A 144,179-nucleotide genomic window follows, 5' to 3' on the forward strand; every position below is an offset into this window, starting at 1 on the left:
CAGACTGTGCCCCAGAGGACATGGGCGAGGAAGGGGGGGGGGGGTGCTGGGACAGGGGTGCAAGGAGAGGCGACCCCGACCAGGAAGGGCCTGGGACAGCCTGGGCCCTGGAGACCAGGAAGCAGAGGGCCTGTCAGCAAGGAGTGGTTGGATCGGGGTTCTGCTCTGTGAGGCGCAAGCTCTGCCCACAGGACAGGGGGCTGAGGACACTGGCTCTGCCCAGGGAGGCCGGGCTGGGTGCAGAGCCGGCAGGCGGGTGAGCGTGTCAACCACTTGGTGGGTTACACATGACGCACAGGCCACCGATGCAGATCCAGTCCCCCAGGAACAGCGGCCCGCATGCACCACGAATCCCCCTCTGAAACAATGGGGTGCGGAGAGGGGAGCGCTAAGGGCGCCAGTCCCTGCCCGGCTCTGTGAGGGAAGGGTGCTGGGCACCCTGGGGCATGGGCGGGATTTCAGGGCTGCAGTGACCTCTGCACCCTGTGACTCAAACCACACAGTAAGGACATCCTGTGAAGACTGAGTATCAGTGCCTACTTCACACACGTGCAAACAGAGGCACAAAGTACTTGGGCTTCTCACTCTCCCCCAGAATCTTCTGGAAGCAGAGATGCACAGAGCCTGCAGCCAGCTCATTCCCCTCCTTCATCTCCAGACAGATCACCACACACAGGTCACCACGCTGCTGCAATGCCCTCTGACCCAGGGGATAAGTTTGGGAGAGCTGATGGTTTTACATTTGTTTTTGGGGGACTGGCTGTAGGAATCAGCCATGAGCTGTGGTTAGCTTATTTGAGGCTCCTACCTAGGCCCCGAGTTCCTATTTTATTTGCATTATGTGCTGTTAGCTGTTAGTCTTTCTTCAGTCTTAGCAGCTTACAGGCTAGTTGTACCTGCCCTCACCCCCTCAGGAGCCCCCTGCACGGTGGCCCCAGCACCCGCCTCGGTTGGGTGGCCCATGGTCCAGGCTGTGGCTGCCAGGCCGGCAGCCAGTCATGGGTCATGGGCAATACTTGGGGAGAGCACACTGAGTGCGGGAGGCTAAAGCCAACAGTAATTAGCATACTATGCAAAAAGACCCATTGGAAGGCCAATGGACTTTGATACTCAGCAGGGCTGAATATTGCCCTGCTGTGGGCTCAATGGCTGAAGGCAATTCCCTAACCTGATAACCCTTTTACTGTTTACCAAACTTTACCTTTGATATGCCTGTATGCATTCCTAAAGGGCAAATGTGTATTTAAGTGAATAAAAGCTGACAGGTCCAGGGTTTCAGCGAGCTTCTGCACCAGAGGGAAGTTTCCACCTGGCCCCCATGTCTTCTGAATTCAGATTTCTTGTCTAGTGTTTTCATTTGTGTGCGGCCCCTTCTTCAGATCCTGAACCCTAGCCGTAAATGGATGTGGCACCGAGCACCCAGGACACCCGGCAAATACCTATGTGCAGACCACAGCGTGTCAGACACCGGAACAGCCTCCCTTCACTTGGCACCCGGCTCTGAGCACAGCACCAGCAATGAGAGTGGAACAGCAGGGAAGGCTAACCTCTGCGAGGGTGGGAGACCCCTTCAGACTCACTGTCCTCAGCACCGTGGTGCTGTCCGATGAGAGTGGGGAGGGGAGGTGCAGAGTGGGGGGTAGTTGATGCCAGATGAGGGGGGGTGCTGCCAGTCCTGGCCCAGCCCCCTCAGCGTGCCCACAGGTAACAGAAGCTGTGGTATTACTAGGGCAGAATAGAACCAACTACAACCTTTTGGGGTATGACTCCAACACAACCTTGGGAAAAAACATTTAATGCAAATATTTAGCCATTGGAACATACAGATAAATAAATAAGCTCAGAATCACTGAGAAAAAAATCAAATAAGTATAATTGCCCATTTCTTTTCAATCCCAGGTATTTTCAAAATACTGAAAATAAAATGTACAAATTAACTGGTAAGCAAAGAGGAAACAGAACATTCGACATAAAACAGCCTGAAATAAAAATAAAACCGACAAGGACAAACCCTAATTATTTTATTTCTGTGTGTATCAAGACTACAAATAGCATTTAACACTTAATTTATTATTCCAATTAAGAAATTACACGTTTTGATAATGGTCATTGTTTTAAAAGTGTCATTCAGTCCTGCACGTGAAAGGATATTGCTAACCGGGTCAGCTCAGAGGGACAGCCCGGAGCCCAGGGCGGTGCCCCGCGGAGAGGAGCCCGGAGCCCGAGTCCAGGCCGGCCATCAGCGAGGAGGCCCTGCTCTCACAGCCGCTGCGCCAGGACGCTCGTTCAGCCACCGCGGGGTCCTGATAAAGTGCCGATTGCGCGGGAACCGCCCACACTCCTCCCCTCGCGCGCATGTGGGAGCTGTCCCGCCTTCCAAGCAGCACCGTTGAGGAAGTGGAGGGTGCAGAGCGTGGCGGGTTACCCCAACATCCAGGGCGACGCCAGCTGGCCCGGGACGAGGCATTTGGTTCAAGTGACTGGATCGAGCTCAGTGTCTGCTCCCACGTCGTCACTTACTGTAGGTCACAGACCCTTCTCCCGAAAACTCTCCAGACAGAGTGGAGACACATGGGAAAGAATGGAGTGCCCTCCCCGCACCCCACAGCAACAGCCAGGCCACCGTGATGAGGTCGATGGTGCGCCCTAAGCAGGCACGCTTGTCCCTGTGGGAGCAATGGCTTAGAAAGCACAGGACCACAGACCACGTATCCCTTCTCCAAGCCTCGCCCTCGGGGAAAAGGCAGCAGGAAAAATGCCTTGAGTTTGAACAATCAGGCTTGTAAACAGCTCAGCCCACAAGAAGCAGTGCCCCTGAGTCAGCACCCAACCCACAGAGTCAGTGTGAACAGCAGCAGCGCCTGGAGCCTGCCCAGGGCACCTCAGCCCAGGGGCGCCCAGTCCAGAAGCCTCGCCCAGGGGCACATCAGCAACGCCAAAGCTGTATCTTTGGTTAATTTCACTGAATTGCCACTAGTCTTAAAACTGTGTTCTTGGCAAAATTACTGAATGAGCCACATGGCACCTAACATGTTATTTTAAATGTAAGTTACTTGAAAAGCAATGCCCTTCTGAGTGACAGTGACTGAAATCATGTAAAAAACGAAGGGGCAGGAGAGCAGTGGGAGCCCAGCCTGAGTGTCCTCGTGGGCCTGGGAGGAGCTACTTACGAGGAGGCCGCGCAGCTTCTCCGCAGAGGTCGCCGCCCGCCCGGGAGCTCAGCTCAGCTCGAAGCCCGCGGCGCACTCTATGGCGTAGAGCAGCTTGCTGCGCAGCAGCGCCTCGTCCTGGAACTCGGGCAGCTTCAGCAGGTTCATGCAGGTGCTGGCCGTGGGCAGCCGCTCCAGGTCGGAGCCGCCGTTGTGAATGCAGAAGGCGGGGTACAGCTCCTGAAAGACGCCAGCCAGCATGGCCTTCAACCAATTTTAAAATGCCGAACATGACAGAGCTTACCGCAGGGACGTTACCTGCATCCACACACACCCACCCAGACAGATGACGACGCCCACTGACCAGCATGGCGAGACCAGAGAGCACACTGGGAGCCAGGCCCCACTCTGACAGGGACACCGGGGTGAGGCCCCGCCACGGCCTGAGCAGGACAAGCCCGGCTGACATTGCACGTCAGCCATGCTGCCCCGCGTGTGCGTGAACTCAGCACACGTTCTATGACGGGCAGGACATGGCAAGAGCACAGCCCACGAACATGCTTCTGACCTCGGACCTCTGTGCGTTCACCACAGTTACATTAAGCTCCATTTAAACAACACAAGTGGCATGTGAAATGGGCTAAAAAGTGTCTTTTTTTTCTAATTATAGTTTGTACACAACTTTAAATGTCTCTCACACAGGTCAGCACAGGCGCTGAGAGAGAAGCAGAAAGCCTAGCACCGCACCACCCTCCCCGAGCTTCCGAGTGCACCCGCTTCAGGCCATGCTCTCAAGTGCCCCAAGGGAAACCAGGGATCTGCTGAGAAAGGACTGTGCAGGCAGGCAGTGAGCGCTGGGTAAACACATGGTCATGTGACTGGGTGAAGGCAAGCGTGAATTTATTTTGCAGCTAAATGCCACGTCTCAGCGTTTCTTTCCTAATGCTAATCGAATTTCCTACTTGGAGTCTTAAAAGTAGGAAAAATGAAGTTCTGCTCTGAAACTGGAGTCAAGGGCAGCACCTCACGCATAATTAAGCAGTGCCTCGGATTGGCATTAACTCAGAGTGAGGAGAGCTTCCATTGATTATGTGGCCTGATAGCAACGTAACAATTTTCTATTAGCACTTTAATGATTTCTTGTCCGCAATAATCACAGTCATTGAACATATTAAACTTTAATTAGCTTTAGCTGATGTTTCTGCTCTCCCATAACCTGGCACTAGGGTCTCAGGGCGTAAACTGTGCGTCTGCGTCCTCCTACCAGGGTCTCGCTGCAGGCAGCCCTCCTCCCTCCTCCGATTCAGCCTGCCTGCCCGGGAAAGAATAGGAATTAACAGGAAGGTGATTTTCCCAATGTGAAGTCTAACTTACGACAGCTGCAAAGACCTTTAAAAACTCTTAAATTCCTTGTAAGTGGCTTCTGGTACTTCTCACAATAAAAAATTTATTTTGAAGATTTTTAAAAAAAACAAAAACAAAAAAAACCCTCTTAAATTCCACATGTAATATATTTTAGTTCATTGAAAAGACCTAGAATAGGAAGCCTATCTCAGGGCTTCCCAAACAGCATTTTTCAGAATACAATGCACTCAATTATGGCTGCACTGGGATCAGCAGGGACAGGCTGGGAAGGTCCCCATGGATGGACTCAGAGGCCGCAACCCCCGGCACCGGTTCTCCGGAGCAGCACCTGCCCTCCAGCTTATTGCCAACACCGTCGGCTTCGACAGACCAGGCGCTGGCAGAAATCTCTGGGCCTGAATTTTGCTTAATTTTCATATTTGTAGGTTAGGTGTTGTTTTGAAATCAGAAGATACTGGAAGCCTGGTCTGTCATAATAAACTTTCCTGGGAGGAACCAAGATGGCAGCACAGGTAAACACCTGTACTTGCTGCCTCCCACAACCACAGCAAAACTACAACTAAAACACATAACAACTCTCATTCAGAACCACGGGAAAGCTGGCCGAGGGGAAGTACTGTGACCAGAGAGGTAAAGAAGAAAGCGCACTGAGACTGCGAGGAGGTGCGGAGGCGCGGAGCGGGCTGGCACCCGGGTGCGCCGCCTTTTTAATTGGGAGGGAGATACAAGTTCCGGCTTGCTCTGAGCTCCAGTGCCGGGCGAGACTCTGGGGGACCCAGACACATATGGGGAGAAACGGGACTGTCTGGCATTGGGGCAGGAATGCGGGCAGCTTTCTTTCAGATGGAGGTGCTGGCAACAGTCATGGTTCCTGCGCTGGGACCTCCCCCCGGTGCAGGGCTGACTGGCAGCCACTGCTGTTTGCTCCACCCTGGAGATTCCCTGAGACCCCGCCCCACCCAATTTACAACCCCACCCAAGCTTTTGCATATGAATGGCCTGTCCTTTCTCAGCCTAAAACCTGTCAAACAAGCTGGAGCGGGGTCAGGGAGCCCCAAAGCTATCAAAAGAAGGCCAAGGCCTCACCAGCAGCAACCTGCCTTGCTTCACAGCTGGGCCTCGTCTGGGCACTTCCAAACCCCATACAAAGAGGAAGAATCTGCAGATCTCTCTGTAGCTCCTGCTGGGTGGCCTCAGGCAGTGGCTGACTTTGCGCCTCCTTAGAGATCCAAGAGCCAGTGTACCCAGTGGTCACTGTGAGACCACACCAGATTACAACTCTTCACATCCATAAGCGACACACTCAAGGGGCAGACTCAGTGAGGACCAAAGCCCCACTGAAGCAAGTCCTGCCCCATAGGGGTGTCTCCTGCACAGCAGTTCTTCCATTGTAGACACAACTGGTCCCCACAGCCAATTGGCCTGGAGGTCAATTCCTCACAGTGACACCAACAGCAATCAAGGCTCAACTACAAGACTGTGCACACAGCCCACAAAGGGGTGCACCAAGAGTGTCCACCTCGGGTAATTGGGGAGGCTGAGCCACTGGGCCCTATAGGACACCTACCACACAAGGCCACTCTATCAGCTACCCAATATATAGAAACACTGGGAAGCAGCCAAAATGCGGAGACCAAGAAACATGTCACAAATGAAAGAAATGGATGAAAGCAAAATAACTAGATATAGAGTTCAAAACCACAGTTATAAGGTTACTCAAGAATCTTCTAGAAACTTCCAAGGAACTTAATGAGACCTTCAAGGATCTTAGTGAGAATGCCAAAAAAATGGAAAAGGGCCAGTCAGAAATTAAGCATACACTGACTGAAATAATGAATAATATACAGAGATTCAATAGTAGACTAGAGGATCCCAGGAATCAAGTCAAATATTTGAAATACAAGGAAGCAAAAAAACACCCAACCGGAAGAGCAAAATGAAAAAAGATTCCAAAAATATGAAGATAGTGTAAGGAGCCTCGGGGACAACTTCAAGAGTACCAACATCAAATTATAGGGGTGCCAGAAGAAGAGAGAGAGCAAGATATTAAAAACCTATTTGAAGAAATAATGACAGAAAACTTCCCCTACCTGGTGAAAGAAACACACTTACAAGTCTAGGAAGTGCAGAGAACCCAAACAAGAGGAATCCAAAGAAGCCCACACCAAGACACATCATAATTAAATTACCAAGGGCAAAAGACAAAGAGAGAGTATTAAAAGGAGCAAGAGAAAAGCAGTTACCTACAAGGGAATACCCATATGACTGTCTACTGATTTCTCAACAAAAACTTTGCAGGCCAGAAGGGAGTGGCAAGAAATATTCAAAGTAATGAGTAGCAAGAACCTACAACCAAGATTACTCTACCCAGCAAAGCTATCATTTAGAATTGAAGGTCAGATAGAGCTTCACTGATAAGAAAAAGCTAGAGTTCATCACCACCAAACCAGTATTATATGAAATGCTGAAGGGTATTCTTTAAGAAGAGGAAGAAGAAAAAGGTAAAGATAAAAAATTATGAACAACAAAGTGACAACAAATACATTTCTATCAACAAGTGAATCTAAAAATCAAATGAATAAAAAATCTGATGAGCAGAATACATTGGTGAATGTAATAGAATCAGGGGCATGGAAATGGAGCACACTGACAATTCTTGGGTGAAGAGGGTGTGGGGGGGTGTGGGAAGAGATTGGACAAAGATCATATATGCATGTATGCAGTACCTATAGACATGGACAGTGGGGTGGCAAGGGCCTGGGGTGGGGTGGGAACCGGGTGAAGGGGAGCTATCGGGGAAAAAAAGAGGAATATCTGTAATAATCTGAACAATAAAGATTAAAAAACAAAAATCAAAAATCTTTACTGAAATAATTACCGGATGGCAGTCCGGCCGTGTGGCTCAGTGGTTGAGCATCAACCTATGATTCCCAGTCAGGGCACATGCCTGGGTTGTGGGGGCTCAGTCCCCAGTGAGGTGAGTGCAGGAGGCAGCCCATCAATGATTCTCTCTCATCACTGATGTGTCTGTCTGTCTGTCTCTCCCTCTCTGAAATCAACAAAAGTATTTTTAGAAACATCACCCATGGCACGGAACCCTCCGTGCATAAGAATGTAATGGTTGCCACTGTCTGTCACTGGGTGATAGAGGTTCTGCTGAAGCCCTTCCCGCAGCCCCTTTGTCTGCACTTGCACGTTTCACTCGGTCTGCCCTGCGCTCCAGGTCCCCACACAGCATCACCTCCAGACCCCGCCCCTCCCCAGCGCCCAAGGCACTAGACCCGTCAGTAAGGGGGACCGTGTTCCTGGCCGGGGTGTGGCCTGCACAGCAGTTCCTGAGGCCTGTTCTCCGAACAGACAAAATCTTCTGTGGACGTCACCGTGGTGACCCGCACGTGTCTGTCCTGTGGCTGAATGTGAACCTGTTTCTGGGTCGTGTGTCTCGTGCTGCGTGCCTCCCCTCCCTACCCCCTCGCAGAGTCTGACTCCTCACCAGCCCTCAGGCGGCTGAGGCCGTGGCAGGAGCACAGGTGCGGGCCGCCCCGCCCCCTCTTCCTCTGGTAATTCAGCTGTGGTTATGGAAAGGGCTTGTGTTTTAGGGAATCAGCAGGAAAGACACTTCCTCAACTTACCCTCAGACAGTTCAGGACAGAAACATACAGAGATGCTAGAACAAGGGTGGCAAACGTAACAACTGGTAACTGTGGTTACGGTGTCCTCTGCCCAATTCTTACAAATACTCTATAGATGTGAAGTAAGGCCAGGTAACAAAATAGGCCACAATGGGCACCTGGGAGCAATGTGCTTCTGCTCGCACACCTCTCCCCAGACGCAGCCTCCACTTTCACCCTGCCTCCCTCAGCTGGGCTGCAAATAGCCCAGGACACACGACAGACCTGGAGGCAGTAGCGGTGACAGCCAGTGCAGTGGACGAGGTGTGCCCGCAGGCTCACAGCCACTGTGTTCACCGGACCACCAGCAGGCACCGTGGGGCACAGTGGACGCATCAGGAGACAGAGGCCCAGTGGACAGTGCTCCCGACGCAGCACAAGGCCACGCACCTGGTGCCACCTATCACTGCACATCAGTGCCACTTCCCCGGACTCCAAGTGCCCTGCCACCAGAGCCCCACATGGTATCCCACTGCCTTTCTCAGTTACAAGGGGTTTTAAAGCAAATGCACAAAGCAGTACCTTAAACCCCAAAAGAGGGGGCCGGGAGCAGCTGGTGACGAACTTGAGCAGTTTGCGCTTCTCCTCGTCTGTGAAGCCCTCCACGACGCGCCAGAAGGCTCGGATCACAGGGTGGTCGGCAGAATAGCCTCCTAACAAAGTGACACGTGGTATGAAAAAGCAGCGGTGCACAGTGGGGTCCCCAGGGCCCCACCACAGGGCGCTACAACGTCACCACGTGGTGGTGGCAGCTCCTGGCAGACGGCCCTCTACCAGCACCTCTTAGGCCGGCCCCAGGTGAAGGCAAGTTCAGAGGAACAGAGCCTCCGGAGGGACCCGTGTCACAGGACGACTGCCGGGGTCTGAGCTCCAGGAGCTTCGCTAGGAGAGCCCTTAGAGCGCAGAGGGGCGGCCCTGAGCGACAGGAGCTGCAGGAAGGGCGCCCACCGCAGGGCAGGCCTGGCTTTTCTGTGACAGGGAGAGCTGCTCGCCTGCATGACCTCAGTGTCCACTCGCTTTATCACCTGTCCCGACTGAGGCACAGGCGTGGCTGACAATTAGACCACTATTCTAAAGTGTACCATCTGCTACTTACAGCTTTTAATCTGCTTAAGTGCCTCCTAAAACTGAAATAATGGCCTTATATTGTTCCCTCATTGTTAATATACTACAGAAATAACATCAATAAAATATCTTAAGTGCATTAATTGGCACCAACATGAATAGGATGCTATTTTAACCCTATTCACGGGCACAACTGCCATCGGCGAAGGTGTGAGCTGGGGAGACTCTTCCTGGCTGGCCTGGCTTCTCTAGGGACTCATGATCCGAGTGGGGACAACGTGCCCTCAGATTATTTCCTTCACACACACAGGAGAGTTCAAGTTCAGAGCAGTGGGAATTCATTACAGAGGGGAGACACATGCACACATTTACATGTACATGAATAGACACACGTGTATCTATATAAATAAATGATTTTAGCAAATTTATAGATTTTGCAGCCACCACCACAGCCCAGTTTTAGGACATTTCCAGGAACCCCACACGTGCCCTCAGGGTTACTTCACACGGAATTCCTCCCGCAAGAGGAGAACCTTCCACATGGTCCACTCCCAAAACCCTTTCGAGTTACCCTGGAGGAGGCCGAACGGCATTCAACAGAAGAGCGGCGGCGAGGCTGGTTTCGCTTTTTAAAAACTGCAGTAACATAAAACTCACCGCTGAAGCCCTCCTACGTGTACAGGTCAGTGGCGCTCACACGGCCGCTGCTGATGCCAGCCAACACTGCCCGCCCCTGGCCCCTCCCGCCCACTCCCAGGGTCTCAGAATGTGCCGGTCCCAGGCACTCTGTCGTTTGGTGCATGTGGCTTATTTCACGTGGCATACTGTTTCCAAAGGTCGTCCTGTTTGAACTTCATTTCCTTTTAAGACAGCGCTCTCCCACTGTGTGCACAGACCTTTGCCTATTGTGAACAGTGCAGGTTTGAACCTTCCAGAGCACGCACCTGTCCGGGTTCCTGCGCCTGACCGCCCGGGGAGCACGCTAGGAGTGGGGTGTGGGCTCACACAGCAGTTCTGTGTCTAGATTCCGGGAACCACTGAACCACCAGCACAGTGGCCATTTCCTGCACGGGTATATTTAGAACGCTCTCTCGCAGTCTTGCCTGCCTTTCCACTTCTGAGAGGCAGCTTTTGAAACACAAAGGCATTCATTTTGAGAAACTCCAATTCCCATCAGCATTTTTCTGGACTGCGCTTTGGTGCACATCTCTGCCTAATCCAAGTCAGGAGATATTCTAAGGTATGCTAGAGGCTTCCCTGTAGGTCAGCAATCCGGTTGTGTCGTTTCTGCATATGGTGAGGAAAGAGCTACATTCACACTTTTCTATGTGGATATTTTCCCTGCATCATTTTTATTTTTTATTTTTTTTAAAAGATATATTTTACTGATATTTTACAGAGAGGAAGGGAGAGGGATAGAGAGTTAGAAACAACAACGAGAGAAAAACATTGATCAGCTGCCTCCTGCACACCTCCTACTGGAGATGTGCCCGAAACCAAGGTACATGCCCTTGACCGGAATCGAACCCGGGACCCTTCAGTCCGCAGGCCAACGCTCTATCCACTGAGCCAAACCGGTTAGGGCTTCCCTGCATCATTAAACAGGCAAAAATCAAATGAGCATAACAGGAAGACACGCTCTGAGCTCCATGATGGCCCCGCGTCAGCGCCGCTATGGGGGCTCTGAACAGAGTCTAGGCTTCAACTCTGCCAGACACAACTGTTTAGGCTGCTTCAGGCCCTTTACATTTCCACATACAATAGATGAGCTGCTGAGATCTGATAGGGGTCGCATTGAATTTGTAATTAATTTGCAAGAATTGCATCTCGACAACACTGAGTCTTCCAATCCCTGAGAACGGGCTGTGCCCCGTTTTTTAAGTCTCCTGTAAACCACGCATAAGTCTGCATTTACTTTGCTAGCTTGTATTTTATTCTGTTTTGATGCTCCTTTGAATACACTGTTTTATAATCCCATTCAACTGTCTATCGGAACAGAATTGCGTCCTGCACGTGGAGCTGTGCTGCACCTGCTGGCCTTGCTCTCCAGCTCCCACGGCCTGCCCCTGGCCGCTGTCCTCGCAAAGGCTCACTCCTTTCACTTTCCTTTTCCCAGCTGGGCGCTTCTCTCCCCCCGCTCCCTGCCCACCGAGGCCACTCACTGCACTAGCTGGAACCCCCACAATGTGGGGTAAAATAACAAAAGCAAGTATCTTTGCTCGGGGAAGCATTCGACTCCACCGCGCTGCCGCAGGATGGCAGTGGTGAATGCTTCCCAATGTCCTGTATCAGGTTTAGGAAGATCCTTCTAGTCCTCGTTTCCTGAGAATTTTTTTCCTGGGAGGAGAGGCTAAGATGCTCAAAAGCTGCAATTACTTTTTTCTTTGCATCCATTGCGATGATGATATGGGTTTTGTCCTTTGTATTACCAATACATCAACACATTTTCAGATGCTAAATTAACCTGATATCCATGGGATAAATACTCCTTGATTTAATCATTTTTATGTGCTGCTGGATTCAGTTTGCTAATATTTTGAGGATTTTTACATCTATGTTCATGAGGGACATTAATCTATAATTTCCTTTTTTTAAAAAAAGTTTTTATTTATTAACTTGATAGGGGTGATGTTGGTCACATGAACATATAGGTTTCAGGTGTGGGTTCCTATATTACAAGATCTGTGTATTTTCTCTGCCTTTGATATCACACTAATAGTGATCTTTGTGGAGAAAAAATCCTCCTCACTCCACCATACATCTCAGGACCACACAGGATATGCTTCTATGGCTTAAATATTATTCTTTTTTTTTTAAAAAGTTTTTATTTATTTCAGAGAGAGGAAGGGAGAGGGAGAGATAGAAACATCAATGATGAGAGAGAATCATTGATCGACTGCCTCCTACATGCCCCCTACTGGGGACTGAGTCCACAACCCAGGCATGTGCCCTGACTGGGAATCGAACCATGACCTCCTGGTTCCTGGGTCAACACTCAACCACTGAGCCACACCAACTCAGTTGGTTGAAGCATCGTGCCGATGCACCACGGTGGCCAGTTCAAGCCCCGGTCAGGGCACACACAAGAAACAAACAGTGAATACATAAACAAGTGGAAGAACAAATCCATGTCTCTCTTTTTCTCTAAAGTCAAGCAATCAACACAAGTAAATAATAAAACAGAAAAAAGCACAATGAAGAAAAACCACCCGTAATTTCATTACTTATAAATGACCACTACTATTTTATAAAACTGAAATGGATTAAAAGTTTCCTTGGTTTTAAAAAGTAAATTATGCACAGTGTATAATCAGAGAATAGAGAAAGGGAAACAAAATTTTAAAGCAGCAAAAATGACATAATCTCAGGACCACTTACTATATTACTTTTATCTTATTCAACTTTAATAAGTTGAATATAAGTGGTATTATGACATGTATTTTCTGATATATGAAATACTTCAAGTGTTCATGCACACGATAAAGGCAGTCCCAGTGGCTCACAACTGAAATCATTAAAAAAAAATTTTTTTTATTGATTTCAGAGAGGGAGGGAGAGATAGAAACATCTAAAGAGAGACGCATTGACTGGTTGCCTCCAGCATGCACCTCTATAATGGCTGGGGAACCTGAAACCGAGGTAAATACCCTTGACAGGGAATCGAACTCATGACCCTGTGGTCCTTGGGCTGATGCTCTAACCACTGAGTGAAAACTGGCCAGGTCCACGAGGTTAAATTTTTGTTGTTATTGTTAATCTTCACCCAAGGATATTTTTTCCATTGATTTTTTAGAGAGTGGAAGTGAAAGGAAGAGACACACTGAGAGAAAAACACTGATGTGAGAGAGACACATCGACTGGTTGTCTCCGTCACTGCCTCCTTCACTCCCTCCAACTGCGGACGGGGATTGAGTCTGCAACCGAGGTAGGTGGCCTTGACTGGAATGGAACCGCAACCCTTCAGTATGTGAGCCAAACCGGCTAGGACCATGGAGTTAATTAAAAAAAAAACACAAACAAACAAAAAAAAGAAAGAAAGAAAGAAGTTTTTATTGATTTCGGAGAGAGGAAGGGAGAGGGAAAGAGAAACAGAAACACCAGAGAGAGAAACATCAATTGGTTGCCTCCTGCGCTCCTTACTGGAGATGGAGCTTGCCCCCCGGGCATGTGACCCAACCAGGTATCAAACTGGAGAGCTCTTGGTGCATGGGATGCTGCTCAGCCGAGCCACACTGGCTGGACATCACAAGGTTAATTTTTTAAAAATTTACAAATGCCCAAAGGCCACCAGCTCCCACTCTGAACAACCTCCTTATGGTTTTAGTTTGATGACTAAGGTTGTTGAGCATCTTTCAATGTGCTTATTGGCCATCTGTGTATCTTCTTTTTGGTTTTTCATTTTCATGAAAAGCAGAAACATTTAAGTTTAATTTAATAAAAAAAAATAAATTCCAACAAAGCCCAATTTTTAGTTTTTCTTTTCTTGCTGGTGGGTTTTGGGCTAGCACTGCTCTTAAAAGGAAAAGACTAGAAGCACCCAATGCCCGTGAGTAGAAACTTAAGAAGAAGGTTCTGAGGAGGAAAGCCCCACACAATGCAGAACGGTGCGTAAGGATGAGGGAAATGGAATGGAATTTGCATGTAAACACATAAAGGTACCAAGAAGACTCATGACTCATGGTGGGAGGGGAACGGGAAGACAGGTCAAGAACAGGACTGTTGCTGTGGGCCCCACTATACACTCTGGGTTTTAACCCACATTGTTAAAAATGTGTTAGCTACAAAAAAGTGTACACTGACAACCACTGTGGGAACACGGTCGTCGGGGACATCTCCAGGAATAAACAGCGGGTGGCAGTAACGTACCTGAGTAGTTGGTAAAGGACTTCAGGTCCTCCAGACTTATGGGAACTTGTGCACCAGAAATCAGTACCTGAAACAAAAATGTAACTCATAAACCTGGAGGAAAGCCGTGTTACACCAGGCCCAGTGCCCAGGTGCCTGCGGGCACAGACCTGAATCTCCTGCTGGTCGAACATACGCAGCCACTCCAAGTTGACCACGTTGGCCAGGCCCTGCCGGAAGGCCAGGCAGTGCTGGCGGATCTGCCTGTTCAGCCTGTAGTCGGCCACCAGGTGGATGTATGCGATCCGGTTCGCGCTGGTGACAGGGATATCCTTTCCGCCACATTTCAGTTCTACTACCTGTGAACATTAAAACCAGGGGTCAAAATTCACACCCAGAGCCAGAGAGAACGGTCTCTGGAAATGGGCTGGTGCTGCCGGTAAGTGGGTCTCAGCAGCAGGCATGCACCTGGCACCCCGCCCCCTCCACGTGACTGTGGGCCCAGGCTCTGCGTCTCAGCCCGGCATCAAGGTTACTGACCACCCTGCTGTCTCCACAGCACCGAGGACTGAGGCCACAGCTACCACGGCCTGTTCATTTAGACATGAGAAGTCACACAGGGCCAGGACACGAACCACATGGCCCAGAGAAGCCAGGGACTCATTTTGGGGAACCAGCTTCAGGAACTATGGCCACAATGAAGCGATGACTTGCACTGGCACCAGGGCGGCACCCGCTTCTCCATCTTTCCCAGGTTCCTCTTGCTGCCGCTGAACTGGGACGGAGAGGGGAACGTCTCTCTCTGTGTCTGTGAGCAGAACCAGGGAGAGCCACTTCCTGTCGCTGCACAAGCACACTCGCAGGCCTGCAGCCCTGTGCTCGGTCAGGAGGCACCGTGACAAGTGCTGAGCCGTGGAGCGCCGGTCCTGGCTCTGGCTCCTCACCCCAATATGTGGCTACACACGGCATCCCCCCAGCTTCTTGTCATTAATAAATGGTGACACTGCTTTGCCTATCTTGGACTTGTGATTACATAAGCTCATATAAAGGTGATTGACAACTATAAACACCTAAACCTAATTTCCAAGCATGTATGTGTGTGTGTGTGTGTGTGTGTGTGTGTGTGTGTGTATATATATATATATATATATATATATATATATATATATATTCTTTTATTGATTTCAGAGAGGAAGGGAGAGAGAGAAACATCAGTGATGAGAGAGAATCACTGATTGGCTGCTTTCTCCATGCCTCCCACTGGGAATCCAGACCGGGCATGTGCCCTGACCGGGAATCAAAACATGACCTCCTGGTTCATAGGTCGATGCTCCACCACTGAGCCACGCTGGCCAGGCTCCAAGCATGCACTTTTAAACTCCTTGCTCACTACCACTTAAACAAAAGGAACACACTCTTGGTGCAGTTGAATGCTGCAGCCTATGCCAAGGATGGAGAGTGCAGTAAATCCACGCTCAATGCGCAGTCACCGGAGTGACACCACCGAGCAGGCTTCCGCACCACAGAGATGTGAGCCTGGAGGTGGGAAAACCATTCACCAGCGCTGTCTTGGTAGCCATTCTCCTGCGAGGAACAAACACCACCTTCCCAGTCCCCACAGAAAGGCTGCTCTCAAGTCTGCTGGAAGGCTTCCCTTACCTAAGTCCCGAATCTCGTGGCTACATCAGATTCCAAGCCTTAGCTCTCACTGTGCTCCTGGCTAAGCCCCGAGCCGCTCCCAGGGGCTGCCCCGCCCTGACAGCCACCTGTGCCAGCTGCCCCTGCTCTCCTTCAGTCTAGGAAGCCCACCCTCCCCCAAGTGGATTAAGGTGACAACTGCTGGGGCCCTGGTGACTGGGAAGACAAAGGGCCCCTAAAGACCCGCCCTCCCCACCCCATCAACCGGCACTGAAGTTCCTCAGAACTTTCATGTGGTCACACTACGTCATGTAACTCAGGCTACACAACTCAGAGGTTTAACGTCGTCACACTTGTCCCAGGATGTCTGTGTGTGGGGCATGTCGCCTGAATGTGCGGCCAGCCCAGCTCCACAGACACGTTTCCCAGGGGCTCAGAGGCTGGGCTCTCCCCATCCTCGGCTCAGCCACCTCCCTCCGCAACGCCCCCCCCCCGCCCGCCCCCCCAGCAGCTCCGCCCCTTGAGCTGGAGGACGGCCTCTGACTGGCCCAAGGTCACTGCCACCAAGGTCTCCTGACTTAAGTCCATGTTTTTCTACACAACATGGGCCCCTCGTAAAGCCTGAGCACTGCCTCAGGGAGGTGTGTGTAAGTGAAAGTCTGAACGGCCAAGGAGGGAAACAAATGTGAGTGCAGACCCACCGCCTTTAAGTCAGGACAGCCCACAGCAGAGCCTGCCGCGGCTCCGGGCTCTCCCCCAGGCAGGGCTTTACCAGTGACTTCCTTAAACTTCCCAGTTAGACGCGTCAGTGTCATTATTCGTATGCACTATCATCTATAATCTTACTCGGGGAATTTCCATGAGTAACTGGAACATCTTACTGCCACCCGTGGCTGTGAACACACCCAGCGCTCCTGGCGCTTTAATGGAATGCCCCCCCCCCCCCCCCCCCATTTCAGAGGAAGGAGCTGCTCCCATTAGCAGGCCTCCCACTGCCCTAAGGCTTTGGTGCCCTGTTGAGTCACCCCCAGGGGGAGCAGTAGCCCTGTGTCCAAATGTCCTTAGGACTTGACAAATCTCACCTTTAAAACACACCTGGATGCTGCATTGTTGGGAATTCAGCTCTATGGCATGGAAGAAAATGAAACAAAAGCAACAAAGTTGCAACCAAATAAAAACCGGTCTGTCTTCATCCTTCCTTTATCTTACAGTGTTGGGGTCTGCTCCTCAAACTGCCTCGAGATGACCGCGTGGCGGGAAGGGGAGGCCGTGGCAGCACTGTTTCTCTTATTCCTACTTGGGTTAACCCATACCCACTTCTGCAATACTAGTAGGCTAAGAGACAGACTGAACACTCAGGGACCACAAAGATGATCGTTTAAACCGCCCCAGAAAGCTCAGACACTGGGATGTGGAAACCTCCACGTGCCTTTTAGTTCAATGTGGAAGGCATCACTCTGGCGTGCACAAATCCGAGTAAGGTTCTGCTGAGGGAGGAAGCCAGTTCAAAGACAGGAGTCGCTCATTTCTGAGGGAGCGCGAGGCTCCACCCCTCAGCATGGCTGTCATTTGAGAGAGAAGAAAACAAGGTGCTGACCAGGATGTGGCTAGCACAGGGCCCTTGCGCACTGCCACCTGCCCAACGTTCCCAATCTAGGCGGCTAGCCAGGACCTGCAAGCATTTACGCAGCCATGTTCCTGGTGGTGCATCCCTGACTCCTAGATAACTGATGCCCATCGGCAGCTGAGTCAACCTGGCACAGGCAGGCACGGAGGACCGCTCAGCCTCAGTGGAATACATTCTGGTACCTCTTGCTTCATGGCAAACCTAGAGGACATTGTGCTCAGTGAGAACCTGTCACAAAAGGACAAATGTTGTGATTCCAGCTGGACGAGGGGCTCCAAGAGTCGGGTTCAGAGACAGGCAGTGGGTGGCAGGACCAGGGACTGTGCAGTTAGTTCCACAGTCCTGCCTGCCCACCCCTCTGACACTTCGTTCAAGACCCTGACCTACAGAACGTGACGTAAGTCACAGGCCTCTGATTTCGGGAACCATGGGACCCAGAGGACAGCCAGGCTGCTTCCAGATCCCGCCCTGACCTCGCCGGAGCTGTGTCCCCTGTGCTCACTGCCTTGCCAGGTCTGAAATGCATCTGGGGCTGCATGCTTGTTTGTTGTTGTTAACCCTCACCTGGGAGGGAGGAGGGGTGGAGAGAGAGAGGGAGAGAGACTGATTTAAGTGAGAGAGAAAGACACGTTGGTTGATTGCCTCTCAGGCTCTGACTGGGGCCAGGGATCGAAACTGCAACTGCGGTGCATGCCTTCGACTGGGAATCGAACCCGTGACCCTTCAGTTTGCAGGCCACACTGGCCTTTCTGAGTCTCATGCAGGCCCAGGCACGCCGCAGCAGCTGTGGAAGGGACACTGGCTTTCTGAGCCCAAGGCCTTCAATGCTTCTCCATGAACCACAGGCTAAAGCCCAGACGTCTTGGCACCCACCTACCCACCTGCTACACACCCTCTAGGTCTGCTCACCCACCCGGACGCCTCACGCGAGTGTGCTCCCGTCCTCTGCGGGAGCTCACCTGAACTCTGTCTTGCCCCAGACACCTGCCCTTGGCGCCGGCGCTCCCACAGGTCCACCTCCTGCAGCACAGTGGCTGGCACAGAGCGCCGTGCATGTCCGGCGAGTGAATGAGGACATGAAGCCGAGGCCCAGTGCATGTAGGTAACAGGATATGAAGAGAACGGAAATGGCATGACCCAAACGTGTGCGGCGTGTCCAGCACAGTGTGACGCGTGTGCCTCGTCCGGGAGCGGGGCTGAAGGAGAACCTGTGCGGGTCATGCCTTTGCAACTCTGAGTCCACCCAACACCTAACCTATTTACTACGCAGCTGCTTTAACACTGGCCAAGCCGATGACCTCTGAAGCCTGGATCGGAGGCCAAGTCACAACAAAGATTCAGAGGAAAACATTGCAAGACAACCATCTTTTTGTTGTTAAAACACAATGGCTAGATTCAGAAGACTATGGGTTGACATAAGAAGAGTCAAATACCTCTTCCCTGGAGACACATTTGTCTGAACACCAAACGAAAGTTAGAGAAGCCCAGAGGTGACCTGAAATCTAACAGAAGGAGGTTCAGTAACACGTGACCTGGACAGTCCTCCGGCCACGGGACCTGCCTGCGTGTGAACCCTGGGCACGCCGGCGTGTGCCCCAGCAGCGCAGAAGCCTCGGCCCAGCCCGCCCGCACCTGGGCCTCCCCGAGGTCGTTGTTCACCACGGTGAAGTTCAGCCCCAGCTCCTCCACGTCGCCCCCGTAGCTCTTGAGGAACAGCAGGTTCCGGTAAACCTCTGGGTCCAGGGAGGCCAGGTGGTGGATGTCCACGTCGGCGCTGGTGCCCAGCAGCTTGGACAGGAAGAAGCCCGCGAAGGGCAGCTCCACCAGCATGTTTTCGTAGAGAGCCTGCAACGGGACAAGGGCCAGCGGTCAGCCTCACGGTTCTTTCACGCGCCCTAAACACAAACACCACGTCCAAACTGCTATGCGACAGGCTCCTAGGGCGCGCTACTTGGCGAGCGGTTAATGTCCAGGGGCCAGGCTAGTCTATGCATGCAATGCTTGCATTCAGTACATGAAAAACTCTAGAACAGACTATCGAAGAATTTAGGGCTGAAATCATAGAATGTTAATACCAATGGGGAGTTTTACATTTTTAATCCTCACCCAAGGATATGTTCATTGATTTTAGAAAGAGAGGAAGGGAGAGAGAAACATCAATCTGTTGCCTCCTGTACGTGCCATGACGGGATGGAACCTGAAACCTAGGTATGTGTCCTGACAAGATGGAACCTGCAGTGTTTTCGTGTACGGGACAATGCTCCCACCGAGCCACCCATGGGGCACCAGTCGGGATTTTAAGGGCCAAACCTGCCCTGGCTGGTGTGGCTCAGTTGGTTGGGTAGCATCCCTGCCCCAAAGGGTCGTAGGGGTGTGTGCAGCAGGCAGCCCATTGGTGCTTTGCTCTCACATCATGTTCCTCTCTCGCTAAAAAGAAAGAAAAGAAGAGCCGAACCCTCCTGCCGCCAGAGGCTGGCGAGCGTTTTCCGGAAAGGGCTCTGCAGGTGTATTGGTCTCCTAAGCCTGCCGTAACAAAGCACCACAAACAACAGAAGCGGCCTGTCCACCCTTCTGGAGGCCAGAAGCCCAAAGCCAAGGGTCTCAGGGCCACGCGGGGCCCTGAAGGCTCAGGGGAAGGACCACTCCTGCCTCTTCCAGCTTCTGGGGTTGCTGGTGTCCTCAGTGAAGCCTGGCTAGTAGCTGTACCCCTCCATCCCCGCCTCTCCCCAGGGCTGTCTTCCCTGCGTGTCTGCCGTGTTTGAAACTCCCCTCCTCTTATAAAGACGCCAGGCCCCTCATCTGAGCTTGACTACACAGTGAGGTCACGTTCACAGGTACAGGGTGTTAGGGCTTGAGCTTATCTTTCGGGGGGGGGGGGGAGGGTACAATTCAACCGTCTCGGCCCCCCACCCCCGAGCCTTTGGAGCACAGTGTGAGGACAAGTGAGGGCACCTGGGCACCAAAGTTCATGTAACTTCCAATTGAAGAAATACTCTTCTTCTTTAGATGTGTTTTCAACCACCGAATGGAAAAGCATTCTCAGCACACTGGACATAGGAGCAGGGGCAGGCTGAGAGCACAGGCTGGCCTTGCCCGCCCCGTCTCAGCTGAAGGAGCCCTAGGACCCGGGAACTGCCCAGATAGTATGAGTCAGTAGGTGGCAAAACTGGTACCAAAACTCACCTCTCCTGATGCCAGGCCTATGGGGTTTCACTCTTAACCCTACCAGACGGCTGTACCGATTTTTCGGTAATTTCCACACAAAGGTGGAATATTGGCGCTAGATGAAAGGTAGGCCTATTTTCTACAATGTCTCCAAGTTCCACCTTATTCTAACCACTTGTTTGCATGTAACTAACATTTTTCTATATCATGTTGGTTTTTCCTCTTTAATGCTCAGGAGCCCAGGTACAGGGGACAGTTAGGTTCAGGGCCTCAGGTCTGGTAGGATGAAGTTACTGTCTACCTTTATGTCTAAGGATTGCAAGGCGAAATTATTTTTGCATCTATTTATAGTCAAGTATATTACATATGGTAAAAAAGTACAACTGACAGCAGCTGTGTAACGACCCCTCCGATGGAGACACAGAACACCCCCCGCCTCCCACACACCCGGCAGCACCCCAGGCCCGGCCCAGCCTGTGCAGCCACAGGCGAGTTCTGCCGGCTGCGGGGCTTCATCAGTGGGACTGCCCAGCGCTCGTTCTTCGGTGTCTCCTCAGGCGCAGTCCTCACCTGCCCGGGCCTGCGGCTGCTCTGCGGCGGCTGGGTGAGCAAAGCTCTGTGAGCAGCCATGCGCCCGAGAGCCTCTGCTCTCACTCACGCCTCATTAGTCCGCACCTAAGAGAAGGTCTGTGGACGGGGAAGCACTAGGTCACGAGGCTATTTTGGAAAATGCAAGGAGTTTGTCCCCACGACGGCAACGGGGGAAGGTTGCACCTGGTCCCTCCTCCCAGTGGCCAGCAGTGCTCGCGGGCTTTCGCCTGGCCTGGCGGCGCGGTGGGTCTCACCGTGGCGTGGTTTGAGTCTCCCTGACGGCCTGCGGTTCTGGGTGACATGGCATGTGGTCCTCTAGCACAGCAGGTGGGAAGGAGAGTCTGCGCAGCGCTAGGTCCCCTGAGGCCCATGGCAGCAGAGTTCGAGGAACCAGCCACATCACAATTTCCAGACCATTCCGATTATTTCCCTCGGACAGAGGACTGCCTGGGGAGCCACAACACATCTCTCTTGTCAAAAATGTGCTAACGGAACAGCTTCTCCTCCCGAGTGCCAGCGGGTGCCAGGCTGCCACCCGCCGACCGCAGGCTCCCAGGGTTCCTCCACGATCCTCGAACCCTCCACCCGCCAGCTGAGAGGAGGTGCAGGGGTCCTACCTCACCTGGTCAGCGGGGCTCTGCACTCAGATGATCATGAACTCTGTCTGGGGGCAGCTGTGACCCTTGCCTGAGACGGAGTGACACCAGGACAGACAGAGGGGGTGAGGGGTGCCCGAGCCCTGCCTTAGAAAGGATGGTGTGAGGGCTGCTGAGTGGGGTTGTGGCGAACTTGCAGACTCCTTCCCACCTTTTGTGCTAGATGTACGCACACGTCAGGCCGCTGCTTTAAGATCGATGCTACTGCACTGCACACAGCATCCAACATTAAAATCAGCACTTGCCCTGAGGTAACCCTTCGCCATGAAAACATGACTAATTCAGAAGTCACTCTTCCTTCCACACACACGAAATGAAACACGAGCTCAGCGAGTCAGACGTGTGTGAACTCACTAACGCGGCTGCAGCTCGCCTCCTGCAACCCCCAGCAAAGAGGGATGGCTCAGCCGACACAGCATCCATCTGCGTCCGAGTGAGCCGTGTCCTCAGCCAGCTCCCACACAGGCACAGTAGGCAGCTGTTTCACAGTGGATAGTTACCCACTTCCCCCGACCCTGGAGCTGCTCACATGCACCGGGACCTGCCTGTCCGCCTCCCCACTAGCAGAACCGTGGGACCCTGCACTGGCGGGTGAATGACACCGCTTCTGGTTCCAGACAGGCTGTGGCCAAGGAACTCCGACGCACCTGTCAACTCCGGACTCCACACGGTCCCCTCAGCTGAGACCTCAGGGAAATGCCAGTCCCGGCTTGTATTTCTGACTAAGGATGGCCCAAGTACTTTTGAAAAGATGGCAGAAAGGGATTTCTTCGTGGAGACTGTGACAGCATGGCCACCGAGCCTGCAGAGTGGCCCAGTCTGCTCAGGCGCGTGGCTCAGACAAATCAGCAGCACTCCCAGGCCCTACACTCCAGGTCACGGCTGCAGAGCCACGGAGCCCACTCTGCAGGGACGAGCTTGTCCCCGGGCTGAGGAAAGCCTCATCTGTTCCAGGGACTGGAAGTAGCTGCAGGTGTAAATCACCAGATGGTCAATACATAAGGTCATTGTTTGCCATTTCTGCATTAGTAACAATAAGCCAGTGAAATTCATTAAACACATTCGAGCTACCTGAATTTTAAACAGAATCCCACTGTGACTCATAAAATGTAAATGCGTAGGTATAATTTTTTACAGAAGGCAGCTTTAAACCTTCAGAGCATTTAATATACAAGCACTAATAAATGATAGTACTAAAAACTATGATTGCATCAGCTAAATGGATTATAAATTAAATTTCCATAATGTATGCAACCAATACAAATGTAAGCATAAATCAAGGTATTTTCTAAACACAGGTTAATTATACAACTTCAAAAACTGTCTATTTTTTATGCAAAGAATCCACTTAGCATTTTTCATCTTGGCCTTCATGGCAGCCAGCTGACCACGCTGGCTCCCGCGGCCATCAATAACCACCTGCCACGGGAAGTAGCGGTAGGTATATGGAAAAAGCCTGGAACGGATTTTTCAACTGTCTGTCTTTTATGAGTGTTTATAGCTAGAAATTGTGCCAAAATGATCTGAAATAAAAAGGATTAATTATCATAGAAGCCTTTTAATATAAGTGAGTGCAGTCGAGTACAATTAATGCAAACTGTGGCACCATCAGGAGAGCAGATGCGAACTTCACCATGGGCGTTTCTGTTTGCTGCCAAACGACGCCGGTAATTTACTACATTAAGAATCAATAAAAAAATAATGCTTTTCAAATGCATCTTTATCAATCTTCAGGTGGTTCTAAAGTGAACATTTATAACTTAATCTAAAAACTATATCAGAGATGTCTTTTTTAAAGGCCCCCTAATTGAGCAAGAAGAAAACTGTATTTCAGACCATGCAGCCCTTGGAATGTGAAAGATAAAGAATGTAAAGTAGGGAGGCGTGCGGGCAGTGTGCTCGCTAGAGCGCCCAACTGGACCGCAGCTCCTGGAGGCAGCAGCTCGCCCACTCGAAGGACGAGCCCGCGGACAGCACCTGGCGCCCATCCATTTAACAAGCACTGACTAAGGCCAACTGGGGGACCACCTCACACCCTGGAATGCTGCATCCATGGATTTGTTTGCAGAAGAACATTAATTCTCTTTGGGGACCTTTCAGGTTATGAAAACGACCTGTCTGGATTCACTGCAAATCTGTGGCCTCCAAAATCCAGCTCCAGAGACACGCCCAGGGTTCACCCTTGACCCCCGTCCGCACAGCCCGCATTATGGTACTCCGTGTAAAGACCTGTATGATGGCAGCGCTGTTTCCACGGTCCCCGTGTGCAAGCACCCAGGACCACAAGGGGCCCGGGCCATGCCCTCCGCCCTCCCCGCCCTGACAAACCAGGCCTCGGCACACTCGGGCACTCCAGTGTTTCTTTAAACATAGACAGAGTTTCTACTGGTGTGATGGCAGGGTCCAGGGTCCTGGTGTTTACTTGAGGGACAGGCACCACCGGAGGCCCTGAGGCACCCAGGAAGCTGGCGCTGCCTCCCAGGAGGCTTCCTCCTCCCGAGAGGCAACAAGCGCTCTCCTCTGCGACCAGGAGCACGAGTGGGTGGAGGGGCTGCATGGCAGCTGGGAGGCTCCAGAATGAGGGCTGTCCCTGGTTCACTGCAACTGACAATCCACACCTTTGGTCTGACAGCGCTGTTTCTAAAAACAGCTCTTTCACTTCAGAAATCTCTGCGGAATGCTGATGGGAGAAGGCAGTTCAATTGTCAGGGCCCATTTTCCTGGTGGGATGTCCAGAGCTCAACACACAGGATGGAAACACTGTCCACCAGCCAGAGCTGCCCCTCACAGAGGACAACCTGGCCTCCTGCTCCACCCACCTACCCACCAAATCTTCCTATAGGGTTAGCCAGTGCGGCGTGTCCACACGCAAGGACTGTGGGGATTTTAGAACAGCTGGTAAGTCCCTGCTCTGGAAGGTGCGAGAGTATAAACTCACGAGGTCCAGTTATGTACCCCACAGCCAAGAACTACTTAAATAATTAAAAAGGAACACTTTTCAGGCCTGGCTGGTGTGGCTCAGTTGGTTGGATCATCATCTTGTGCACTGAAGGGTTGTGGGTTCAATTCCTGGTGAGGGCACATACAAGAGTGAACTGATTAATGTTTCACGCTCTCAAATCGATTAAAAAAAAACCCAAATCAAAACATATCTTCAGGTGAGGATTATAAAAAAAAAAATTTTTTTTTAAGAAAACTATGCCCTTGAATAACAAGAAAAATAACCTCCTGATCTGATTGCTTGTTTTTAATGGAAAAGGACATAAATCGTTATTATTAGGATGCTATAAACACAGGCACAATTCTCAGAAGGTGTAAGGCTCAAATAAAGTAGTCATCCTATATAATAAAAGCCTAATATACTAAGTGTCCAGTCGCCCGTTTAACCAATCAAAGCATAATATGCTAATGATATGCTAAGACAGCCCAACCACTCGCTATGATGTGCACTGACCACCAGGGGGCAGACACTTTAACTGGTAGGTTAGCTTGCTGCTGGGGTCCTGCCGATCAGGACTGAGCCAGACAGGCTAGACATGCCCTGGAAGCTCTCCCGTGGCCCCTCCCTGGCTGGCCAACCTCCTGCGTCTCTCCCCAGCCCCTATCGTGCACCGGTGGGGTCCCTCGGCCTGGCCTGTGCCCTCTCACAATCCAGAACCCCTCAGGGGATTTCGGAGAGCCGGTTTCAGCCCAATCCTGCAGGCCAGGCCGAGGGACACCACTGGTGCATGAATCTGTACACCGGGCCTCTAGTTTGTAAGTATTGATCTTTGATTTTTCTGCTTCCAAAAAAAGTTGAAGGTCAATAAGAACAAGCTGCTAAGGGTTCACCCACAGCCAGAGGCACAGCGTGGGCATGCTTGTGAGGTCTGCGACAGCTAAGTGACATCTTAACACTGGTGAAAAGGCTTGTGCTAAGCACAGAGTCATCAGCTATTTGCTGGGTGTCACGTTTAAAAACCCGGAGGGAAAAGATACGTTGACTTTAGAGATCCCAGCACTGAGTCTGGTGACAATCAGGTGAAGTGGCTCAACTTCGCTGACCTGTCATGAGTCTGAGAGTCAGAACGGAATGAGAGAGAAGCTTTGCCACTTGAGGACCAAGGCACTTAAATTACTAACACGCACCTCCATCCACAGCTCTAAAGCCTCAGCGAATTCAGTGAGCTTTTATAAAAGGACACTAGTGATACTGAAGAATACATCTTCCCAACCCTCAAAACTCTCAGGATAAACTGCTCACTACTCTGTATGAAACATAAGGGCACACCGGTTCTAACACACAAAATCATAAACTACACTGACGGTTCACAACCTGCTAATTCGAAACCTGAAATATATAACCAAGATTTTATCAAAAAAATATGATTTATAGGCATGCTGATCCAATTAAATCAATATTCTAAAGCAAGGAATAAAGAGAGCCATTTTCAAGTAGAATTCAAATATGATAAAAGATTTCCTTCAATAAATATTCTGAACTTAATTGGCTTAAATGGACCTAGGTGCTTCTGTCTGTAAAAAAAAGTTTGTGATGACATTACCACATCCTTGAGCTGTTTATTTATCCCCTGCCAGGGCTGATTTACGGGCGATGAATGCAGGCCCGACGCGCACCAGGCCCAGGAATCATCTGCTAATGGAACTCCTAATTGAGGAGTGACCGCGCCATGAGGCAACTCTTCCCGCGCAGGACTGCTCCTGAGGACCTCGCTGCACTCCATCACAGCAAACAATCACTAACATATGCATTAGGGAAATTTAAATACATTATGACCCAATAAATACCATAATCCATCAGTACACAATTTCTCCTCTTAGAGATTTAGAGTTCAGGCATACCACTATGAGTGCCGGCCATTCACTCACTCGGGCGGACAGTCTGACACGTGGGGACACGTCTACCCATTTGTGATCAGATGATCATCAGAGACGGGTTAGAAGCCAGCACTCCGAGGAGTACCCATGCAGAAAATTATGTCAGTCTCAAACATGTGGGACCACAAGTGAACCATCCTCCTCAAAGGACTACAGTTTAGTTACTGGTTTTGTCTACATATCATTATTTTAAATAGCTTCACTGAGATAGAATTTACATAAACTTCATTGTTGGAAGCAAGGCTGAGGCCCCAAATTCTCCTGCCTGGAACCTGGTGTAAAGGGAGAAGTGAGAAGCACCCACCGTCCCCCGAGTCCAAGGCCCCCCGAGATGCCGCCTTCAGCACCACTGCAGCCTGAGCCACCAGCAGTCACCAGTGGGCGTCACTCCGCACCACGGCACAGAACGAGCAGCCACTTGAGGCTACAGTGAGCAGGGCCATCTAGCTATCTTGTCTCTATAGTAATCAAGATGGGAGAGCAGACACATTCAGGAAGGAAGGTACTACATCGCTTCCATCAGATTGAATTCAGGAAGTACGATGACCTACCTGCTGCCTCTCAACTGCAGCGTGAGAACCACCGCATTGGGGAGTGTTTCCGGGGATTCTAGCAGAGTCAGAGCTCCCTTACTTAAATGGATTTTATTACTATTAACTTAGCAGGTTCTGGGGCTTGCCTTAACAGAAAGAACTATGGCGCATGAAATTGCAGAGGTTCTCACGCAGTGAGTTAATGAAGCATGCGTCCTCGGGGCAGATGAGGCAAGTGTGAGGGACTGGCAGGGAGCAACGATCTGCTAGGCACAGACCCCACAACCAGCACACGGCTCCAGGCATGAGAGAAAGGGACCTGCTGGGAATTCATGCTGAATAGTCCAATGCTGGGCCCACGTCCGAAGTTTGCCATGGAAACCTAAAGTGGTAGGAGGTGAGCCCGGAGGAAGACGCGTGGCAGGTCCAGGTCAGGCTGGAGTCCATCACAGCGTCGAAGAACAATAAACCCCAGCAAAGCAGCAACGTGTGGAATCTGAGTGGGTGCACAGGACCTGGGCCCATGACGATGCATCTCACAGACACACGCATCAAGGGGCAGTGCTCGTCCCCAGGATGTGCTGGTTCCCCCGCTCCCCTCTGCTTTGGGAGGCTGGGCTTCAGGACCACCTGCCATTGACAATCTGCACCCAGCACACTCCCACAGAGCAAGGATGGCAGAGAACTCTAAGCAATGTTGTAAGCATTTACAAATTTTTGATACAATAGCCTAAGCCCGTGGTCGGCAAACTGCGGCTCGCGAGCCACATGCGGCTCTTTGGCCCCTTGAGTGTGGCTCTTCCTACCCTAATTAAGTTAATAACAATGTACCTGCCTTATGTTTAAAAAATGTGGCTCTCAAAAGAAATTTCAGTCGTTGTGCTGTTGATATTTGCCTCTGTTCACTAATGAGTTTGCCAACCACTGGCCTAAGCAATGAAAGAACTAAAACCCTAACCATCTACAGGAGAAAGGCAGAGCTATGTGAAAAGTATACTCTATAGGGACGTATACTCTATAGGGACGTATACTCTATAGGCACGTATACTCTATAGGCACGTATACTCTATAGGGACGTATACTCTACAGGGACGTATACTCTATAGGAATGTATAATCTATAGGAATGTATAATCTATAGGAATGTATAATCTATAGGAATATAATATTTTTAATGAATAGCATAAAATACCCCCCCCCCCCCCAACTAATTCCATTTACTTTTTCTTTTTTGGTTCATTCTTACCCGAGGATATTTTTCCATTGATTTTTAGGGAGAGTGGAAGAGAAAGGGGAAGACTGAAACACATTGATTGGCTGCCTCCTGCATGAGCCCCTTGGGTAAGGTATGTGCCCTTGGCCAGAATCGAACCCAGGACCCTTTGGTCCTCAGGCCAATGCTCTAGCCACTAAGCCAAACCAGCCAGGGCAGAGCACACATTTTTACTTTTCATGAATTCTATATTTTTTGATGTTGTTGCCTGTGATTTTGGTGTCTTATCTAAGAAACCATTGCCTAATCCAGTGATGGCGAACCTATGACACGTTATCAGAGGTGACAGGCGAACTCATTTTTTTGGTTGATTTTTCTTCGTTAAATGGTATTTAAATATATAAAATCAGTATCAAAAATATAAATCTTTGTTTTGCTATGGTTGCAAATATCAAAAAATTTCTATATGTGACACGGCAACAGAGTTGTTAGGGTTTTTCAAAATGCTGACATGCCGAGCTCAAAAGGTTCGCCATCACTGGCCTAATCCAAGGCCACGAATTTTGCACCCGTGGGAAAAAACCCTCCCCTGTATGATGAACTCATTCTCCACGAGGGGCCAGGGCAGGCTTCGCAGTAAATGGTGCTGGGATGAGGGGGACCCATGCAGGAGGAACCTCCCACCATCCTGGGACTTGCTCTTTCTAGAGGTGCTCTCTGCTTCCCTTCACAGCACGCCTTCTCCCAGGGACCCCTCGGGCCTGACACTTGCCACTCTAACCCTAACCCTCCAGGCCTCTTCCTCCACCCTGGGTGCTGCAGTGATAGAAACTCCCCCAAGGACAACCCCACAAACCCACCGCTGGGTAAGTGAGGCTGCCTGACAGGGAGCCTGGCAATGAAAGGGGTGAAGTAGTAACACCTTACAACTCGGAGGGTCCTTGGAGCAGGCGTGCTGAACAAGCCAGCCACGAGGCCACAGCTGCCTGACACGGTTTATGTGAACTGTGCAGAGTGGGTGCTTCACGCGGACAGAAGGCAGGTGAGCACTGGTCAGGGCTCGGGGAGTCAGGGGATCCGGGCGGTGAAAGTGTTCCGGGGTGCATGTGGCTATCTGTGAATGTACTGAAACCACCTGGACCAGGTGAGCTGCATGGTGTGTGAACCATGTCTCAATAAAGCTGTTGTAGCCCTCACTCGCCTGCACTACAACACCGCCGCAATCCAGGCCACCACCGGGTGGGACCAAAAATCCAATCCCTCTGCTCCCCTCGGGACCAGTCTTCTGAAAACGTAGAAAGTCCATTATCTCAGCCATGACCCATGGGATGACGACCTTACTGCCCACCGTGGAACACAGGGCCCTAGCAGCACACATGAGGCGCTGCTGAACTCTGCCGGGGGGGGGGGGGGGGGGGGGGGGGGGTGTGGAAGCGGGCGGGCGGAAGCAGCCTCAGATCATTTGTTGATCAGGCCTGGCTGCACTTTAGTAAAACACTTTTATAAAAAAACAGGTGGGTGGATTTGGCCAGCGGCTAATAGTTGCTACCCTCCATTCCCGAGTGTCTGTCACCTTTGGTCACACCTTGACTTGCAGAATCCATACTGATTACAATCCTTGTTACAATCTAGCCGTCTCTCAAAAGGTGTGGACAATAAATACACTGAAACTTCTTTTCTCAAACACCTCCCAAACAGTTCACGCCTCAACCTGACAACCCTTCCATGCTGATCCCTGTGTGATCAGTCACGCGTCTCTCAGGTGACAAACCAAGGAGAGAATGTGCGAATATGAGTCAGTTTACCACTGTTAACATTTCAGGATGTGCTGTGATTATTTTTGTGTGTTTGTGCTTATAATTACTGTGAAATTTTTATTTTTTACTGTACATTTCCTTTCCTTTTTGTTAGATTTTCATTTACATTTCATGTCCTTTTTTTTTGGATCTTCACCTGAGGATATTTTTCCATTGATTTTTAGAGAGAGTAGAAGAGAGTGGGAAAGAGAGAAATATCGATGTGAGAGAAGCACATTGATTGGTTGCCTCCTGCACAAGCCCCAACCAGGGCCTGGGCTGGGGTGGAGCTAGCAACTGAGATACATGCCCTTGACCGGAATCAAACTCAGGACCCTTAGTCCACAAGCCAACACTCTCTCCACTGAGCCAAATGGGTAGGGCCCTTTTTGTTTTTAAAGTTTTTATTTATAGATTAAACAATACAATAGACATATAAGAAAGGTTAAAACAGGAAATCATTTGGGGGTCTGGAACAGATGAATTCAATTTACATGATTTCTAATGGGAAAAAATGAATTAAATATCCCCATTCCACTATTCTGTAAATATATATTTATTTTTAAATTGATTTCAAAGAGAAAGGGAGAGGGAGAGAGGGAAACATCAATGATGAGAATCCTTGATCGGCTGCCTCTTGCACGCCCCCTACTGGGGATTGAGCCCGCAACCCGGGCATGTGCCCTTGACCAGATAAAATCTGGGAACCTTCAGTCCACAGGCCAACGCTCTATCCACTAAGCCAAACCAGCTAGGGCTTAATCCACTATTTTCAACAGGGGAAATAGCCTGGCCGGTGTGGTTAAGTGGTTAGCATTGACCTGTAAACCAGAAGGTCATGATTTGACCCAGCCAGAGCACATGCCCAGGTTGCAGGCTCCATCCCTATTTGGGGGCATGCAGGCGGCTGCCAATCAATGATTCTCTCTCATCACTGATGTTTCTCTCTTTCCTCTCTGAGATCAATAACAATATATTTAAACTAGAGGCCCCTCGACCTAGCCTGCAGGATCAGGCCAAAACCAGCTCTCTGACATCCCCCAAAGGGTCCTGGATTGCGAGAGGGCGCAGGCCAGGCTAATGGACCCCACCGGTGCACGATCGGGCCAGGAGAGACGCGGGAGGTTGGCCAGCCAGGGAGAGACCATGGAAGGGCACCAGGACGTGTCTGGCCTGTCTGGCTCAGTCCCGATCGGACGGACCCCAGCAACAAGCTAACCTATCGGTTGGAGCACCTGCCCCCTGGTGGTCAGTGCATGTCATAGCAAGCAGTTGAGCGGCCTTAGCATATCACGCGCTGATTGGTTGAACGGCTGACCAGTCAACCGGGCACAGCATATTAGGCTTTTGTTATAAAGGATAGGGGAAATAAAAATATATTCCCAGACCATCCAAAAACCCTAACGAATTTCCCCACAACACCCTGAAAAATGTGTTTTACTTAGCTATAAAACACAGCAAGGATTCTTGGGTAGCAGAGAAGCTGAGCTTTATTGATAACAGTCTCATGGGTGGATGTGCTGTGTGTACGGAGCAATGCTACTGTGGAGCCTATACAGAGGTTACTCCTTCCTCTACGCGGCAGGAAGCCTCCCCAGTGAACACAAAGGAGGCAGACGTCTCCAAACTGGAGCTCACGTGCTAACCTGGCCCTGGGAAACTCAAACTGGTACCTGCTGGTGCGCTCTCCTTGCCCAGGGCTTGCTCCTACAGTCACTAGAACTGCTAAGATTGGTATTCTTCCTGACTGGCTTCTGTTGGGGCCTACTTGACACTTGTCTTAGTCTCCTTAGTGCAGTGCAAGACGGGCTGATGAGTGGCTCTGCGGCCCAGGGTTGCAGACTGCGGGCTGTGTTCGGATGCCCCCTGCTACTGCTGGGCTGCCTTGGAAGACAGCCACTCACCTGACAGAATGGAGCCACCTGCACCTGTGGAATGGCATGCCCGGCCTCTGGGAAAACAGGACATCTGCAGGGTGGGTGCATTCCTTTTCCTCGGGGGAACCTCTGGGTCTGCAGGACCTGTGGTGGCCGTATCTCCCCCGTTAGGGTTGTGGGTCTCTTCCCCTTGCTATTACTCTGTGCTTGTAGCCAATACTGCATCCGGAGCTTGAATGCACTGTACTAATGCTCTAACCACCCAGGTCTGCTACTGGAAAACTGGCGCGTAGACTGTGAGGTGGAATGGGTGATAGCGGGGTGAAGTGTAGGGTCAAGCGAGGATATGGCCCAATTCTCCTCCCTCCTAGTCAGTGGAATGGTGTCCGTCTGGCCAGCGGTCACAGGAGCAGAGCAGTTTAGACCTGAGTGTTTCCCACATCTTTGACGACTAACAAGCCTCACCAGACTCTCTGTTTGGTCTTGGTCTGCACACAGGCCTCCCTAGCACGGCTCCCTCCCTCTCCCCTCTGCTAGATAAGCCCTTAGCCCACCCTGGCCAAGTGCGCAAATCCCCCCTCCATCAGCCGCCATTGGGGACCCCATTGTGTCAGTAATAAAGGCTATGACTCTTCCCTGTGGTCCCCGGAAGAACAGTGTGGCTTCCCTGGGTTGGAGCTCCTACAGGACAACATCATGCCAGGATTAGCAATTACCAACATTGAATTTAGTTAAAGTGCACAAAGCAAACAAAATAACCTTGCATGTTTCTCATTACTAAAATGTCAGTAATCAATGAGAAAGAAAAGAAAAACCCCGCCCAGCCAGTGTGACTGAGTGGTTGAGCGTCAACCTATGAACCAGGAGGTCACAGTTCGATTCCCAGGCAGGGCACATGCCTGGGTTGTGGGCTTGATGCCCAGGGAGGGGCATGCAGGAGGCAGCTGATCAGTAATTCTCTCTCATCACTGATGTTTCTATCTCTCTCTCCCTCTCTGAAATCAGTAAAAAAGTTAAAAAAAAAAAAAAAAGAGAGAGAGAAAGAAAAAACAACAACAAACTGCTTTTCCTGGCATGGACTTGACCTGGGGGAGGCAGTGAGACACCTGATGGAAATGACTTCCCTCCTCCTGCTTCCCACATGGCACACCCACAGGCTGCACTGTGGTCCGAGTGACTGACCCCCAAGTTCATACACTGAATCCTAACCCCCAGGTGATGGTCTTAGGAGGTGAGGCCTTTGGAGGTGATGAGGTCATGAAAGTGGAGCCTAGGAACAGGGTCAGCGCCCTCATGAAAGAGGCCCTCCCCCCACCGCATGCGCACACGAGAGGGTAATGGTTATGAACCAGGAAGTGGGCCCCCACCAGACGACACCATGTGGCACCCTCGTCCAGGCTTTCAGCCTCTGGAACTGCGAGAAGTGAATTTTGGTTGTTTCTAAGCCAGCCAGCCTGCAGCATTTCAATCCAGCAGCCTGGACCGGCCCACAGAGGTCAGTGAGGAGGAGGCCAGCATTGGGAAAGACCCCGACTTGTTCTGACTTTAATGGGAGGGAGTTTCCGCTGGGCTATGTAACCCTTTCCTTCCTGTTACAATCCAGCTGCCTTTTAGGATGGTCGGCAGGTGTAGCCCTGGGGCTCCTCAGGGGCCAGTGTTCATAGAGCTGCATACAGCACATGCAGCACGAACCACACACTGTGAAATTATTAGAACCTGACAAGGATCATGTTCACACTATTATCAACCAGACCCCAGGAGAAGATGCCATGTGCGGCACACACCACTGCGGGTCTTCTACAAACACAATCATATGGTATCCTTCCCATGTTTTCGGCACCATCCCAATAATTCCCCTTAAGTAACTACTGTGCATGTCAAGTATAAAGATGAGCTCTAGTTATTAGTGGAAAGTGCTCTTCAGGGGTCATCAAAATCACGTAAGAATCCTGAATGAAGGTCTCCACAGAAACCATCGGCCACCATGCAGACACAGAGAATGTCACCCTCCTGGTCAGAGACCGTCCCCACGAGCGCGTTACCTTTCCAAGCATTCTGCCCAGGAAGTAGTAATGTCTGGCGAAGGAGTCCCCCACGAGCATTTGCGCGGCAGGGTTGGGGTACAGGAGGCCCTCGTTCGTCGTCTTGAAGAAGCCCTGGTTAGGGTTGAAGCCCGACTTCAGCAGCTCGTTCAGGAACTCCCTGAAGATGCCGCCACCGTCGATACCGGCTTCGTCCAGGCCGTGTGCATTGAGCAGGTGGACGCGGATGCGCTTCTTCAGGTCGGGCTCTGGGGGGTGGGAGCAGCAAGAACAGTAAAGACACTTTAATGCAGGTTCTACACACAGGGTCCCCAGAGCCCTCAACGAAGGGGGAAGTCCCTCTGCATCCACAGCAGAGCGAGGTCTGTGGTGGGGAGATGAGGAAGTCATCAGCTTATTCCCAGGAGCAATGCAAACAAAGATGCTCAGAGAGGAGGGAGTTGGAATTAGGGCATGAGGGTAACACTGGAACAGAGATTACCACCAAGAAGGTAAAAAGGTAAGTGAATAAAGATACCTGTGAAATGAACGACCCTGTGACTGAGGCCAGTGCCACAGGAGGGCAGAACACCAGAATCTACACCACCACTGAAAACTGATGCTTGGCTGAAAAGGAGGACTTTTTTGGGATAGAATGAGAGGAATCCCCACACAGGTCTCCTAAGGACAGCACCACCTGGGGAGGACTAACACGTCCTGACAGGCCTCCATGAGCACAGCAGGCTTCCATCCAGTGCCAGATCCCGGTACCCACCACAAGCCCTTCCCGCTTCCCTCCTGTGTTCTCCAGGTGCTGTGCAGGAGGAAGGGCAACACATGAACGAGAGCCTCCAACCCCATGATACACAGGTGTTGGTACTTCTGAAGTCCAAGAACCTGGTGTGAATGTTCCATAGTGTTTTGAACATAACTTCCAGTGTGGCCTACAGTCTGGGCCCTCACACATAGCAGTTCCCACTGTCTCACCGAACGGTCACCTAACCCACCAGCAGGGACCACAGCTGCACCAGGTAAGCCCGACGAGCTCTTCCTTAAAGCCCACACGCTACTGGGGAAGGCAAACCCAAACCACCCTCCTTGAGGCCCACATTGAACGCCCACCCTGAGCTAGATCCGTCCCTTCAGCTCCTCTAACCACCTTCTGGGGTCAGACCCCTATTCTGCGGTGAGACCACCACAGGCCAGCGGTCCGCCTGTCGACACCGAGTGAGCACACGGGCCGCGCTGCACCTTGGAGCTGCGCCTGCTCCCTGCAAGCAGAGGCTCTTCTCTACTCAAACACAGTCTTTCACTTTTAAAATTTCACTCCACTTACACAAATAGTTATTTGTTTCTAGTATTTTGATTGATATTACAAAATATGTCCAATCTCAAGTTCTAGTGAAATGCCGAAAGCACCCAAGCAGACAACCACGGCTGCCGCACAAAGCTGCAGCTGGCCTTCTCACCTTACACATCCTCATAACGCCCAGGCCAAGGGTGGCCAGCCCGGCCAGTGTGCTCAGTGGCTGAGCGTCAACCAATGTTCCAGGAGGTCAGAGTTCGATTCCCAGTCAGGGCATGTGCCAGGGTTGCAGGCTCGATCCCCAGGAGGGGGCGTGCAGGAGGCAGCAGATCAGTGATTCAGTGATGTTTCTCTCTCTCTCTCTCTCTCTCCCCCTACCTCCTTCCCTCCCTCTCCCTTCCTCTCTGAAATCAATACAAATAGATTTAAAAAACAAAAATATACTTTAAACAGGGATGAACTATTGCATCCTTTACCTGGGTATTATGAGGATGTGTCATAGATAATATTTCTCAAGATCATTATCATTGTCAGCAGTTAGCAGATTTTTTGTAAAAATTGTAAGCATAAAAATTTTGTAGGTGGGAAATGTTCAACCACTGTCCACCTTACGCCGCGGGACTAAGATTCACGCTACAAGACGCTGTTCTAAGGAGGTTGCTGTCTCTGAGACGCAGCACCATCCACACACGTTGCCCTCACAGGCTGAGCTGTCTGCAGCTCCCGTCAGCCACCCCTGTAAACAGCAAGACCACAGCCCAGCATGTGCTCAGAAGGCAGCGTCTTCTAGGGGCCGTGCCACTACGTGTTCCTAAGGACAGATTTAGAATATCTACGCACACAGGAAGGCTTTAGTGAGGAAAGCCTCAGTGCGCGGTTACTTTGATTTTAGCTTAGTGTCCTTTCTTCTTCAGGAAAACAATGTAATAAATCCTGCCCAGTAAAGAACTAACACTGGAAAGCAGGGGTGAGCGAGGCTCTTGGGAGAAGACACGGCACAGGTCAGCCTGCCCCAGCCACCGTCACCATGACAATGAGGACGTCAGGAGCCACTGCGTTGCCATCCCGACCCTCCGAACAGTCCCCACACTCTCCCATGGGCAAGGCCCAGCCCACACCGTCACCGTGGGAAGTGCTGCGATGAGGTCCCCTGCCAAGGCCTGTGTCACTATTTGCTCAGCGCCCAACTGCGGAGGGAAGCCACTCCACTTCTCTGAGCTCCACCCGGCCAACCTGCAGGTGACGGGGGCTGGTACCCACACTGCAGAGAACTGTCCTGAGATGGAATGAGATAACCGCTATCCATAAAGGATGGATCTACTTTAATAACTAGATGATATATGAGGTAATCATATTAACTGATTATATGTAAATGATCAGTCAACAGAGCACTTCAAACTGATTCACTAAGTGAATTAAACATTCTAAGATAATGTTTAATTTTACTAATTTGCCTAGTAAAATACTAAATAATTTTAACACATGGTTTAAAATTTTGTACTAATAAGAATTAGAGAACATCTGTAAAGATTTAAAGCATTATAATGCATATTACACGTATTATGAGAAGATTTTTCCCAATCCATTAAACTGAATGCAATTATCAGCTTGCACTTATGAGGTGGAGTATCATCAACTCTGAATAATTTCTAAGTTTAAGGACACAGTAGGCAATTGGGGTTTGCTATAATTGGGCAATATTAATGTCTTAAAAAAATCACCTACATGAAGTAGTTTTAAAGCCAAACTCACAGTAAGCACACACACTGACTTGGGGTGAAGCGCTCACACGGGCTGCACCTGCAGAAAGCCCAAGCCTACCATGTGCAGGCGTGGTGGCCTGGCTGTCCGAGCCTTGCTGTACCCTCCCCTGTAGACCTGTCTCCTGTCCCTGAGTCCTAGGTCAAGTCCCGCCTCTTCATAAAGCTCGCCACCATCCTCCACACTCAGCTCTGCCCTGAACTCTAGGACAACATAGCTGACTCATCATTTCCTGTATCTTCTCCCCAGGCTCAATCACAAATCCAACCACATCCACCGCCACCAGCTGTGCACTGAACCAAGGGTTCCCCCCCCAGAACTCTACGGCTTCGACTGCGAATACAATGCGACAACCACAACGGACTCATGACAGCCTGTGGGTCCCAAAGGAGGAAGAACTTTCCCCCGCAAAGTATGTGAGACAAGGAGTCAGAATACCTGAACCCCCTCATTCATACCTAACACAGAACATAAGAGCCCAGGCAAGAGTGACCCATCTCAGCCCATGGCGTCCGGCCCGAGGTCTGCGGCGCAGACCGAATGAGAAGGGAACGACACCCAGTGCCCCTGCACGCAGCGCCTGGGCCAGAGCTCGTGGCCTGCGATGTGACCCTCCTCACTGTTCCCACAGGACAACCCCAGCTAACTCTTTACGGAAAAGCAAAAACAAAAAACAAGCAAACAGAAAACCACCCAAATGAGAGGTTTTGCTTTCCTGGCAGAGAATTAAATTGCTCCTCTTAAGAAAAGGTGCTGTCATTTCCCACCGGACCTGTGACCGGGTCCTACCAGTGTTCCTTTTCAATCTCCCGCATTGATTTAACACAATATCATGGACTCCACATTCTGAAGCTAAAATGATTCATATATAAATTAATATCAAAAGTTTTAACACTGGGTGTCAATCACTAAACCAAGACAAAATGTGTCACTGACCTCTACATGCTGCCCAAATCATTGGTGCATGTAACTCTCTTATCTCTTAGTACTGCCCTCAAAGCACACTGCTTTTTTAGAAGTCTGGATTGCAACGGCTTTTATTCTAGTGCATTTAATTGGGCTGACAATTGATAGCATTTACATAAACAGGTAATTGTATACAAAATACTGCCCATCCCACTGGGGGGAGCGGGGGTCAACTCAATATCTGAAAGGCTTGTGTGGCAATCATTATTTGTCAATCCTAGCAATCTTTTTTTTTTTTTTTAAATATATTTTATTGATTTTTTACAGAGAGGAAGGGAGAGAGATAGAGAGTTAGAAACATCGATGAGAGAGAAACATCGATCAGCTGCCTCCTGCACATCTCCTACTGGGGATATGCCCGCAACCCAGGTACATGCCCTTGACCGGAATCGAACCTGGGACCTTTCAGTCCGCAGGCCGACGCTCTATCCACTGAGCCAAACCGGTTTCGGCAAGCAATCTTATTTGATGATATGCACCTCCCAAATTTGAACCCCTACATTTCAGTTTTATTTTTTTTTTTTTTTTTTTTTTTTTTAAATATATTTTATTGATTTTTTACAGAGAGGAAGGGAGAGAGATAGAGAGTCAGAAACATCGATGAGAGAGAAACATCTATCAGCTGCCTCCTGCACATCTCCCACTGGGGATGTGCCCGCAACCCAGGTACATGCCCTTGACCGGAATCGAACCTGGGACCCTTCAGTCCGCAGGCCGACGCTCCATCCACTGAGCCAAACCGGTTTCGGCTACATTTCAGTTTTAAAAAGTCATTGCAGGACAAGGTGATGGACACTCGTTTTTAAATGTTTATCTTTTTCTAAAATGATCTCCCGGCCCCCCTGCCACATGCATACATGACACAAAGAGAAGCATACATACCATTTTCTGGGGAAAGTTTGTCATAAGCATCCTCATAAATATAATTCCTTCTTATTGTGACATTAATTCCATCCAGAAATGGGCCATCTCCTTGAACTTCTTGCTTGTCTGCATAAATCAACCTTTGAAATATCTAACACACAGGGAAAATTATAAGGTTATTTGACAAACAGAATTTTTGTTATAAACATAAGCAAACAAAAGAAAACTGCTAAATAAATCTTAACTTTTGTATTCCCATAAATCTAAAACCAATTCTAAAGTATCAAATATTGATTTTATGCCTTATCTACAAATGGTAATATTTATTCATGTGTAACATTGCTCCTTTACCCCATTTTACAACAAATTTTAAAAATCCAACCCTATAGTATATATTCAGTATTTTCTTTTGTAAACCCTTCATAAACATCCAGGTGGTGGAGGAAAGAAGGAAGACCAGCTCCGTACAGCTGTATATGAACATTAGTAAGAGCTCCATAATGATAAAATGTAAGCAGTTCTTTAGGCAAAGCTCCAGCAGAGGGAGCTCAGGAGCCATGCATGAGCGGCAGGCGTGCATGTCTCCAGGAAGCAGCACTAGCTACAGAAGGAGCACATTCTGTTCACCTCAGAGAACCGCCAGCAAAGCCTCCAAAAGCAGGTCAGTGTGAACAAGTTCTGTGCATTAGCCAACAGTCACCAGATATAAAGTGCACATCTCTATAACACCATGTGCAGAGGTGTAGCTTTAAAAAAAAATGGTGTTTTAAAAAATAATGCAACATTTACTAGACAAAGAATACTGTACGGCTCCCTTTATTAAGAAACTAGAGGTCTGGTGCACAGATTCGTGCCCTGGTGGGGTCCCTCAGCCTGGCCTGCGGGGATCAGGCCAAAACTGGCTCTCCAGCATCCCCCGCGGGGTCCAGATTGCGAGAGGGCAGTTCTCTGGTGATGCACCCTGAAATCGGGCTCCCTCCTCTCTGGTTCCGGGCCCGTCACCCGAGAACCGCAGCTGCCAAGTCACCCCAGCTTGGCAGCCCCTGCGCTGAGCATCTGCCCCCTGGTGGTCATTGTGTATCATAGCTACTGGTCAGACGGTTGGACGGTCGCTTAGGCTTTCATATATATAGATGATAGCCTAACAGGCTTTTTAAGTAGTTACAACTAAAGAAAAAATATTTCAAGTTTGTACGGACACATCTGGTTGGATTACACATTTATAAATCGCTGTTAACTATTACAATCTGATGCAAAAAATATAAATTGTACTATTAGGTAGGCACTAGGCCACTTCAGAGACTCTTTCATTTGTGTTCCTTTTTCACACTAAAATGATATGAAATACTGCACACCCTCTCTGGAGAAAGTCAGCCTACCTTTACCCGCTCTTCAAATGGAACCACGAAGGGCAGTTCCGTCAGGATGGCGAGCTGTCTTTCCTCAGATACAGACAGTGGAGGTGACTCCAAACCCACTGCAACACAGTGCAAACCTGTGTTAGGTACACATACCCTCCTGTCCAGGCCCCCAAGGATACGCACTGTATGGTTCAACTTACAGACATTCCAGAAAGGACAGAGCTATGGGACTACCAGGAACTCGAGGCTGCTGGGGGAGAGGGGCTGGGACTGGGCTACGAAGGAGCTCGAGGTGGTGTGTGGTACATGATTAACAAAAATCACAGAACAGGACATGGAAAAGATGAGTTCCATGGTCTGTGAATAACTCCCCTTGGCCCGAGGTTAGAGAGCGCTCACCATCCAGGGTGGACTGCAGGGGGCCGATCCTCCCCATCCGCCGGAACCTCCACACGTGTCTGGCAGCTGGCACGTACAGCTGGGTGACCTAGGGGATCAGCAACCCTGCTTAGTGCTGCACCCCCCCCCCCCACCTGTCCCAGGTGAGCTGGTGGCCATTTTATGTTTACTGGAGTAGGCTAGGTCCCTCTCTGACCTCATGTCCTTTTCAGACGACCTGCTCATGCCCTCACACACTTACTGTGTGACTGTTTTTTGTTTTGTTTTTTATGTGCCTCAGGCATGAAACAGCTCTGGCCACCGACACAGGCATCAAGCTAGGATGAACTAAGGACTGTACATCTGCTTTGCCCCTGACTGATATAAGAGCAACACCACCAATCAGGTGTCTCCTTGCCCATTGCCAGGGGGTGTGACTGTTTTCTCTAACACATCCCAGGGACATCTCTGCTGATATATAACACCGTGACACACTCAGCATCATCCATACGACTGCTCCTCCCTCCCTCCCCCTTTCCCTCCCACTGTCTCTAAAAATCAATGAGAAAGATATCCTCTGGTGAGGATTAGCAATAACAAAAACAATGGGGTCAGTCCTTCGCATTTACCAAAGTGGCCGGTGCAGCTCTTTTTCTCTTTAGGCTCAGGAGCTCGCAGGCTAAGCACATCTGTTATCTGGCCCCTGGCCCACTGCACCTGTTCTGAGTGATGTGTGCTATCCCCCCCCCCCCCCCCCCACCCCGAGGGAGATCCTCAGCTGCCCCTGGCTCTCCCACACTACCTTCTGCACTGCTCGATCCTCCAGCGACAAAGCACCATCTTGTCCGGGGCTTCCCAGACCTAGGACTGACCCCCGGGCTGACAACTTTCTTTTTAGGGGGAGATGCTGTTCAGAGGCCCCACCCTGGGCCCTGGCCGTGCTCACTAGCACAGGACCTGTCATGGTTTCAACCTGGCCAGTGGACAGAGCCAGAAGCCACGTGGTTAACTTAATTAAGTGGGGACAGAGTAATGCTTGTGAAACTGTTCCAAAAAGCCATTTTCTTTAGCGTTTCAGTAGTGCCCCTTGTATCTCCTGTATCCTCCATCCCCAAGATTCTGAAATGAACCTAGTCATGCCTTTTTCTGACAAAAATGACATCTCATGTCCTTTATTAATGTTACTTAATTTTTTAAACTATAGTATTGAATCTACTTTAGCTCTAAATGTCACTAATATTCAAATTTGTCTGTTCCTTTATGAAACCAAGGACAAGCTCCATTTCCTCTAAGTCTTAAATCTATACCGATGACACCAGTAAAAGCAAAATCTTCTTCCACCCCAACAGAGAATCATCAGGGTTCAATACAATTTGTGCTTAAGAGAGCAAATTAAAATGAATAAAATCAGAATGCATATTTTAGTCAATGAAAATGCTCTGTATTCCATCAATGACCTAAGAGTTACAATGAAAACATTCACGGTTACTATTCAGTTACCTATATAATAAATTAAATGGTTATAAAGGACAAATGCTGAAAGGCCGCCAGTAACACCTTATCTGCTCGGATGTCTTCCTGCTCTGACAGCCAGTGGTTTGGGGGACAGAAGTTTCTCCTCGTGTCTCTGGACTTCAACATCTTCACCAGATTGGTGATGACCTGCAGAGGAAGAGAGGAGCACGTCACACAAGCCCGGCACGGCCACCAATCAGAAGTCAAAGGACTCCAAGAGCATGTGGCTTGGCGATCATGACCTGGCCGAGGCCACCGGATCAGGTCACAGGAAGGTCTCATTTCTTGACCACAAGAGTGAGCTTTAGGTACAAAGCAGCCCGTTATCTGCCAACAGAGAGAGAGAAAAGCTAACATGGGCATGCGCAAATGCTGATTTTAAAGAACGAGGGAGGCAGTAGGAAAGTTTTTCTCTGTCTCAGCCTCTGGAGTTAGGTCTCCTTCCCACAGCAGCTCCACACGTCTTAGGTCTTTCTTTTTAAAAAATACTTTAAAATTTTTATTTATCTTTTTGTTAATCCTCACTCAAGGTTATTTTTCCATTGATTTTTAGAGAGAGTGGAAGGGAAGCAGAGACAGAGAGACACTGTTATGAGAGAGACATCAATGGGTTGCCTCCCCCCTGTACCCCTACCAGTGCTGGGGATTTAGCCTGCAACCGAGGGACGTGCCCTTGCCCAGAATCAAACCCAGGACCCTTCAGTCCGAGGACTGGCACTCAATCCACTGAGCCAAACTGGCCAGGGCAAGTGGTCTAACTTTCTTCACAAAGCTTCTTCCCCGACTGCCCCGCCCAGCCACGCCCTCCCTCACCGCAGTGTCGTCCTGTAGTGCTGGGTCCGCGGTGCACTAGCTTCCTACGAACACAGCCCAACCAGCTACTGGAAACCTCTATGACTGACTTGGGATCAATAATAAATTGTAAGTTTTATAACATATAACTAATAAGATCTAATGCCACTGTCTATTTAAAAGACCTGAAGTTCTATATTAAGTAAAAATGTATTTTGTGATAAACAAAGATAAAGCAGCATAAAATTGTAAATCCAAATTTCTAAACTTTTACCCCCAAGATTTGATCACACAACTATTCTGTAGTTAAAGTTAAGACTATAATGGTGTTTTCTGAAAAAGTGAGCCTGCCTTTTAAGTAAAAGGTAATTTGCATAAGGAATTAGGATAAAATATAATTTGGATAGAAATGATAAATTAGGATAATGTGATAAGTTTCCAAATACATCCACCAGACAAGCAAGATCGAATCATCTCAATAGCTAAGAGATGTCCCTTTAACACCCACTCGTCAGCATCGGGAGCACAGACACTTCTTTCATGACGCCATCCCAGAAGCTCTGTGCCATGAAAGTGCTGAGACGGGGTCTGTGGTTGGGACACCTGGATGACATGCCCACAGACAGAGAAGAAGCCATCCCTGACCATTTGGCCATGCAGACCCACAGCACCAGTAAAAGCCTCTCAGGAACTAGAGCACAGCGTAACCCACTGAGCTGTGACACCTGGTGGCGTTTGAAAGCCTCCCTTAATACCCTGGTGACCATCTTTCTGAACCAGCAGAAATGAGCCGCCAGATTCCTTCACTTTGGCCGGCTGTGCTGGGGATGCTCAGGGAGTAGGTCACACAGAGCAGGTTTGGGGACCACTGCCTTCGCGGGTGGCTCAGAAGATGAAGACACCCTAGATTTGGGTTCCACCTGGTTAACTGCTGGACAGAACGAAATATGGTCGTTGCCCACGCACCTAATTCGTGGAAACTCTGCTCTGCTCCCTTGATCTGGGGCCCAGATCAGGCCACAGGGAGCCATGCGCTCCTGCGATGCAGGCAAACACAGGCTTCCTGGATGAAGCACAGTGTCTTACCTCCCCAATTTCACAGCCAATTACATTGGTACATTATAAATTCAAATTTAACAGATGTTGTGCTGAAATTTAGCCGTAATATGCCACAACTATTAGCATCTTAAAGACATGCTTTCTGAAAAACATTTCGGTGCATTTACTCCATTATTCCTTCTGGCATCCACGTATCATCCCTGGAGTCTTGGCACCCTCATGAATTTATCGTCCCCACTGTACAGCAGAGGAAGCAGCACCACTGGGGATAGGGCCGTGCTCACAGGCACACCGGGGCAGCGCCAGGCCTCCTAACTCCAGGAAACAGTGTCCCCCACCACCTCCTGGCATTCGTCTCCACCAAAACCATGTTTACGAGAACATTTATTGTATATAGGTCACTAATATCATTAAACTACCTGTGGGCAATTAATGTCATGCTTTACATTCTTCCTTTACATTATTGTGAAATTAAGCATCACAAAGTTTCAATTTAGGGTATTTATTTTTTTTCATGTTTCACACTGTAAATGTGAAAAAAGAACTAATCAAATATTACTTAAATATCCTAGATTATTTGTCCTCTTTCCAAAAAAAAAAAAGGAAGCAGAGGGAATAAGAAAGAAGATACAAAAGCGATTTAGGCCCTAACCAGTTAGGCTCAGTGGATAGAGGGTCAGCCTGCGCACTGAAAGGTCCCAGGTTCGATTCCGGTCAAGGGCATGTACCTTGGTTGCGGGCACATCCCCAGTAGGAGGTGTGCAGGAGGCAGCTGATTGATGTTTCTCTCTCATCGATGTTTCTAACTCTCTATTCCTCTCCCTTCCTCTCTGTGAAAAAAAATCAATAAAATATATATATTTTTTAAAAGTGATTTAGCCTAAGAGTGTATATCAAGGACGGGATGCCAAGACGGAAGTCACTGTGGAAAAGCATCTCCACAAGTGGAAGGTGACAGGGAGCCTGATGTGAGGAGGACCCTGCGCGGCCTGAGGGAGGCACCGCACGCCTAGTGAGTCTGAATTTCTGACAGGCACCAATTACGTTTTTAGTATAAGTATGTCCCAAATATTGCTTTATTCAAAGTAGAAGACTGCCTAAAATATTACACAGGACATGTCTATATTTAAAAGCGCATTTGTTATCTGAAGTCAAATTTAACTAGGTGAAACATATCTGTGTACTAAGTCTGGCAGTACTAGCTCTGGACCACCCAGTCCAAAATACTTTTGCAGAAATGTCGAAGCTCTTATCTTAAATGCAACAGGGAACACTAACTTCTTCGTTAAAACTATGTTTCGTCTAAGTTTCACAAAAAAATACAAATTTTAAGAAACCATGAAAGTTAACACGTTAAGCGCCCAGCCTGTTTTGTCTTCCGGACGGTGACCGACAGGGCGCTTATTAACTGGGTCCTTTTTATGATGTCAAAACACCTCTATGCACATTCCTTTTCTCTGCATTCATTTTCACTATCACAAATATTTGATACTAAAAAAGCAAATTTATGGAGGTAACCATGAAAAATTACATAAATTGATTAAAGATGGTGAAAGGTAAGAAAAGCTGGAGTAACAATTTTAAACTGAATCAGAGTTCTCTGTAAGTAAAATCAAAACAACTTAGGCAAATCTTACAAAAAATTCAATACAAAGTAAAGGATACAGCACATAACTTGCAGGGACTTAGGTGTGGCAAATATGTAACATGGTAAAATATGTCAAGTAGGAAATTTGTAAGAAGTTGATTTCATAGCGAAGAACACCTAAAAATGAAACATAAGAACCACCAGAAAAGCCCTGCTGGGCGAACAGGACTGTGGAGACCAAACGCCGGGTCTTCTTGGAGTCAACTGAGCTGCAGGAAAGACCTGCGTTGCCCCCACCTGTGAGCTCCAGGCACCGTTTCCGGGCTCTGTCCTATCTCACTGGGATTAGCTGGATGCCTGTCTTGTTCACTGTATAAAGAATGACACTGAAGGTCAGGGACTCAGTCTGGCCTTAGTTACGACCCCAGCACGGGCGCAGTCACCGTTCCTGAGTTATTTGGACTGTGACAGTCAAGACACCCTCACCTGTAGTCATAGAGCATCTGACGTGGACTCCTGCTGCCAGAGGCTCCCAGAGCTTGTCCAGCCCTCGGTCACCACTTGCTAAAATGAGTGTTTTTATAAAGACAACAGTGTTCCCAGCATATTCCCATTCTCCTTCCTAGTAAAAAACAAAGCAAATAGTCTCTTAAAAGACAGGAGGATGGCCGAAACCGGTTTGGCTCAGTGGATAGAGCGTCGGCCTGCGGACTGAAAGGTCCCAGGTTCGATTCCGGTCAAGGGCATGTACATGGGTTGCGGGCACATCCCCAGTGGGGGATGTGCAGGAGGCAGCTGATCGATGTTTCTCTCTCATCGATGTTTCTAACTCTCTATCTCTCTCCCTTCCTCTCTGTAAAAAATCAATAAAATATATTTAAAAAAAAAAAAAAAAAAAGACAGGAGGATGTGGCATAGCTCCACCAGGACACAGGCCACTGCTCTGCGCCCCTCGGTTAACATACAGCTGCCGGTTGTGTTAGGGTCACAGCTAGGGTCTGTCTGCTGTTATTTGGACTTAACTTTTAAAAGTCTTTTTGAAATGGAAAAACACAAGTCAACACCAGGACAGTGAAAATCCCTCGTACTGTGCCCTCTCTGTCCAGCCAGGTGTGGCAGGCAGGGCACGAGTCCCTCCTGCCCCCTCACTTCTCCTCCTGTGGGGGAGCTACCCACGTGCATGTCGTCTGAGAGTGCACATGGGCTAAAGCAATCAGAGCTATCGATGACATGCCAGGAGGGGTTTATGAATTTGATAAATGCATAAACTGTTTTAGCAGTGTCAACGCAGGCCTTAGAGATTGACCCCAGTTCCCACAGTGATGAAGAAAGATGACTCTCTCCACTTAAAGCACTATTCTGTGACCAGCCAACAGCCGCTCCAGAAGTCAGCGCCAGAGGCCCGCGTGGGCCTGAAAAGGAGAACAGCTGGCGGTCAAGGGAGTCAGGTCTCATCACTGCAATTCTGTCCATTAACGAAAGGCAATGCTGTTGCCTTCTTGGTTGATTCTACCTTGAATTCTTCAACTCCAATGTGGCGCTGCAATATATAACAAATGCCAACCATTTATTCTGGTTCTCCCCACCCACTACCTGTGCGACCAACTGTAACACGGAAAAACTGCGTTATCTTCCTTAGAGTCAACACATTAAGTCCTTTAACCCTTTTCGGTCCAACGTCGAGGCTGACTCGACAGACCAGGTGCTAGGAGCAGGTCCAACGTCGAGGCTGAGGTCGACACCGCAAACCGGATCAACATTCAATCCCGTCAATTAATTTGGACCAGACTGTTTTAATTCCAAAAATAAAATTGGACCGCAAAGGGTTAATACTCAAAAAGCTCTCAGAATACTGTCCAGAACACAGTGTCCACTGAGGGGGATTCTTGTTATTTCACCTTATGGAGCATCTTTTCTATCTTAACACCATGGGAACATCCTGAAGGTAAAGAAAACCTAATAGCCCAATTAATATTTGACAAAGGAGGCAAGAGCACACAATGGAGTCAAGACAGTCTCTTCAATAACTGGTGTTGGGAAAATTGGACAGATACATGCAAAAAGATGAAACTAGACTACCCACTCACACCATACACAAAAAGAAACTCAAAATAGATAAAAGACTTAAACGTAGGACGGGAAACCATAAAAATACTAGAGGAATCCACAGGCAGCGAAATCGCAAACTATGCCAAAGGAATTTCTTCTCTGATAATGCTCCTAGGGCAATGGAAACGAAAGAGAAAATAAACAAATGGGACTACATCAAAATAAAAAGCTTTTGCACAGCAAAGGGAACCATCAACAAAACAACAAGAAGACCCACTACATGGGAGAACATATTTGCCAATGATACCACCGATAAGGGTTTAATTTCCAACATTTACAGGGATCTCATGAAACTAACAATAGGAAGATAAACAATCCAATAAAAAAATGGGCAACGGACTTAGATAGACACTTTTCAAAAGAGTACATATAGAAGGCCGAAAGACATATAAAACATGCTCAAAGTCACTAATTATACGAGAGATGCAAATCAAAATGACAATGCGGTATCATCTCACACCTGTCAGAATGGCTATCATCAACAAATCAACAAATGACAAGTGCTGGAGAAGATGCGGAGAAAAGGGAACACTCATGCACTGCTGGTGAGAATGCAGACTGGTGCAGCCACTGTGGAAGACAGTATGGTGTTTCCTCAAAAAACTAAAAATGGAACTCCCATTTGACCCAGTGATCCCACTTCTAGGAATATATCCGAAGAAACCAGAAACACCAATCAGAAAGGATATATGCACCCCTATGTTCATAGCAGCACAATTCACCATAGCTAAGATTTGGAAACAGCCTAAGTGCCCATCAGCAGATGAGTGGATTAGAAAACTGTGGTACGTCTACACAATGGAATACTATGCTGTGGTAAAAAGAAGGAACTCTTGCCTTTTGCAACAGCATGGATGGAACTGGAGAGCATTATGCTAAGTGAAATAAGCCAGTCAGAGAAAGATAAATACCTCATGATCTCACTCATTTGTGGAATACAGAGAACTGCATAGACTGATGAACAGGGACAGATTCAAAGACAGAGAAACAGCGATCAGACTATCAATCCTGAGGGAAAGTAGGGGAGGGAGGGGGTAAGGGGAAGAGATCAACCAAAGGACTTGTATGCAGGCATATAAGCCAAACCAATGGACATGGACAACAGGGGGATGAGAGCATGAGTGGCAGGGGGTGGGGGGGGGAGGATGGGGGTTAATGGGGGGGATGAGGACACATTTGTAATAACTTAACTTATAAAGAATTAAAAAAAAAAAAAAAAGAAGAAAACCTAATAGCAGCTGAACCCTTTCTACTCAAGGACTATACCTTGATTTTATTTTTAGGCCTTGGCTCAATTAACATTTTCCCCCCAAAGAACAGAAATCATGTTAAAAAAAAACTGCAAACTATTCTGTTCTAAACTCAGAAGGTCTTTGTAACAACTCAATTTCAAACCTAAAATAATCCTTTACCCAAAATAGTGAACTTTCACCCTAGTTTTCAAAAAACCTCAATCTATAATAAAGTGGTAATAAGTAATTTTGAGGCATAAAAAAATTCACTATGAAATTTCCATTTAATGCTTAAACAAAATAAGTAGGGCTAAGGGGAAAATACACAGTATTATTAAAGTCAGCGATTCCTAGGTTCAAAAGATAAGCCTGTCATATGAAAATTATTGAATTCTCAATAGGTGCTATAAAATAATGAGATTATCTGATACTGTACACAATACCTTATATCTACAAAATGGAAAGCTTTATTAACAGAGATTCCAGAGCTTAATTAAATACTTAAAGGAAAACACATATGCTACCTACCATAATACTCATATCCAGGAAATGTTTACATAAGAATTATGGGTTTTAAACAGGTACATGGCTTATTTTTAACTTAGAAAAGTTGTAAAATTGTCAATCTTCAAGAAAGGATATATTAAGGGCTCAACAGGTGACCTTCAAAGTTTATTTGGGAATATAGAAATAGGTAATAAAATAAATTATGCAAACATTTATTACATCCATCTGCACAAATTATAAATTCAATGATGCATTAGGACTGTATTCAGTACAATCAAAACATTATCAGTTACTCTCTCTGATACTAATGCCCATGCTCATAAGTGAAATGTGTTGTAAAATCAGGCCCAGTAGGCTGGATAGAGACTGTCATGCACTCGTAGGATGAATAAGCAGTCCTTAATTAGCCCATCAGGTTAAGTGCAAGCATTAATGGGCCTTTCCTAAAGTCTAGCTTGACATCTTTCTCCAAACATGGCCAAGAAGAAAATTCCATTAGCAATATTAATACAAGCTTAGTTGATCATTTTCATTCAATTAACTTCTTTCAATTAAATAGATAGCTTGACAAAAGCAGTGATAAAAGACCTAAAGGGACAGCTGATGACTCGAATTGAGCATTAGTGCGCGAGAGGTCGCCAGTATTAAACGGACTGTAAATCTAGCATTCAATTTGGAAAATGCATTTCTTCTGCTCTCACTCCTTTAATGAGCAATTTTAGCTGACTAGATGTGTTTGCTGCAGAAATTTCATGGGAAGTCAAGCACCCTTTTGCTTTTCTTTTTTTCTACCCCAATAGTTACAGTCTCTCTCAGTGGTGGCAGTTTCCTGCCAACATTCCAGCCAGGGAATCTCCTAACTGCTCTTTCTGCGTGGTTAAAGACGGAGATGGTTTAAAATAATTTTATTTATTTATTTATTTTTTAAAATATATTTTATTGATTTTTTACAGAGAGAAAGGGAGAGATAGAGAGTTAGAAACATAAATGAGAGAGAAACATCGATCAGCTGCCTCCTGCACATCTCCTACTGTGGATGTGCCCGCAACCCAGGTACATGCCCTTGACCAGAATCGAACCTGGGACCTTTCAGTCCGCAATCCGATGCTCTATCCACTGAGCCAAACTGGTTTCGGCCTTTATATTCAACTTCCATTAAATTGACGACCTTGCCCTACCTGGTTTGACTCGGTGGATAGAGCGCCGGCCTGCGGACTAAAAGGTCCCGGGTTAGATTCCGGTCAAGGGCATGTACCTTGGTTGCGAGCACAGCCCCAGTGGGGGGCGTGCAGGAGGCAGCTGATCGATGTTTCTCTCTCATCGATGTTTCTAACTCTCTCTCTCCCTTCCTCTCTGTAAAAAATCAATAAAATATATTAAAAAAAATAAATTGACGACCTTATTCCACTAATGTTATTTCTTAAAAGATTAAGAAAATAAAAATCTGTAAGAGATCTTTTAGTGAAAAATAAACATGAAAACATTACAAATTTTATTTTTATTTTACCTTGTCATCAAAAGTACTTAGTGCAATTTTTAACAGATGCATTTAACAATGTAAAAACGAGGTTTTAAAGAAGGCAAATGTCAAGGGCCGGGGGTAGAAAAGGGCAGAAAGAGTCAAATATACGGTGATGGAAGATGATTTGACTTTGGGTGGTGAGCACACAATGCAATATGCTGATCATGTATTACAGAAATGTACACTTGAGCCCTGGCTGGTGCTCTCAGTGGTTAGTGTCGGCCCGTGCAGTGAAGGGTTGAGGGTTCAATTCCTAGTCAAAGGCACATACCTGGGTTGCAGGTTCAATCCCTGGCCCCAGTCAGGACACATGCCAAAGCAACCAATCAATGTGTCTCTCTCACATCAATATTTCTCTCTCCCTCTCTTCTTGTGCTAAAAGGCAATGGAGGAGTGACATCAGAGGAATGGCGCTGTGACAGCACACCTTGTCCTTTCCCCTTGAAATTTCATCAGCTTAACCAACTATAATTCAACAGAGAAATCCCTGCTCAACACAGATGCACACCTGAGACCCACGCACTGAAACATCTAAAGGTGGGCAACCAGGAATAAATGGGGAGATGAGAAGGGAGGAAACGCAGATGGCCTGCAGACGTAGCCCTGCAACCAGGAGCTCGAAGCTTGGCCGGAAAAGAGGAGAAAGCCTGTGGCAGCAGGCACTTCCTTTGGCCAGGAGAAACAGAGAGCTGCAGGAAGCAGGAGGAGGTGGGGGTGGGGGGTGGGGGGTGGTGTGTGCGTAGCTCCACAGGGCAAAGCGGGGAGGGAGCAAACAGTATCTGAGTCAGCAGAAGTCTGACAGAGCAGGGGGTTCTGCTGTGCAGTTCTCCACTGTCAGGCTGGCAGTGGTGTTTCAGACAAAGAAATGGAACCACAGAGCCCTGCCGCCACTTGGACTCCCAAAACTTGCCTCCTGTTGCCCTTGGAGTCGGGTCCAGGAGCATATTATTTGTAAACCAAGATCTGTTGCAGTAGAACCACTATTTTCCTTTGGGACTGATCCCTAGGAGGTGTGCTTGAGGCAGTACCCCATGGAGATCAGGGGTCACCATTATGGTGAGGGCAAAACAAATGCTATCCCCAAGCAGTGTTGGCTATGCTCTCTTAAGGAAGCTGTGGAAGTCAAGAATGGGAGATCACAGAGGTAAAAAAATCTTGCAATTCACCATCTACTGGAACATAGCAGAAAGACCCTATTCAGAGAAAGCTGCTATATAGAAGGCCATTAATATAGACAGGTATTCATGCCTAGGGAAAGGAGAACAGCAAATACCATGAATAACCACAGTAATGAGGATGAGCAGAAAGAAAATGAAAAATCCCCAGAAAGCAAGCTGGAACACATGGAAATATGTGATATAAATGACAGATTTCAAGATCGCAGTTCTGAAAATCCTCAACAACACGAGAAAATACAGACAAGCAATTCAGCACACTCAGAAAACAAATCAATGAACAAAACAGGTACTTTATGAAAGAGATTGAAACTTTAAAAAAGAACCAATCAGAAATCCTGGAAATGAAGCACGCAATTAAGATTAATAGTGAACTACTGGACATAGAAAACAGAGCCAACCAGACGGAGGAAAGAATTAGTGATACTGAAGATAGGGATCAAGAAATGACGCAGAGGGAAAAAGAGAGAGACCTAAGCATAAAGAAAAATGAAAGAGCGCTACAAGAACTATTTGACTCCATCAGAAAAAGTAGTATTAGAATTATAGGCATTGCAGAGGAGGAGAGGGAGTAGGCAATGGAGAGTCTACTCAAATAGCAGATGAGAACTCCCCAAACCTATTGGAAGAACTAGGTCCTCAAATCCAAGAAGCAAACAGAAAACATAGTTACCTCAATCCAAAGAGGACCTCTCCAAGGCACTTGGTATTAAAACTGTCAAAAATTAATGACAAAGAAAAAATTCTCAGAGCAGTCAGGAAAAGAAGGGAGTGATCTACAAAGGAAAACCCATCAGAATTTCATCCTTCTCAGCAGAAACTCTACAAGCCAGAAGAGAGTGGAACCAAATATTCAAACGTCTGAAAGACAGAGATTACCAGTCATGAATAATATATACAGTAAATTTACCCTTTAAATATGGAGGAGAAATAAAGATGTTCCCAAATATACAGAAGCTGAGAAGTTTATTACCAGAAAACTTCCATTTCAGGAAATACTCAAGGGAGTTATTTTACCTGAAACAGAGAATATAAGGTCACAACACTATGAGTAAGATCACCAAAAAACTTACAGCATAAACAGGGATTATTTGTGACAACAAAAACATAAAAAGGGGGGGTAAAAGTCTGAACTGGCAAAGGAGAATGAAGATCAGATGCACTCAAAAGAAAAACAACTATGGTACGTATGCAACTTTATTTTTTATAAACCTAATGATAACCACACACAAAAATCCCCAAATCAGGACATAAAGCTTTAAAAAAAAGAGGAAAAAAGTATGAAATGCCACCAAACAAAAACAACAGACAGAAACACAAAGGAAAAGAACCAATGGAGGCACAGAGCTAGCCTCAAACATCAATTACCCTATATGTAAGTGGTCTGAATTCACCAATTAAGAGGCACAGAGGGAGTGCACTTCTCTTTTCCATCAAAGACTGAAGACTGAGCTAAAACACCGAAGATGTCTCACTGGAGCAGAGCAGACTGGCACAGATTGGAGAGCAAAGCACAGCGATGCAGACCAGTGCAGAGCAAAGCAGACATTGAGGCGCAGAGCTGTCTACTGGGGAAGGGTCTGGCTCAGGGCTGCCAGACATAATCAATCCCAGTATCTTTCTAAATCTCTCTCTTCTCTTGGCTTCTATGCCTACTATCCCCCAAACCACACTCCATATTTTTCTTCTTACCTCCCTGGCAGCTCACACTCAGTCTCCTGTGAAAGGCTGCCTCCTCTTCGCCACACCCCACTGATAAATGTTGTCACGTCCTTGGCCTCCATCCCAGACTCTACGTTTTTGTCATCTACATCCTCCCCCAAAGGGAAGTCATCCCTTCCCATGGCTTTAAACATCACAACATGCGCAGGACTCCTAAATTCCTATCTCCAGCCCAGACCTCAACCTTCACCCCTGGACTTCCAGACACAGCCATCCAACGGTAACCAGGCTTTTCCAAGTGGGTGCATCATAGACATCTCAAGTTGGACACATACAAAAGAAGACCTTTTGTCCTTCCACACCAAATGTGTTCCCTCCTGTCTCCTCATCAGTATATGCTACCACTATACCCCCAGTTGCTCAAGACCCAAACCTAGGGGTTATCTTAGATTCCCCCCTTTCTAGCTCCTCTCTACTTCAAGCCTCTCAGCAAGTCTTCTTGGCCTTTTCGTCTCAGTAGACTCTGTATCTGTCCACTTATCACCCCTTCACTGCACCACCCTAGTCATTCTCTTTTCTTCTTCAGACTATGGGAAGAGCCTCCTAATTGGCATCTCTATTTCTAGACTTGCTGCCCCTCTCCCCTCACCTTTTCTTTGAGAACTCTTTTAGGGCCATAAATAGAGTATTCACTTCTCTGCTTAGAACCAATACTGGCAAAAAAAGAGGCACCGAGCAGCAGAGTAGATAAAAAAAACATAACCCAACCATATGCTGCCTACAAGAAACACATCTAAGCTGCTAAGAAAAAGGTATTTGCAAAGTAAAAGGGTGGAAAATGATTCTCCAAGCAAATAACATCCACAGAAAAGCACATGTAGCCACACTTGTATCTGACAAAATGGATTTCAAGATAACAAAGATAAGAGACAAAGATGGAACTTTATAACGATAAAGGGAACACTGCATCAAGAAAACATAACACTTCTTAATATATATGCAGCCAACCAGGGAGCACCAACGTATATAAAACAACTACTCACAAAGCTAAAGGGAGAAACAGATCAAAACACAATCATAGTTGGAGACCTTAATACTCCATTGGCAGCACTAGACAGATCAACCAAACAGAAAGTCAATAAAGAAATATCGGCCTTAAATGAAACACTAGACCAAATGAACATAATTGTCATTTACAGAACCTTTCATTCCAGAACATCAAATTATATATCCTTCACCAGTGCACATGGAACATTCTTAAGGATAGACCATATGTTGGGTCACAAAACTAGCATCAACAAATTCAGGAAGGTTGAAATGATGCCATGCATATTCTCTGACCACAATGCCTTAAAACTAGGAATCAACTGCCAAAAGGAAGTAAAGAAACCCACACATACGCGGAGATTAACAACATACTACTAAGAATGACTGGGTTAAAGAATAAATAAAAGATGAGATCAAAAGATATATAAGTGAGAATGACAATATGACATATCAGAGCTTCTGGGATGCAGTGAAAGAAGTAATAAGAGGGTCATTACAGGCCTATGTCAAGAAACAAGAGAAATCCCAAGTAAATAACCTAACATCACATCTTAAAGAACTAGAAAAAGGAGAATAAAAGCAACCCAAAGTCAGCAGGAGAAAGGAAATAATAAAAATTAGAGCAGAACTGAATGAAACAGAGGACAAAAAGACTTTACAAAAAATTTAATAAAACAGCCCTAACTGGTTTGGCTCAGTGGATAGAACCATCTACTGGCAAAAAAAAAAAAAAAAAAAAAAAAGAGGCAAGAGGCAGGCGATCAATGATTCTCTCATCATGGATGTTTTTTCTATCTCTCTCTCCCTCTCCCTCTCTGAAATCAATAAAAATATATTTTAAATAAAAGAACCCCCACCAGAAACCTATGTTCATGTTGACCAATGTCAACCCAATAAATTTAATAAAAAGTAAATAGATAAATTAAAAAAAAAATCAATGGAAAAAATATCTTCAAGTGAGGATGAAAAAAAACCAAACAAGCAATAAGAAATGTACACTTGAGCCCTAACCGGTTTGGCTCAGCGGACAGAGCGTCGGCCTGCGGACTCAAGGGTCCCAGGTTCGATTCCGGTCAAGGGCATATACCTTGGTTGCGGACGCATCCCCAGTGGGGAGTGTGCAGGAGGCAGCTGATGGATGTTTCTCTCTCATCGATCGATATTTCTAACTCTCTATCCCTTTCCCTTCCTCTCTGTAAAAAATCAATAAAATATATTTTTTAAAAAAAGAAATGTACACTTGAAACCTATATAATCTTATTAACCAATGTCACCCCAACAAATTAAATTTTAAAAAAAAAGAGAGACCTAACCGGTTTTGCATGTCGGCCTACAGACTGAAGAGTTGTGGGTTCAATTCCAGTCAAGAGCACGTACTCAGCTGCAGGCGCGATCTCTGGCCGGGGTCGAGATGTGTGCGGGAGGCAACCAATCAATGTGTCTCTCTCATATCAGCGTTTCTCTCTCTGTCCCTCCCTTTTCCTTCCACTCTCTTTAAAAATCAATGGAAAAAATATCCTTGGGTGAGGATTAGCAAAAAAAAAAAAATTAAATAAATAAAAAAATAAGTAAAAAAAAAGAATATACAACATGTAAAATAGCAAAACAACAACCCCCCCAAAAAAACCAACAACAACAAAAGGCAAACAAAATGACTTAATTTAAAGTTTGGTACTGCGAATCCCGCCTACTGACGCGGGAAGGAGAGCGCCCCTGTGTTGCATCTGACCTTGAACAGCTGGATCCACCGCTTCTGCTCCATCTGGATGCACTGCTGCATCTCGGCACTCGTGGTCACCCCGATGCTCTGAAACGCGGTGACGTACTCCTCCCGGACCTCGGGCTTGGTCTCCGGGTAAGCTAGCTTGATGATCCCGAGGCAGGCATCGCGGAGGCAGCGGGACAGCACCACCAGCTCTTCCAGAGTGAAAGGCATCAGGGATGATTGTCTCTGACCTGCGGCTGGAAAACAAGCCAACTCCCATCACAATTTTAGGAAAGTTCTCATACATGGACAGACTTAGAAGAATGAAGGCTTCCCTGTCCTCCATGGGCTTGGAGAGGTGAGGCCAAGGGGCCAGCAACAATTGGATTCTTCAGGTCTCACCTTCTATGGGGTCCCCGAAGAATTCATTATCATGTATGGAGATCAGAGAGTGACTAAACAAGGAGCTGAACAGGTAGAAGAGCGGGATGATGCGGCTGGAATCTTCAAAGGACATGGGAGAGCCCCTTGATATCACCTGAAGCAGTGGCACCATCGACCTGAGTGGGGAGGAGAGAAGACACGACACCAGACGAACACAATCAGGGAACTTCACATTCATGGGAGCAACGAATCTACCTCAAGGAAAGGTGAAGTCCTTCTAACAATGTAGGCTAATAAACAACAGACTAAAACCCAGGAACCAACCAGCCACTCAACTGCAGGAAGAAAGTCTGCCCTTCTCAGCCCTGGGCCCGGTTTCTATTGTCCAAGTTCATCACTTAGCTCTGTTACTGCTTCTGCTTTTACGAGCAGTCACTGACCACACAGAGCAGTCTAAGGTGAGGGTGTCCTGAGAGAGGTTTGGAGTCTCCTCACCTGTCAAGGGCTGTAATGCATTACACATACTTCACCCCCTCCAATCTGTTCCCTTTCTCTCATGGTTGAATGAGGTCCCATGGTCCCCTACAGCAGGTCCGATCAATCCTGAGCAATCGATGCTGTGGGCACCATGAGTATCTATTTCCACAAAGCCACACGAGGAGAGATGTGGCCCACTCTGTACAGACGACTTGGACACATGGCTCCTCTCACTCAAGGCTGACTGTCCCTGACACGAAGGCACTAAAACAGGACCCTCCTTTCTCTGCAAACCACATTGAAAAGCTCGAGGTCAGGATCCTCAACCCGAGACGCCTAGCCCATCTAATACATCACACCTAACCACACTGCCAATGAAGGCACACTCAAATGCTGGACACTCCACCCTCACCCCCCAAACATTCCTTCTTTCAACTTCTTACCCTCACCTCCAAAGAAGCCAAACAACACAAGAAAATAAAACAAAAAGAAACACTCTTCTTTACAGTCTGGCCCTATACCTGGGCCTTCCTCTCATTCTTGTGGGCTGGCTCCCAGCTGGGCCCTGGACGAGGCTGTATCTCCAGGGCATGAGCCTCACGAGCAGGTGCATCCTGAGTTCTGTCCCCAGTAAACTGAGTCACACATGCCACCTTTCTGCATGACAGTGTGGAGGGACCAACTTAGATCTCTGACAGAGGGGGCGGGACGTTCCTTATGGGAATAGCCTAAGACAGTTTGCATGAACATTTATTTCTCTACCTGTTACTCATTCAGTTTCAATATGTAAAGATTCTTGCCTTCAAGTGACATAATGATTCAGATAAGAAAAATTAAATTATTTCAACATAAAGTTTTAAAAACCAACTTCTACAATATTTGATATCTTTTAATATTTGTAATGGTACTAAATTTTCTTCAGCTCGGCCAGTGTGGCTCATTGGTTAAGCATTGAATTATGAACCAGGGGGTCACAGTTCAATTCCCGGTCAGGGCACATATCCGGGGTCACGTGCTCAATCCCTAGTGAGGGGCGGCAGGAGGCAGCCAATCAACGATTCTCTCTCATCATTGACGTTTCTATCTCCCTTTCCCTTCCTCTCTGAAATCAATAAAAATGTTCAAAAAATTTGCTTCAAATCTGTATTTTCAATCTCAAAAGCACAGGCAAGTCATATGGAACAAAGAAATGTCAAGTCTCTGTTTTCCAAAAATGACTAAGAGTTTTAAGAGAAATTTACCCTCAGATAAAGCCATACTCCTAATAATACAGATGAACTGCTGTAAAATTGGCACTGGTTACTTCTTTTTATGAAATTGAGAGCATTTAGAAGTTATCTTCTAATATGAAATAAGCTAGATATAAGCAGTACTTAAAATACTATACAGTATTTTTTTATTATTTGCTACTTCCTTAAGCTCAATTTCTAAATCTGTGGGATACATACCCTGTGATCATCTGCGTTGTCATTGAGGATATGAGAACCCAAAGGTGCCTCAGAAACCTGGCATTAAAGGCTAAGCTGTAGAGAAGCCTAAAAAGGAATGGGGGAAATAAGAGTCAGTAAATACTTGCTCAATATGTTTCTTCCAAAAAGCAGCGAGCTGAGGAAACGGTACAATTTGGAATCTGTCTGTATTAACCCCTCAAATGCATGCACCCCACGCCAGGCTGCAGGGACCCTGCCCACTGCCCCTGAGCGAAAACCCCAAGCTGCCAGAGACCCCACCATAAGACAGCTGAGTTTGCTCCCTCTGAGGAGATGTTGCAGGATGTGAATACACTAGAATAGTATGCATTATACTAGAGGCCCGGTGCATGAATTCATGCATGGGTGGGGTTCCTCGGCCTGGCCAGCAATTGGGGTGATTGAGGGCATCTCACCCCGTCCTGATCAGCTGGCCAGGGGGAGGGACCATGGGAGGTTGGCTGTGGGAGTGCACTGACCACCAGGGGGTAGCTCCTGCGTTGAGCGTCTGCCCCCTGGTGGTCAGTGTGTGTCATAGCAACCAGTCGACCGGTCATTAATGGTTGCTTAGGCCTTTATATATTCACTAGAGGCCCGGTGCACAGAATTTGTGCATGGGGGACAGGAAGGAAAGTGTCCCTCAACCCGGCCTGCACCCTCTCCAATCCAGAATCCCTCGGGGGAATGTCCGACTGCCGGTTTAGGCCTGATCCCAAACGGGCAGTCGGACATCCCTCTTGCAATCTGGGACCACTGGTTCCTAACCGCTCGCCTGCCTGCCTGATCGCCCCTAACTGCCTCTGCCTGCCAGCCTGATCACCCCCTAACTGCTCCCCTGCCAGCCTGACTGCCCCCAACTGCCCTCCCCTGCCTGCCTGATCGCCCCCAACTGCCCTCCCCTGCCAGCTTGATTGCCCCTAACTGCTCTCCTCTGCCGGCCTGATCACCCCTAACTGCCTCTGCCTGGGCCCCCGCCACCATGGTTTTCTCCAGAAGACGTCCGGTCTAATTAGCATATTACCTTTAATATTAGTATAGATTAGTATAGATAGACCATAGAGGCCTGGTACACAAAATTAGTGCATGGGTAGGGTCCCTAGGCCTGGCCAGCGATCAGGGCCGATTGGGGCCTTCCAGCTGCCCGCCATGGCCTCCCTTCGTTCCGTGCTTCCCCTGGTGGTCAGCGCATGTCATAGCGAGCAAACTCCCCATCAAACTCCTGAGGGGACAATTTGCATATTAGGCGTGTATATATATATATATATATATATATATATATATATATATATATTTGTGTATGTATATATATTAGAGATTATTACTGCTAATATACATTTTAAAAACTTTAAATATTTAGTGACTGATTTTAAGTCACCATTTTAAAAATATAATTTTTTATTGATTTCTGAAAGGAAGGGAAAGAAGAGATAGAAATATCAATGATAAGAGAGACTCACTAATCAGCTGCCTTCAGTATGCCCCCTAGTGGGGATCCAGCCGACAACCCAGACACGTGCCCTGACCCCAAATTGAACCCTGACCTCCTGATTCATAGGTCGACGACATTCTACCGCTGAGCCACATCAGCTGGGCTAAGTCACCATTCTTGAAATAACACATAAAAATTGGTGTTTAATGTTAACTAATCTCTAAAATATAACTTAAATCTAAAAATATATTTTAAAGGTAAGAAGCCCTCCTGTATAATCTCAACTTCATTACAAACTAAGGAACTCTGTGGCTCCTTTAAATGAGCTCTGTGTACACTGCATTTCTGTAAGAGGACACACTTTGGAATCACATGTTACAGCACAAACATCTAGGAGTGCAGGTGTCAGACATGAGACTGGGGACAGCAGAGAAGGTTAGGTCAGGGTAGTGGGGAGTGTGGCCTGAAGTGTACAGCTCTTGCTTTAGAGCTACCCTAGAACAGTCAGGAAAACCTCGGGTCATTCAGTCCAACGCCACTGAGCAACGTTCTCATGAGAAAAGAAGGGGCCAAACCACTTCAGCTCTAAGGCCTTCCCAGCTCAAACATGTGGTGATTCTACATAGAGTGTACCACACAACCCACGGCACGCTAACTGGAAGAGTCTCAAAATTAGGTTGAAAAATTTAAAAATCATTGGAATAATGAAAAAAGAATTACAGATAACACTGTAAGTCACAGGAGATCAGCAAAATAAACCATGTCACTGAGGATGCAAAAGCTCTGTCATGAAAGTCCTGGCAAATCCCACCTAAATTCACTTCAGAAAGACTACCCCCTACCTCCTCCTCCATGACACCAAAAACACCCACCACACACCAAGTAGATAAATAATGTGTGCTCAAATTTTAGTTTTCCTGACTTTATGGAGTTTTACATGCTAGACAACTACACAGAAAATAAGAAAAAAGTGCATTGAAAAATATGAACTTTCAACATAAGAGAATTCTAGAAGGTAGTATTTCCTTGCCTTATTTCTCTTCAGAAAAGAAATTTTGAGTTCTTTTTAAAAAATGTATTATGTAGTATAATTTTATAAATATCAGGATTTCTTAAAACTATGGTAAATATAAATACTAAAATTTAGCACCTCAAAAATCTGAAAACTCACATATTTCGGTAAGTGTGCTGCTTTTGCTCTTTCTAAAAATAATACAACAACAAGGAAAAAGAAAATGAGCCATATTTCATCCCATCCTCCGAGAAAAAACCAGAATACATACCGTGGTGTAAATCCTACATACAGATATTTCGTGTACATATGCAAACAAAATGGGCTCCCTAACATACTCTCTTGTCACACACCTTTCACAAAAATTACAATTAACATCTTTCTACATATATCTGAAAGACCATTTTAATGGCTACACATTTCCAAAGCTATATTTCAAGTTAACTTTGAGACAATTACATTTCCTAAATTAATCACTCAATAGACAATAAAACAAATTTACTAAACAGGTCTATAAATTAGTGAAGGTTCTTTACATACTCTGGGACATATTAAAAACCACCCACTAAGATCCCACTTTTAGGAACATATCCTAAGAAATCCGAAACACCAATCAGAAAGAATATATGTACCCCTAAGTTCACAGTAGCGCAATTTACAATAGCTAAGATCTGGAAAGAATCCAAGTACCCATCAGTAGTTGAGTGGATAAAAAAGCCGTGGTACATTTACACCATGGACTACTATGCAGAAGTAAAAAAGAAGGATCTCTTACCCTTTGAGACAACATGAAAGGATCTGGTGAGTACTTTAAGCAAAAAAAGCAAGTCAGAGAAAGACAAGTATCACATGATCTCACTCATATGTGGAATCTATTGAACAAAATAAACTGATAAACAAAATAGATCCAGGGACATAAAGGCACAGAACAGACAGTCCAATCTCAGAGGGAAGGCAAGGGAGGGTGGGTGGGAAGAGATTAACCAAAGAACTTGTATGCAGAGAAAGGTAGATGGCAGCATAGGTAAACGACCGTAATTGCTGCCTCCCACAACCATATCAAAAGTACAACTAAAGTACAGAACCACCACCATCCAGAACCAATGGAAAGCTGGCAGAATAGAAGTCCTACAATTAGATAAGTAAAGAAGAAAGCACACTGAGACTGGTAGGTGGTGCGGAGGCATGGAACAGACTGGTCCGGGACCCACGTGTGCCGCTTTTTTAATCGGGAGGGAGATCATCTCTGCGAAAGCCACCCAAAGGAGCCAGAGGTCCCAGCCCCACACCAGACCTCCAGTCCAGGATGCCAGAGCTGGCTAAAAGAAGTCCCTACGGGCAGTAAGAACTACAGGCTGTAAAAACCAGTGTGGACTGGGGCTCAGTGACACAGACTGCTGGAGTCCCAGCTGTTCCTCTTAAAAGGCCAGCACCAAGAACTGATCTTACAAGGTCCTGCTTCCTCTGAACTTCAGCACCAGAGTGAGGCTCTGGGGGACACAGACACATACAGGGAGGAACTGGATTGTCTGGCATCAGGGCAGGAACTCGGGAGCGGCTTTCTCCCAGACAGAGGTGCTTGCAGGGATCATTGTTCCTATGCTGGGATCTCCCCGGTCGCAGGGCTAACTAGTAGCCATTTCTGTTTGTTCCACTCAGGTGATTCCCTAAGACCCTGCCTCATCCAATTTCCAACCCTAAACTGCCAGTTTGCCATCTGAACATGACTTCAGACTAGACTCAACTGTAACATCATTGTGTGCAGAAATGTTAAAAACTCATGAATTGTGCAGTGGCTTTTGCGTATGAATGGCCTGTCCTTGCTCAGGCTAAAATCTCTCAAACAAGCAGCAGTTAGGACAGGGAGCCCCAATCCTATCAATAAAAGGCCCAAGACCTGGCACTAGCACCAATCTGCCTTGCTTCATAGTTGGGCCTCATCTGGGCACTTCCAAACCTGATATAAAGAGGAGGAATCTGCAGATTTCCCTGTAGCTCCTATTGGATGATCAAGGCAATGGCTGACTATGCACCTTCCTGGAAACCCAAGAGCCAGTGTACCTAGTGGTCAGTGTGAGACCATACCACATTACAACTCTACACATCCATAAGCGACACACTCAAGGAGCAGACTCAGTGAGCAGCAAAGTTCCAATGAAGCAAGTCCTGTTCCATAAGGGTGTCTCCTTCACAGCAGCTCTCCCACTGTAGTCACAGGTGGTCCTCACAGCCAATTGGCCTGGAGGTCAATTCCTCCCAGTGACACCAACAGCAATGAAGTCTCAACTACAACATGACTGTGCTCACAGCCCACAAAGGGGTTTACTTAGGGTACCCTGCTCAGGTGACTGGGGAGGCTGAGCCACTGGGGCCTACAGAACACCTACTACACAACACCACTCTACCAACTCAAGGAGACATACAGGTCTACCTAATACATAGAAACAAACACAGGGAAGCAGCTAAAATGCAAAGACAAAGAAACATGTCACAAATGAAACCAATGGAAAAAAGCAAACTACTGGATATAGAATTCAAAACCAGTTATAAGGTTACTTAAAAATCTTCTAAAAAACAGACATTGGAGGAAGGGAGGAGGCCAAGAGCCAAAGAATGCAGCAACCTCAAGGAGCTGGAAGAGGCAAAGAACATTCTTCTCAGGATCCTCCAGGAGGTGCCAGCACTGCCGTCCCTGGATTTTAAGTCCCAGAAGACTTATTTCCAACTTTTGACCTTCAGAACTATTGCCTGAAGAAAAGCCAAAGAAATTGTCTTAGTTGCTCGTGAGGCCAATGATGGATGAAGGAAAGACAGATGGACAATTTTCATAGCTGCAACAAGATGGGTTTCATCGTAAAATGTTTAGAAACATCATAAAGTAATGAAGAATTTATCTGTGACAATATAAATGAAACTGGGAGGATTAAAAATGGCAGCAGAGTAGGAGGATGCTGCACAGACATGCTCCCAGGAACAAGCTGGAATTACAACTGAAATATGGAAAGGCTTTCTAAATAATCAACGGAAAACTCACAGGAGAACCCTGATACCCAAGGACCGAAGGTGGTGACTGCAAGAGAATGGTAAGAGAGGTGGAGGCGCGAATGGGCTGGCCTCTGCAGATGGCAACTGAAGTCCTGGAGAGATATCTCAGCTTCGGGGGTGGGGTGGGGGGGTAGTGGTGGTGGTGGGAGGAACCACTGAGAACTCTGGGATCTAATCCCCAAGCTGGGGACAGCAAAAAACTGAGAAGGGTACCCACATAACATCTAGCTGTGAAAAGTAGTGGGGTCTCTGCTGGGGAGTGGCAGCCGAAAGTTCGAGCACCTTAAAGGGCTAATGCACACAAAAATTCCCTGTGGAGCCATCCACCTTGTGCTCTGGCGGGGGCGGGGGGGGGGGGTACGGCTAAGAAGGGGAGGGTAAAGTGGACTGGAGCTGTGCGAGCAGAACCTACGACTGGGGTTTTGGGGGAGAGAGCTCAGAAAGCAGACACCCCCATTATCCTGGGCTGAGTCATTCCCTCACACAGCGGAGGACATCTTTCCCACACAGACATTTGCCTTGCCTGGGTGATGACAGTCAACACATCCTATTAGAAAACACCTTGCCCTGAGGCCACTTAAGAGACTAAGAAACTCTCACCACACATGAGGAGGATTGCCTGGGAGCAATTTCAAATTGGAATCCTATCAGTCTGTGGACAGAGGTGGTCTCTGGAGGCTTTGAGTCTTTGCCTGATCTAATTAGCCAGGAGCAGCGTTTGACACTGTCCTGCACTAGAGATTGAGAGGTGCAGAGGATCTACCTAATACAGAGTCACAAACCCAAACAAGCAGCCAAAATGAGGAGACAAAGAAACAACTTCCAAATGAAAGAACTAGTGAATTCTCTAGAAGAGGAGATAAATAAAGCAGTGATAAGAAGTTTATCTGAAACAGAGTTCAGAGTAATGATGTTAAAAATGCTCAACAGTATGAAAAAAGATATAGTAACTATGAAAAAAGAATAGTCTGAGATAAAGAATGACATATCACAAATAAAGGACACATTGGAAGGAGTACACAGCAGATTAGGGGAAGCTGGGATCGAATCAGTGAATTAGAGGACAGTTGAAAATATCACTCAATCAGAGAACCAAAAAGAAAAAACAATTAAAAAACAGGAGGACAGCTTAAGGGAGCTGTGGAACAATGTGAAACGTAACAATTTTAGAATAGTAGGTGTGCCAGAAGAGGCAGAAAGGGAGAAAGGAATAGAGAAGGTGTTTGAAGAAATAATGGTAGAAAACGTCCCTAAACCTGGTAAAGGAAAAAGTCACGTAAGTTCAGGAGGCACAGAGAACCCCAAACAAGAAGAACACAAACAGACCCACACCCAGACACATCATAATTAAAATGCCAAAATTTAAAGACAAAGAGAGAATCTTAAAGGCAGCAAGAGAAAGAAAACTGTCACCTACAAAGGAGTTCCCATAAGGCTGACACCTGATTTCTCATCAGAAAGGCCAGAAGGGAATGGCATAAGTACTCAAGGAAATGGAAAGCAAGGAGCTGAGACCAAGATTACCATATCCAGCAAGGCTATCATTCAAAATAGACGGTCAAATAAAGAGCTTCCGAGACCAAAAAAAAAACCAAACGGCTAAAGGAGTTCATCACCACCAAGCCAGCATTACAAGAAATGCTAAAGGGACTGCTGTAAGGGATTGCTGAGAAGAAGAAACAGAGAGAGAAACCTAGCCATGCAAAACAAGCCAGTTGGAGAAAGATAAATATCATATGATCTCACTTATTAGTGGAATATAATGAAGCCAATAAACTGATGAACTAAAATAGAGCCAGAGGGGGGAAATATTCTAGAATGTAATCCTGTTATTTTCAGATTTTTAATACTTCCTACAACTTTTGTGATATTATACTATGTTAGTGTAATTTTCATAATATTATTATACTTAAAATCTTTTTATTCTTGAAATATTGTTTACTGCATGTAATATTATTACATGTAAGGTCATTTTTCTGGAATAATTGGTGTTTATTGCATGTAACATTATATTTAAGATCATTTTTCTTGAAATATTAAGGTTTACTGCATGTAACTTTAAAAAATAAAAATAAATAAAAACAAAACAAAACCAACAACAACAACAAAATCTTCTAGAAACCTCTAACAAAATGGAAAAGGACCAGTCAGAAATTATGCATACCACTGAAATAAAGAATAATATACAGGAATTCAACAGTCGAGTAGTGGATTCTGAGAAATCAACGATTTGAAATATAAGGAAGCAAAAAAGCACCCAATCAGAAGAGCAAAAAGAAAAAAGAATCCAAAAATATGAAGATAGTATAAGGAGCCTCTGGGACAACTTCAAGATTACCAACATTCGTATAATGGGAGTGCCAGAAGGAGAGAGAGAACAAGATATTGAAAACCTATTTGAAGAAATAATGACAGAAAATTTCCCCTACCTGTGAAAAAAATAGACTTCAAAGTCCAGGAAGCACAGAAAGTCCCAAACAAGAGGAACCCAGAGAAGCCCACACTAAGACACATCATAATGAAAATGCCAAAGGTTAAAGACAAAGAGACACTTTAAAGTAGTAAGAGAAAAGCAGTTAGTTACGTACAACGGCATGCCCATGCGACTGTCAGCTGAATCCTCAACAGAAACTTTGCAGGCAAGAAGGGAGTGACAAGAAATATTCAAAGTAATGAATAGCAGGGACCTACAACCAAGATTACTCTACCCAGCAAAGCTATCATTTAGAACTGAATGTCAGATAAAGAGCTTCCCAGACAAGAAAAAGCTAAAAGAGTTTATCACCACCAAACTAGTATTAATGAAACTAGAGGCTCAGTGCATGACATTCGTGCACTGAGGGGAAGGGGTCCCTCAACCCGACCTGTGCCTCTCACAGTCTGGGACCCTTCAGGGGATGTCCGCCTGCCTCAGAGGCAGGCGAGGCTCCTGCCACCGCTGCTGCGCTCGCCAGCTGTGAGCCCGGCTTCTGGCTGAGCAGCACTCCCCCTTTGAGAGCACAGTGACCACAAGGGGGCAGCTCTGGTGGTCAGTGCGCATCATAGTGGCCAGTTGTTCCACCATTAAGTCAATTTGCATATTAGTCTTTTATTATATAGGCTGTTGAAGGGTATTCTTTAAGAAGGGGAAGAAGAAGAAAAGAAAAAGATAAAAAATGTGAACAAAATGGCAACAAATACATACCTATCAACAACTGAATCTAAAAATCAAAATAAATGAATAAGAAATCTAATGAACAGAATAAACTGGTGAATAAAATAGGATCAGAGGCATGGAAATGGAACAGATTGACAATTCTAGAGGGAAGGGATGAGGAGTTGGGAAAGAGATTAAAGAAAGTTCTTGAATGCATATATACATTACCTATGGACACAGACTATAGCGTGGCGAAGGCCTGGGGTGGGGCGGGAACTAGATGGAGAGGGCAATGGGGGGGAAAAAGAGGGACATCTGTAATAATCTCAACAACAAAGATAAAAAAAAAAGGACTTGTATGCATATATGCATAAACCCATGGACACAGACAATAGAATGGTGAAGACCTGGGGGGTAGGTGGGCTAGAAGGGGTAAAACAAAGGGACATATGTAATACTTTTAACAATAAGGGTTTTTTGTTATTTTTTTAAGTAAAATAATGCAATAAAGACATCTGGTGGAACAACCGGTCGCTATGATGTGCACTGACCACCAGGGGGTGTGCGCAAAAAATGGCAGGCGTCGGCAGCAGGTGGCAGAATGCGGAACATGGTGGGCGTTGGCCACAGTGGGATGTTGGAACAGGTGAGCGAGGGCGCCAGACCAAGGCTTCTCCACCTCCACCTGCTCCCAAGGGGTGATTGGGGCTGGCAGCTGCCTCTCGCACCCGCTGCTTGTACCCACTGCTGGCCCTGATCGCTTGGCACCATCAGTGGATGCGAGCGGTGGCTGCCAGCCCTGTCAGTGGATGTGAGCGGTGGCTGCCGGCCCCAATCTCCCCTGAGGGCTTCTCCACCTCCCCCTGCTCCTGAGGGGCAAATGGGGCAGCAGCTGCCACTTGCACCCGCTGATGGCGGTGGCCCCACTCGCACCCACTACTGGTGCCAGCCCCAATCTCTCTGCGCCATCAGTGGGTGTGAGCGAGGCCAGTGCCATCAGCGTGTGGGAGCAGCGGTGGCAGGAGTGAGGCTACCAGTAGACAGGGGATTGGGAACCGTGGCAAGAGGGGCCCACAATTCCTTTCAAGATGCACAAGTTCGTGCACTGGGCCCCTAGTTAAAAAATAATACTAACAAACAAACAAACAAACTACCCACTAGGTTTTGTTTGACTGAGACAAGCCCATGAGTAATCAGTATAGGGCAGTGATGGTGAACCTATGACATGCGTGTCAGAGGTGACACGCAAACTCATTTTTTTTGGTTGATTTTTGTTAAATGGCATTTAAATATGTAAAATAAATATCAAAAATATAAATCTTTGTTTTACTATGGTTGCAAATATCAAAAAATTTCTCTATGTGACACGGCACCAGAGTTAAGTTAGGGTTTTTCAAAATGCTGACACGCCGAGCTCAAAAGGTTCGCCATCACTGATATAGGGCAATACTGTGAGGACCGTTTCTAACTCAGGCCACTGTCTGCAGGGACCACTAAAGTTATTAAGAGACATGCAGAGGACAGCAGCTTGCACACAGGCAGGAAAGGTGGGGACAGCAAGGCATCCTGAGCTCCCTGTACGCAGGTTGTCACAGGTACAAGAAACGGGACAAGCCAGCCACCCAAGGCCCCTCCACTCCTGCAGCTACAGATGCAGTCCTGACCCAGTGATCTCCTGCTGCAGGTGTCCTTTGCTGGGAAAGCAACATTAAAATGCATTTCACCTCTCACTAATGCAAGATGAAAAATAAATTCCAAGTTTCCTTAATGACAATAAAAACTTTAAGACATATTTGTTACAGGCAACTTGCTAAATACTTTTATTTCACAGACAAACTAGCAGTTAGACTAGAAGATAAGTTTTAGACACACAGCTGTGTTAATTGAGCATTCCAGCGCTAAATCCACACCCAGTTTAAACAGATAGCACCGTTTCCCTGACAACTGAGTGCCTTTCACTTTAGGTTGAACAGACACAGACAGGAGCTGTGCTCAGGCTGCAGGCTGAGCTAATGGGGAAGTAGCACTCACCACCTGTTGCTTCCCTGAGATTTCCCCCCTTACTTTGTCTTAACATGATTTTTCAGAGTTTAAATTGCCTTCGTGTAGGCTTTTCCAAGGTTTACGCGCATTTCCTATGAAACAATTATTCACAATGTTTAGAAGTTCTGAGCAGCTGAAAACTCACTACAAACTATATGCTGAGTCAGCTTCCTAAGGAGCAGGGCGTCAGCAGCTACCGCCAGTTTGCCATCTGAATGTGACTTCCAACTCATGAGCTGGCCCTAGTCGGTTTGGCTCAGAGGGTAAAGCGTGGGCCTACAGATCAAACGAGCGTGGGTTTGATTCTGGTCAAGGGCACATACCTTGGTTGCAGGCTCCTCCCTGGCCCGGTCCCTGGTTGGGTCTCGTGCAGGAGGCAACCAATCGATGTGTTTCTCTCACATCGATGTTTCTGTCTGTCTTTCCCTCTCTCTTCCACTCTCTGAAAATCAATGGAAAAATATCCTCGGGTGAGGATTAACAACAACAACAAAAAAACAAACAAAACCCTTATGAATTCTATTTGACCTATCAATACAATGCAAATTTTAACATAAATCAAGAGCCAATTAAATCTACTGATTATACTGAGAATATCACTGATAATAAAAGAAAAAATAAAATCACAGGCAAAAAAGCAACTTTCTCTCTATAGGTACCTCCTCAGTATTTCTTCTAAAACACTATAAAAATGTGTTTACAGAAACGTAAACAGGAAACATAACCCTGTGTTTGCCTTCACTGAAGTAACCTGCACAATCATTCTGTCCCCAACGACTGAAGCTATGGACCGGCACACCGAGGGCGCAGAGCCCGTTACCACCGTTCTTCCCGGCGCTGAGACAGCAGTGGAGTCCTGCGCATCTCCAGGACACACACTGTCTACATCAGAGTGACTGACTGCTCACAGGTAAGTTGGCTCATTCTATTCATTTTTGGTAGAAAAATCAAGCACATATTGTAATAAAATGATTTGTGATGCCTTAAGATGTGATGTATTTACAAGAAAACTACAGGCAAATTTTATCAACTGCTCTGATCCCTAAAACACTACCTTTAAAAGTCGAAGTTTTTTGACAACAGAACAAAAGAGCCAACCCCCAAGGAACATGCCCATCTACCCACCTTAAATGTAAAGCGTAACTCCTTAAAATCTTCCCTCTAAAAGGGAGTCCCTACCGTAAAATGACAATTTCACTGGAATAAGAGAGGAGCGATCTCAGTCCATAAACTCAGGAAGGCTTCTGAAAGATGGTGACCTGAGCATGAATCTACAGACAAGTGGGCCAAGAAAGGTGAGATGAGGAGGAAGAAGGTGCATCTTGGACAGACCAGTGTGGGAACAAGGAGAGAGGCCGGAGCCAGCACCTGGGATCAGGAGAATGCAGTAAGGACGCATGGCCAAGACAAAGCATTTTATGGCTAGAAATGAAGTTAGAGAGTTCCCAAATGCCAGTCGGGAAGGCTCTCCACACGTCAGTGAGCTAAGGAGTAGGAATGCTCCCCTGGATGCAAAGGGGCTTGACTGGTTGGTGTCTAAGCAAGAGTGAAATAATTAGGGTTATATTTTGACAAGACAGTCAGGCAAAACGTGACAGAAAGTGCACTATTCACGTGTCATGGTGTCTGAGCGCATGCCAGGAGTCGCTGAGGGAGGGTGCCTCAGCCTCAAGGCCAGGCCAGCACTCCAGCAAGATGTTCTGTAACGATGACAATGGCCTAAGCCACCGCCACACTGACTACTGGGTATGTGGAATATGGCAAGTGTGACCAAGGAACTGGGTTTGTGCTCCGATTTTAATTAAAGTGCAGTGGCCATGTTCCCAGGGGCTCCCTATACCAGCCCCAGCATGACTCAGGCTGGGGAGAGACTGGTTAGTCCTGGTGTGTGCAAGGGTCTGAGGACAGGCCCTGTGACCCAGGCTGGGAGAGACTGGTTAGTCCTGGCATGTGCAGGGGTGTGAGGACAGGCCCTGTGACCCAGGCTGGGAGAGACTGGTTAGTCCTGGCATGTGCAGGGGTGTGAGGACAGGCCCTGTGACCCAGGCAGGGAGAAACTGGTTAGTCCTGGCATGTGCAGGGGTGTGAGGACAGGTCCTGTGACCCAGGCTGGGAGAGACTGGTTAGTCCTGGCATGTGCAGGGGTGTGAGGACAGGCCCTGTGACCCAGGCAGGGAGAGATTGGTTAGTCCTGGCATGTGCAGGGGTGTGAGGACAGGTCCTGTGACCCAGGCTGGGAGAGACTGGTTAGTCCTGGCATGTGCAGGGGTGTGAGGACAGGCCCTGTGACCCAGGCAGGGAGAGATTGGTTAGTCCTGGCATGTGCAGGGGTGTGAGGACAGGCCCTGTGACCCAGGCAGGGAGAGATTGGTTAGTCCTGGCATGTGCAGGGGGGTGAGGACAGGACCTGTGACCCAGGCTGGGAGAGACTGGTTAGTTCTGGCATGTGCAGGGGTGTGAGGACAGGCCCTGTGACCCAGGCAGGGAGAGACTGGTTAGTCCTGGCATGTGCAGGGGTGTGAGGACAGGTCCTGTGACCCAGGCTGGGAGAGATTGGTTAGTCCTGGCATGTGCAGGGGTGTGAGGACAGGCCCTGTGACCCAGGCTGGGAGAGACTGGTTAGTTCTGGCATGTGCAGGGGTGTGAGGACAGGCCCTGTGACCCAGGCAGGGAGAGATTGGTTAGTCCTGGCATGTGCAGGGGTGTGAGGACAGGTCCTGTGACCCAGGCTGGGAGAGACTGGTTAGTCCTGGCATGTGCAGGGGTGTGAGGACAGGCCCTGTGACCCAGGCTGGGAGAGACTGGTTAGTCCTGGCATGTGCAGGGGTGTGAGGACAGGTCCTGTGACCCAGGCTGGGAGAGACTGGTTAGTCCTGGCATGTGCAGGGGTGTGAGGACAGGCCCTGTGACCCAGGCAGGGAGAGATTGGTTAGTCCTGGCATGTGCAGGGGTGTGAGGACAGGTCCTGTGACCCAGGCTGGGAGAGACTGGTTAGTCCTGGCATGTGCAGGGTCTGAGGACAGGCCCTAGTAGCAGCTTAGAGGAGTCTAAGCCCAAAGGGGGAGGAAGCCACATGTGAGAGAGAGATCACCCAGAGAAGGAAACACTGACACAGAGACAAAGGTTGCCTGCAGAGGAGCCGTGGAGGAGCAGCCAAGGGGTCGAGGAGAACCTCATGAGAATGGGGTCTGTGGGGGTGACAGGTGCAAGGGGTCAGGAGGGCCAACATCATGGAGTGTGGGGGACCATGGAGTAATGGCTGGGTGCTGGGACTGTTGGCAGCCTGTGGGGCATCTCCACAAGCTAGGTGTCCAGGTGAGAAAAGAAAGACAGAGTAGCCAAAACCGGTTTGGCTCAGTGGATGGAGCGTCGGCCTGCGGACTGAAGGGTCCCAGGTTCGATTCCGGTCAAGGGCATGTACCTGGGTTGCGGGCATATCCCCAGTGGGGGATGTGCAGGAGGCAGCTGATCGATGTTTCTCTCTCATCGATGTTTCTAGCTCTCTATCTCTCTCCCTTCCTTTCTGTAAAAAATCAATAAAATATATTAAAAAAAAAAAAGAAAAAAAAGAAAGACAGAGCAGTGTGAACAGGGACAGACACAGTCCCCCTTTCCCCTTTCTGACACAGAAAGCAGGCTACTGTTCCCAAGGTCCGGATCTCCCTTTCTTTTACTTAAACACACACCTTGGAAACTGTTCCATATATATATGTATATAAACATATTTTTAAATTTCTTAATCCTAACCTGAGGATACTTTTTCCACTGATTATTAGAGCATGCAAGGGAGGGGGAGAGACACAGAGAAACTGATGTGAGAGACACATGGATTGGTTGCCTCCTGCATGTGGCCCGACCAGGGTCCAGGATTAAGCCTACAACCGAGGTATGTGCCCTTGACCGGAAATGAACCTGCAACCTTTTAGTCCAAGGGCCAACACTCTAACCACTGGGTCAAACCAGCAAAGGCCACTGATGTGTTGTGTTGTATTTTTTTAAAGAGAGAGTGGGAGAGAGGAGGGTTGGAAAGAAAGAGAGAGAGAGAGAGAAACATCGCCACGAGAGACAAATTGATTGGTTGCTTCCTGCGCACACCCAACCAGGGCGGGGGCTTGAGCACACAACCCTTCAATGCATACTCTAATCACTGAGTACACTGGCCTGGGCTGTTCCACACTTCCTCATACAGCCTAACAATCAGTGTTAAACAGAGATTAAAACTGTAAATCCCAACCCTGGAAATAGAGGGATAGAAGTGAGCCTGAAAGGACACAAGAGTGAGTTATGTGCCTGGGAATCTACTAACCCTGATTTAAACACTTTTTTTTTTTTTTTAAGTATTGTTATTGAGTTTTTAAGGAGGAAGGGAGAGGGATAGAGAGATAGAAACATCAATGATGAGAGAGAATCATTGATCGGCTGCCTCCTGCACGCCCCACTAGGGATCGAGCCCACAACCCGGGCATATGCCCTGACCGGGACTTGAATTGTGACCTCCTGGTTCATAGGTCGATGCTCAAACACTGAGCCACACTGGCCAGGCTAAACATCTTTTAAAAGAGTTGACCCTGGCCATGGTGGCTCAGTTGGTTGGAGTGTCATCCCATACACTAAAAGGTCTCAGGTTCATTCTCGGTTAGGGCACATTCCTAGCTTGCGGGTTTGGTCCCTGGTTGGGGTTCATACAAGAAGCAACTGGTCGATGTTTCTCCCTCTCTTTCCCTCGTCCTCTCTCTAAATCAATAAACATATCCTTGGGTGAGGATTTTTTTTTAGAAGTTGAAAGCAGCTCTTTTCCTCCCTGGCTGCTTGAAGATCAACCTTCATCATGAATGACACGGTAACCATCTGGACCAGGAAGTTCATGACCAACAGACTACTTCAGCAGAAGCAAATGGTCATTGATGTCCTTCACCCTGGGAAGGCAACAGAACCCAAGACAGAAATTCAGGAAAAACTAGACAAAATGTATAAGACCACACCTGATGTCATCTTTGTGTTTGGATTCAGAACCCACTTTGGTGGTGGCAAGACTGCTGGCTTTGGCATGATTTATGACTCCTTGGATTACGCAGAGAAAAATGAACCCACAGACTTGCAAGACATGGCCTATATGAGAAGAAGAAGACCTCAAGAAAACAGAGAAAGGAACGCAAGAACAGAATGAAGAAAGTCAGGGGGACTGCAAAGGCCAATGTTGGTGCTGGCAAAAAGTGAGCTGGAGCTTGAACTACAGAAGGAGTAAAGAGTCTTCGGTGACTTTATCTGTGATGGTTGTGCAGATTTTTCATGAGAGGATTAATAAACTATAAACTTTTGTGTGTAAATAAATAAATAAATAAATAAAAGTTGAAAGCAGTTAAAATCTACAGCCATTAAGGTAAGCCTATTTGCTCTTTCATGAGCTATGAAAAACATTCTAAATACTTAAAGCCAAATATAGTTAAGCCATCCATAGGTTCCTGGAGCAGTTTCTTGGAGGAAACAGGTGCTGTACTTGTAAACCAGGACCACACATAAGCCCACAGGCAGGAGGCTCACTCTGGACCCAGAGCCAGTCACCCCTGCCTGCACCGGTGGACTTTGTGCTACAAAAAAACACAAGTGACGCTCAGCGCCTGCCCTCAGATCTCACATCCGGCTCTAACGCAATTAGCCCTGGGAGCTAATCACCTAATGGAGGACCACAGCCTCCTGGCGTCAGACTCCCTCTGCAGTAATAAACGCCAGCCAGCTAAGACAGCACCTAGTTAGCTGGCCACATCAGTGTTTACATGGCAACTTCTGCAGCCGATGTCCCTGCACACACTCCACTCCAAAGATGCTTTCCTCACCGCGGCAGCAGCTCTTTTCACAGTGTAGGTGAGCACTTTATAAAGGTGACATACATCACCTGACACCAGCCCAGGACCCTTGCAGGTCACCTGGAACCTGTCCCTCACTTCCTAGATTTGCACATATTTTTGCACTGTATTGCATTAAATAATTTTCTGTTAAGTCCCTAAGAAACTGCTAAACTGTCCCTTAAAATGGAGGGGGGAGGGGGAAAATAGTTCAAGACTACTGTCAGTTATCTTAGCACAAGTTAGCTATTTTAATTTGTATGCTTTGTTCCTCTCAAAAGTTTTATTTCAGCCCTAGCCGGCTTGGCTCAGTGGATAGAGCGTCAGCCTGCAGACTGAAGGGTCCCAGGTTTGATTCCAGCCAACGGCACATGCCTGGGTTGCGGGCTCAATCTCCAGTGGGGTGCATGCAGGAGGCAGCCAATCAATGATTCTCTCGCATCATTGATGTTTCTCTCTCTCTCCTTCTCCCTTCCTCTCTCTGAAACCAATAAAGAAATATATTTTTTTAAAAAAGTTTTATTTCAAAGTTTTGAAAACCAAAAATCTCAAAATGCCAGAATAAACTGTCAAGGCAACCTGATAAAAAGAGTAGATGAAAAAGCTGAAAAAGATGTCATATATTACGTCTATAACTGCAGGCATGAGCCCAACTTTAAAGTGATGTCTCTCTTATCAATGGTTCTCTTTCCCTTTCCCTTCCTTTCTCTCTAAAATCAATTAAAAAAAAGATTAAGCCAAAACCGGTTTGGCTTGGTGGATAGAGCGTCGGCCTGCGGACTCAAGGGTCGCAGGTTCGATTCCAGTCAAGGGCATGTACCTTGGTTGCGGGCACATCCCCAGTGGGAGGTGTGTAGGAGGCAGCTGGTTGATGTTTCTCTCTCGTCGATGTTTCTAACTCTCCCTTTCCCTTCCTCTCTGTAAAAAATCAATAAAAATATATTAATAAAAAAGATTAAAAAAACAACACAGCAACATATTAAAATGGGTGGCTAGGACTGTACTCCCCTTTCATATGATAGAAAAATGATTTCATCTGTGAACATGTTCCAGGACACCTCAGAGCCTCACAGGACAAGAAAAGGACTCAAACAGTCCTAACTGGTTTAGAAAAGAAAACTGGCTTTCATGTTCCATGCAATGCTGCGACAGTAGACTATCCTGAACCACATGCTACAGGAAAACAGCGATGGATCAGCAGACTCAGGCCAAGCAGAGACAGGACGGGAACTGCAGAGCTCATCAGGGCCTGCACCAAGCGCACGTGCCTGACTCGGGGCACCATCATCCGCTGCTGCACCATGAGCGTGTGGCAGATGCAGGCCATCAGCGTGAAGGCCTCCTCGCTGGCCGAGTCCCTCCACACCAGGTTGAGCAGCGTGTTGGTCTGCTGCTTCGTGTCCAGCTTTTTGAGACACTCCTCTGTTATGTATGGTAACGACAGCCTCCCGTCCGCCTGAAACACACCCGAAGTGACTCCACGTTAGTGATGCACCACGAGAACTCACCTCTACACGACAGACACACAGGAAATCTCACTTTCGTCCAAGTCAAAGTATAAGGCAGGCAGTATCCAAAATTACCCAATCACAATGAACACACCAAGATCTCTATCATGTATCCATTAAAGGAATCTGAACACCCATAGTCACATCTGTATTAGGGACCAATTTTAACCAGCATAACAACAGCACAGGAACTGTGACTATCCAGTGTTGCCTACTGATGTGACAGTATTTTCAGTATTACATTTCAAGAGAAATTCATTCGCCTGGCTGGTGTGGAGCAGTAGTTGAGCATCAACCCATGAACCAGGAGGTTGCGGTTCAATTCCTGGTCAGGGCACAGACCCAGATTTTGGGCTTGGTCCCCAGTATGGGGTGTGCAGGAGGCAGCCAATCGATTATTCTCTCTAATCATTGATGTTTCTCTCTTCCTCTCTCTGAAAATCAATTTTAAAAAATTTAGAAAAAGCATTTCATATGTTTAGATTGCATTGTACTAAGCACATACCTGTGAAAATATATTGATAGAATTTCTATTTTAAATTATTTGAGAGATCAGCTTAAGCAAAACAGAATATTAAAGAACTTATTTAAAAGAATGAAATAAAATACATAAATCTATTCTTTTATATCTTGATTTCTCTAAAAGATCTGATTCACTGAATAAAACCTGAGCTAATGCTCTGCACAGTTACCAAATTGGGGTATTAACCAAAGATGTACACATACTTTATATATATGTGTGTGTGTGTGTGTGTATGTGTGTGTGTGTGTGTGTGTGTGTGTGTGTGTGTGTGTGTGTGTATATATACCTATATAAATATAAGCATATACGGGGTGACCCCAAAAATAGACACATACTTTAACAGCTGATAGCTCAACTGATGTTTCTTTATTTTCATATTTAACCTACTGGAATGAATAGTTATTCAAACTGTACATACATTTTTTGGGACACCCTGTATATATAAAAGATTAGGCATTGTTGACTGTATTGTTTGAAAGCTTGGATGGATATGCTAGTAACTTATAATAATCTACCTAATAAAACATTATTTTAGAGATAAAAGTAATACATTCTACCTGCTCTTTAAATAAGATGTACCTAATAAAAATGATAGAACAAGAGTGCTGTATCAGTGCTACTGTTCTGTGTGGGCATTTTAAAAGCACACTCCCACAGATGTAACACCGCACACTGCACTTGGTGAGTGTCAGACGTGTAAGCACAAGCGGCAAGTCTGTTGCTCTGTCTGTGCACAGTGAGGAGGGGCTCTCCACCAATATGCCACAGCCTCTTCCTCACGGGGATACAAAGTACTTTGCACGTAAATAAAATGATAGTTTCCGGGATTCTCCAGAAGGTCATTAAGTATTAAAAAACTGTCGTCTAAAAATAAGTTTATCTACAGCATCTACAGGATCCCAATTCATTTTGGACCACACAACAAAGTTCATTTTGGGGTGCAGAGTTTTGAGTCTGGACAGATGCCCCTCGTACTGTGCCCTCCCCGGCGGGAAGCCCAGTGACTGAGACGGTTCTCATCTATGCCCTGACCCACCCTCCCCGTACCCTTCCTGAGATTAGGCTTCATAGTAACCTAACAGGAAAAGATGCAAAGCCTACTAGAGCCATACCTCAAGCATTTCAAGTGTGTAATTAGGAGAAAAAGAGGTCGGTGGCAAACATATCATAGTAAGACACAAATTATGTGTATGTAATGTATAGCTTTTTATCCCTTGAAAATACATAGTAAACAGTGCTGGGTAAGAAATGGGAGGTAAGTGTGACAATGAAGTTAAAGTTCATTTTAGGGTAAATTATCACATTTATTATCTATAAAGTTGGCAGAAATGGCCAAGACATTGATTGGTGTTCACCAGATAGGGTAAGAAGAAACATAACCTTTCCCCTCAGAGGGGCTGGGGATTAGGGGACAGAGAACGATGCTAATGTCAGGGTTTCTTTCTGGAAGGAGGAAATGTTCTAGAAGCGGTCATGGTGAGGGCTGCCCAGCACTGCTACTACACGGAAGGAAACATGCACTCAACTGTACATCACTTCAAAGGGTGAATATTATGGAAAAGTGCATCTCAAAAAAGCTGTTATTAAAAATTCGTATAAAAACAGACAAGTGCCTGGCACCCAGCACGTGTACCTCCTGAGCACACCCTCTCGCCCAACCATTTCACCTCTGGCAATAATGAAATTCACATGCAGCCCAACCCTACTGGGCACAGACTCCGAGCAGAGCCCCGCAGCCATGAGGCCTGTTCGTGGACTTCTAACCCAGGACTGCCACGTCTGGGAAAGGAGTGCGATGCCGTGGAGGCGAGGGACTTGACCTGGACAGTCTGAGTGCTTCATGCACACACGCCCTCATGGACCGAGCGAAAGAACTTTGTAGCCCACGGCCCGCAATGCTCACCGGCGTGCTCCTCCGCTGGTCGCCCTCCGCACCCTCCTCTTCTGAGTCGCTGCCGGAGTCCTGGCAGCTGGCCCCGGCAGGTGCGACGGGTAACTGCGCAAGGAAGGCCTGGAGCACTCGCAGGTACACCAGCAGGCCGTCCTCGGAGAGGGTCCCTTTGAGACAGTCCGGGAACAGTGAATTAACGCGGAGCCGAAAGAAACTGGAAACCAGGTATCCCTTTTCTTACGCTCCGCGAGGCGTGGCTAACCAGAACCTCCTGAAATACTAACATTCATGGGCAGAAGTTTGTAGAGAGGAAGGTGCTATAATCTAGAACATTACAAGTTTAGCACACAGGGAGCTACCGCAAAAGCACACGCTTCCCGACAAGACCTGACACCAACGATCCTGGTAACCCGTGTGCCTTACAAGTGTGGACCCTGCCGACCGGGCCGTGCCGGCACTTCCCCCGACACTGTGCAGGGCAGCCCTGGGCACGTGCACCTTCCAGGGAGTTCCCACCGCAGCGGCCACAGCGCCCTGCGCCGCCCTCCTGGCCCACCCGCCGGCACTGCCCACGCAAGCGCGCGGGTAAACGGAGCTGCGCTTCATACCCAGGTAATTTTCACCGACGGTGAGGACAAAGTAGAAGAGCCAGGGTGCCTGCCCACGGGCCCTGGCGCCGCTCTCCGCCGACAGCAGCGCGTCCAGGAAGGGCTCAAAGGGGAAGGCGGCCTGGGTGTCCGCCAGCGCGGGAATGACGAAGTGAAAGATCTGGTCTGTGAAAGGGGCCGCCAAACACTCCTCCGTGAAGGCCGCGAACACTTGCTGCCTACAAAGGAAAAATGTGCGCTTTTTAATAAAATCGCAGCACGCTGCTCATAAAATCCAGGGTTACAGCTAACCGAGGGTCAATTCCAAACCAGCCTGCTGTTACTCTAAGCCAAGCACTCTAGGCCCAGCGGACCGTCTGCGTGAACTCCACGCGGTGTCTCCCTGTTCAGGAAACGCTGCCACAACTTTGTACCTCTGGCAGCTTCCAGAAAGCGGGAAAATAACCAGGTCTTCAGAACGATCAATTCACGTTAGGGTCCAGGCCAGAGAGAAGTACATTTTTCTTTAAACTGAGTCACATTAGTAAAGTAAAAATCTGACTTTCAAGTCTATTATTCAAGATAGCACCCTGTGTCAAAGTTACAGTTAGACACAGATCTTGTGAAATCACGAAATAAAAACGATCCCGTTCTTACCTGGCGCCCTCCGGACAGGAGTTGTAAGTAAAGTGCAATGGTTTTAGGACATTCTCTAACAAAACTTTTGCTATAGGAACTCGAGATAAATCAGAATACTCAATACTTGATGGAAGCTTGCTGTTAATTAACAAATAGAGAGATCTATAATACCCTAAAAAAAAAGGAAAAACACATATTTAAAATGTGGTGCTTTTTCTTCTATGAGGAAAACAACATGTCAGTTTTTAAATGCTTTTTACAAAACTCTAATCAGTCCAAATTTTAGTGAATTCTTCAACATTACGGAAAACATTATAAACAAGTACGTAAGTTTCTGAAATGATATAAACTCCATGCACTGTTGATTGTCCAGCATCAACGATGGTCAACCCATCCATCAGGTAGCCTCCACCCATCAGAAGCAAATCCAAGACATGACCGTGTCCATGTGCTGCCAAAGATGAGGACTTTATTTTTCTTAAAAATACCATGATCACAGCTAAAATGAATTCACAGCAATTCTTTAATATGAAAAATAGCCAGTGTTCAAGTCTCATGCTATAAAGTTCATTTAACTAGTTTGCTTGAATCAGGATCCAAGTAAGGGCCATATACTGGGATTTAAAAAATTTGTCTCTTACGCATCCTCCAGGTAGTTTTGTGGGTTTTTTAAATATAAATTTATTTTATTGTTAAGCCTTACAGGTGTCCCCATTTCCCCCTTTACCCATCTTCTACCCCATTCCAGGCCTTCACCTATCTGCTGTCTGTGTCCATGGGCTATGACCAGTTTGTACTCCTAAATCCCTTCACCTCCTTCACCCACCTCTCCACCCCCCTTCAATTTGGCACCTGTCAAAATGATCAGTTTCTATGAGTCTGTTTCTATTGTGTGTGTGTGTGTGTGTGTGTGTGTGTGTGTGTGTGTATATATATATATATATATAAAAATATAGATTCTTCTTTCTTCTCCTTCTCCTTCTTAAGAATACCCTTCAACATTTCATGTAATACTGGTTGGTGGTGATGACTCCTTTAGCTTTTTCTTGTCTGTGAAGCTCTTTATCTGACCTTCAATTCTGAATGATAGCTTTGCTGGGTAAAGTAATCTTGGTTGTAGGTCCTTGCTTTTCATCACTTTGAGTATTTCTTGCCACTCCCTTCTGGCCTGCAAAGTTTCTGTTGAGAAGTCAGCTGATAGTCGTATGGGTACTTCCTTGTAGGTAACTGACTGTTTTTCTCTTGCTGCTTTTAAGGTTCTCTCTTTGTCTTTTGCTCTTGGCATTTTAATTATGATGTGCCGTGGTGTGGGCCTCTTTGGGTTCATCTTGTTTGGTACTCTGTGCTTCCTAGACTGGTATGGCAATTTTTTTCACCAGGTAAGGGAAGGTTTCTGTCATTATTTTTTCAAATAGGTTTCCAATATCTTGCTCTCCCTCTTCTTCAGGCACCCCCATGAGGCGCTTGATTGTTCCAGAGGCTCCTTACACTATCTTCGTATTTTTGGATTCTTTTTTCTTTTTGCTCTTCTGATTAGGTATTCTTTGCTTCCTTATATTCCAAATTCTTGATTTGATTCTTGAAGTCCTCTACTCTACTATTAATTCCCTATAAATTATTCTTTATTTCAGTTAGTACAGCCTTCATTTCTGGCTGCTATCCTTTTTTAGGATGTTGATGTACTCACTAAATCCTTAAAGCTCTCATTAAGATCTTTGAGCGTCCTTATAACTATTGTTTTGAACTCTGTATCTGGTAGTTTTCTTGCTTCCATTTCATTTAGTTTTTTTTGAGATTTCTCATCTTCTTTCATTTGTGACATTTTCTTTGGACTCTGTATTCTGGCTGTCTCCCTGGGTTTGTTTCTATGTATTAAGAAGATCTGCTCTGTCTCCTGGGCTAGGTATCCTGTAGGATCCAGTGGCTCAGTCCCCCAGTTACCAGAGATGGGAGCTCTAGGCGCACCGGTGTGAGCTGTGTGCACCATCCTGTTGTAGTTGAGCCTTGGGTGATGTTGGCATCGAGAGGAATTGACCCCCAGGCCACTTTGCTGTAAGGAACAGCTGCAACTGTAACGTAAGAGCTGCTGTGCAAGAGCCACCCCTGTGGAGCAGGACTTGCTTCAGTGGGGTGCTGGTGCTCACTGAGTCTTCACTTGGCGTGTGTCACTTGTGGAGGTGGTAGGCTTGTAATCTGGTGTGGTTGAAGCTGTCCACTGGGTGTACTGATTCTCAGGCCTCCCACGAGGTGCAAAATCAGCCTCTGCCTGTGCCCTGCACAGGGCCACCCAGCAAGAGCTGCAAGGCAACCTGCAGATGGCTGCTACTTGTGTTGGGCTTGAAGGTGCCCAGGAGAGACCAAGCTATGAATCAGAGTGGGCTGCCGCTAGTGCCATGCCTACAGGCTCTTATTGAGAGGTACGGGGCACGCTGAGGCCAGCTCCTGCTTATTTGAGAGGTTTTAGGAAAGTTCAAAGCATGAGGCAAGGGAGACCAGGCGTATGGAAAAGCCACTGGAGCCTGGCCAGTGTGGCCCAGTGGTTATGTGGTGACACATGAACCAAGAGGTCATTGGTTCAATTCCCAGTCAGGGAATAATGCTGGGGTTGTGGGCTTAATCCCCACTTGGGGGCATGCAGGAGGCAGCCAATTAATGATGTTTCTCTCTCATTGATATTTCCCTCCCTCTCTCTCTCCCTACTCTCCCTTCCTCTGAAAAAAAAAAAAGTGTTCCTATCTTTCTATCCCTCTCCAATCCTCTCTAAAATCAAAAAAAAAAACGAAAAGCCAATGGAATTTACTTAGATGAGCCTGCAAGTAGTGGGGGGGTGGGGGCGGAGGGCGGGGTTTTGGAGCATCACCAGCACAGGGTGAACAGTGTGGGCCAGGCTGATGGAGGTTCAGATAAGGTGCCTGTCCCTCTGCAGTGTGGCAGGGAGGGCTCAGCAGAGGAACACCTGGGAAACAGCCATTGCTGGCTTTGCCCCTGAAAACAGTTGGACCCAGATGTGCACTCAAGTCATGAACACCAAGCAACGACCACTCGGTGCTCCGTCGCCAGACCCCCTTTGTTAACCACCTCACAGACAGTGGTGACCAGTGAAACGCGACTGCTAAGATTTCATAGAATAATGTCAGAAAGTAATTTACCAAAACAGCTGAAGAAAGGCTATGGTACAAAGAAGCTAGAAGCAGCAGCTTCAGTGCATGATTTTGAAGCATTTCCCATTTCTAGACACATTCCAAACTAATGCGTATTTTAGTTTTCATTATATTTTTAGAAAACAAGAAAAGTAAAAATTCTAATTAAATGATTATTCTTAAATATACTAGATACACCAATGAAAACAATGGACCATTTCTGATTATCACTAATTTGTTTTTTAAAAGATCAAATTCCATCAATTTCAATTTACCTTTTAACTAATTCCCTAATCTTATAGCAAACTAAGAAGGGTGTCTTTTTTAAAAAAAAAAAAAAAACCTAAGCCAAACAGTAAGGCTGAGATGTATAAGACTTTAAATTAATTTTTACAGTTTTAACATCAGGATTAAATTAGCTAGATTTAATCCAGATTAGTCCATCACTTCAAGCAAACAAAAGCAAACTTACTTATGCTTTATCAGCAAGAACTACTTTCCAGAACTTATAATACATATTTTTAATGCTAACTAATACGCTGGAGTCCATGTCCTGAAGTATTTGACTTTCTACCTGAGGAAACACTGGGAATCCGATTTTTAAATTGCTTTATTTTATACTATTTAATTTGATCATAAACCTTGTAAAATCATATGCATTTCATAGTCTTTCTCCAAATGATGTCACTGATGTGTCCCCAGGGCCATCCTCTTCAGAGCATCAGTGCACAAAGCTGTCCCAGCAGGCTGGGAAGAAAATAAAAGACACCACATGTCTTCCTCTCCTCTATGAACTAAGGTGGTGCCTCAAGACCGTGTCGCAGTGGGACAGGTCCCGCTGGCAGATCTGCCCGTCCCAGTGCAGCACGGCCATGGAGGGCTGGCCACTGCACCGCAGACAGCGTGTGACCAGTGTGCCCAGGAGGACGGCTGGCAGCAGACGTACACTATCTTGCTTCACTTACAAGCGAAGGGAAAATGCAAGTGAAGAGACTGAACACATTTCCAAATGTTAGGTTGGGTGGAGACAGGGCAGATGTCAGGATGTGCAACCACCAGCACATGCTCCCTCAACTGTGCATGCTGCTTCTGTGCCAAGTCCCAGGCGATGCTCAAAGAAAGTGTGCTCACCTCACCCAAGGCCAGCCCCAGCTCAGCCCAGCTTGGACCCGCCCACCACTTACCATTCTGAATCATGTAGTGCAAAACTTGCTCAATTACTGACACCACATAGCTAGCATCTTGTAAAACAGGTAAGTAAGTCTTCTCGGATGAAAACACCTCAAGCATTCTCATTGGAAGTGCAACATTCAAACTGTCATCATTACAGTTTTGCAATAACCTGTAAAAAGGAAAAAAGGGATTCACATACTTATTTGATAGCACACATCGCCGTTTTCTCAGGTTGGTGCTCGAGCCACTCTGCTCTCCTACCGGAATGTCCTTGGAAGAGGCCGACCCAGGAAAATAAGCAAATTTTCTGTCATTCACACTTTTTTTTGAATCCTTATTACGTGCCAAACAGTATGTTACAGTATGGGCTTACAGAGATGAAAAGTGCACCACCACTAAGAGACAGGCAGGAAAGAGTGCGGACCACAAACGCAGCGTACGAACTGCTGTGGTCCATGAACTGCAGCTAATGCAACGCAGCGAGGGCCTCTTCTCTTTAAAGGGCCTGTTATCTCCTTCAAAGACGTCAAGACTTTCCATCCTTGCAATGTCCACTCCGCAGAAAAGTTAACCTATATTCTGGCCCTAAGTCATCTATTATTATTATTTTTAAATATATTTTATTGATTTTTTACAGAGAGGAAGGGAGCGTACACTGACCATCAAGGGGCAGCTCCTGCGTTGAATGTCTGTCCTCTGGTGGTCAGTGCGCATCATAGCAACCAGTTGTTCTGCCATTCGGTCAATTTGCATATTAGGGTTTTATTATATAAGACTTGAGGCCCGGTGCACAAAATTTGTGCACGGGGGCGGGGGGGGGGGTCCCCTCATCCCCGCCTGCACCCTCTGCAATTTGGGACCCCTACACCTTTTTCTTATCTAGCTAACCTCTTCACATTTAAAAAAATTAACTGCAATACCACCTACTCTAGGAAATCCTCTTTGAACAAATCTCTTTACAATCTGTATTAAGTATTTTATAGTATATCATTCTTTTTCTTTAACAGCAGCTTAGAGTGGATGCAATGTGCTTCTCATTCTTGCATCTGATTTTTTTCTTCTTGCTCTTGTAATAGCAAAGCTTATCCAATTTACATTTGCCCTTCAAGGGCTTATATTTGGTTCAGTTTCTAGTTGGCTCCCTGCTTTTTTTTTTAAGCAATAAATTTGGGTTGTGATAGTAAGCCTTACTTATAATCAAGCCTGTAGGTCTCCCTATCTGAATATTTCTATAATACCTATCACTTTAGCATACCAGGGATTGTGCTGATTTATAGAAAATAACAATAAATGTCACCTGATCATTTGCTCTTCTAGTAATATTTTATAGCAAGCTGTATTATTCCAGTAACTTAACTATTACAAAACTGAGGTGTGCAGAAATAATTCACATTGAACAATAAAGAATGACTCAAATATCAAAGCATAGTACAGTTAGGGCCTCCCCTTGTCCTGTGCCTCAGATATCATAGCATATTACACAGTTCACATGGAACTCAGTTTCCTTTAAAATAAGAAGGGATCCCATACTCATGAAGCAGCTACTTCCACACACATTTTTTTTATTTAATTCACAGCACATCCTCTTTGTACTAATTGTTGGAAAATCACCATAGCAATTGCCTCTGTTCTTCTCTGTATTGTTGCCTTACATTCTGATGTCATTACTGCGCTTTTATCATCCACTCGCTCTAATAAGATTGTTAATTACTTAAGGGCAAAGATCATGACCTGAGCTTGTGTGTTCCCTGTCATGGTGCCTAGATAAATATTCAAATGCCATCCAGTCCAAATGACTGTGATGAGAGAGGCCACCGTTGCTGGAGACCTCTGATTTTGATTTAAGGGGCCTCACCTGTTCTGCACCTTTACAGAGAAGTAGTGGCTGAGGGAATTTGAGAAAACCCAGACAGAATTCTCCTCCTAAAAGATTTTGCTAAGCTGGCGTCCGGGAACGCCGGGCATTTGTCCAATTAAAACCCGGACACATAACAATAACAAAGGCACTGGTCTCCTACTGCTAATGCCTAGAGATCAAACCCCAGCCTGCAGGAACTCGGCCCTGCAGTCAGCACCTGGCGCTGGGTGGACCTGGGCTGGTGCTCCTAACTCTGGGGAGAGGGAGTCTTCCCGTGGCTGCAGGCTAGAGGTCCCAGACTCGGCGCCACCCACCCAAACAGGTCCATAGCACAGACTGGTCAGAAGGGCTTCTTCGCCTGGGATCGTGGGGAGGCGTGCCTGTCCTGTTCGCCCACGATCGATCGTGGGGAGGCCTGTTCTGTTCACCCTGCGAGCAATTACAGGGAGGCCTGTTCTGTTTGCCTGGGTATCCATCGTGGGGAGGGCTGTTCTGTTCGCATGGGGAGGCCTGTTCTGTTCACCCTGCGATTGTTCGCGGGGTGGCCTGTTCTGTTCGCCCGGCTATCGATGAGGGGAAGCCTGGCCTGTTCGCCCTGTGATGGGCGCTGGGCTGGGCGGCGTGGACCCGGGCTGCTGCTTGGTGCATTCGCAAGCAGCCACCGGGCAGGAACATCCGCTTGGCGCCTGCGCCCATAGGCCCAGAGGCGTTCTGGGACCCCAGCTGTTCAGGGCCTATGTGCGGGTCTACAGGCCAGGAGTGGCCTGGGTCCCAAGGATGTTCCCAGGACCCAGGCCGCTCAGCACCTGTGTATGCAAATTAACCCACCATCTTTGTTGGGTTAATTTGCATACTCTCCTGATTGGCTGGTGAGCATAGCGGAGGGACGGTCAATTTGCATGTTTCTCTTTTATTATATAGGAGGATTCTTTCAACTACTGTGGGTGTTAGAAATTTTTCAAAACAAAAAGTTGGAAAGGAGAAATTATATTTTGATACATCATCTATTGAAATTACTTTCTAAATGATTATCTTTCAAAAGCATGTTAGGCCCTGGCTGGTTTGGCTCACTGGTTGGAGTGTCAGCCCGTGGACCGAAGGGTCTGGGTTCAGTCAGGTATGGCATATTTTCAAACTTCTTGTGGCACACCGGTTGAAAATCGCTGCTCTAGAGTATGGTGCATATAATGTATTTTTCAAAGTAAAAGTTTCCAAAAAACACAAGGCATTAGGAAAAAAAATGGAAATTCTTGGGATTTGTGGTCCTCTGGGTTCTCTCGCTTTTATGAGGTTCTCTACTTTTTGGATCAGCTAAATATTTTGGGAAAGTATGTTAACCCCTAGAGTGCCAGGGAGCGCGATCGCGCTCCTCCTGTCTTTTGCCAAAAGTGCCGGGAGCGCTATCAAAGCTTCGAAATGGCGTCCAGTTCTAAATCTGCTTTTATTAGTGATGATGATATTGCTAAATATGTCAATGTAGTAAAGGTTTCCTTAAGTTTTTGAACATGTAACCTCATTTACTTGTGATTCATAATTTTTTCCTACCCTAAACTGCTGTAAAATCAGCAAAAATGCCTTGGCAATTTTAGCATAGTTCCTAGGATATTGGTTGGCACTCAAAGGGTTAATGAGGCCTAGTTCTGAGAGGAATCCTAAACAAGCTTTTCTAATGCAGCCTCTAGAAAATTAACTGAAATTGTATCTAGGCTCAGAATCATTTGAAACTTCTGCTACTGCAGATACAGCAATTGTATAAAGATGGCGAAAATACTAACTTGCTCTTTCACTTAGGTACTAACAGTTCACATTACTTAAACATGTGATGATGTAGACTGAATCCAAGCAAGTCATGGGAATGGCTTACTTCAGGTTCATGCATAAGTCACACTGAGAGCCTGGCAAAAGGCTGACTTCAAAGTCAGAGGCCCTGGGAGAGCAGAACTGTTCTCACCACAGGAGGCCTCGCTATTGGCCAATCCATTCCCTAGTAACCAGGTGTGGGAATGATGCCAGACGCCAGATACTCAAGGCCTTGTTGATAGTACGCTGGATGGCCAAGGCCACTCTAAACATGGGAATCTGAATGAGAATGCTCAAGACTAAGATACCATTTTCAGGTGCAAGGCCACAGCGATCTCACGGTACTGTGCCCTTCTATAACCCAAATGATGGATGTAACTACTGGAACGAGGCCTCTTTTGTCTAAGTAGCATTAAAGTACTAGTGGCCCGGTGAACAGATTCATGCACATTGAAAGGAAATTAATTAGAATATTTAAATATTGCTATTCGCCATTTCTCTATAATAGAAGTGTCAACCAAATTCACAATCGACAATGCAGATCAAAACACACGTGTGCGATTGGTGCCAGTGAGAGCTTTATATGTATTGCACGCATGCGCGAGTCAACTTAGCCTTTTATAGCTATAGAATAAACTTGCTTAATTAGACCTGCTTTCTGACGTAGCTAAACTTTTTCCAGCCCAGTGAAGCACCCCAACTTCTCTTTCAGGTAAGTGTCAGCAACACAGCAGTAAATATCAACATGAAGCAGATTATTATTGTAAGTCATGCAGGGAGAACAAAGGGTAAAATATTTAACTGCAGCAGTTTTTGACTATATTCTGCGCAGTGAGAAACCCTGAAGTCATTTTCAAGGTCCACCATTTCTTAACTTCTTTTCAGTCAGGTCAGGTTTCTAAACGTTCTAAATCATTTTCCAGCTAATTAAAAGAAAACAGGATTCCACTGAGTATCCTGTCTACCTACTCCAGGACTTCTGTGAGTATCAAATGAGATGAGGCATGGGAAAACGCTTCACAGACATTTGGTTAAAGTGTGAAATGTTTGCACCTGGCTATAAAGGAAGTCATGTTTTGGAGCTGAAGAAACTTCAAGGAGGATAGTCGTAGCTAGGTGCCGTTTATTGTTAAATGGCCTGTCGCAAGGAAGAGGAAGCCAGGTGTTGCTACGTGACGTCATTACCCGGCGCCCACAGCGACTGTTTCCGGGCTGGACTGTGAGCCGCATTTTGTGCCATGGGGTGGTGGTGGGGCTTGTGTCCCACTTGGGGGAAGCCGAGTGTTGCTTTGTGGGCGCCAGGTCCATGGTGTCATTTCTCTGTATGCGTCACAGCAGCTCATGCATTGAGGTCTGCCCCCTGGTGGTCACTGCACACCAGAGTGACCGGTCGGCTGGACACTTGGCGTATTAGCCTATTATATACAGTAGGTCCTCGGGTTACATTGGAGATCCGTTCCTACAGCACGACGTAGCACGATTTTCGCTGTAAGTCGGAACCCACCTACATAAGCACCTACGTCACTCACATGGAGCACATACCCAGCAGTAATGAAGTGCAACAGTAAAAAAAATTTAAAAGAAAGATAACAATTCCTGACCTTTACTTGTGGTAAATAAATGATAAAAAACATAAAGCACATATGTACATACATCGAAATGACGGAACTTTTTTTTTTTTAAATAAATAAATGGGAGATAGCAACATAACCACGAAATGACGTACGTCGAGTCCGACAAACCCCGAGGACTGTTTGTATAGATACTACTAAGGCTAGTGAGCTCAGATGAGGCAGATGAAGCTGAGAGCTGGTGCTGCTACGATGAAAGGCTAAGAGCTCATGGAGAGCTCAGATATGGCTACCATGTAAAGTTAGTATGCTAAAGAGGAGAGAGAGGCTGGGGAGGCAGGAGAGGCTACTGAGGCCAGAGAGCTCAGGTGCCAATATTATGTGAGGCAGTGAGTCTAAGGGCAGTGTGCAGCTGCTTAGATAATAGCTGTGGGTAGAGAGGCTAAAAATGCTGCCTTTGTGGGAAAGATATATTTGTTCACCAGCCAGTGTGTGGCTACCTGTATGGGACTGCTGTGAAGGACTGTTTTGTATGATGGCTATATGGCCACTGGCTTCTATAATAAAGGCTTCCTTATATACACCCAGAACTCCTCATGGCTTCTCGATCTAAGACCTGGTGTCCAAGAGGTCCAGTCCCTGGCAGAGGGGCTCAGACCAGACAGTTAGTGCAATGGGCAGGGTTCGAGAAGGAACCTGCCCTACAGCTGGCGTAGTCGAGCAGAATTCAGAACAATATATGGGCTCAGAACAGCAGTGCTCTAGCTGTTTCTGACACCAGGCCTCTGCCGGGTCACAGTTATCCCAGGGCACACTTGAAAGAAAATATCCCCTGGATGGTACTTTGACCTACATTTTAATGTCTACAGGCCATGTTCACCACAATTAAAAATTTTAACACACAGAATACTCCATCGTATCAAAAGCAAACAAAAAACCCCACTGTCTCAGGTACTCGTCCAGATATTCAAAGGGATCAGCACATTTACACACGCTGCCGATGACGAAGAGATTTACCTGCAACAGAGGCTCATCAACCTCTTTAAATGAAATAAGCATGTAAGTCTGTCGGATCCATCCAACTGCTGGACAAACAGAGAGCTGTGCTTAATGAGGTTCTGATACATCCATATCTGAAACAGCAAAACACACAGATTACAACTCTCAATCCACAGAGCTAGTTGTGACAAATCACCAACATTTCAAATCCCCTCAGTTGGTAAACAGACATGTAACCAACACTAACCGATCAGGCATGGTGAGAAGTGACTCCTCTGGGTCAGGTTTTATTGAGCGGTATACACATGCTGTCAATTGTCCCTTAAAATGGCACTCCGGCAGTAAGCTAAATTACTAAATTTATTACTAAAACAAAGTACACTTAAAACTCATGTAAATCTGAAACAGAAACAGTACATTTGAAAAATGAGCAATCCATACTACAAATACAGGCGACCCGAATGATGAGACTAGTTACACAGGGCACGTGTCCCCAGCACCCTCTCCTGCTGCATGCTCCAGGCAGCTCTGGCAGGAAAGGCACTCAGGCCCACTGCTCCCAGCAGGCGCTCAGGTGTGTGACGCTGAGGTGATGGATGTGCTGTTCCTCAACTAGGTGGCAGGAACCTTTCAGTGTTTATGTACACAGAATCATCACAGTGTACACTTTAAATATCCCACAGTTTTATTTGTCAGTTGTGTCTCAATGCAGCTGGGGAAAAAGTCAGGATCACAGAATCACCTCAGTGAGTTCAGCAAATATCAGATAGATCTCTAACTCGCATCCTGTTTGTATGGATGCAGCTGCCACAGATGACTCTGAAAACTCAATACCTAATGAGGAATCGCTTCTACTTTATTTGTAACACAGATCACAGGTCAAGTCACTGAAATAAACAAAGGGAGGGGGTGAGGATGGGGAGCCCTATGCTTAGTCCTGCACAGAGCACCTGACACACGCACTGGAAGTCAGGGAATCTGAAGACTGGCCAGGAGACTTCCCCACATGTAACTGATTTACTGTGTTTATATTTTTGTTTGCAAACTGAATATCAAGTTCACTCGTCACATTAACCAGGTTTGACGGCATTTAATTCTACTGATTCAGACTCTGCACAGGAGGCTTGGCCTCGTATTTGCTCAGGGCCTGGAGTCAGCATGCGCGTCCCCCTCCCAGCTCTCCAGTTGTGCCTGCTGCACCTGTGGAACCCCTGGGAGAGCAACCAGATTTTATACCTGGAGGAGGCAGGAGCAATTCCTAAGGGAAGGGTGCTCGGAGACAACCGGCTGACCGCCCCTCGCACCGCCTGTCAGCTCGTGGTGATCTTCCCTCTACCAGACCAGAGTACATGGAACCAGGACAACCTGCCGTGGTACTTTCCTGAAGCTGCTTCCTCTAAACTCAGAGAGACGCCTGGAAGGGCCAGCACTCAGGAAGTCCAGAGCGTAGGGTGGGGAGTGGGGGGTGGAGGGGAGGGGGTAGCCACTGGCACTGCCCCCTAGACCGGCTCTAGTTTATGGCATGTTCTTCCCACGGTCCAGCCCAGCTCACTCAGGAAGCAGGGCTGGGACCTGCAGCCAAACACTGGCCAAGCTGGAAGGTATGCCTTTGTCCTCTGCACCGACTGTTCATTTGTGCATCCCTATGTACTCCCACCATTAACTCACACTGCTCCTCATCACTGACATCAGAAGCCTAGACCCGCGGTCGGCAAACTGCAGCTCGCGAGCCACATGCGGCTCTTTGGCCCCTGGAGTGTGGCTCTTCCTAAGCCTTAGGAGGACCCTAATTAAGTTAATAACATTGTACCTACCTATATAGTTTAAGTTTAAAAATTTGGATCTCAAAAGAAATTTCAATCGTTGTACTGTTGATATTTGGCTCTGTTGACTAATGAGTTTGCCGACCGCTGGCCTAGACAATTTAAGTAGTTCAGTTATCCAATTATATTTTGGTTGTTTTAAGAGACCCTATAATTTGGGATTTAGACTAAATAACTTACTGATAACAGGCTATGATATTTATGATTCCCTTCACAGTGATCAAAGGCACAGGTGTGGAGGGTTCTGTATGAAACCAGGTGTCAATGACTGTCCTGGGTATGTGGTGGATGGCTCAGCACACTATTCTACTTTTTCTAATATTTGAAATTTCCATATTAAAAATTTACATCGATCTTTAAGAGGTAAAACATATCACCACAAAGACGACCTACTCCCACTGAGGAAAAGTTCATGAAGATGAGACAGTGGAGAGTTATCTGACTGCATTTAGAAACTGGAGATTCTATAAAACTAGGTTAGTGAAAACACAGTTAACACTCACCAAACGTTTTGAGTCTTCGTTCTGTTTGTAAAAAAACAGAAGCTGCCTCACCAAAAGGGTCAGGTTGGGACCATTGGCAATGGAAAGCGTGCCCCCAGCCTGGGACGAGTTAGCACAGCGGTCAAATGCAGTTCTTTGAATGGCGTACTGAAACAGAACAGCGCACAGTCAGCACGCAGGCCGCCACTGCGATAGGCAGTGTACATAAGTGTTCTCACAGGACTGGGTAAACGGGCAATTATCCTGCCATTGCCGTGGAGTTATGGGTAGCAGGTTAAATAAAACCCAAACACCTGGAATGTAATGGCAGACCCTTCAATACCCACTAAGACAGTCTTCCACCACTTTCTCCTCTTTAGATTTTTACCTGTAGTTTGGCATGTTTGTATTTTACTATTTTAAGAAACCTCACCTACCTATAGATCTTTAGGTAAATCTAAATTAATAAAAAACTAGTTACTAGGGGAAACACTATTATCAACATTAACTTTCACTAAACAGGCATACAGAAATACATACAACATAGATTCCACATCTAGGAATCCAAGGTCATTACTAGAGGTCCAGTGCACGAATTCGTGCACAGGTGGGGTTCCTCTGGGTGGCCTGCAGGGATCAGACCGAAACCCGCCGTCCAACGCCACCTGCAGCTCCTACCTGCCGCTCCTGCTCATCCTGGCCCCACTGTGCCTGCTGCAGGCTCGTGCCCAATCAGTCCCGATTAGGAGAGGCTCCCTCTGCCAAAGCAGCACGTACCAGCCATGAGCCCTGCATCTGGCAACCTCCCAAGGGGAGTGGCCTGCAGGATTGGGCTGAAACTGGCACTCTGACATCCCCTGAGGGATCCCAGATTGTGAGAGGGTGCAGGCCAAACTGAGGGACCCTACCTGGGCATGATAGGGCCGGGGAGGGACCACAGGAGGGCTCCAGGGCATGTCCGGCCCATCTTGCTCAGTCCCAATCTGCTGGACCCCAGCAGCAAGCTAACCTACTGGTCAGAGCATCTGCTCCATAGTGGTCAGTGCACATCATAGCGAACGGTTAAGCAGCCTTAGCATATCATTAGCATATTACGGTTTAATTGGTTCCATTTTTCTGCCATTTGGTCTATTTGCATATTACCCTTTTAATATATAGGACTAGAGGCCCGGTGCACAAAAATGTGTGCACTTGGGAAGGGGGGCGTCCGTCAGCCTGGCTTTTGCCCTCTCGCAGTCTGGGAACCCTCGGGGGATGTCCACCTGCTGGCTTGGGCCTACTCCCCGGGGGATCGGGCCTAAGCTGGCAGTCAGATATCCCTCTGGCAGCCAGGCAGCCCTTGGGGGATGCCCACTTGCCAGTGGGGAGCAGGCCTAAGCTGCAGTCGGACATCCTTAGGGCTGCTGAGGAGGCGGGAGAGGCTCCCACCACCACCGCTGTACTGGCAGCCATCAGCCTGGCTTGTGACTGAGCAGAGCTCCCCCTGTGGGAGCACACTGACCACCAGGGGGCAGCTCCTGCATTGAGTGCCTGCCACCTGGTGGTGTGTGTCATAGTGACCAGTCATTCCCAGTCGTTCTGCTGTTAGGGTCAATTTGCATATTACCCTTTTATTATATAGGATAGAGGCCTGGTGCATGGGTGGGGGGCCAGCTGGTTTGCCCTGAACGGTGTCCCGGATCAGGGTGGGGGTCTCGCTGGGGTGCCTGGCCAGCCTGGGTGAGGTGCTGATGGCTGTTTGCACGCTGGCCACAGCCCCTTCAGTGTGGGGGTCCCCGCTGGGGTGCCTGGCCAGACTGGGTGAGGGGCTGATGGCTGTTTGCAGGCTGGCCACAGCCCCTTCAGGGTTGGGGGGGTGGGGGGGTCCTGCTGGAGTGCCTGGCCAGCCTGGGTGAGGGGCTGATGGCTGTTTGCAGGCTGGCCACAGCCCCCAGCCACCCAAGCTCCCAGTGGAGGCTGGCTGGAAGCAGATATCTGGGATTTATATTTTTTCTATAATTGAAACTTTGTTGCCTTCAGCAGAGGCCAGAGCCAGCCAGGGCAGGGGGGAAGCTTGGCTTCCTCCATCGCAGGGGCAACCAAGCCTCCTTCTTGCTCCAGCTCCGTGGCTGCTGGCCACCATCTTGGTTGGGTTAATTTGCATATAGCCGCTCTGATTGGCTGGTGGGCGTGCCTTGGGGTGTAGCAAAGGTACGGTCAATTTGCATGTTTCTCTTTTATTAGATTAGACCAGAGGCCTGGTGTGCAAAATTTGTGAGTGGGGGAAGGGGGGTGGTCCCTCAGCCCAGCCTGCACCCTATTGCAATCCGGGACCCCTCAGGTAGGGTCCCTAGGCCTGGCTGGGCCTATTGGAGCTTTCCTTCCCCCAGCTGCCAACAGCTGGCCCTGTCCCCACCGCTGCTTACCATCTGTGCAGCACTGCCACCCTTTCCCCCTTCCACCGGTCGCCTCCCTCTGCAGGCAACAGGTGAGGAGTGTGACCGCTTGGCTAGCCTGGGCCTCCCTCTGCAGGGCGATCGTGGGGCGATGGCCGGGCCCCCTTACCAAATGCATTGCACTCGCCTTGGCTGGCCTGGTGCCAGTGCATGTCATAGTGTGGTCGTCCGGATGGTAATTCTGTTTGGTCATTTGGTCAATTTGCATATTATGCTTTTATTATTATAGATAAGCACTCATATGCCTTTCTGACCATTCTCAGTTTATAAACAGACTTACTTGCTGTTTTCTGTCTCGATAGCCTCGAATAAATGACTGAATAATTATTGCGTTTTTCAATCTTCGCCTTTCTTCCTGAATAAAGGAGGAAGGAGGGAACAGTCAGTCAGAATCAGTGAAAATAACATTTAGTTAGTAAAGACTTAAAAACTACAGCTATATAATTCACATAGCACAAAATTCACTTTTTAAACTATACCATCACCAATTTTTACTATATTCAAATTTGTGCAACCATCTATCTAATTTTAGAACACTTTCATCACCCGCTCCCCAAAATAACCATGTACCTATTAGCAGTCACCATCATTCCCTGTCCTGGCTTCCCCTACTTCCATGCCCTTGGCAACCACTTGAACTTTCTGTCTGTACTCTGGCTATTTCATATAGTGAAATCACAGAATAAGTGGCTTTTAAAAAATATATATCTTTTTATTGATTTCAGAGAGAGGAAGGAAGAGGGAGAGAGGGAAATAGAAACATCAATGAGAATCATTGATTGGTGCCTCCTGCACACCCCCTACTAGGGACTGAGCTGCAACCTGGGCACGTGCCCTAACCGAGATTTAAACTGGTGCCCAGGACGATACTTAACCGAGCCACACTGGTCGGGCTGTGGCTTTTTCACTTGGCATGAAGTATGTTTGTTGTAAAATAATTTATTTTTTATTTTTTTGAAGAAGCATGGAAGAGACAGAGAGAGAAACATCGATGTGAGAGAGACATATGGATTCTATGCCTCCCACACACTCCCCAACCAGGACCTGAGGGATCAGGAATCAGAGCCTGCAACCCAGGTATGTGCCCTTGATGGGAATCGGACCCAGGACACTTTAGTACATGGGCTGACACTCTATCCACTGAGCCAAACCAGCTAGGGCTGGTATGACGTTTTTTAAGGTTCACCCACATTGTATCACATATCAGTCTTTCAGTCCTTTTTATGGCCAATTAATATCCACTGTATGGCTGCCTCACGTTGAGTTTACCAGCCAATGGACATTTGTGCTTCCACTTTGGGCTACTATGAGCAATACTGCTATGGACAGTCATGAACAGTTTTGCATGGACAAACGGTTTTTATTTCTCTTGGGTGAATACAGGCGTGAAACTAATACCTGAGGAACTGCGGACTGTTTTCCAGAATGGCTTCACTATTTTACAATCCCACCAGAATAGTGACTTTTTTTTTAGGATTTGGTTTTAAATATTAAAAGAATACAGACAGGCAATACAAACACCTATTTTAAGGGTCACATCTTTGTTTCAAAGCAGAAAACTCCGATTTTTCCTGACTTAAGACTGTCTTCAGTGACCTAGCAAAATAATGTATTCATTAATATTAAAGCATTGTAGGCACCACGTTTGACAGCCTGCTGTGTGCCAGCCCTAAGAAAGACCCTTCACGTGCACCTGTACAATAACCTTCCAGGTGAGAATTTCTCTTGTTTTAAAGATGCAGAAACTGAGGGTCAGCAGTCAAACTCAGGCTGACACTAAACTGGGTACTCCATCTCCCACGTGGTACTGCTTCATGCCTTTTAGGAATGCCGCATAATCCACAGACTGCCCTTTTGTCCATCTTTCCTACATTGGTGTCAGGATAAATGCTTTACTGTAAAATCCAACAAATCCAGAAATGTTTTTAAAGCTCAATATATACACGTAAGTATACATATAGTCCATCACACTGAACACACACACACACACATATATATATAAAACAGTAAAACCCAGAATTAAAAAATACTTATTTATAGACGATTAAAAAACTGTTTTTACCTCTCTTTTTCTTCTTTCTTCCTGAGTACGATGTAAAAGAGAAGCCTTTTCTTCCTAAACATAAAGAGAAAAATTATAGAATGTTTTGACCCAAAAAGGATTCTAAAGATCATCCAATCAAACCAACTGACTTATCAAGAAATCTGAGGCACAAGAGGTTAAATGGTTTTCAGAGGTCACAAATCTAATTAAAGTTAGTACTTCAGTAGTTTCCTAAGAACAAAACCTATTTCTTCACACACAGTGAGTTCGAGTGAAACAGGAGATATGAATGAGATTGGTCACTGTATCAATGCCAATACCCTGCTTGTGACAACGACTACTTTTGCAAAGTACAGCCCCCAGGGGAAATGAAGCAATGTCAAGGAGGGAATCTTTCTATATTATTTCTAACAGCTGCACAGAAGTCTACAATTATCTTAAAACAAATTTCAATGGAAAAATCAATTTCTTTATGGTTATCAAATTAACAAATTTTAATGTTTTTTCATCATAAATAAAACTGCATTTTGAACAAAGTTACTCAGTACATAGAAAAGACTAAATAAGTGGGACAATTAAACATTTCAAATAGAATAAAAATATCCTCCCACCTGGCCAGTGTGGCTCAGTTCAGAGTCAATATATGAACCAGGAGATTAAAAATAGTGGCAGAGTAAGTGGATGCTGCACGGACATGCTCCCAGAAACAAACTGTAATTACAACTAAAATACAGAAAAATTTCCTGAATAATCAACAGAAAACTGGCAGGAGAGAACCCCAATACCAGAGGACCAAAAGTGGAGACGGCATAGAAACTGGTAGGAGGGGCGGAGGCGCGAAAGGACTGGCCGGGCCAGCACCCACAAATGGCAACTGAAGTCCCGGAGAGATATCTCAGCTGTGATGGGGAGCCACAGAGAACTCTGGGATCTAATCCCCAAGCTGGGCCCCCCAGAAGATAGCACCACAACTGAGAAGGGTACCCACCTAACATCTGGCTGTGAAAAGCAGCAGGCTGCTGTCTGCCAGGGAGTGACAGCTGGAAATTCAGGCATCCTCTTAAAGGACCAACACACAAAATTCCCTGTGGAGCCACCCACCTTGTGCTCCAGCAGAGGGAGGGCAGAGTGGACTGGAGCTGTGCAAGCAGAAGCCAGGACTGGGGACATGGAGGTTAGAACTCAGAAGGCAGACACCCCCAGTTTCCTATGCTGAGTCATTCCCTCATGCAGTGGAGAACATCTAACCCACACAGACATTTGCCTTGCCTGGGGGGTCAGACAGTTGACACACCCTTTTGGAAAACACCTTGCCCTGAGGCCACTTAAGAGACTAAAAATAACAATTAGCCTCCACCCAGAAGCAAGTGCCCCACCTATTAAAAAAAACTCTCACCACACTTGAGGAGGATTGCCTGGGAGCAATTTCAAATTGGAATCCTATCAGTCTGTGGACAGAGGTGGTCTCTGGAGGCTTTGAGTCTTTGCCTGATCTAATTAGCCAGGAGCAGCGTTTGATACTGTCCTGCACTAGAGATTGAGAGGTGTAGAGGATCTACCTAATACAGTCACAAACCCAAACAGGCAGCCAAAATGAGGAGACAAAGAAACAACCTCCAAATGAAAGAACTAGTGATTCTCTAGAAGAGGAGATAAATAAAGCAGTGATAAGAAATTTATCTGAAACAGAGTTCAGAGTAATGATGTTAAAAATGCTCAACAGTATGAAAAAAGATATAGTAACTATGAAAAAAGAACAGTTTGAGATAAAGAATGACATAACACAAATAAAGGACACATTGGAAGGAGTACACAGCAGATTAGGGGAAGCTGAGGATCAAATCAGTGAATTAAAGGACAGTTGAAAATATCACTCAATTAGAGAACCAAAAAGAAAAAACAAGTAAAAAAACAGGAGGACAGCTTAAGGGAGCTGTGGGACAATGTGAAACGTAACAATATTAGAATGATAGGTGTGCCAGAAGAGGCAGAAAGGGAGAAAGGAATAGAGAAGGTGTTTGAAGAAATAATGGTAGAAAACGTCCCTAAACCTGGTAAAGGAAAAAGTCACGTAAGTTCAGGAGGCACAGAGAACCCCAAACAAGAAGAACACAAACAGACCCACACCCAGACACATCATAATTAAAATGCCAAAAATTAAAGACAAAGAGAGAATCTTAAAGGCAGCAAGGGAAAAGAAAACTGTTACCTACAAAGGAGTTCCCATAAGGCTGACACCTGATTTCTCATCAGAAAGGCCAGAAGGGAATGGCATAAGTACTCAAGGAAATGGAAAGCAAGGAGCTGAGACCAAGATTACCATATCCAGCAAGGCTATCATTCAAAATAGACGGTCAAATAAAGAGCTTCCCAGACCAAAAAAAAAGGCTAACGGAGTTCATCACCACCAAGCCAGCATTACAAGAAATGCTAAAGGGACTGCTGTAAGGGATTGCTGAGAAGAAGAAACAGAGAGAGAAACCTAGCCATGCAGAATTAAAATGGCTATAAATAGGTACCTCTCAATAATAAACCTAAATGTAAATGGATTAAATGCTCCAATCAAAAGGTGTAGAGTAGCTGAATGGATACAAAAACATGACCCAAGTATATGCTGTCTACAAGAGACCTACCTCAAAGCAAAAGACACACACAGGATGAAAGTGAAGGGATGGAAAAAAAATTCCATGCAAATGGAAAAAAAAAAAGCTGAAGTAGCAACACTCATATCCGACATAATAGACTTTTAAAAAATCATGCTGCCCTAACCGGTTTGGCTCAGTGGATAGAGTGTCAGCCTGCGGACTGAGGGTCCCAGGTTCGATTCTAGTCAAAGCCATGTACCTTGGTTGCAGACACAACCCCAGTAGGGGGTATGCAGGAGCAGCTGATGGATGTTTCTCGCTCATCAATGTTTCTAACTCTCTATCCCTCACCCTTCCTCTCTGTAAAATAATCAATAAAATATATATATTTAAAAACACAAAAAACATCATGTTAAGCGAAATAAGCAAGTTGGAGAAAAGATAAATACCATATGATCTCACTCATTTGTCGAATGTAATGAACAACATAAACTGATGAACTAAAACAGAGCCAGTGGAGGGAAAAATATTCTAAAATACAATAGAAGTAATCCTGTTATTTGCAGATTTTTAATACTTCCTACAACTTTTGTGATATCATTCTATGTTAGTACAGTTTTGGTAATATTATTATACTTGAGTCCTTTTATTCTTGAAATATTGATGTTTATTGCATGTAACATTATCATGTTTAAAATCATTTTTCTTGCCAAAAAAAAATCACTCAATCAGAGAATCAAAAAGAAAAAACAATTAAAAAATAGGACTACAGCTTAAGGGAGCTGTGGGACAACATGAACGTAACAACATTAGAATAGCAGGTGTGCCAGAAGAGGCAGAAAGGGATAGAGAAAGTCTTTGAAGAAATAATGGCAGAAAACTTCCCTAACCTGGTAAAGGAAAAAGTCATATAAATTCAGGAGGCAGAGAGAACCCCAAGCAAGAAGAACCAAAACAGGCCCATGCCCAGACACATCATAATTAAAATATATGAACCAGGAGGTCATGGTTCGATTTCTGGTCAGGGCACATGCCTGGTTGTGAGGTCAATTCCCAGAAGGGAGCACGCAGGAGGTAGCTGATCAATGATTCTCTCTCATCACTGATATTTCTTATTTTTTTAAAATATATTTTTATTTATTTCAGAGAGGAAGGGAGAAGAAATAGATAGAAACATCAATGATGAGAGAGAAATCACTGATTGGCAGCTTCCTACACGCCCCCCCCCCCCCCCCCCGCCCCGGGGATTGAGCCTGCAACCCAGGCATGTGCCCTTGACCATAATCAAACCCGGGACCCTTGAGTCTGCATGCTGATGCTCTATCCACTGAGCCAAATCAGCTAAGGCTCATTACTGATATTTCTATCTCTCTCCCCCTCTCCCTTCCTCTCTGAAATCAATAAAAAATGTGTTTTTTTAAAAAAACCTCCCCTCCCCAGAACTATTCCAGACTATAGAGCATAGACATTTTATTTTTGTAAATTTAATACAAAATAAAGTCAAAGGTCAAAGATGTTATAAATGAATTCTTAGAAAAATTAGTACACTTAAACTTTTTAACAAAAATATATACCCTATTAAAAGACTGTTGGAAAACAAGTAATCACTAATTTAAAATTATACATTGAGCCCAGCCGGTGTGGCTCAGTGGTTGTGTGTAGTAGACCCATGAAACAGGAGATCAGGGCTCATTCGATTCCTGGGGTTGTGGGCTCAATCCCAAGTGGGGGCATGCAGAAGGCAGCCGATCAATGATTATCTCTCCAGATGTTTCTATCTCTCACCACCCTTCCTCTCTGAAATCAATAAAAAAAATTTTTTAAAAGAAAAAGGAGGGGAATGGGAAATCTAGAGTATAAAGTACAAAGTTATGTTCAGAACTATGGAAAGCTTACAGATAAAAAGTGTCACATTTCTGGTCATTATCTTTATTTATGAACAGAACTGGTTGGTATGTTTATATCAACAACTAGAGCCCCAGTGCACGAAGTCATGCACAGGTGGGGACCCTTGGCCTGGTCTGCGATCGGGCCAATAGGAGCCGGCCAGTCAGGGAGGGACTGTGGGAGGGCTCCAGGGCATGTCCCGCCCTCTCGCCTAGTCCTGATGCACTGGACCACAGCAGCAAGCTAACCTACCAGTCGGAGTGTTTGCCCCCCCCCCCCCCCCCCCCCGTGGTCAGTGCGCATCACAGCAACTGGTCGAGCAGTTGACTGAACAGATGACCAATCAGTCAGACACTTAGCATATTATGCTTTTATTATATAGGATTTATTTTCCTTCTATTTCTATTTGTCCAAATTTAATGTGTTTTCATCATTTGATCATAACTAAAAACCTCGGATTTCCTGAAATAGTATACTCTGTTATAATTACAAAAAACATACTTAATATCTGAAATTTAATAAACCAACACTTTACCTTAAAAAAAGGTACATGCTGGCCAAAGTCACTAAATTTACTTTCACACACAGATGAGCTTAGTCATCACTAATCTAAAAGTTCAGAGCTCATGCGATTTGCATTACCACGTCCCTGTCATCTGCTTCAATGTCTGGTACATGTAGGTGCTCAATAAATATTTTCACAGTGAGAGAATGAACATTTCCCTAAGTAAAACAAAACAGTCTAATAGAAGGAGAAACCATACCATTGCAATATTTTCAAATCAAAATAGGTACTAAGTATCAAAAAGCTTAATTGAAATCTAATCCAACACTAGACTTTCTCAGGAATTTTGAGTTTGAAGCCCAGTGATCTATAACATAAGCCTAGAGTCAGTTATAGCAGAAACCAGTGGGAGTGGGACACACTGGTGGGAACAAAAGTCACGTGCACTACACTTTATGCAGCAATGAGAGCACAGAGGATGGAAGGTCAGGGAGGACCATTTATCTTAATGCCCCTGGAGAGGGAGGGAAGAGAGCAGGAAGGGTACTCCTGGGCCTGGAGACCTCCGTCCTCCTCCTCCTCCTCCACCAGGGTCTCACAGGTGGCCCTTTGCCATCTCCACAAGGTCTACCACACCTATACTATCTGTACCACTGACTTCTGAAACTTTTATTTTTAATTTTAGACCAAAAAAAATTGCAGAATGATCACAAGAGTTCTCTTATCCCTTCTATCTTTTTCCCATTCCCCCTCCATAACTGGAGTAAAATTAGAAAAAATAAGAAATTAACACAGGTACAGTATTACTAACTACACTACAGACTTTGTTAGAAATTCACCAATTTCCCACTGATGATTTTTACCTGTTCTAGGATCCCATCCAGATCCTCACTGGACTTACTCTTTCTTCTTAATTCCCACCAATGTGAAACTCCATCTCTGTCTTTCACATCCTGGACTCTGTCCTTGATTTGGGTTTTTCCGATATTCTCTCACAATTAGTGATAGCTCTGAATGTTAATCATAGAGTAAAATATATATCATGACTCCAGTTACATAAACAATCAAATACATATAGGAGAGAAGAAAAACCTCTTCCTCAGAATTTATTCAGTTAATGAATGTAGAGGAAAGAGGCATACAGCCTACCGCCCTGTGCTAAAGCTAGCAGGCCAAAGCCTGAGCAAAAACCAGAGCTTCCTGATCTCTGAGTATCTTCCTCAGGACACTTAGTAACCACCAAGAGAAAGACAGTGGGAACCCAGAAGACACCAACCGCACAACCAGGCGAATCTCACCAGGAGTAAGGTACAAGGCCATCAGGCACCACCATTGGACAGAGGCAAAGGATACAAAACTTTTATCTTGACAAAAGACTCCTTTTCAACTTAATTATAGTCCTCTCAAGAGGAACCTTGCATCGCTCACTACACTAAATATAAAGCCTGTAACACTGACAAAGTATAAAGTACATACTCCTGAAAATAAACACAATGAAGACAAAAGTGCAGTTACATTTTAAATTAACTAGATTAAAAAATAAACACTGATTAGAACAAAACATCATATATTTATTTCTGAAAAGCCCCATCTGGAAACTAAGTTTTTTAAAGCAAAGAACTATGAGGAGCTATGTAAAATTCAAGAGAAACGCACTGGCATTAAAAAAAAATTTTATATTAAAAACAGATAATGCTAACTTCCATGTTTATCATTAGCTCAAGCACCTGGTATTTAACACCCTTCTCTGACACAGCTGGATTCTTAAAATGAATCTATAACCAAAACACTAAGTGTGATTTTGGTTTAACAAACTTTTGTTTCAAGAAGGCATCAAGGGTCTGACCTTTTGAAAGTGGCCTTCTATCCAGTAATGTTCTCGGTGATTTTTTTTAAAGGAGGTGGGGCTTGTTTCTATCCATTCACCATACTCATGGAGCTTACTCTTAACTTTATAAATGTGGGATGCAAAATACTTTGTTCAAGCTTTTCACAATTCTTTCCCCCACATGACGGTGTGTATCCCATGGTTCCAGGTCAAGGGGAGACCTTCCTGTTTCCAGCATAGGGGACCTGCCCATATCTTCACAAAGCTGGAGGATGAAGGCCACTGCCTTGAACAGGGCGATGCACTGACACTCATAGGTACTACTCTTTTTATATATATGCTAGAGGCCCGGTGCACAAAAATTTGTACACTAGGGGGGAGAGTGGGGAGGACTGTGCCCTCTCACAGTCCGGGAGCCCTCAGGGGATGTCCCCATCCTCTGCCTGCTGGCACTCGCCTTGGCTGGCCTGGCACTGCCTGCTTGCCGGCGCCAGCCCTGCCCCCCGCCAACTGGTCGTTCCATTGTTCAATCAATTTGCATATCACACTTTTATTATATAGGATATATTATTGATTTCAGAGAGAAAGGGAGAGGGAGAGAGAGAGAAATAGAAACATCCATGATGAGTGAGAATCATTGATCAGCTGCCTCCTACATGCCCCCCACTGGGGATCGAGCCCGCAATCCAAGCATGTGCCTTTGACCGGAATTGAACCCGGAACGCTCCAGTCCGCAGGCCAACACTCTATCCACTGAGCCAAACCAGCCAGGGTGGTACTACTCTTAACTAGCCTCTCATTTGTGAGATTTACAGGACTGCCTTTGGATACGAAGGTCATTTCTGATGGAATCACTGACATCACACGTGTGTCTATGTTACTGTTTGTCACAAAGTCACCAACATATTTTAAAAAAATTTCCTCTAGTTTATGAGATAGACAGAACATGTCCTCGAGGGCTTGTCTATTCAAGCCCTCATGTTTGTCAAACAACAAAGGGTTATTGCAGTTAAACGTATCGGAGACGACTCAGTTTGCAGTGAGCAACAGCAACCCCGTCTTCCCTGGTGGACAACCAGCTGCCCCAAATACCTGGCCTAGCTATACGTAGACAAGGCACTTAATTACCAAAAGAACCTTACCGATATGCTCTTGGCTATCACTTGTCATCACAACTTTTATGCGTTTGGCCACCTGGCAGCTCCAGACTGCAGTCAGATACAATACCACAGATAAACTGACTTTCCAATTGTAATTCCCCTGTCATATGGGGACTTGCTTTCAGGCTGTTTAGAAGACTTTCCTGTTGTTCCCAAAAGTTTAACAGTTTGCCTTTTCGTTTCAATATAAAGCTTGAGTGATGGTTTCTCACTGGAATTTTGCTCATAATGAGATAGCTTCACTCTCTCAGATTTCAAAATCTTCATTACATTTGTTTTTGTTTTTGTTTTCTATGCAGTCAGCAAGTTTACAAGACTAAAAGCCCATTCTAGTGGGTCATTACTTCATCCTTATTTTATGAAGACAAATGGCAACCATCTATCCTTGACTCTCTCCCTCCCAGGAGCATGCCCACACCTTCCCTTTCCCAGAGGTGCTTTACCTTTACCTTTCTCCCTCCTAAGCTCCAACGGTCCTTGTTTTGCCTCCGAACTTGCTAAATAAACTTCATCTTATTAAAGATAAAATTATGCCCGATGGTGTGGCTCAGTGGTTGAGCATCGACCTATGAATCAGGAGGTCTCAGTTCAATTCCCGGTCAGGGCACATGCTGGGATTGCAGGCTGGATTCCCAGAGGGGGTGTCCAGGAGGCAGCCATCAATGATTCTGTCTCATCACTAATGTTTCTATCTCTCTCTCCCTCTCCCTTTCTCTTTGAAATCAGTAAAAATATAAAATAAATAAATAATCATAACTCCCTTAGTACCTTACTTTATAAGGCAACGTTCACCTTTAGGCTTTCAAAATGATACTGTTTTTCATTAACCCCTAATCCATGTCAGACTCAGAAAAAATAAAGGCAGAGTCATGATCCTAAGTCAAAATTACGAATACCTACACGTGGCGCACACTAGCAAATAGTTGTCACCTTCTGAAAGTGAAAATTTGCCATGCTGCTAATAAAAATGAACCACCAAACCTACAACAACACACAGGAGAGCCAGCATATAGGGATCCACGCTAGCGATACAGACCAGGGCTACACAGAGCCCATGCTGTGCCTGTACACACAGACGCAACCACGGAAGCTGATGATGCCTGCACCTGGCTCACCACAAAGCTCCCCAGTTCACCTCACCATCAACACGCATCTCAGGGAAATCACAGGTTTGATATCCTAATTAGGTTTCTACTGACACTGAAATAAATACTACTAAATTTTAAAGATGTTCCTTCATATACCACTAAATCATCACACACAATACTTTGGGACAGACAATGACCTACGCTAACGAGGTCAAAGCATGAGTAAACAAGTCGATGTCAGAGATCTCCAGGGAGGAGCAAACAGAAATGGAGGTAAGAAATAGAAATCTAGCCCTAACTGGTTTGGCTCAGTGGATAGATGCCAGTCGGGGGCATGTACCTTGGTTGTGGGCATGTAGCCAGTGGGGAGTGTGCAGGAGGCAGCTGTTTGATGTTTCTTTCTCTCGATGTTTCTAACTCTCTATCCCTATCCCTTCCTCTCTGTAAAAAATCAATAAAATGTATTTTAAAAAAAATAGAAATCTATAGAGAAAAGTGTATTACTCAATAGTGTTGGGCAACTGAGTAGCCTAAACAAATGACGTCGTATACCTAGTCTTCACATCAAAATGGCTTCCTAATGAACCTAAGATTTATATGCAGACACAGCACCATGGGAAGATAATGTGGGAATAAAATAAATCTCAAAGAGGAAGAAGACTTTCTAAGAAAGATATCACATATTAAGTCTATGTTACTGTTGTCATTAAGTTATTTAAGCTCCTAAGTCACTTAAGAATGATGAATTTGACCACATAAAATTAAAACTTTCTGCACAGAAAAATATCATAACCAAGGTTTAAAAAAGCGACAAAGTGGTAATAAATATTTGTAACACTGCAAAATGAACATTTGTAAAAGCTCAATAATAATAATTATAATTATAATAATAATAATCAATAATAATTTTAAAAGATTAATAATCAAATAGGAAAATTAGCAAAAGTTATAAATAGTACATAGGAAATAAACAAAAATATCATTTAAACATAGGAAATTAATTTTACTCATTTTTGGAAAAAATGCCATAACACAGTGAAATTGGCTTTTTCACCTATGTAATCAGCAAGCGACACCTCAGGACAGGCTGTGAGGTGCAGACAGAGGACAGCAGCTACGTCCATGCACTGACATAACCCTTAACGGGCGATCTGGAAATATCTACAAAAATTCAAAATGTACACAGCCACTGACCTGCACTTTTAGAAATCCAAACTCACATATGATAGACACATGACAAGGATATCCACTGCAATGCTGTTTAAATTAGCAAAACACTGAAACCATCTAAATGGCCATCAAAGACATGACAACTAAATAAGCTGAGACATTCATTCTTTACATGGAGTGTCACGCAGCTCCTTACGAGAATGCAGCGCAGATGTGTACGGACCTGGAACTATCTCCTGGGGAAGGCAAGAACATGCTCCATCATGTGTTTAAACCAGAGGAGTGCACACCCTTAGTGAGTCTATGTGCAGAAAACAGCTCTGTGAGGACAGTGAATCTGGTAACAGTCCGACTAAAGAGGACTGGGTTAGGGGATCCTAGTAGGAGCGAAAGGCAGGGCAACTTTTATTATTGTACTTGAATCTGTATTTTCTACTGCTTGAATTATTACCCATGTACATGTAATTCTTTCTCACTTTTTTTAAAAATATATTTTATTGATTTTTTTACAGAGAGGAAGGGAGAGGGATAGAGAGTCAGAAACATCGATGAGAGAGAAACATCGATCAGCTGCCTCCTGCACATCTCCCACTGGGGATGTGCCCGCAACCCAGGTACATGCCCTTGACCAGAATCGCACCTGGGACCTTTCAGTCCGCAGGCTGACGCTCTATCCACCGAGCCAAACCGGTTTCGGCAACTTTCTCACTTTTTAGAATATAAAACTAATGAAGATATATGAAAACATAACTTTAAAAAAATCTCAATATAACCAAGAATTTATGTTCTCTCTATATAAAAACCTAATATGAAAATAGACTGAACAGCGGAGCAATTGAACAACTGGTCACTATGACGTGCAGTGACCACCAGGGGGCATGCAAGGGACATGGCAGGCGTCGGCAATAGGCCACAGAGTGCGGAACATAGCGGGCCTTGACTGTGGCGGGATGGTGAAGCAGGTGATGGGGGAGCCAGACCAAGGCAGAGCACCATTCGCTGTCACCGGGGCAAGCCTCTGGTGATTACTAAAAATTCTTTGCTTCCGTGCACCAGTCTCACAGGGTGCTCGCACCCGCTGCCAGCGCCGGCCCTGCTCGCACCCACTGCTGGCACCCAGCGCCGGCCCTGATCGCTCGGCACTGTCAGTGGGTGCAAGCGGCAGCTGCCAGCCCCGATTGCCCCTGAGGGCTTCTCACCTCCCCCTGCTCCTGAGGGGCGATCGGGGCAGCAGCCACCTCTCGCACCCACTGCCAGTGACAGCCTCACTCGCACCCGCTGCTGGTGCTGGTCCCAATTACTCCGCACCATCAGCAGGTGCGAGCGGGGCTGATGCCGTCAGCGCGTGGGAGTGGCAGGGGTGGGGCTGCCAGCAAACAGGACCAAGGGCCGAGACGGAAGGGGCCAAGCGGGGGTGCAGAGGCTGCCACCACAGCCTCATGGCCCACAGTTCCTTTCAAGGTGTATGAATTCGTACACTGGGCTACTAGTAAGTTCATAAATGAGTGGCTCGGAGGAAAAGAACAATAGGTGTCAGCAACAAGCACATTTAGATTTTGTTAAGTTTTTTTGTTTCAAATTATTACACTTATATTTGAAAACATCTTTTACCTTTTAAGTTCTACAGGCCTAGAAAAGTTAAGGGTTCCTAGGAACGGTTAGAGACCACTTTCAGAAAGTGTTTTGGCTGACTAAGCCTATTGTTCTCAGAGCACCCTCATCACTTCCCATGCTAATCTCTCACCTCCACAGCTGTGGCTCTAAACCTATTTATTCATCAATATGTAAATAACAGTAAATGACAGCATACGTCTCTATTTGATAGTTGAGCTTTAGACCCATTATCTTACCTCCTCTGAAAATTAAATATGATCAAACTTCATTAACAGAGATATTCTTATATGGGGAAAAAATGCTTTCTTCATGCAAATAAACTTAGAGGTAACAAAAAGAAGTTTTTAGAAAAGTCAGTCATATGTAGTTTAAATTAGATAGGAAGACTAGATTTCATTAACCATCAGAATAAAAAAAATTATGGTAAAAAATGAGTATATATCAAAGTAAATTTATATAACATGACAATTTCCATAAAATCAAATGCTCAAATTAACTGCTAACCATTTATAAAAAAAGAACTGTAGCATGTTTATTGATATCTTGATTTAAAATAAAACAGCTATGAGGTTTCCACTGTTTCATCTATTTGGGTTGTCATTAGCAATTTCCTCCACTTAACAATGTAAACAAATGATCAGTTTACATCTGCTTCAAGTTAGTATTTCCCACTCTCAAGCACTGACATGACACTAAAAGTTCTACACAATTCAAAGAATATTTAAGTAAAACCCTTTCTTTTGAGTTAATTACAGTGGGAGTAGAGGTAAGATGGAGGATGTGCAGGTAAACGGCAGAGGACTTTCAGGGCGAGGAGCTCCTCTGTCTGATACTGTAGCACTGGACACACATCACTATACATTCATCAAAACCCACAGAAAGTACAGCACAAACAGGGAGCCTAATGTATCAATATTGGCTCACTAACGGTAACAAATGAACCACGCCATTCAAGATGCTAATCACAGGAGAAATGTAGGTGGAGGGAAGGGGGAATGAAGAACTCTGTTCCATCTGTTTGATTTTCTGTACACCTAAGAAAGCTCTAAAAAACGAAGTCTATTAATTTCTTTTAAAATATTAAAGAAGTATTCATTCTACTGCCACGTTCACCTCAACTATCTGGAAAGTTGAAAGGAATTTACTTTCTTTCCTATCTATAAACTCTCCTGTGTCCACATCCATTTCTTTCCTTTAAATCTAAAAATATGACCCTCTTCTTCTCCCTGGATTCTTCGCACTGTTGCTTCCACCAGGCCCCGACAGCCTGAAACCCCCAGAGTCAACGGAACCCAGTGAATACTAAGTCCATGCACATCCTTCCACCTGCTGGGATACCCCTTCCTGTCCCTGACCTACCCCAATCCCACTCGTCCTTCAAGGCTAAGCCCCTGCCCGGCAGGCATGGCTCAATGGTTGAGTGCTATGAACCAGGAGGTCACATGATTGATTCCCAGTCAGGGCATTTGCCCAGGTTGTGGGCTTGATCCCATGTGGGGTGTGCATCATTAATGTTTCTATCTTCTCTCCCTCTCCCTTCCTCTATATTAAAAAAAAAAAAAAAGAAAGAAAGAAAAAGACTAAGCCCCAACCAACTCTATCCTTTCCTAGACCAGTCCCAAGGGAGACCCAGATGTTGTAACTACTCTCTATCGTAATTTCATCTTTACCTGTTTAAGGCTTATATTCCTAACAACATTATGAGGGCACATCCCTAGCCGATTTGGCTCAGTAGATAGAACGTCGGCCTGCGGAGTGAAGGGTCCCTGGTTTGATTCCGATCAACAGCACCTGCCCAGGTTGCAGGCTAGATCCTCAGGAGGGGGCCTGCAGGAGGCACCTGATTGATGATTCTCTCTCATCATTGATGTTTCTACCTCTCTCTCCCTCTCGCTTCCTTTCTGAAGTCAGTAAAAGATAAAATCCTATATAATAAAGAGCTAATATGCAAATGGTCATCATGCCCTCACAGTGTAATGGCTCAGACACTCAACACTGGGGAGAGAGGAATGGGGACCAGCCAGGCACAAATGAGCTCACGAGAGAGGAAAAGGGACCAGCCAGGCTGCGGCTTGGGAGAGGGACAAGCTGCATGCCCCTCAGTCCCGGGCGCCAGTGGCTGGGGCTGTGGCCCAGGAGAGGGACAAGGTGCCCGCTCTGTGGTCCTGAGTGCCAGCACCTGCACCTGCGGCCTGGGAGAGGGACAAGTCACCCACTCTGCGGTCGCAGGCGCCTGCGGCTGCAGCCCAGACAAAGCCACCTGCCCACGGTCCCCTGAGGCTGTAGCTGGCCCAGGCGAAGCCAGCCTGGGTCCTGGGTGCCTGCGGCCAGCCAGAGGGAGGGAAGCCTGGGTCCCAAGTGCCTGCGACCAGCCGGAGGAGGGAATCCTGGGTCATGGGTGTGGGGCAAGACAGAGGTGGTTAGGGGTGATCAGGCCAGCAGGGGAGCAGTTAGGAGTGATCAGGCAGGCAGGCAGAGGGGTTAGAGGCGATCAGGCAGGCAGGCAGGCAGGCGAGCAGTTAGGAGCCAGCAGTCCCAGATTGGAGAGGGTCAGGCCGGGCTGAGGGACTCCTCCCGCCCCCGCCCATGCATGAATTTTGTGCACCGGGCCTCTAGTAAAATAATAATGAGGGCACAATGTTTCCTTACAGTTTCAGATCCTACACAGAGCCCTCAGAAATAACCACTAAAAATGCTCATTTATATTGGGGGAGGAGAAGTATGTATTTATTCAAAACGTTTCCCACTAAGCTCAAGAAAAAAGGGACGATGTCAACTAATTTAACAGAAAGCTTTTGGCAATTTTGGCAGTACTGTTAGTAAGAGGGCATGATGACCATTATAGCTTTTGTCTTTTAGGTAAGGGTTAGGCCGTAATTCAGCTAAAGAGAATTAAGGAGAATAAGCATGTGTAGGTAGGTGTTCAATATCAGGAAGCAAAATCAAAACTACAATGAAACTACATCCCCACCAGAATTGCCAAAATTAAAGGGACTGACAGTACTGTTAGTAAGAGGTGGAGGCACTGACACCCTCACCCGGCAGGTGTGGCCCGAAAGGGAAAGTGGAGTGTGCTCAGGGTGAAACCGGCATCTCAGTGCGTCCCCCCGAAGAGAAGACCCACACACAAGTGCCTGTAAAGAAGAATGGTCACCTGGCCAGTGTGCTCAGTGGTTAGAGTGTCGGCCAGCGCACGCAAGTATCACAGGTTGGATGTGGAGTCAAGGGCACGTACCTGGGTTGCAGATTTGATCCTGCCCTGGTAGGCACTCATGCGGAGGCAACCAACTGATGTGTCTCTCTCACATCGGTTTTTCTCTTTCTCTCTCCTCACCACCCCCCGCTCCCTCCCACTTTCTAAAAAGCAATGGAAAAAATATCCTCCAGTGAGGATTAAAAAAAAAAGAGTGGATCCACTGTGTCACACAACGGGATAAAACCAGATGGGTGATTCCACCTCTCAGAACTTGGAATGTGCCAAAGACGCCAGAGCCAACAAAATGGCAAACTGTATGAGACTCCATTCACAGGTCATTCAACAGGGAAAACTTATCTGTGGTAACAGAGGTGGGAAGACAGTTATCGCTGGGGAAACGCGGGGGGGGGGGGGGGGGGGCAGGAGGAAGCCTGGGAACGCTGGGAGGAGGGGTGGCCACGCCGCTGTGTTCACAGGTGAAATCCTTCAAGCTGAACCTACTCGTTCGGATTCCTCCAGGAGCCAGTGCACCCTCCCCCTGCACCGCGGGCCACTGCTGCCTCCTCAGGGGGCTGGCACCCTCCCCCAGGGCAGCCTGCTGCAGTGACTGACTAATATGGGTGTACAAGGCGCCAGCCTTGCTGCGAGTTCTGTCCACACCTGCCCTCTCCCCATCCCGCCTCAGGCCCACACGGAGGGGCAGGTTGTGACCCTGAGTGACGTCAGCTCCACGCCTCCGTCAAAAGTAGCAGAAAATGGCAATTGTGTGCACAGCTAAAAAGCGAGACCTGCCACTCCTCTCCTGGGAGCAGAGGGTTGCCTGGTGGTAACACCGGGCCAGGCCGAGCGGGTGTGCCAGGGCACCTGTCCCCGGCCCACACGAGCAGGGCGCGGGCTCGGGCGCGGGGCCTGTGCTGGCTTCCTGTCCACCCTGGTTCTCAACGATTATAAGAACCGTAGCAGAAAAGCCCTAGATTCTCTCCAGAAATACGCTTCCGGGGGCTGGGAAAGCATAACTCCACAGGCTCGCCCCGAGCCATGGGCGCGACCAACACGGCCGGTGCAGTCCCTCGGCGAAGGCCCCCCGCGCGCGGCGCCGGAGGAGGGCTGCCCCGGGGGAGGGAGGGCTGCGGGGGGCGGGGGGGAAGGGCTGCCCGGAGGGGAGGGCTGCCCGGGGGTGAGGCTGCCCCGGGGGAGGGAGGGCTGCCGGAGGCCGGGGCGACACAGTAGCGCGGCCGGTTCCGGAGAAGAAACACTGTGTCCTTCGCTACGGACAGAGGAGGCTGCGCCTCCCGCCTCCCGCCTCCCTGCGCGGGCTGGAGCTTGGCGAGCGGTGACCGCGGCCCGCACACCTGCTGGGGCGGCGGGCGGTGACACAGCACCCGACCCTCGGTTCCCGCCCCCGGAGGCCCGGACGCCGCGGCACCGGTCGCGCTTACCTTCCTGCTCGCGCCTCCGAGGGACACTTTGGGCCTCGTTTTAAAATCCCCTTCAAAGCTGAACATCTTTACAGCCTAGCCCATCGGGGAGCGGCCCGGGCCTGAAAGCGACGGCCAGGCGGGCGGCGGGGAGCGCCGGGAAGGTCCCGGCGGGGAGGACGGCCGCGCCGGGGAGCACCCTCGAGCCCACCCTGTGCTCTGCCCGCCGGGCCGGTCCTCGCGTGGGGGGCGGCGACACGGAGGGGGCTCCGCCTCACTCCCCCTCATCCACGCCTCCCGCTGCTCCGGCCCCGGCCGAGGGCGCCGCAGGGAAGCTGACCCGCGCTCGCGCCCGGAGCAGCGGCCGGGAGGAAAGATGGCCGCCGGTCGCTGCCGCCGTGCGCGCGCCCGCCATTGACGCCGCGGCGCCCTCCGACGCCCCGCCAGCGTGCGCGCGCCCGCCGTGGACGGCGCATCAGCGGGTGGGAACGTGACGCCGCTGTGACCTGGTTTGGACCCAGGCACGTAGATCGCGGGCGTGGCCTAGCTCGTGGGCGGGACCAGGGGCGGGGCGCGGTGGTGGGCGGGGCCTGGGTCGTGGACGCCTTGGCCTCTGAGTTGGACCTACCTGTCAGTTGTGCACCTTTTAGGGAAGCAGGCTGGGAGGTCTCCATAAGATGCCAAACGACCCATCTGAGAAAAAAGGATCAGATACTTAGTGCCTGTAGGGAGTGCGTACCTATCCCGTCATGACCTGGCTAGCCTCTGTAACGTAGTCCTGTACATACACACACACACATATCACATGCACACACATATACAGAAATGTATATCAAGTACACACATATGCATAAATATACATGTCACATGCACATGCATTATAAATATATAATGGACACATATATACATAAATATATTATACAAATAGATATCACATAATTCACACAAATGTATGTCATAGACACATGCATATATACTATACTAGAGGCCCGGTGCACAAAAATTTGTGCACTCGGGGGGGAAGGGGGGGTCCCTCAGCCCGGCCTGTGCCCTCTCGCAGTCTGGGACCCCTCGGGAGATAACGACCTGCTGGCTTAGGCCTGCTCCCGGGTGGCAGAGGGCAGGCCCAATCCCTAGGTGCAGCCCCTGGTTGGGCTCAGAGCAGGGCCGATTGGGGAGTTGGGGCGCCGCCCCCTGTCATGCACAGAGCAGGGTGGATTGGGAGGGAGGTTGCAATGCCACCCTCAGTCACGATCAGGGTAGGGTCGATTGGGCGGTTGGGGCACCGCCCTGTCACACTCAAGGCAGGGTCAATGAGGAGGTTGTGGCGCCACCCCCTGTCACGCACAGAGCAGGGCCCATCAGGGGGGTTGGGGCTCCGTACCCTGTCACGCACAGAGCAGGGTCAATCAAGAGGTTGGGGAGCTCCCCCCTGTCATGCACAGAGTAGGGCCGATAGGGGAGTTGGGGCACCGCCCCCTGTCACACTCAGGGCAGGGCGGATCAGGGGGTTGGGGCGCCGCCACTGTCACACTCAGGGCAGGGCTGATGGGGAGGTTATGGCTCTACCCCATCACACACAGAGCAGGGCCTGTGGCGGGGGGTTGGGGCGCCACCCTCTATCACCCACAGAGCAGGGCCGAACAGGGGGTTGGGGCGCCGCCACTCTCACACTCAGGGCAGGGCCGATGGGGAGGTTATGGCTCTACCCCGTCACACACAGAGCAGGGCTCGTGAGGGGGGTGGGGGGGCGCCGCACCCTGTCACACACAGAGCCACAGGGCGATCAGGGGGTTGGGGCGCCTTCCCCTGTCATGAACAGAGCAGGGCGGATAGGGAGGTTGTGGCCCTGCCCTCTGTCACACACAGAGCCGCAGGGCGATCAGGGGGTTTGGGCGCTGCCCCCTGTCACGCTGATCCCGGTGCCGGGAGGCCTCTCGGCTCCACTGATCCCGGTGCTGGGAGGCATATTACCCTTTTACTGTATAGGATAGAGGCCTGGCGCATGGGTGGGGCTGGCTGGTTTGCCCTAAAGGGTGTCCTGGATCAGGGTGGGGGTCCCCACTGGGGTGCCTGGCCAGCCTGGGTGAGGGGATGATGGCTGTTTTCAGGCCAACTGAAGCTCCCAACTGCTCCTTTTTTTCTTTTTTTTTTTTTTTCATTCTGGGCCAGCTTTAGCTCTGGCTCCAGCTCTGAGGCTTCTACTGCTAAAAGAAGGTATCTGGTTTGTTTCGGTTCTATAATTGAAACACTGTTTCAACTCCAGCTCTGAGATCCTGGGCTCGCTGAAAGCAGGTTTCTGGGGTTTTGTTTAGCTTCTATATTCGTTACAATGTTTCTTAAACTGCAGGCTCAGAGGCTGGCAAAGCAGGCGGGGAACGTTGGTTTCCTCCGTCACTGAAGCAAGCAAGCCTCATGTTAGTTTCAAGCTTCCTGGCTGCCGGCTGCCATCTTGGCTGGCAGTTAATTTGCATATCTCGCTAATTAGCCAATGGGAAGGGTAGGGGTCTTACGCCAATTACCATGTTTCTCTTTTATTAGATAGGATACACATGACTGAAACCAAAATATATTTTTAAAATGTTTATTGTTGAGAATATTACAGATATTCCCCACCCCCCTGCAAGTGCTCCCCTCCACCCAGTACCTGCCCACCCCAGGCCTTCACCACCCTATTGTCTGTGTCCATAGGTTATGCATATATGCATATACCGCAAGTTCTTTGGTTAGTCTCTCCCAGCCCCTTCTCTCCCCTTTCCTCTGAGATTCGTCACTCTGCTCCATGTTTCTATGCCTCTTGTTCTATTTTATTCATCTGTTTACTTTGTTCATTAGATTCCTTGTTTGTTTATTTTGATTTTAAGATTCAATTGTTGATAGATATGTATTTATTGTCATTTTATTGTTCATATTCTCCTTCTTCTTCTTCTTCTTCTTCTTCCTCTTCCTCTTCCTCTTCCTCTTCCTCTTCCTCTTCCTCTTCCTCTTCCTCTTCTTCTTCTTCTTCTTCTTCTTCTTCTTCTTCTTCTTCTTCTTCTTCTTTTCCCTTCAACATTTCATTTGTTCTAAATACTGGTTTAGCTTTTTCTTGTCTGTGAAGCTCTTTATCTGACCTTCAATTCTAAATGAGAGCTTTGCCAGGTAGAGTCATCTTGGTTGTAGGTCCTTGCTATTCATTAATTTGAATATTTTCTGCTACTCCTTCCTGGCCTGCAGTTTCTGTTGAGAACTTAGCTGGCAGTCACATGGCTCTCCCTTGCAGGTAACTAACTGCTTTTCTCTTGCTGCTTCTAAGATGCTCTCTTTGTCTTTAACCCTTGGCATTTTAATTATGATGTATCTTGGTGTGGGCCTCTTTGGGTTCGTCATTTTGTTTTGTTTTTATTTCAGAGAGGAAAGGAGGGTGAGAGAGAGGAAAAAAAACACAGCAATGATTAGAGAGAATCATTGACTGGCTGCCTTTTGCACACATCACCCCCCCACACACACACACACACACACACACACACTGGGAATCAAACCCACAACCCGGGCATGTACCCTTGACCAGAATCGAGCCTGGGACGCTTCAATCCACAGGCCGACGCTCTATCCACTGAGCCAAAGTGGCCAGGGAGGTTCATCTTGTTTGGGACTCTGTGCTTCCTGGCCTTGTTTGTAAGTCTATTTCTTTCACCAGGTAGGGGAAGTTTTCTGTCATTATTTCTTCAAATAGGTTTTCAATGTCTTGTTCTTTATCCTTGCCTTCTGGCAACTCCATGATGTGAATGTTGGTATGCTTGAAGTTGTCCCAGAGGCTCCTTACACTATCTTCATATTTTGGGATTCTTTTTTTTTTTTCTCTCTCCTAATTGGGCGTGTTTTTTTGCTTTCTTATATTTCAAATTGCTGATTTGATTCTTGGTATCCTCTACTCTACTGTTGATTCCCTGTAAATTATCCTTCGTTTCTGACGGGTCCTTTTTCATGTCTTTGATGTTCTCCCTAAGATCCTTAAAAGTCTCACTAAGTCCCGTGAAGCTCTTTTTTTTTTTTTTTTTTTTTTTTATCTATTTTATTGATTTTTCACAGAGAGGAAGGGAGAGGAATAGAGAGCCAGAAACGTCGACGAGAGAGAAACATCGATCAGCTGCCTCCTGCACACCCCCCACTGGGGACGTGCCCGCAACCAAGGTACATGCCCTTGACTGGAATCGAACCTGGACCCTTCAGTCCACAGGCTGACGCTCTATCCACTGAGCCAAACCGGTCAGGGCCCTTGAAGCTCTTATTAAGTTCCTTGAGCATCCTTATAACCATTGTTTTGAACTCTGTATCTAGTAGTTTGCTTGCTTCCATTTCATTTAGTTCCTTTTCTGGAGATTTCTCATGTTCTTTCATTTGTGGTATCTTTCTTTTTGTCTCTGCATTTTGGCTGCTTCCCTGTGTTGGTTTCTGTGTATTAGGTACAGGTGCTATGTCTCCTGGAATTGGTAGAGTGGCCTTGTGTATTAGGTGTCCTGTAGGGCCCACTGGCTCAGTACCCCATCACCTGAGCTGGGCACTCTGGGTGGGCCCCTGTGTGAGTGTGTGGACAGTCTTGTAGTTGAGCCCTGATTGCTGGTGATGTCACTGGGAGGACTTGACCTCCAGGCCAATTGGCTGTGAGGACCAGCTGCAGCTACAGTGGAAGAGCTGCTGTGCAGGAGACACCCCTATGGATCAGGGCTTGCTTCAGTGGGGCTTTCGTGCTCACTAAGTCTGTCCCTTGAGTGTGTTGCTTGTGGATGTGTAGAGCTATAATCTGGCATGGTGTAAAGCTGACCACTGGGTGCACTGGCTCTGGGGCCTCCCAGGAAGTGCAAAGTCAACTACTGACTGTTACCTGCCTGGGGTCACCTGGCACAAGCTACAGAGTGATGTGCAGATGGCTGCTACTTGTGTTGGGCTTGGAGGTGCCCAGGAGAGGCCAAGCTGTGAACCAAGGCAGGCTGCTGCTAGTGTTGGGCTTGAGGCCACTTATCCAGAGGTATGGGACATGCTGAGTGCAGCTGCTACTTGTTTGAGAGATTTTAGGAAAGTCTGAAGTGTGAGCCAGGACAGGCCACTCATATGGAAAAGCCACTGCAAACAGCTTGGGTGGGGCTGCAAATTGGGTGAGGAGGTGTCTCAGGGAATCATCAGAGCAGAGTGAACAGTGAGGGTCAGGTTGATGGAGACTCAGATATGGTGCCTGCCAGTTGGCTCTGTGACTCTGTGATGGGGAAGGTCTCAGCACAAGAACAATGACCCCTGTGAGAACCCTTGTCTGGGAGAAAGCTGCCCCTCCAAGTTCTTGCCCTGATGTCAGACAATTTAGTTCCTTCCTATATGTTTCTGGATCCTTTCAAGCTATTGCCCCAGCGCTGGAGCTCAGAGGGAGGGAGTCTAGGTACTAGTAAGTCCGTGCACCAGCCCTTTCAGAGGAACTGCCTGGGTTTCCAGCAGCCTCTGTGCCACTCAGCCACAATCCCTGGTTTTTACAGCCCAAAGTTACAGGGTCTTCTCTTCCAGTACTAGAACCCTGGGCTGAGGGGTCTTGTGTGGGGCTGAGACCCCTTGCTCCTCATGGGAGGCCTCTGCAGCCAAGATATCCCTCCTGATTCAAAACACACCACATGTGGGTGTCCAACCAGCCTGTTCTGCACCTCTGCCCCTCCTACCAATCTCAGTGCACTTTCTTCTTTACTCCTCTAGTTGTAGGTCTTCCATTCAGCCAGTTTTCAGGTGGTTCTGAATGATGGTTGTTCTGTATTTTAGTTGTAATTTTGATGTGATTATGGGAGGATGCAAGTACTGTGTTTACTGCTCTGAAACCAAAATTTTAAACGCTAATATATATCATTATTCTGTGGGATGCACTGATGTTTTGTTTTTATGATTTCACAATCCACTAATGGATTTCAATCCCAGAAAAATCCTGCCCCCCCCACACACACAATGTGTGTGTGTGTACTAGCATATCCTATCTAATAAAAGAGAAACATAGTAATTAGCCATACCTCCGCTACCCTTCCCATTGGCTAATCAGGGAAATATGCAAATTAACTGCCAGCCAAGATGGCGGCCGGCAGCCAGGCAGCTTGAAGCGAACATGAGGCTTGCTTGCTTCAGTGACGGAGGACTCCAACGTTCCCCGCCTGCTGCTGCCAGCCTCTGAGCTTGCAGTTTGAAAGATTGTTACAAATATAGAAGCTAAACAAACTCCAGAAACCTGCTTTCAGCCAGCCGGGATCTCAGAGCTGGAGTTGAAACAGTGTTTCAATTATAGAACCCAAACAAACCAGATACCTGCTTTCAGCAGCCGAAGCCTCAGAGCTGGAGCCAAGCCTCAGAGCTAAAGCTGGCCCAGAATAAAAAAAAAGAAAGAAAAAAGGAGAGGTTGGGAGCTTCAGTACCCGCCAGCCTGAAAACAGCCCTCAGCCCCTCACCCAGACTGGCCAGGCACCCCAGTGGGGACCCCCACGCTGAAGGGGGTGTGACCAGCTGCAAACAGCCATCAGCCCCTCACCCAGGCTGGCCAGGCACCCAACCGGGACCCCCACCCTGATCCAGGACACCCTTCAGGGCAAACCAGCCGGCCCCCACCCATGCACCAGGCCTCTATCCTATATAGTAAAAGGGTAATATGCCTCCCAGCACCGGGGTCAGCGTGACAGGGGGCAGCGCCCAAACCCCCTGATCGCCCTGCAGCTCTGTGTGTGACAGAGGGCAGGGCCACAGCCTCCCTATCCGCCCTGCTCTGTTCATGACAGGGGAAGGCGCCCCAACCCCCTGATCAGCCCTGCTCTGTGGTGACAGTGGGGAGCTCCCCAACCCCCTGATGGGCCCTGCTCTGTGTGTGACAGGGTACGGAGCCCCAACCCCCCTGATGGGCCCTGCTCTATGAGTGACAGGGGGCAGCGCCCCAAACCCCTGATGGGCCCTGCTCTGTGCGTGACAGGGGGCGGCGCCCCAACTCCCCAATCAGCCCTGCTCTGAGCCATACCAGAGGCTGCACCTAGGGATTGGGCCTGCCCTCTGCCACCCAGGAGCAGGCCTAAGCCAGCAGGTCGTTATCTCCTGAGGGGTCCCAGACTGCGAGAGGGCACAGGCCAGGCTGAGGGACCCCCTCTTCCCCCCCGAGTGCAGAAATTTTTGTGCACAGGGCCTCTAGTATATATATATATATATATATATATATATATATATATATATATACACACACACACACACACACAATGTAGTGTATATTTTATTATAAGTCAGGATCAAAAAACTTTGAAAACCACTGGTTTATTGTGCTGTTTCCATTACCATACATCTACTCTAAAATGTCAAGAAACCCTTGATTCATCAAAAATGTTCAAATATTACCAATCTTGAAATCTTATAGATTTTTTAAAAATATGTTTTTATTGATTTCAGAGAGAGGAAGGGAGAGGGAGAGAGACAGAAACATTGACGAGGGAGAAACATTGATTGGCTGCTTCCTACATGCCCTCTACTGGGGATCAAACCTGCAACCTGGGCGTGTGGCCCTGACTGGGAAGCGAACCAGGTACATGAGACAATGCTCAACCAACTTAGCCACACCAGTCAAACAAAATCTTGCAGATTTTGTAAATAAAATGTCATGCTTTTTTAACCTGTCATATGGGCAAAGATTTAACTTACTGTATTTGTAATATCCATTATGTACTCTAGTAACTGATTCTGCTCTGAGGTCTTAGATTTTGCCTCAAATAAATTCTTCTGAGATCTAGACCAGGAGTGAGGCGCGGGGAAGCCCCATGGACTGGACCGCCAAGCCCAGCTCTTCATGTCAGCCATGCTGGTATGGAGGCGTGGGGTCTCCACTGCTGGGGTGCAGTTCCTGCTGGCTAGGAACGTGGGCGGGGCCGCAGGGCTGTTTCCTGGGCCTCTGTCCTCACGTCTGCTCTGTGGGTGAGCATCCCACTCTCACCGCAGGCCATTTTGCTTGGCACTCACTCCACTGGAGAACTAATAATCTGCCCGCAAGCTGGAGGGAAGATTGGCTTATCCAAAAAGTGTTTTCTCTAGCATGATTCCTACGGAAAGATTTCCAGGGATTTAAAAAACATTTTAATAGAAAATTTCAAACCGAATAATTCAGAAAGAGTAGTGTGACCTAGCTTCAACGGCCAATTCTGTGTAATGTATACACCACCCATTCTTCCTATTCCTTTGCTGCAAATGACTCTAACGTAAAATATGAAATATATTCTTATTGTTTTTGGAAGCTTGTGAGACCTCAATTTATCTGAAGATTCTAGCTGAAATCAGGAATTGCTTCAGAAGTTCCTTGCTGCCCTGGCTGGTGTGGTTCAGTGGATAGAGCGTCGGAAGGGTCCTGGGTTTGATTCCGGTCCAGGGCATGTGCCTTGGTTGCGGGCACATCCCCAGTAAGGGGTGTGCAGGAGGCAGCTGATCGATGTTTCTAACTCTCTATCCCTATCCCTTCCTCTCTGTAAAAAACCAATAAAATATATTTTAAGGGAAAAAAAGAAGTTCCTTGCAACATGCAGGAGCAAAAGAAAAGAGCTACTTCCAACAGGAAACCATTTATTAATTTTCTTCTTTCTTACTCTCGTCTTAGTTACCTCACAATTCAAACATTTGGTAAAAATTGGTTGTATTCTTACTGTAAGAATTTGTTTAGAATAGTAATGCATATTAACTTTTAAGAAAAATCAAAACAATACCAGCATAGCAAAGTATGAGACACTCTATCAGCCCTATATAATCAATCTAATCTATCTATCATCTGTCTATCTGTCATATATATCACCTATATGTCCAGCTATTTATCACCTATGTATCATCTATCATCTGTCTATCTACCTATAATCTATCATCTATTTTGTATCTATCTATATCTATCATCTATCAACTACTTATCATCTATCTATAATCTATCAATCACCTATCTATCAATCACTTATCTATCTTAGTTTTCTGTCACTGTTGCAACAAATTACCACAAACTCAGTGGCTTAAACCACAGAGATCTATCACCTTCAGGTTGTGGCACTCGGAAGCCTCATGAGGCTATAGTGAGGGTGAGTGCTGAGCTGTGCTCCTGGGAAGAAGGTGCCGGTTCTGACTCAGAAAGCAGGTCCTCACCAGACACCGGACCTGCCGGCACTCAGCTCCCAGCCCCCAGAGCTGCTGATCATTGCCCCCAGTTTGCGGTGTCTGTTAGAGCAGCCCCAACTTGGAGACAATGCAATTTCCTTTTCTAAAAGAAATTCAGCATTCAAATGATACATACAGAAAGTGTATTAAACATTTATCTACATTTTAAAGAACAATGCCAGCACACGCACCCTGGAAAGACACAGGCTGAGAAACAGTGTTGCCAGCACCCGAGAGGCTCCCTCCAAGACCTTCCTGGTCATGACGAACGGCCCCAGCCCTCCCAACCGTGTGATGTTGGGCAAGTCATTTAACTTCCTCCACTCCATCCGCCACGCAGGCAAAACGCCTCCCTGGGCTGAGGCCTAGTCCTGTCCCTATGGCCCTTGAGATCAGCATTTTGGGGATACAGATGTATTGAATAAGCCTGCTTGTTTTAGACTGTATTAGCACTGAACATCTGTCCTTGAAGGGCATTTTGCTAAGTTCATAGGCCACAAAAAAAGTTCAACAATGAACACTATGAAAGAAAACAAGTACTGAAAATAGGCTGTTAACATTCTGCTGGTACTATGTTTATGCATCACGATCATCCTGGTTTTAATTATTTTAAAAGGTTAGACAATTAAGAGTGGGTTTGGCCACCAGTCAGTGTATGGGAAGCAGGAGGCCAAACCGCAAATGTCCCGGATCTCCGGGGACTTCCACGAGCTGCCCTCCGTCAAGGGCAGTCCTCGGCGCACAGGCTCCCGGACGCGATCCCCAGCGCCCTGGCTCTGGAAGGACAGACTCACACTCTGCTCAAAGCCACCCAACAGCGAAGTGCGGGAGGGTGCGTGCCGAGGCACTCACAGCTCCTGCTTCCCAGGCGCCCCTTTCTGTTCGGCAAACGCTGTACACTGCAGTCTTTGCTTCCTTCTCACAGCGAACCTATCAGGTAAATATATTTATCCTCCACTTTTTTTTTAAGCCTCACCTGAAGATATGTTTTTACTGATTTTTTTAGAGACAGAGGAAGGGAGAGAGAGAAAAACATTGGTGCGAGAGAGAAACATCAGTGCATTGCCTCCCGTACCACCCTGAACGGGGATCAAACCTGCAACCTGGGTATGTGCCGAGATCGGGAATTGAACCTGCAACCTTTTGGTGCACAGGACCATGCTCCAACCAACTGAGCCACCCAGCCAGGGCCATCCTCCGCATTTTTATTGATTTCAGAGAGGAAGAGAGAGGGAGAGGGAAAGAGAGCGAAACATCCACGATGACAGAGCATCACTGATTGGCTCCCTCCTGCACGCCCCCACTGGGGATTGAACCCGCAACTGGGGCATGTGCTCTGACTGGGAATCAAACCATGGCCCCCTGGTTCAACCCCTGAGCCACGCCAGCCAGGCTGTCCTCTGCGTTTTACAAATGCAGAGACTGGAGCTGAGACAGCAGGTGACCGGGTCTGACAGCCAGGACGCAAACCCAGGGGACTGTGTAACCAAGCCCCGAGTTTCCCTCCTAAGAACCGTTGCTTCTTGATCGACAGCCGGCCAGGGTTTAACTTCTGGCGATGTGGGTGAGGCTTTGCCTCAAATATGTGTAGCTCAGTGGTTAGAGCATTGCCCTGCGCACGGAAGGGTGGAGGGTTTGGTTCCCAGTCAGGGGCACACACCTGAATTGTGGGTTCTCTCCCCGCCCCCTGTTGGAGTGAGTGCAGGAGGCAACCAGTTGATGTGAGACCTCTCTCTCTCTCTCTCTCTCTCTCTCTCTCTCTCTCTCTCTCTCAGAAGCAATGGAAAAAAATATCCTCAGGTGAGGATTAACAAAAGCAACAAAGATATGGCCAAATGTGCCATATTCTGAGGACAGCCTTTCCTCTCAAGACAGCCCAGGTCTGGGATGAAGCCGGCCCCTCTGTCACAGCAGCGTCCTCCGCAGAAAAGGGGGCGCGCCCGCGGGGTCACCCTCCTCTCCGTTGTTGGGGAGGCAGCTCCTTCTCTGCCCCAGCATCCCGTCTGCAGGGTGACAGGGACTTGGCTGAGAACCAGGGAAGGGAGTTGCTCAGACTCGCCGTGGCTTCGCATTTCAGGAGAGACGTGGTCCTGGAAACCTGCGCCTGCTGTGAATGGCTGGCCCCCTGCTGGTGGGACCTGGGCGTCCTTCCCGCTTGAGTGGCACCGCGCTGGGGCCCACCACCAAGCTGCCCGGCACCCTGCCTTCCCCGTCCACCCAGCCTGGCCCGTGGCCCAGGATGGTGAGCCTGGTTACCTCAGTTCCCTCTCCCCCGCCCCCCCCCCCAGGGCCCCCTTTCAGGGCGCTGAGCCTGCCTCGCCTTTCTGCCCCTCGCAACATGGAAGAAACGCTCTTGACTGGCGAACACGGTAAGGCCGGAGCTTACTCAATGGACCCAACACATCTCGCCTAGCAGAAGGCTAGCACACAGCTAGTAGACAGCTGGTAGACAACTAATAAACAATTACTAGGCCTCTGGGGGCTAGTAAACAACTGGTAGACAGCTAGTAGACAAGCGCCTCCTTCAAAATAAGGGATTCTGTCCTAACTTCTACCTGCTGTTATAATCTAACTTAAAAGCAAGGGGATTCCCAGTGGCAAACAATGGCTATTACAGCCCGTCTCACACAACAGAGTCAGGGCAAGGCCCCGCCCCGCCCGCTGCGCCCCTTGCGCATTAGACGTGGCGAGTGGGGTTGTGATTACATTTTTCTGGAGGGAATGTGCTTACTTGGAAATATTTTATGTATTTTTGAGATGCAAAGACTGACATACAGGTATGAACGAGATCGATACTGAGCAGCACGAAGACAGATAGCCATGGATGTTGTCCAAACCCTCATGTTACAGATTGCAAAACTGGAGCTCCGAGACGTCAGGAAAATTACCCAGTGGATGCCATTTCCAGGTCTCATTTTTTACATTAACATCATGATACCTTGTTTATTATCCTAAAATCATCTCGGTCATGTTCCAAAAAGCCTTTTCTTTTCATTCCAGGACTGGGAGACACTGAGAACAGCACAGCCAGGCCGGCCCGGCAGGCTGCTGGCTCTCTCTCCCTCACGGGTCCTGTCTTCCCAGGACCTCCCAGCCGCTGCCCAGCCGCCCACGTCCCCGAAGGCCCCCTACTCCCCCGCGCCCCGCAGTATCAGCTTCTCCTCAGCAATGCCAGCTAAGTCCTCTCTTCCTGCACACCCCGCTCTTGGGTCCCAGCCTTGGCTGCTGATCCGAAAACGAGTGGCAGTGAAATACTGTTTCATCTGCCCAGGTAACATCATGGAATTTTTAAAATATGTTTTTATTGATTTCAGAGAGAGGAAAGAAGAAAGAGAGAGAGAAACATCAACGTGAGAGAGGCACATTGATTGGCCGCCTCCCGCACAAGCCCAGACCAGGGTGGGGAATCAAACCTGCAACCCAGGCACATGCCCTTGACCAGGAATTGAACCCTCCACCTGTCCATGCCCAGGCCAACTTTCTAACCACTGAGCAACACCAGCCAGGGCAAACAATTTACTTTCTAAAAATATATATTTTTATTGATTTCAGAGAGGAAGGAAGAGGGAGAGAGAGAGAGAGAAACATCAATGATGAGAGAGAATTAATGATCAGGCCTCCTGCAAACCTCCCACTGGGGATCGACCCAGGCATGTGCCCTGACCGGGAACTGAACAGTGACCTCCTGGTTCAGAGGCCGATGCCAGCTGGGCAATAATTCACTTCTGAAGAGAGCAGGCCTTTGTCCGGAGAGCCGGGCTGCATGTCGCACAAATGCAGGTGCAGGTGAAGCGTTCCTCTGGGAACAGCATGCGCCGGAGGCCTGGGTGGCTCCGGCTCCCACTGTGGGGGGTCCTCCCCGAATGGCGTCCCAAGGCGGTTGCCCTGTTGTCCTGCAGTCACCCCTGCACTCACCCATCCTCACAGTCGGGTCCCTAACCCCACGATCAGCTTCCCAAACAGAGGGTCCTGGTCTGTGGGCTCCAATCCACTCCCACTTGGCTCACTAGGAAGAGCTTCTGGCGGGAACCCCCGCCCCCCCCGCCACCCCCCCGGAACTTGGTACCATGTCTGGCAGGAAGGAAAGGCTGGGTGTGGTTCTTCACCTTACCCGCAGATCTGCAAACCCGCTCCCGCACTCCTCACACCACAGCCAAAGAACCCTGACCCCAGCCCTTCTCCCGCAAGGCAGCTCAGCTGGCCTCTTTCCTCACGGGCCACACTGAGCCGGTAAGGGGGGGTGGGGGGGGCAGGCCTGGGAGGGCCTCATCATTAGAGGGTTTTGACCTGGGGGATGGTTGGACTTGAGGGCTGAGGGCTCCCTGAGAAGAGCCACACTTGGTGGCTTGGAGGGCCAGCTCCCTGAGGACAGGGAAGCCGCCCGAGAGACCTGCCCAGCCTTGCCCAGTGTCCGGCCTGTGGCTGGTTCTAAGCTCCATCCTTTCGCTATAATGTAACTGAATAATAAGTAGAGCGCTTTCCAGAGTCCTGTGAGCCTTTCCAGTAAATTTTGGAACCTGTGTGAGGTCCTGGGAACCCCAGAAGTTGCAGCCAGCTGGTCAGGAGAGAGGGCAGTCCTAGGGCCCCCACACTTACCACTGGGGTCTAGCGAGGGCAGCCAGGGTCCTGCTCCTCCAGTCTGTCGAACTGGGTCCCAATGAAGGTTTTTTCTTTGTTTAATTTTTAAGTGTCTATGTGGCATTTTTTCTTTTCCTTTCTTTTTCTTTCTTTTTTTGTTTTGTTTGTAAATCCTTAGCCAAGGTTGTTTTTCCATTGATTTTTAGAGAGAGTGGAAGGAAGGGGGAGAGACAGAGAGAGAGAAACATTGATGTGAGACAGATGCACCGATTGGTTGCCTCCTGCACGCACTCTGACAGGGCCAGAGCCTGCAACTGAGGTATGTGCCTTTGACCGGAATCGAACTCAGCACCCTTCAGTCCACAGGCTGATGCTCTGTCCACTGAGCCAAACAAGCTAGAGCCCAGTGAAGGTTTTTAAGTTTATTTTGAAAGGAGAGGGAGAGAGATAGAAATATCCATGATGAGAGAGAATCACTGATTGGCTGCCTCCTGCATGCCCCCTACTGGGGATGGAGCCCACAACCTGGGCATATGCCCTGACCAGGAATCAAACCCAGGACCTTTGCAGGCCGACACTCTATCCACTGAAACATTTCCCACCCTTTTTATTTTTTTAAATGTTTTTTAAAAATATATTTTTATAGATTTCAGAGACAGAAACATCAATGACGAGAGAGAATCACCGATCGGCTGCCTCCTGCACACCCTCCCACTGGGGACCGAGCCAGCAAGCTGGGCATGTGCCTTGACTGGGAATCAAACCTGGGACCCTTCAGTCTGCAGACACTCTATCCACTGAGCCAAACCAGTGAGGGCTTAAATGTTTTTTTATTATTGATTTTGAGAGAGAGAGGAAGAGAGAGGATGAGAAGGTAAAACACCTACGTGAGAGAGAAACATTGATCAGTTGCCTCCCGTACTCAATGGACGGGGGACAGAACCCACATGGGTATGTGCCCTGAACCGGCGACCCTTCATATCGATGTTTCTCTCTCTTTCCCTCTCCCTTCCTCTCTCTCTAATATCAATAAAAACATATTTTTAAAAAATACTTTTGGTAGATTTCAGAAGCACAAATGGACTTTGAAGGAAGAAGAAAACACCTCGCCCCTGTCTGTGGCCGGCCTGCTTCCCCGAGCCGCCTGGTAGGGTCACTGACCCTTTTTAAAAGAGTTTCATTCTCAGAAATTATTTTTAAAATCCGTGAGCTTTTCTACGAGTCTGAAAGCATAAATCACGCCTTTCAGGAAAACCCATAAAATACACTCCGCCTGTGAGATGAAATGAAATCAAGACAAACCTAACCTTTACAGCTGGGCCTGCGCTCCTGGACGAGCAACTCATAAAGCACAGTAGCACCCTCGCCGGGTTGTGGCTCCGGAGCAGCGATTTTCCGCCTTTTCCATCTCATGGCACATAAACTAATCACTAACATGCTGTAGCGCACAAATATATAGATAGCCAATCTGACAGAGCATAGGTGTGTTTTGATTCATTCCCACTGGGCGGCTGTTGTCATGCTGGCTGTCGCCATTCTTTAAACTTGACAGTCTGCAGGAAGCAAGCCAGTGGCCCGACTCGGGAGCCAGGTGCTGTGCATGTCAAACTCCTTGCAGCCCCAGCCAGCTTGGCTCAGTGGCTAGAGCGTTGACTTGTGGACTGAAGGGCACATACCCAGGTTGTGGGCTCGATCCCCGGTGTGGGGTGTGCAGGAGGCACCCGATCAATGATCCCCTCTCATTGATGTTTCTACCTCTCTCTTCCTCACTGAAATGAATAAAAATATATTGTTTTTAAAAACCTCCTTGCGGCACACTGGTGTGCTGAGGCACACTGGGTGAAAATTGCTGCTCTAGAAACTGCCGTCCCTACACCTTGGAGCTGCCCCTGCTCTCTGGGACACGTCTGCTTGCCACACCTGGGATGTGTCTCACTGCAAAGCAAGTGTCACCTCATTTCTTATTTACACGATGCCAAGAATTTGTCCAGGCCTAGCTTATAACAATTTGAAAGGTGCTTTGTCACCGAAGCAGTCCTTGTTTGAGACGTCTCCATAGCGTTGTGATCAGGAGTGGCACAGCCTGGCACAGTGCTACTCCTGCCCAGAGAAGCTCTGGTGATAGCCACTAGATCGGGCGTGTGGTGACGGTCACCCTGTACCGCAGCCGGAGTCCGCACTGACAGGCTCCGCGCCTGAGCATGCGACACCCCGCGACTGTCTCAAGGAATGCAGAGTCTGAAACACAAGCTGGAAAATTCTCAAGATTATAAAAAAATGTCAACTCTCTTTGGCTTAAAGTAGAAACATCAGCTTACGTGGCTGAGTGAGAACACTGAGTGTATCGTAGAGGTATATGGAATTGAAAACAAAAAGTATGCAAGGTTGCCCAGATGATGAGGCCTTTGAACCAGGAGGTCACAGGTTCCCAGATGGATCCCCAGTAGGGGGCGTGCAGGAGGCAGCAATTGATGATTCTCTGTCATTGATGTTTCTATCTCTCCCTCTCTCTCTCTTCCTCTCTGAAATCAATAAAAACATATTTTTACCAAAAAGTATCCGATGTCACAATCCAAGAGCAGGGACTGTGCCATCTGCACTGCCCAGTGGCTCCGCTGTCGAGTAACTGATCGGTTATGTCCATATTAGGACCCTTGAGCTGGCTCGTGAGTTGCTTCAGTCTTAGAATAAACAGAAACCGTTGGGGCTTCCTCCAACGTTGGAGTCTGATAAAGTGGCTAAAGACAGAGCCTAAGAGGCGACAGGTTGGGGGTGGGGATCGCCTTCCAGGTCCTCAACTGGTCTGTCCCTCGGGGCTGGTGGCGGCTGGTGCCCGGCCCGCTGGCTGCTCTGTTCCCTGAGCTGCGAGGCCATCACTTCCCAGGGATTCGGGGCGCACTTTCTTGATTCTGTTACACTTTGCTCTCTGGAGCAAGGAAGGCTTGAGTCTCCAACCGCAGGAGATGAGACGAATCTGCTGGATCGGTGTCCTATGATGGCGGTATCAAATCATCGCAAACTTCGCTGCTTGAAAACACACAAGTGTGCTGTTAGCCTTCTGAAGCGCAGCGTCCAACTGGGTCTCTGGGGGCTGCAGTGCGCCTCAGTGGTTGAGCATTGACCTGTGAACCAGGAGGTCAGGGTTCAAATCCCAGTCAGGGCACATGCCCAGGGTGCAGGCTCCATCCCCAGTGGGGGGCGTGCAGGAGGCAGCCAATCAATGATTCTCTCCCATCATTGATGTTTCTATCTCTCTTTCCCTCTCCCTTCTTCTCTGAAGTCAATAAAAATTTATATTAAAAAAAACCACAAAACTTTTTTTTCAAAATAAAATGTTACCCCGCAGCAAGAGGAAGCCACGCGTGCTTCCTTCCTCCAGCGCAGTCTGGGACGCCTTGAACCCAGGCAGCTCTGGCCCAGGCCTAGAGCATATCCCACCCCCAGGTTCTGACCGGCCTGCAGCCACAGGACTAAGGGCCCCTGCCAGTGGGCTGGGCGCTCTGTGCAGCCCTCCCGGCAAATGCACTCCCATCCTAATGACAGGCGGGATGCCCGAGCCATGGATTAGCGTGTGCACCGCCTGTGGGACCACAAAGGCAGAGGAGTGACAATTAGTGGGTTTAGTTTCCCACGCGGAGGCCTCGGAGTCCACGTGCTGGGACGCCCACTGGCCTTCTCATCGCTCTTCCATGGCGCTGACGCCCGGGAAGATGCCACCGCGTGGCCCCTAACCGCTCCCTTCGTGCTGGTGAGCGTCCTGATGGGCAGCATGGTTTTGATGAAATCCAAATTTATGAGGTTATTAAAGTCGTTGATTATTTGGCACCATCGAGATTTCATTGGCTTCATCCTTAATGAACACTGACAGCTTTATATTTTTGGTGTAAAGAGTGGAATTTCGTTTATAATGCTTCCTGCCCTGTTTCGAGGGATGTGGCTCCCACCTTCCCCCATCTCCCCTCATTCCTACCCCTGGCCTCTGCTCCCCCCTGCTCCCCTCTGCTGCCCCGGCTCCCCTCTGCTCCCCTCTGCTCCCCCCTGCTCCCCCCTGCTCCCCCGGCTCCCCCTGCTCCCCAGTACTGATGTGTAGCCCTTTCCCTCCACAAGTGGGTACCCAACCCCAGGACGTTTCCTCCAGCAGCCGCCCCTCCAAGGCAGCCTCCACCTGAGAGGGGCGTCCCTCCCCCACGCCTCACCTGGGCAACGAGGGGTCACCTCCACACGCTGCAGGTCAGCCAGCGGCCTGGGCTCTGCTCCCACGGCGCTTGGCAAATGGGGGGTGAATATTGTCGGGGCGCCTGATCGCAGGGGCCAGCCCCCTCTCGCACTCGCGCTCGGGCTGTGGGCTGCGGGCTGCGGGCTGCGGGCTGCGGTTCTGTGCTGAGCCGCCTCTCCTAGTTTTTCTCAGGGACAGCGGACAGCGGACAGCGGACAGCGGACAGCGAGGGGATCTTAGTGCAGGAGCCTGAGATCAGTGTGAGGACTTCCCGGGCAGTGTGGGGGGCAGAGCGGCTCCGAGGGCTCAGGACCACCGTTCAGGCCAGCTCACCCCGCTTCACCCCAGGGTTTGGAAGGACCAGAGATTCCAGACGGATTCACAGGTCCTGACCGGGGCACTTTCTGACGGGCGCTGGCGCGGCAGGGACGGCAGGGATGCGGGGTGGGCGCTCTCCACTATAATTAGAAGTTGATTCGGGAGAAGGTGGGGAGCCGGGGAAGGAAACCCTAAAACCCCGCAAAGCTCTATGTGCAATCATTTCCCACCTGCTGAAGTGCAAACTTAGCGCGTGGCCTCTGTGCAGGCAGATGGACGGGGCACAGCAGCGAGAGCAAAAGGACACTTTCAAAGGAAAAAATTCCCTCTCGTTGTCTTTGTAGGAAAAAGGAGAGTGAGAGGAGTTAGCTGTATCATCTGGCAGAGAGTACTGTGAGGAAGGAGAATGTGAATCAGGAGGCTCAGCCCTGACTGAGCCCAGGGCTGGGGTGCATGTGCGTGCGTGTGTGCGTGTGAGTGTGCGTGCGTGCGTGTGTGCGTGTGAGTGCGTGCGTGTGTGCATGTGTGTGTGTGTGCGCGTGCGTGTGTGCGTGTGAGTGTGTGCGTGCGTGTGTGTGTGTGAGTGTGCGTGCGTGCGTGTGTGCGTGTGAGTGTGTGCGTGTGTGCATGTGTGTGTGTGTGCGTGCGTGTGTGCGTGTGAGTGTGTGCGTGCGTGTGTGTGCGCGTGCGTGTGAGTGTGTGCGTGTGTGCGTGTGAGTGTGTGCGTGTGTGCATGCGTGCGTGCATGTGTGCGTGTGTGCGAGTGTGCGTGCGTGTGAGTGTGCACAGCATGACTTTCTTCCTCTCCTCCCACAAATGATCAGGAGACCTATGGTGCCCTTGACCAGAGGGACAGTCTCTCCGGTTAAAATGCAAAAGGCCGCAGGAATGGGGTTGCATAGGATTACCTGGTACACCAGGATTTCTCAGCCTCGGGAAGAAATCAAACTGAAACGTTCCAGAATGTTCGGGGATCTTCAAGCTTGTAGCACACTGGCCACAACAGAGCATCTTGGGGAAGGCGAAAGTCCGGGAGAGGAACCCAGGTGCCTACGACAGTCCCAGGCACCAGGCACCGCCCAACACGGGGCTGGCACGGGCGGGCTTGCCTTGCCGCTGGTGACCAGACTCGGGAACTAACCACCATTGGCCACCGAACCGCCAGCGGCTGAGGGAGAGCCGGCCTCTGCCAAGCGCTGCCCCTCAGGCGCTTCTGTAATGGGAGCCCCGCCTGGTCTGGTCCCTGGCAGGTCCACGCCAACATCAGAAAGTGCATGGCACACCTTCCCGCCACCGCAGGCCAGTGGCTCTGAGACAGAAGCCAAGGGCTAGAGAGCAATTTTAACCGTTTTCATCTCATGGCACATAAACTAACTGCTGAAATGCTGCAGCACACCAAAAAATGGATGGTTGTTTTTTTTTTTTTTTTTTGCCGATCTGACAAAAAAATTAGGTATAATTTTGATTGATTCACACCAGACGGCTAGTGTTGTGTTGGCTGCTGTCATTTCTTTTTCTTTTTTTTTAAAAATATACTTTTATTGACTTCAGAGAGGAAGGGGGAGAGAGAGAGAGAGATAGAATGATGACAGAGAAGCACTGATTGGCTGCCTCCTGCATACCCACTACTGGGGGTTGAGCCTGCAACCCGGGCATGTGCCCTCTCCCGGAATTGAACCTGGATCCCTTTGGTCCACAGGCCAATGCTCTATCCACTGAGCAAAACCAGCTAGGGCTGTCATTTCTTTATTGGACCATCTAAGGGAACAGTCAGTGCCCCTAACTCAATAGTCAGGTATTGCATGTCCTAAAAATTCTTGCCCACACAGTTGAACATAGCTGGGCTAGATCAACATGTAAATACAATTTCTCTGCTTATTCTCACATACCTATATATGTTGTTATACCAGCTTAGAAGCGTCAAGAAGATAAGTTAAATGTAAATGTAAGTGAAAACCTAGTTCTGGGTTTTACTATGGGTGAACAGTGGGCCAAATCCAGGCCATGACTGTGTTTCTTTGTCCTGTAGGGTGTCCCGTCATCCCACCTACTATTTTGTTATTGTTAATCCTCACCCGAGACTATTTTCCCTTTTTTTAAAGAGAGAGAGAGTGGAAGGGAGGGGGGGCGACAGAGAGAGAGAAACATTGATGTGAGAGAGACACATCAACTGTTTGCCTCCCGCATGTACCCCACACTCTGGCCCAGGACTGCGCCTGCAACCAAGGCATGCACCTTGACCCTTCAAACCTGAGGCCTTTCAGTCCACTGGCCAACGCTCTGTCCACTGAGCTGAAGTGGCCGGGGCCACAGACAACCGAACAAACACTACAGGACATACCTATATTCACCAGTTAACATTTTGTCACATCTGCTTTTTCCCATGAACGTGGGTGCCTGTGTGCAGGCATGGTATGTACCTGTGATATGTGTGTGTCTGTGGATGTGTGTGTGTGTGTGTGTGTGTGTGAGTGTGTCTATAATTGTGGGTGTGGGGTGTGTATGTGTATGTGTGAATGTGGGTGTGTATCTGTGGATGGGTGTGTGTGTCTGTGGATGTGTGTGTGTGTGAGTGTGTCTATAATTGTGGGTGTGGGGTGTGTATGTGTATGTGTGAATGTGGGTGTGTATCTGTGGATGGGTGTGTGTGTCTGTGGATGTGTGTGTGTGTGTGTGTGTGAGTGTGTCTATAATTGTGGGTGTGGGGTGTGTATGTGTACGTGTGTCTGTGGATGGGTGTGTGTCTGGGTGTGGATGTTTCTGTGTGGGTGTGTGTCTGTGGATGAATGTGTGTGTGCGTGTGCCTGGATGTGTGTGACTGTGTGTCTGTGTGTGGGAGGTCTGGCAGAATTCATGTGGCACAGCTGTGTTTACACGGAAGTGTCTGTGGGAGGCGCTGGCAGAGACAGTGCCCCCAGGTATGTGGGCGGGGCCAAAGCCCCCTTCCCCTGGCACCCAGTGGCTGGCCTGGGCGGGGACACACAGCCATGGTGCTTTCTCTCCTTGCGGTGGGCGTGGCTGAGTCCACACCCCCACACCGACCCCTCCGGAGGATTTGTCGGGAGGCCCCCAGCCCTGATGGCCCCACAGTTGGGGGTTCCCAGAAAAGCCACGGAATTCTGCCAGACCTCCCAGAAACCTCAAACGAGTCGCACAGGACCTAACTTCTATGTATAGCCCTACATTTCCTACACATCTGCTCACACACTCATCTTCAAAACCATCCCAGGAGGTAAACAGTGAGTCTCGTTTACTGATGGGTAAAGCCACCGCGTGACAGTGGCCTCCCAGCGGTGGGAACGGAGCTGCGCGGACACGGGGCAGCGTTCACACGGATGTTCACGTGACAACGTCCTGAGGCCATCCATGTACAGACAAGAGAAAGACCTTTCTAGATCTTCCTACATAGATCTTTCTAGATTGGACCTCAGCCGGCTGTGTTGATGGTCACCTGGAGGAGCGTGTTCAGTCCCAGCACAGCCATGAACAGCAGCGAGGACCACGCGACAGGAAGCGCGGACGGCCAGGACCGCGGACGGTTCTCGGGCGTCCGCAGGAGGACGTGTGAGCTCTCCGCGCCCTGAACTGAGGCAGGTCCACACGTGAGTTACCTGTTCGCCTTCACGGGAAAGAGAAAAGGGTGGGGACAAGGGGAGGACCAGGCGGCTGGGGGCAGCCCAGACACATGTTGACCCACCTCCCGATTTCACCCTGTCCGTCCCGCATACAACGAAAATCAAGCCTCGGTCTAGAAAGAGGTCAAAGGAGCCATTCCCACCCAGCGATTCCCAGACGATAATAGTGTTAACCTTGACCAGCTCTGGATCAGGCTGAGCGCGTTGGCCTGGAGCCTGAGGGTTAGCACCAGGCAAGTCGGGTCTGAGACTGAAGCCGGGGCAGGAGGGCAGGAGGGCAGGAGGGCAGGAGGGCAGAGGCAGAGGCAGAGGCAGAGGCAGAGGCAGCCTGGACTCCGCTCGGCCTCACCAATGCAATGAGAGCGAGGAACACGTTTGCGTAGCTTAGCTGTGCATTTTGTGATAAATGGAGGGCCTGGGAAATTAATTCGATGTGATGTTGAGGTAATTGGGTTTTCGAAAACAACAACAACAAACATCAGGTGGAATGTGTGCCCTGCTCCACCCCACGGAGGCCAGGTCCCCAGGTTCCCACCTGCCGTCTGGGGGCAGGGGCCTCGAGGCCCTCCCACGGTTCTCAATTAGGTGGAAATTTTAGGAGCAACAAAAATTATGGGAGCAATGTAGCTTCATCAGTCATTTTCCTGCAAGAACAGTGGCAATTTGAGGAGTTTTAGCACTCTGAAGGTCAAGATTAACACCCCCGTATTTAACACCACTGATTTAGAGATGAACGTTGTGCCAATTAATCAATTACTCACTGTGATGAACTGACAATTAATTGACATTCCAGTTCCCACCTGGCAAAGCTTTTTGGTTTCCACAGTGAATCATATACAAATCTCTAAATTGAAAGGGTTTCTTCCAAGATCAAAAGGAAAAGGAATGAGAGAGAATACATAAGAGTCACTGTCACAAAACTGTAAAATATGAAATCTCTCTCATTGCCTCACCGGGAGGAGGTCTGTCTCCACACACCAGCCTGAGCAGCCAGGACCTGCTCCTCCTGCGACTGTGCTTGTCTCTGTCGGTCCTTCAGGTGAAGCCTGGAGCTGATGTGCGTGCCCCCCCTCAGCCCCCCCCCCCCACCCCGGCCCCACACCGCTGCTCCAAGAACCAGGCCCCTGCGGTCATTGGAGTCACCGCCAGGCCAAGGGCGGGACAGCCACATTCTAGCCGCCCAGCCAAGGTTGCGCTGCTCCCTCGGAGTGGACAGCGTGTCTGCAGCTGACCAGGTGAGGGTTCTGAGACCTGGGCAGGTCACAGTCGGGACCAGAGCCAGGGGCTGCAGTGCCCGCCGGGAGCCGGCGAAGCTGCGTCTCAGCAGACAGGCAGGCTGTATCCAGAAGGTCACGTGAGAAAGGGAGGCGCAGGGAAGACCCGGGGCTCGGAAAAGACTTGCCTCTCTTCCCCGGCTCCGGGGCTCCCTGCCTGCCCCCGCCACCTTGTTCCTGAGCTTGCCCGGCAATGCCTGTGTGGCCGCTTTGGCTCCTGACCTTGACTTGTGCCGAGAGCCTCCCGGCCACAGCATCTCAGTCCTGTCTCCCACCTCAGCCTAGACTCACTTCTGCTCTTTATTGGCAGGAACTGAGGCCCCAGACTCTGAAGAGGAGACGCAGTGGGGCTGGTGCGGGCCGCAGGGGGCAGCCGCCCTCGGGAGGCAAGGTGGGAGGAGAAGGAGCGAGGCCCAGCAGGCCTTGCCCCAGAAAGCCGTCACCTGGGAACCACAACCGGAATGACATTCAGCTTCCAAGAACCCGAAGTCCAAGAGGCAAAGGGCCGAGTAACGCCATTGCAGGGAAAATTAAGTTCTTGATAAAAACAGCAGGTAGATACAACGGGGAGGCACGTTTTTCAATGTGCCCTGCAGTCAACACAGCCCTCCCACCCTCCCGCCTCTGCCAGCGAGGACACCACAGCCAGCGGCCAGCAGCCCTCGGCCCCTCAGCACTCTGCTCTTGTGGGCTCCTTCCTTTCCTTGGATGAGCTCAGCAGAGCAAGCCAGCTCCCAGGCCTCGGCCTCGGGAGGGAGGAGCTGCAAGAGGTGCTCCTGGTTAGTGGGGCACAGCTCCGAGCCCGGCGGCGGCTCCCTGGGGCTTCTGCTCCTTCTCTCACTTCTTCTCAGTCCACAGCTTGGCCTTCCGATGGCTTGGCTGCCGGGGAAGGCAGAGATGGGGCCGCGCCTCCCTCAATAACACAGAGGGGCTGGGAGCAGAGGCTGAGGCAGGAGCCCAGGAGGCGATGCTGGGAAATGGGAGAGGCCCTGGCGGCTCAGTCAGGGGCTCAAGAGGCCAGTTGCTGGCAGGCAAGCTTGGGACAGGGTGACCAGATAGGAGGACTGAAGGCCACGAGAATCACGTCTGCAGCAGAGCCCTGGACGGTTTGGCTCAGTGGATAGAGCGTTGGCCTGTGGACCAAAGGGTCCCAGGTTTGATTCCGGTCAAGGGCACGTACCTGGGTTGCAGGCTCCTCCCTGGCCTGGCCCCTGGTCGGGCGTGTGCAGGAGGCAACCAATGAATGTGTTTCTCTCACATGGATGTTTCTCTGTGTTTCTCCCTCTCTTCCATTCTCCCCTAAAAATCAATGGAAAAATATCCTTGGGTGAAGACAAAAAAAAAAAAAAAAGATTGTAGCAGAGTGGACCCTGGCTGCTACTGGGTCCTGTGTCTTATCCGGTCATGTAAGATGGCCACTGTGCACGCGGCCCAGGTCTCAGCCCTGGCGGTGTGGCTCCGGGGTTGAGCGTTGTCCTGTGCACCAAGAAGTCATCAGTTCAATTTCAGTTCCTGGTCAGGGCACATGTCTGGGTTGCAGGTTTGATCCCCGTCCAGGAGGCAGCTGATTGACAGTCCTCTCTCGTCAATGTTTCTCTCTATCCCGAAACCGTGGGACTGTCTCATGTTACAAGAGGCAGGGGCGGGCACAGGTGCGGCAGCTCAAACGTGCTGCCAGGACTTGGCTCTCTGTCCCTGCTCCTTCCTCCCTAATGTGGGAAGCCCCAGACTCAGGCTTCTCACCAGGGGTTTCACGGTGCAGGTGGCCTGTCCACAGTGCATCTGCCCTCCTGCCAGGCAGGAAGAAGGGCGGGGGTGAGGGCGGGGCAGGAAAGGGAGGGAAGGAAAGGGAGAAATGAGTGCTTTCTGTCAGGTGGGTTGAACTTTGCCAGAAATCACACCCATACTTCTCCTGGCATCTCATTGGTCAGATCCATGTCACATTGTCCCCTGAAATTCCCCAGAAATCATACCCATAATTCTTTTTAAAATTTTTTTTTTTTTTAATTTCAGAGAGGAAGGGAGAGGGAGAAAGAGACAGAAACATCAATGATGAGAGAGAATCACCAATTGGCTGCCTCCTGCATGCCCCACACTGGGGACCAAACCCGAAACCTGGGCATGTGCCCTAACCAAGAATCGAACCCTGACCTCCTGGTTCATAAGTCGACACTCAACCACTGAGCCATGCCGGCTGGGTGACACCCATAATTCTTGCATCTCATTGGTCAGAACTGTGTCACATGGTCCCCTGAAGTTCTCCCAAGATTACATCCATAATTCTTGCATCTCACTGGTCTTGTGGTCACTAAACTTTCCCAGGAGTCTCCTCCTTACTTCTGTTCACATCCACTGGTCAGTGCTGTCACACGGTCACCATAGCTGCAAGAGAGGCTTTTCAGAGCTGCTGCATTGTTTGGGCACCTTCTCCTCCTTCAGACTCGAGCTCTTTCTGTAAGGAAGGACTTGGGTTAGGTGTTCTGGAATTAAAGAGCCTGGCTAAAGCTTGCATGGGAGGCAGGAGGAAGTTACAGAGGAGAGGCAGAGACACGCAGCCTGCGTGTGTCCCTCCGGCTGCTCAGCATGCGAAAGATCTCAGTCATTGCCCAGATGGACCGGGACCTGGGAATTCTAAGTCTCCCTGGGACGCTTACCTTCTAGATCAAATTGTTCCTCAGGCAAATTAGAGATGGAGGCCAATTGCATCATTTCTCTTAATTAGCAAATCTCTTTCAGAGACTGAGAGTCCAAAAGTGAAATCTGCCGTTCCAAGTTCTCCTTCAGCTTACTCCCCAAGCAAAGAGGGGCAGTATGGATGTGCCGCCACCTCCCTGAGTGCAGCTCAGCTCCTGGAGGCGGGCGGCATTAGCGTTTCCACGGCCTGGTGATGTCTGCAAACCCCACGGCAGCAGAACAGCCATAAAGAAGCTCTTCAAGTGTGCTGGAGGGTGTCCATAAGGAGGATATAATGAAAAGGACTGCCCGAGTGTGCAAGGATAATATAGTTAATGTATTACTCCTTTTATTATTTTATCATCTTTCATTAATTGCTGGCGGCGTGCCTGCAGGAGTTGGTTCTCTGGAAAGGGCTTTTAGTTAAATGTCTTAAATGAAACGGCCACTTAGAACCTGCGCACAAGGTTGAACCAAGGTTCACTGGCTTCAGTAAATCTTGTCGGGCTGGAGGCTTGGGGAGGGGCGGGTGGGATTCATTCTGGGACAGCCTAACAGGGCAAGGGCTTGGACACTCCAAGCTGCTCAGGACTGACTGACTCCGGATTGGAAGTACAAAGGCCTCCCCACCATTGCTCCAACCCGCTGTGTGGCCCTGGAGATGTGACTTGCAGTCTCTGAGCCTCAGTCTCCTCGGGTCCGCACCTCACTGACACCAAGCCAATTAACCAGCTATTTAAGGGTCACCAGATCACCGTTAATTAATGGGAGGCTGGAGTGGTTGGGGAGGGACATGGGGTGTCACCCTAGACCAAAAGGCGACCCCAGAACATGGATGCGGCTGCTCAGGACAGCCAGCGATGCTGTCCCTAACGCCCACGCCGCCCCTGTCCCCCATGTGCTCCAGCGCCTCTGTGGACAGCAGGGCTCCAGGAACTGGGCACACCCTCTGTGCCAAGATGCTCCAGCCGCCCTGGACTTTGTAACCTAGCAGCTTCCTCTTCCCACCGCCTGGAAAAATGTATAAAAACGCTGCCAAGTCCTAATTTCAGCAACTTAACACCCCTCTCTGCGCACATCTTGGATCCAGCTCCTTTTCGTTTAAAGCAAGCATCTGTGCAGCGGCCTCACGCTGGGAGGGAGGAGGAGACAGTCGCAGGCAAGGGGGTCGGGCTGGACCCAGGCAGTGGCCATGAAGGGCGGGTGGACCCGCATTGGTTTGTCAGGAGGTAGAGGTCACAGCCCCATGTGATCCTGCAGAAGAGGCGGTGGAGGGAGAGGAAGGGCCCCAGGATGCTTCTACTCACTTCTCCACGCTTGGCCTCTGGGTCTGCCGGACATTTCCCCTCGGGTGTCCCGTAATGCCACTCGGGCCAAACTGAATGACCGACTTTCCCCCCAAAAGTAACTCTCCCCAGACATTCCCACTTCTTCCAGTGGCACTTGAACTTCCTTATTCACCAGCCTTCCGGTGCGCCCTAATCTCTGCCCCCATCCCACCAGCTCATCCACACACAGTCACAAGGAGGATGAGGTCACAGGAGGGACTAATGGTGCAGAGAGAGAAGCCCAGGCTTGGCAGGGGTGACCTCAGGGAGGATCAGCACCCAGGCCTTCAGGCCCAGCCCACCCTACCCGCCCCCCAGGTCGGCTGGCCTCCATCTTCCCTGCACCTCCCCTCCCACACAACACTCTTGTCCTTGTTCCCAGCACCGAGTTCATGTAGGCTCAACCCCATGAAGACTAACAGCAAAGAGAGGAACGGGGGTGAAGGGTCCCATGCACTGCAATGCGAACACCTTCATCATGGTAGCACAACATTAAAACCAGGAAGTGGGCGCTGGTACAACCCACAGAGCTTGCTCAGATGTCACCCGTCACACGTGCACTCGTGGGTGTGCTGCACGTGTGTGTCTGTGTGATTTTATCACATGTGTAGCTTTATGTAACTACCACCAAGATATGTAACTGGATCATCATCAAAGACCCCTTCATGCTACCGCCACATCCTCCCTTCTCCTAACCCTGGAAACCACTGAACCTCACAAGCATGTTTCACAAGTATTAGCCCGCCATGCAACACAATTTCATCAGGTTCAGCTGTCAGCCCAGGTATCATAGTCTGCTCCTCTTTGTTACTAACTCCTGTGGCTTGGTAGGCATGGGCCAGTTGTGTAGCCTTTCTCCTACTGAAGGGCGTGCAGGGAGCTTCTAGTTTGGGACTAATACAAAGGAGCTGCTGTAAATGTTTGTGTACCAGTCCCTGTCAGAAAATAAGTGTCCGTTTCTCGGGAGCTATGCCCCAGGGTGCCAGTGCTGGTCTGCAGGGAGGTCCACTTCCCATGTTAGAGGAACCACCAAGCTGCATTCCCCAGTGGCACTCCCATCAGGAGTATATGAGCGGTCCAGGTTCTCAACGGCCCCGTCATGATTTGGTTTATGACAATTTTTATTTTCTGTTTATCCTCACCCAAGGATAATTTTTCCATTGATTTTTAGAGAGAGTGGAAGAGAGGGAGGAAAAGCTAGAGAGAGAGAGAGAGAGAGAGAGAGGAGGATGTGAGAGAGACACGTCGATAGGTTGCCCCGACAGGACCAGGGATTGAACTTGCAACCCACGTACGTGCCCTTGACCGGGAATCAAACCCAAGACCTTTTGGTTCGTGAGCTGAACTCTAACCACTGAGCAATGCTGGCCAGAGCTTGATGGCAATTTTTTTTTTTTTAAATATATTTTATTGATTTTTTTAGAGAGAGTTAGGGAGAGGGAATAGAGAGTTAGAAACATGGATGAGAGAGAAACATTGATCAGCTGCCTCCTGCACACCCCTACTGGGGATGTGCCCGCAACCAAGGTACATGCCCTTGACCGGAATCGAACCTGGGACCCTCGAGTCCACAGGCTGACGCTCTATCCACTGAGCCAAACCGGTTAGGGCTTGATGGCAATTTTTTATCTCAGTCGCTCTGGCAGGTGTTCAGGGAAATCTCATTGAGGTTTTCTTTTCTTTCTTTTTCTTAAAAATATTTTTTGATTGATTTCAGAGAGAAAGGGAAAGGGAGAGAGAAAGAAACATCAATGATGACAGAGAATCACTGATCGGCTGCTACCTGCACGTCCCACACTGGGGATCAAGCCTGAAACCCAGGCATGTGTCCTGACCAGGAATTGAACTGTGACCTCCTGGTTTATAGGTCAACGCTCAACCACTGAGCCATGCCAGCCAGGCACTCATTGAGGTCTTCATTGCCACGTCTCCGATGGCTGGTGATGTTGACCAACTTCCCACATGCCGTTTGCCACCTCTACATCACACGGATGGATTGTTTCAAAATGTGTACACATCACTGGGACATCTCTGCCCCTGCCCCCCTCCCCACCCTCCTGCAACTGGTGCAGCCACTGTGGAATATCGGTTGGCATTTCCTTTTAAAATTCTGGATCTTGGGTTTCTTTCTTCTAAGGTCATCAAATGAATTCCCATTGTCTAACCCTCTCCCACTGACCCCACTTCTACCCAAGCCCGCCCTTGCCCCTTGGGGAGCCCAGGTGAGGATGAGCTGCTGGTTGTACCTGAATGTGGCTCATAGATTGGCCAAGGTCAAATTCGTTCAGTATGTGGGCTGTATGGACCTGGACCTGGATTTCTGTTTCTCTTTCACAGACAAATGTCCCTGGGACCCCGAGGAGGCTCTGGATGCTGAGGTCTCTCTTTCTGAGGAAAGTGAGAGGAGCGCAGAGGGCACCTCCAGGGCGGGGTCCACCCTGCACCCTCCAGAACCTGGGAACTTTTCTGCCAGTGCTGAGGTTAGCAGGGGGGCTGAATTCCCAGGTAGCCAAAGCGATGCAACCATCTTGCCGATGCCTCTGCAAGGTGTCCTGACCCTGCACAGGCGTTGTTACCCCGATTTCTTCCCCGGTGTGGCCG

At 48.0% G+C, this 144,179-nt stretch overlaps 1 protein-coding gene and 1 pseudogene across 14 annotated transcripts; both read right to left on the reverse strand.

The window, feature by feature from the left end:
- Positions 1-2,000: 2,000 nt before the first annotated feature.
- UBE3C (ubiquitin protein ligase E3C) lies at positions 2,001-114,803 on the reverse strand. 14 transcript variants are annotated; one of them, XM_036356245.1, is made up of 24 exons: positions 114,422-114,802; positions 97,968-98,021; positions 96,186-96,260; positions 93,492-93,638; positions 91,184-91,299; positions 84,949-85,106; positions 80,643-80,796; positions 80,007-80,224; positions 79,411-79,565; positions 76,745-76,932; positions 58,948-59,034; positions 57,041-57,198; positions 56,663-56,895; positions 42,283-42,387; positions 40,747-40,834; positions 40,366-40,463; positions 39,005-39,137; positions 34,111-34,358; positions 18,993-19,205; positions 14,266-14,454; positions 14,117-14,183; positions 8,708-8,838; positions 3,171-3,413; positions 2,001-2,666 (listed from the first exon to the last, which is right to left on the reverse strand). In XM_036356245.1, the coding sequence occupies exons 1-23, from the start codon at positions 114,485-114,487 to the stop codon at positions 3,219-3,221; spliced, it is 3,276 nt and encodes a 1,091-aa protein (XP_036212138.1). In that variant the 5' UTR covers positions 114,488-114,802; the 3' UTR covers positions 2,001-2,666; positions 3,171-3,218. The 14 variants fall into 14 exon arrangements, with proteins under 14 accessions (XP_036212138.1, XP_036212139.1, XP_036212141.1 ...); XM_036356246.1 differs by having other exon boundaries at positions 2,001-3,413; positions 56,663-56,889; XM_036356248.1 differs by having other exon boundaries at positions 2,001-3,413; positions 19,020-19,205.
- On the reverse strand, positions 41,014-41,158 carry LOC118679476 (annotated as a pseudogene).
- Positions 114,804-144,179: the final 29,376 nt, after the last annotated feature.

The sequence above is a fragment of the Myotis myotis genome, unplaced genomic scaffold, assembly GCF_014108235.1.
Source record: "Myotis myotis isolate mMyoMyo1 unplaced genomic scaffold, mMyoMyo1.p scaffold_m19_p_25, whole genome shotgun sequence".
NCBI lineage: Eukaryota > Metazoa > Chordata > Mammalia > Chiroptera > Vespertilionidae > Myotis > Myotis myotis.

Coding starts and splice junctions, on each gene's coding strand:
- UBE3C (XM_036356245.1), bottom strand. CDS start 114,487: ATGTTCAGCTTTGAAGGGGATTTTAAAACGAGGCCCAAAGTGTCCCTC. Junction 80,225..80,642: donor TCCTGTCCGGAGGGCGCCAG/GTAAGAACGGGA, acceptor TTTCCTTTGTAG/GCAGCAAGTGTTCGCGGCCT. Junction 59,035..76,744: donor ATGATGGTGCCCCGAGTCAG/GCACGTGCGCTT, acceptor ATTCCTTTTTAG/GCTTCTCTACAGCTTAGCCT.